Consider the following 144179-nt stretch of genomic DNA (forward strand, 5'->3'; position numbering starts at 1 on the left):
TTTGATGTAAATTATTTTTGTTTGACATATGTCTTTCTTCTTAATGTATTTTTAAAGGAAGATTTATAGAAATTAAAACCCACTGCACTGACTATAAGAGGGAACAATTAAAAATAAATAAAACAATAGGCTATTTTCTTCTGATTTTTTTTTTTCTTTTTTTGAGACAGAGTCTCACTCTTTCACCCAGGCTGGAGTGCAATGGTGCAATCTCGGCTCACTACAACCTCTGCCTCCCAGGTTCAAGCTACTCCCCTGCCTCACCTTCCCAAGTAGCTGGGATTATAGGCATGTGCCACCATGCAGGGATTTATTATTATTATTATTAATTATTATTATTATTTATTATTATTATTATTTTTAGTAGAGACGGAGTATCACCAGGTTGGCCAGGCTGGCCTTGAATTCCTGACCTCAAGTGATCTGCTTGCCTCAGCCTCCCAAATTGCTGGAATTACAGGTGTGAGCCACCACACTCGACCTTGTTTTCTTTTTTTAAGGGAGATTAACAACTGTTAGAGATATGATAACACTATTCTGAGTCTTTCTCTATGACACAATTAGAAGGACTGAAAATTTTTGAATGACTTCTTCACTCCGTGCGTCATTAGTATTTAAAACCATAACTATGTCCATCTAAAATTACCCCCACATATTACTATTCAGACCTTTCTGTCCTATTGTGTTGTTACTAATACTTTTTACTTGGCATTTGTTGTTCTCTACCTGGATTGGCTAATTACATGTTTATATCCGTATCTCATCCCACTGTCTTATTTCTCTTTATATCCTCCAGGGCGCTTAGGTCAATACCTTATACAGAATATATGTTCAATGCAGTTTAAGTTGAATCTAATACTTACAGTTTTGGACCAACTTGGTCAAAACTTCAAAACATGTTTCCAAACTTCAAAATACTTTTAAAAGATATACATTGAGAGACTGTATTCAGAATTGCTTCTAATTCCTCTTTCCCTCTGCCCTTCTGATTTCCTATAGATACGTACCTAAACCATCTTATCCAGGCCACTGTGGTTAAATGTCATATAAGCAACTAGGAAAAGGGCCTACTACAAGAAATGTGTTCCTTACACACATGAATACACCTGAAACAAACCCTTTAATTTATTTATTTTTTTCCTTTTTAACTTGTATTTTATTTTATTTTTTTTCTGTTTCTTTTTTTGTTATTATTATTATTATACTTTAAGTTCTAGGGTACATGTGCAAAACGTGCAGGTTTGTTACATATGTATACATGTGCCATGTTGGTGTGCTGCACCCATTAACTCGTCATTTACATTAGGTCTATCTCCTAATGCTATCCCTCCCGCCTCCCCGCTCCCCATAATAGGCCGCGGTGTGTGATGTTCCCCTTCCTGTGTCCAAGTGATCTCATTGTTCAATTTCCACCTATGAGTGAGAACATGCGATGTCTGGTTTTCTGTTCTTGCGATAGTTTGCTGAGAATGATGCAAACCCCCTAATTTATAAGTGAAATAAAAGCCAAATAAAACCAGAAAAAACTGAATGTGTGATTTATTATGTTTAAGATTGGTTTATAAGGCTTAAATATATCTGTCATAGTTAACAGTTAACAGCAAATGAAGGCAACTTTACAAAATCAGTGTTTCCATACAGTACAGGACTAAATGTGGCAACTGTGCATTGGAAAATTACTATTTCCTCAATGCAAATATCAAATCTGCAGCACCCTTTGGAAGCTTCCACTAAAAACTCAAGCTGCAGTATTTCTTACAAGCTCTACTCAGAACACAAGGCTACCTAAATCAAGCATTAGAGAGAAACAGTGGAGTCATTCAGGCATAATATGTCAGATTTGGTACAGGATTAAAATACTAACATTTTTAATGTCCTGGTTTCAAATTAATAAATACAAAAACAATATAAAAATATACAACCAGTTGATAAGACTGTACTGCAGCTGCTCAGAAAGTTAAATCTCACTCTCATACGTATGCAGGTATGTCTTGAGTGTCAGGATTTCTGGGTAGCTGCGGCTGGTCTTTCGGAAGAAGTCCAGGCTGGTGAGATGTTCAATGTCACGCACCCGAGCTGTGTGCATCTTCATGAGTTCTTCTACCCATTTCGACTCATCCTCTGAGCTCTGCAATGGAAACAGAATGAAATCAGAATCAGAATTTTCCAGAGGAGTTTCCCCAAATGGTCAGTTTACTCCAAGTCCACAAATGACCTCTGTGCACTCTTGCACACAGAGCCAATGCATGTTGATCCTTTCTGGCCTCCCTGCCACTCTACCGCATTCCTATTGGTAACGTGCCACAAATACCTGCCCTTGGCTGCAAACATTTTCAACAGCAATTAACTGTACCAAATAAACGAGACATGTGGTGTCAGAGGGCATTTGACTCAATAGGTTCTCAGAACATAAATCAAAATTAGGAAAACCAAAGGCCCTAGAGAATTCCGTAATTTGTTTCTTTTCCAAGCTGTCAAATTGCAATATTGAGCACAGAGTACAAGTAATTTGGAATACGCTTCTGCTTCCCAAGGAAAGTGAAGAACTTAAGCCTAATGCACAAAATTATGTGTGTGTATTCCTAGTTTTTCAAAAGAAACTGCTGTATCAACTACATCATCTACTAGAATGCATAAATTGCTATTTGAAAAATGAGGTCAACTCGAAGCCGCTCAGCTGATACATCTGGCACTTTGGGGCCCAAGAGGCCAGACTTGGAAATGAGGCTGTACTATTTTTTGGCTATGAGACCTTGGTCAAGCTACTTGACTTCTTGAGACCTCAGTTTCTTCCTTGGTTCACAAGGATAATAATGCTTACTTCTGCAGCTCCCTGGGAGGTAGAGAGGAGAGGAAGGAAGAAGGGGGGGAGAAAGGTAAAGCAAGGAAACGTGGAAGAAAGGAAGTGAATCTCTGTCCTAGCTGCTTGCCAAAAACTGCCCCACTGACACAAGTTTCAGATGAAAGACATTCAGACGTCCTACATCAAACAACTTATTTCATGTCTAACTTGAAACTAAAAGGTAATTCAGGGGAAGCAGTTCTTTGCATCTCAAAAATAGCTTCTTTCATTATTGTGGGAAGTTAAGGGAAAGAGTGAGATCTGAGAGCCCTGTGAATATGGAGCAGTGTCTACTTTCATTAGCAGACATTGAGCGGGAGGGCCTTTGCAAGTAATTCCATTCACAAATGCCTCTGGAATTGCAATGGCTTCCAAGAGCCCTTCTACAAGTTGAAGGGTGGCTGCATGTCCCAGGTCTGGGAATATTCAGACATGCCCTCATCCAACTCTTTACCACTAGTGGTCTCAATGAATGATCCACCAAAGCCCAAGAACCTGCAATGGGCTTTCTCGGAAAGCTCCAACCCACACAGACCTGGACAGGGAACTGCAGCAGCTTGTGCCAGTGCTAAATATGTTCCGGGAGGGTGTTGGTTCAGGAAGCTGATGCCTGGCCATCTCAGGCGAAATGAAGAAAGGGGAAGAAATTGCTTTGCAGGCTGGGGAGGTAAGAATTTTAACCTTCATGTCCCACCCTCCTAACCCAACCTAACCAAGATCTCTGCGATTCACAGGAAAGGAAAGACCTAAATATAACTCTACCCACAATGGTACTGACCAGTCCTCAGTGTGACCCTATAATTAACGAAGTAGGAGGTCTCCAGATGGGTCAGGACCCCCTCAGAGTAAGCAGGGCAAGCATGAGCCTGTATTTTGAGAGAATTTTCATATTCAGCTCATTTGTTTGATTTTTCAATGGTCAGTCAGTCCAATTTTTCTTTGTAAACGCAGTCATTTGAATGTGTGGACAGGGGTGAAAAGGTTTTTCCTAATTTAAATGATGGCTAGCTGGGATTATAAGAATTCTGCAAAAACATCTGTCTTTTGCTATTTCTTTCCTTGGGAAGTGATTTGCCAATTTCGCTGGAGAGGCAGTCTCTTCCGGTTCTCACACCCTGAAATCTGTTCTATAATTCATCACTAGGAAATACTAGCTATGTGGCACGTGAGGAAAGTATCTTCTGCCTTGATATTAGCTGGCCATCCACAGAAGCATTCGCTGATGAAGACTGTGCTGCAAGATGCAAAAATAAGACAATTCGAATAAAAGTACATGAATGCCAAAGTAGGGAGGATAGGAAAGACTTTAAAAATAGATCGCTTAGAATATTAATGCACACAAAAGCACAATCCATGAACTTGCTTACTGTCTTCCTCATTCTGGACATTTATTCTTCACCTGTCTTTTCTCCCTGACTTTCTCCCCAGGTTTCTGAATTCAAGTCCCAGCAGTCTTCAGGTAAAATTCACAGCAAGGACAGTTTCTACATGAACAGGTGACCCTTCAGCGAGAAGCATGCTGGCTGTGAACTCTATAAGAAATGCCTTCAGACTCTGTGCAGAGTCAGGAACCAGTAGGGAGAGGAAAACCTGTGAGGACTTCAGTGGATTTCATTTTTCAGGCATAAAATTTAGATCAATTATAGAACATCCTTGGCACTGAGTTTAGAGCAGTATTTTTTAAAACTCCCCATCACCAAATTCCTCTAATGACCGAACTTGAATATGTATTCCCCAGGAATCTAGGTACACCTTAAATGACCTACTATACATGTGAAATACCTTTGTAGTCTTTTCATCTCAGAACTGTATGGCAATTTTTATTTTTACCCCATAATACAACTGTCTAATGTTTTGCAAGAATTTCACCTCCCCACAAGTTTCTAATAACATTGAAGCTCAGAGAATGTAGATCATGTTATACGGAGGCACTACATCCACCTGGGGCTCTTGTGGTTGTAAACAACCAAAATTGAGAGGGTCAAGCCAGTAAGTTGATAACAGCTTGTCTCTCACTTGCAGTTTCTACATTTCTCTACCACCCATTCCATCATTTATAAAACCCTATGGATCCTTCAAGTACAATATTGTTGTCTTCCATCCTTCCTTTTAGATCTCCAAGATCACAATCCCAGTTCAAGTTCTCTCTTGCCTCACTCCCGTGAATTTTGCCAAAGCCCTTTGAGCACCATGTTTGGCCTCCTCCATTTCAAATTTATCTTCCTAAAGCAGAGCCTAAAATGTTGCTCTTCCAACTAAACATTTTCCTTGGGTACCTAATGCCTGAATAGTAAGAAAAAATTCCTAAAGTCCCAAGGTTCTACCTTGGAAGTCTGATAAATTGGAAAGAGGATGGGCTCTTGGAGTCAGAGGTCTTAAATCTAAAGCTCTGCTCTTCTGCTGACTAACCAAGTAACCAAACATACTTTCCCCTTAGTAGCTATAAATTTCTCAACATTTAACAAAAAGGCAGGGGAGAGATCATATATATACATACTTGCCTCATACTGTGATTATATGATTATATGACTAGAAAGAATATATAGAGAGGACCTGCACAGAATTGGATCACAACATGTAATCAATAAATGATAATAACTACTACTACTGCTCTTACTATCATGACTGCTGTTATTACTATTACTACTACTACTTTTTTAAAATTTGAATCCAATCAACTTTTAAAATCTTTTCTCCCACTATTTGCCCTCATTTCTAATATTCAGGCAAAACTTAATTCACTTTCTGGGATATATTTAAACTTTCTAATCTTCTTCTACATTCATAGCCTCAATCTTCACCCATAATTGAAGTCACAGATCAAAAACTATCTTGCCAACAAAGCTGATCATCTCTATTGAAGCTTATGGCTCCTTACCTTTCAGTGTTGCAATTTCCATATGTGTTTTATTTGTTGACCCACTCTGTGGGCTGCCTAGGAATAGTGACTATGTCTAACACTCTTGTTTCTCCTAGACTACCTTATACAACTTAGGAATTTGAGTAGTACTTGTTGACTAAAGATTATCTTCTGTAGATTACATCTCTACTCCTTCTATCAAGTGAAATAAAAGCACAGACTATTACTTCTAAAATCAACCTTTGAGCACAGACTTTCCATCAGATTAAAAGGACCTGAAGATTTTTCTATTTGTCCCTGAGTGCCAAGTTAGTACTGAGCCAGAAGCATATAGCATGGCTCCCGTCTTCCTCCCTAGTGTTTTCATGATGCCATCCTGCATCCCAGCTGTCTCCCCATAGGATGAGTGAATCAGGAGTCATCTGTGCTATCTGAGAAAAGCATGACTATTACACCTCCATCATAACTAGTAGCAAACCTGATTGGTAAGGTATAGATTTCTTTCTTGCTTGCTCTTGCTGTGTGTGTGTGTGTGTGTGTGTGTGTGTGTATGTATTAAAAAGTTTTCATTATGGGCCAGGCACAGTGGCTCATGCCTGTAATCCCAGCACTTTGGGAAGCCAAGGTGGGTGGATCACCTGAGGTCATGAGTTTGAGACCAGCCTGGCCAACATGGTGAAACCCCGTCTCTACTAAAAATACAAAAATTAGCTGGGCATGGTGGTGCCTGCCTATAATCCCAGCTACTTAGGAGGCTGAGGCAGGAGAATCACTTGAACCCAGGAGGTGAAGGTTGCAGTGAGCTAAGATTGAATCATTGCACTCCAGCCTGGGTGACAGAGCTTAAAAAAAAAAAAAAAAAAAATTCAATATGCAAATTTTCAAACATCCAGAAAAGTGAAGTAATATAATAAAGTTTCATGACCTCTTACCAAGTTTCAACAATTATCAAAATTTTGCTAGTTTTGACTTTTTTTTTATAAAATGTTGTCATTCTCCACTTTCTTTTGTAAAATGAAAAACATTTGGACACTTATTTCTATTTCTCAAAATCTTACACATTGATAGAATTATGTTAAATGCACACATACATTGAAAAATAAAAAGCCATTAGAAGGCAAAGTTCCTATGTGTTAAGCAAAATTCTGTTTGGTTCCTTTCTTTTTCTGTTTAGGGTGAATGCTTTATAATAAGTATGTTCTAGTTCAATGATGGAAATACAAAGTAAGAAACGAAGGTGAACTATGGAAGCAAATCCTAAAGGACTCTCTCTGTAAACTCACATTGCAGCTCTCCTCGTTGTCAGGCCGGTGAGGCAGGATGAAGGAGGACACGGAGAGAGGGCCATCACACTTGTCGGCAGGCTGAGTGAAATCCAGACAGCTGGTGATGATGCTGTAGTAGTGAGTTGGAACAGGAATGGAACTGCCTTCCACGTACCTGAAACAGGAAGGTAAAACGGAGTCACAGTTGATGAGCTGATGTTGAAGCTTCCTTTTTTAAATGGTGACCAATGAATATTGCCTGAATCACTAAAATTAATCCCCATTCAATTGAATCATTTTTCACTTCTAAGCACTAGCCCACTTCTATGTCTTTGAAGATAATGTTTTCTTTGCCTGAAATCCCCTCACTCCTCAACCCGGCAGAGTAAGAAAGATATTCTAGGCAAAGAAAATGGCTTGATCTAAGAATTGGAGACAGGTAATGGTGAATAGACCAATGCGGTAGAAATGAAAGGCTGGAAGAGTCAATAAAAGCCAAATTATGGTGGGTTCTGAGTGCCGGGATGTGGTAGTAATGCTTTGTGCTAGGGAGTGTCATTAATTATTAGATCCATGTTTCAGGAAGATAACTTTCCTAGAGTTGTATAAAATGGACCACAGGCAAGAGACATTAGAGCTAGGAGAATAATGACCCTTTCAAGCTACAATGAAATGCAGAACTTGATACAAGGAACTCATTTACCAAAGGAAGTACTAAGGACTGAGTGCTAATGATGGACCTAGAGGTATAAAAAATATTTTCCAGTACAGATCAGTACAGAAATTCATAATTCCTTGCCTGGTTTTCTATTATCTTAATTTTATTCAGTTTTCAAGTATTAAAATTATGATTGAACTACTAATTTTGGCTAATAATGATCAGCAATAAAATAAATGTGCAATTTATACAAAATTTCTCTTCAGAATGACTGGAAAAGCAGTAAGATAATGTCTAACTTATTTATCTGTATTTATAAAATAGCAATTTATTCTGTAATTATCTCTAAATCACAGTTAAACCCTCTCTTACATTCTGGGCTGCTCTCTGATTGTTTCATGCTTGTATAAAATTAAATAACAACATTCTGAATTTGTCAACAAATTGTCAACAAATTTGTTGACAAATTCAGAGTGTTGTTATTTAATTTTATACAACGAAAATACATCCCAATCACTCTAAATCTTGCCTTCTCCACTAGACTGTGGGGTCCCTTATGAGCACAGAGAATGGCTTTTATATGCCCAACAGCACCAAAGAGACAGAGACAACCAGATTCAATCCAAGTCCATACACACTTTCCTACTGAGAGGTACTGACTCAGAAAATCTAAGGGATTCTTAAGTCCCACCCAAATAATGAAGACAAGTGGGAATGGTCATCTTCCCATTGAAGAGCTGTGGAAGAAATGACTAAATAAAATTAAATTATTTGATACATTTTTTTCATAGAACAAAAAAGTACATTTATTTACCACAAAACCCAAAATTCCATTCCAACCACCAATGCCCATTTAATCAAAAGAATTTAAAAATTCAGACTGGCCGCAGTGGTTCATGACTGTAATCCCAGAACTTTGGGAGGCTGAGGCGGGTAGATCACTTGAGGTCAGGAGTTCAAGACCAGCCTGGCCAACATGGTGAAACCCTGTCTCTGCTAAAAATGCAAAAATTAGCTGGATGTGGTGGCGCATGCCTGTAATCCCAGTTACTCAGGAGGCTGAGGCAGGAGAATCACTTGAACCCAGGAGGCGGAGGTTGCAGTGAGCCGAGACCACACCACTGCAATCCAGCCTGGGCAACAGAGCAAGACACCATCTCAAAAAAAAAAAAGAATTGAAAAATTCAAAAAATTGAAGGGGTGTCATCTCTTTTCTAGTACATGAATATTTGAAAAACTTCTTGAGTGAGATCTTGGGACTTAAGACTCACACAGAGTAGAAATGAAAGGCTTACTGTTTTATTTTGTCCTCTGTGTCATGTAAGCCATCATAGTCATAGTCGAAGATTGGCCCACTTATCACGTTAACTCCATTTCTTTCGGAAGCATATTTCTTCACCAATACCCTTTGGAAATAATTCCAGACCCCTGTGCAAAGACAAAAATTCCAAAAATCAATTCTTCATGAAGAAAACTCCTTACTCTGGCCAAATTCTCTCTAGGATGCAGGCTACGAGCCAAATGTCACGAGCCAAGAGACGAGAGCTGTCGTGATTCATGAGACGAATCCATTTTATGTCATTACCAGTGTGTGTGTCATTTACAAACCAGCAAAGGGAACAATGTAGAGCTATGAAACAATGGTAGGGGAGTTTAACCTAGTCCGAAAGTCAGGAAAGGATTCCCAGATGAAGAGGCTCCCAAGCTGAGATCTGAAGCATGAATAAGTAGGTAGATCTGAAGTAGTAGATCTGTAGTAGTAGATCTGAAGCATGACCAAGCAGAACATGCCAGGCAGAGGGAACAGAATGTGCAAAAGAGGAAGCAAGGTATTTCAGAGTAGTGAAAATAAGGCCTTACTCTTTCTTCTCATCCTTCATATCTCATCAATATGCTAGTTTCCAGGTTTAAGCTTTACCCCTGACCTTTCCTGGAGCTCCAGACATGTTATCCAACCACCTACCTCCTAATGCACTAGAATACCTAATATTCATGTCAAGCAAAATATTATCCAAACGGAATTCTTAATGTTCTTTCCTAATCCTGCCCCAACCCTCGCCTTCTCCATTATAATAATGGCTCTGGCACTTACCCAGGTGTTTGGGCCAAAAGCCTAAGAGTCATCCTTGCTTTCTCTCCTTGCTATAGACACATGTGAACAATTCCTGTCAGTGCTGTCACCAAAGTACATCCCAATTATCCCAAATCTGACCACCTCTCATCTTTTCTCTGCTCTATCCTGGTCTAACTTACATCCTCTCTGAAGTGAACGATCACACCACAAAAGACTACTCCCTGGGCTCCCTGTGAAACACTTACTTCCCTTGTACCTTGTAGCCCACTCCCCCATATAGTAGACGGACGGATCCTTTCATATCATAAGTCAGATCTTCTCTTTCTCTTGCACATGCACACACAAACACACACACACCCCACCCATATCCAACACTCCAGATTATTTTTCATTGTAATTAGAATGAAATCCCAACTCCCCACCATGGTCTTTGCCTACCTCTGTGACTCTACTTCCTACCCCTTTCCCTATCACGCACAAGGCTTTCTTCCTGTCCCCTAACTTTGCCAAACTTATTTCAGGCTAAGCTTTTGCACTTGCTCTTTCTTTTGTCTGAAAAACATTACCTGATCTGTGCATGTCTGCTTTCTCCTCTATAATTCATTTCTCACTTTCACTGTCATCCCCTGCAGAGAACTGCCTTGTCCCCTCTGCCTCTAATTTCCATAATGGCCAACAAGAGAGGCAGAATGGAAACGGAGAAAAACAAGAGAATAACAGAAGACAGGACAGGCAAGCAATGGGTTGGTTCTGAAATATTAGATCAAATTTGCCATGCTGTCTTCAACATGGGGGTCAGGAGCTTCTGGCTGTTAACCCCTCTTCCCTCCCCTTATTAAAAAGCACCTGGCCATCCTTCTTATAGTGATTCAATTGCTCTTCATGCCTTCTGAAACTCTGAAAGACAGAGCAGCCCACAAGAGCCAAAATACCTTAGATAATTATTTGTAGTCGAGAAAGAAGCCAGACAGTAAGAAAGGTTATTTCAAATGTTAACTTAAGCATTAAGAAAAGACGGAGAGGGAGAGAAGGAAAGAAACAACAATGAGAACAGTCAAAAGGCCAGTCCCGCAGAAATGTGGCATGTGAAAAAACCAATCCCCTCATGAAGAACAGCAAGCTCTCTGTGAAAGGCCTTTTCCACACCAGCCTCAGGGTGGTACCGTGTGTTGCCTTGATTACCATTTCCATTTGGTCAAGAAAACACATCAATAAAGAATAAAGAAATCCAGGGAACCCTGATTTGCGGAAATTAAATGAAGCTGCATTCTGTGTAATATTGTGATAAATGTAACTATGTGAGTTTCTGAAATGCTTCTCAGTTGGGTCTGAGAATAAACCAAGAAACCTTTTAAAAGCATACTTTAATTTTTCACTCATAAGCAATAAATTCTATCTTTGAATAAACCTTCATTTACTCACTAGGACATCAAATAAACATTTTCTTCTCTAAACCGTGTGGTCCTTTTCACCAATGTTAAGCTGCGGAGGCCCGCCACTGTAGCTGACACTCCGCAATCACCCATTCCTATTTTGAGACTCCCTTTCGGCCCAGAGAGATCTGTAACACAGCCTGAATCTCCTCCATCAAGTGGAAGCACATAGAGGTGCTTCCTTTTCCTACCTTTCCCATAACGATGTAAGTTCCGTTCACTGCAAATGTACCGAAAGGTGGTAAAAGCTACTTCATAATGCTTACTCTATCTTTGAACACATGGATAGATAAAAGGATGGGTGGATGGATGGATGGATGAATGGATGGATGGATGGATAGATGAATGATGGATGGAGACATAGATGAATATTTAACAGAAACAAAAAATGCAGTGCTTTCGCCATTGGATAATTAAGTCAGAAATCCATATAAACCTTAGAGGTCATGCAATTATATCTCTTAATTTTACAAATGAGAGGTTTAATGACATGTCTATGATCACACAGCCTGTGGTCACACTCCAGGAACTTGGCTTTTTGGGCCCGAGCTCATTGTGCCTATACAATTCTTGACTTCACTAGCATCAGGAAATATTTATGTCAGGTACAAAGAAATTACAAATGTTGAAATAAAATAATTGGTACAGGACTAAAATCATCTGAAATAAACACTCTGATGATTCAGAAGACCTTTTTGGCTCTTGCTGGGTTTCAGGGCCAACATTCAGAATGTGTCATCACCCCAAGAGGAAGAGGTGCTACTGGCTTTTACTGTAATGCTCACAAATAAATATAGATGCTGTTAAATATCAAGTGGCCTTCAGAATATAGTGAAGATCCTTTTTAACATTAAAATAAGAAGCACTGAAATAAAAATAACAACCAGATGAGAAGAAAAACACAAACTTGAGTTAGTTCACTTTCTACCATGCATGACCTGTGGTCACTTTCTGTGATATCAATTTCTTAATTATAAACCAGGGATAAACTACCAGCCAACCTTCCTCACAGATTCAAATTTTGGATCAACAGTAGAAAGTTTACATGAAAGGTCCTCAAAAATTATAAAGGTTAAACACATGAAAAGTATTCTTATTAAAATGAACAGAGGTAGAAAAGGTAAGGGGTAAATTTAGAAATATTTATTTTCATAAATAGTGGTGTATTAGGTGAATATTGGACTTACGTTTGAAAGCAGGATACATTGGAACCATATTGGTTACAAGGAATGCATCATATTTAGCCTCAGGTGAAGAGCTCAGATCTAAACATCAGGAAAACAAATAGTATACATTGCTTACCAAAATCTACATCAGTTAAAAAAAAAGCGGGGGGAAGGGAGCAAGCATTTTCTTAAATGGTCCAAACAACATGAAGAAATGAATCTACTCCTTTATTCCTACTCCTAACTGCCTTATACAACATCTCCTTACTCCCCTCCCACTCAGTCTCTTCTTCACTCAATAGCTCTCTCCCAAAAGCCATTTGCAATGTTTTTTTCTTACTATCTACTTCTTGAGTCTACCAACATTATGTAAAATAACTCCTTGATTTCATCAGTGCCATTTAGACTTAAAAAAAAATCATCAAGGTAATGAGAGATGGTTTAAGGGCTTCAGAGTTTTTTTTTTTTTTTTAATATGGAATCTTGCTCTGTCACCCATGGTGAAGTGCAGTGGCCTGATCACAGCTCACTGTAGCCTCAATCTCCCAGATTTAAGGGATCCTCCCACCTCAGCCTCCACAGTATCAGGGACTACTGGCGTGTGCTACCAGCTCAGCTAATTTTTATTTTTAAATTTTTTGTAGAGACAAGGTCTTGCTATGTTGTCCAGGCTTATCTCAGACTCCTGGACTCAAGCAATCCTCCCACCTCGGCCTCCCAAAGTGCTGGGATTACTTTGGGATTTCAGTGTTGGCTCACGCCTGGCCTCAGGTAATCTTAAGAGATCCCCTCTACAGTATTACATAAAGGACTGGTGTCTTAATGATTCACTGTTTCCTTTTCAGATTCTCACTTAAAAATGTAAGGTGGGGACACAGAAGATTCCCTTGCACATTAGAATTGCCCTGGAGAATTAGATTTTTTGAAAGCGAGTCACTTTTCGGCTGATTTTGGAAGGATCCCATAAAAGTTCATTTATATAATCTTTTGAGCACCCTCTCTTGAAGAAAACCCAAGCCACAGAAATTCTAAATACCAAGATTGCACAATGTGACATCCCTCTAAAGGCATCAGATCTTGATACTCTGTAACTTACAAGGAGGAAAGAGGAATCCATAGGACATCTGCTTATCATTTTTGTAGGCCAAACAGTTCTGACTGAAACTTGGAGAAACACGGACATCAGGCCGGACGCAACTGGTCAGATGGTCAGGAATGCCGGAAACCTCAGCCTGCACGGGAGTCAGAGGCACTCAGCAATGCCGTGGCTCTGTTATGAGCAGCCGAAATCAAAACCCCTCTGGCTTCTCCTATAGCTTGTATTCTGACAGTCGGACTCCTTTTTAAATTTTTTATATTTGATAGTCTGACTTCTTTTTAAAAGTTCTTAATTTTAAGTACCGTAAGTCACAAATTTTCAAATTTTTTTAATCAACAGAACTCTTTATCAGTCTTAAGTAAAACAATATAGAAAGCAGAACATAAAGCAGAAATCCCACTGTTGAAATAATAAATAGAATCTCATCAAAGATAACTTATAAAATAACCCTCTTAGAAACAATATAGACATATCTCCTCTAAATAGACCATGTATCTATATGTATGTATTTGCATGTGTATAGAATGTACAAAAACATACATATGTGTACACAGTACAAATAAACAACAAATTGTGTTTGGGGCACTAGAGGTGTTCTCCTCCTTTGTATTAAAAAATTTAAAATATGCTTCAACTGCCAAGTAACATTTTCTAATTCCTGATATATACCTATTTATCTCATCTTCATCAAAACTGAAACCCCCAACATAAAACTTTTATTAAAAAACAAACCAGGGCCAAGTGTGATGGCTCACACCTGTAATCCCAGCACTTTGGGAGGCTGAGGTGGGCGATCACCTGAGGGCAGAAGTTCAAGACCAGCCTGGCCAACATGGTGAAACCTTGTCTCTACTAAAAAATACAAAAAGTAGCCAGGCATAGTGGCACACACCTGTAATCCCAGCTACGCAGGAGGCTGAGGCAGGACAAGTGCTTGCACCTTGGAGGTAGAGGTTGCAATGAGCCAAGATCAAACCATTGCACTCCAGCCTGGGTGACAGAGCGAGATTGTCTCAAAAAAAATAAATAAATAAAAATTCTTGATGGTCTAGAATTCTGTTTTCATAGCTTTTTCTTTCAGCACTCTAAAAAGACTATTGCACTGTCCCAGCACTTTGGGAGGCCAAGGTAGACAGATCACCTGAGGTCAGGAGTTTGAGACCAGCCTGACTAACATGGCAAAACCCCATCTCTACTAAAAATACAAAAATTAGCCAGATGTGGTGGTGTGCATCTGTAATTCCAGCTACTTGGGAGACTGAGACAGGAGAATCGCTTGAACCTAGGAGGCGGAGGTTGCAGTGAGCTAAGATCCTGCCACTGCACTCCAGCCTTGGAGACATAGCAAGAGTGGGTCTCAAAAAATTAAAAAAAAAAAAAAAAAAAAAAACAGATGCTGATAGTGGGGGAGGTCGGAGCGGGGTGGGTGAATATGTGGGAACTCTGCACTTTCCACTCAATCTTGCTGGGAAATAAAATATGCTCTTAAAAAATAAGGTCTATTAAAATAAATAAACAAACCTTGGCGGTTTCCGTAACTATTGGGCAATGACTTAGGCAGAGTAAGAGAAAATAAAAGAATGAGTGATCTCCCTTCAATGTTTAACATATTCCCATGCAATTGCCAGAACACGGAATAAAGACTAATTCAAAATATCTGACAATAAATCCAACATAGGATTTCTCTCATTAAGAAAAAATAAAATATTTTCTAAGACAAAATTCTGTTAAGCAAGGAATCATTGTATTAACGTGAGGAATATAATAAAATAAAGAATATAAAATCCAATGTTCTCAACGACCTGTTTGGAAACAGTATATGATGTCCAGAGTGGCATTAGGAATATTTCACTATAACCACTTTCAAAGTCAGTGTGATATAAGATATCATATCTAGTCCGATAAAGCACTGCAGGCCGCCCGTAGAGGAGGTGTCTCTCTAAGAAAGAAAAAAAATAAACTGTGTTAGATGTGTATTAAATTTTACATCAAATGTTAAAGAAATACTGGAAGAGTCAAGTTCCCTAAAATGTGCTAGCTTACTTATTAATAATATAGAACCTTCTCCTTAATTTAATCAAGTTAGTTTTCCTAACATTTTTGTGGATTATCTGATCACCTAAGCATGGGTCAAGCCTTACAGTTATCAAAACCATAATGTAAATGCTGTATTTACGTAATGCTTTTTTTAGCTGAACTAAATTTTAGTTCAAATTTACAATTTGAACAGAAAGGAAACATTATGTAATACATTTTGAAATGATTCAGCTGAATGGAAAGCCAATAGGATTGGATTTTTGTAGAATTAATTATTTTGACCCCTGAAGAGGCTTATCGGGTTCATCAATGATTTAATTAAGAAGAAGGCACACGTTGATCATTATATGCGTACTGCAACTCAAAGATGCATTCCTTCAGCACAAAAAGTGAGTAGTAATGAGCATTTAAAGTAAGCAGCTTTGTCATACAGAGGAAAACTCTTTAGGTAAGGACTTAAAGGAACATGTATAGATAAAATAAGTGGGCATTCAAGAGGGTCTTCTAAGTACAGAAGAGGGAAGTTCATCAGTTACCAAAGAACTCAGTTAAGACCCCCAGTGCAGATTCAGACCTCCAAAGGAAAGCTCTCTTCTTAGGAAAAAAGGTCTGAAGCTTCACTCTTTGCAGAAGACGAGATGAGAGTTCAGTATACAAATCTTCATTCCACACTCTGCAATAAATACCTGGAGCTTGATCTGCCCACTTTGGATAGGCTAAAGTCAAAACTTCCATAGATTCTTGGAAATTTGGGGCCCTACAGACCAAAATATTTAGAGATTGAGGCTTAGGCAATTCACAATTCCTTAAGTGATAAATTTTACAAAAATTTCTTGTACTACTTTTTCTACTAGAGAAAATCAGTTCTGAAAAACACTTATTAAATAATGTATACATGTTGCTTTAATTAAAGTCTTACCATTCTATGCAAGTAATGGAGAAAACTCTTCGTAGAATTTTTGCAAGACCCTCCCAAGTAGAACTGCGAATTTGAGACAAAGCGGCCCACGCTATTACAACACAAGCCTGTTCTGGCTAGTTTGGCTGCTCCAGCATTGCAGTAAATGTAGAAGCCTTAGTTAAGCTGCCAAATTTGGGGACCCACCCCTAAGGATTAGAACATAATCTGACAATATTAAATATATGAAATATAATAAACAAATAAAATGCCAGCAAATCGTAACAGTAGTACTTAGGGGCAGTAAAACAACCCAGACTTTCCTTCAAAACTCAAACCAAACCTTTTCTAGGTTCAAAATTTCCATTAATGTTTTCCTTGTTTTCATTTCTGCTGCCTCTGAATTTCCTGGTTTCAGCTGGAAGCAGAAGTATCAAAATTCTTTGAGAAGCTATTCTCTTTTTATCATTTAAGTTTTCATGGTTACCACACACAGTCCTCCAAACTCAAATTCAAGCTTGGTGTCTAATCTATTCCATTAGGGGACAATACAATAGCAGCCATGTTCCCATATGCAATACCCATCCCTAGAGCAACCACCAAACAAGACTCTTGGACAATCTATAGTCTCCACTAATTCTGGCTCTTCCTCTAAATTCTCCTCATTTCTAAGCAGTCAATGTAACACTCTATTCCACAAAGGCTAATATATTTGCAACACTCTCTTCACAGTTGTTGTTAGCAACATTACACTATCATATATGCTATTTCCTTTCTCTCTACCAGAAATAACTTCTCCAGTCTTTGCCCAGTCTGTCACCTGTTTCCTTCCAAATTTATCGATTATTCTTCCTCATCAAACATTGAGCACCTTGGTTGTGCCAGACCTTGGTTGTGCCAGACCTTGGTTGTGCCAGACCTTGGGTTGTAGAACGGAGGTACTGGGCAAAGATGATTAAGATAGAGCTCTTACCCTCAAAGAGTTCACGAGTCAATGGGAGAGACAAACATGGCACAAATAATAGATGCCGTGTGGTGTGCACCATATCAAAGATAGTTACAGAGTGTGATGGGAAAGCAGAGGATGACGAATACTGGAAATGGGGTGGAGGTGGCATCAATAAAGTCCTTTATGGAGCACATGAAGTTAAACCAGGCTGGCCCCATATTCCAGTTTTATGCCTGTTGCCCTAGTATAATTGTTAATAGTGTCCCCTTTCACTTTCAAAAGTGTATGACAAATATTCAGCCCTCATGGAAGAGACATGAAGAGGAAACGGCAAGGGGGCCAAGATGGGTAGAGATATCTTAAGATTCATTTTCTCTGCTGGGCATAGTGACTCATGTCTGTAATCACAGCACTTTGGGAGGCCAAGGCGGGTGGATTGCCTAAGGCCAGGAGTTTGAGATTAGCTGGCCAACATGGCAAAACCCTGTCTCTACTAAAAATACAAAAATTAGCCAGGCACGGTGGCACGCACCTGTAATCCTAGCTACTCGGGAGTCTGAGACAGGAGAATCGCTTGAACCCAGGAGGTGGAGGATGCAATTAGCCAAGGTTGTGCCACTGCACTCCAGCCTGGGTGACAGAGCGAGGCTCTGTCTCAAAAAAAAAAAAAGGTTCATTTTCTCCTGAAAAGTTTCCTCAATAAAGCTTCTCCATCTCTACTCACTGTACTGCTCTACATATATAGATTCAACTTGCTTCAGAAATTTGGGTTCTGGCCAGGTGCAGTGGCTCACACCTATAAGTCTAGCACTTTGGGAGGCTGAATTGGGTGGATCACCTGAGGTCAGGAGTTTGAGACCAGCCTGGCCAACATGGTGAAACCCTGTCTCTACTGAAAATACAAAAATTAGCCAGGCGTGGTGGCACGCGCTTATAATCCCAGCTACTTGGGAGGCTGGGGCAGAATTGCTTGAACCTGGGAGGCGGAGGTTGCAGTGAGCCAAGATTGTGCCACTGCACTCCAGCCTGGGTGACAGTGCAAGACTCTCTGTCTCAAAAAAAAAAAGAAATTTGGGTTCCATAGCTCCATAGCTTCCAAGCTATTGTCATAACTGCAAGTTTTGGCACACAGCTGTAACACAAAAGTATCACTATCTGACTGCTTTTTTCTCAATTATTACTGAGCAAAAATAGCATAATAAGGGGAAAAAGTACAGTGGTTTTTACAGCCTCCTAAAAATCTATCCAAGGTCTCCAATGACCCAAAAAGTCTACTTGGATCTTCCTGGAGCTTAATAGTTTCATCTAAGAAAGAGGGGGAAATAATCTCTGCAGTAAGAAACACCCATTTTAAGGTCCAGAATCAAAATTTAGATTTTATTTTTTCAGTTAAGTATCAAAGAATCACAGGTTCAGAGTCATTCCTAGTCTTTATGACATCTTGGGGGAGCCACCCATTGCATTTTTGTTGAGCCAGAAGTCTCTCTACTCAGGCCACAAAATGTACTTGAATCTTGTTCTCGGCATACATTGAGATCTGTATCTCGAGACCAGCAACCCTGGAGACTAGCCTGCAAGCCTCTGCTTTTGCAATATGTTTCCGGGATTTCTTGACGTGGATCTAGTATAACCTGGTCTTCCCAGGCTGGGAATGCCTGTCGTGGAATTCCAGACCAAGCCTTCATTCCACACCCCAGTTCCCTGTTTACAATAGTGTCTTTGGCAGTTTTGGTACACGCCAAGGTTCTCCTCCAGATACCACACTTGGCAAAATACTGTGAGGCCAATCTTTTTAAGTGGTGTGGACTTCCCCAGCACTCATTCTTTTTGTCTTCCAAATTTGAGTCGTAGAGGCTGGAGTTTGTGTTCCTGTTCCCTCCTCAGCTTCCTGATTCAGATTCCCACAGATGAGCAGGCTGTCTTGAGAGCCACATGAAAATCTCTCCTCTTTTTTGTTTTTTTAAAACATTCACTCCCACAATAATGTGCTCTTAAATCTTACCACAAAATCTCTACCCAAGATCTTTCCTTTTCCTGCGTACTTTCTCCTTTGCCTTACAAGTGCCTATTATCATTTGCTGCCATTTCAACCTCCTCTGAGATTTGATTCAAGGCCTCTCTTTAGTGCCCTGTTCTTTCTTACCCCAACCTTGAAAACATTATGCTGTAACGTATCAACTAGATAAATCCTACAACAGAACAATAACTTTATGAGGACAGGGACTTCATCTGTTTTACTCACCACTGTATCTTCCATGTCCAACAATGCCAATCACATAATATCCACCTGGCAAACACTTGTTGATAAGTTAATGATAAGTACTTTTTAAAATCTTGGCTTTCTACGTATGACCTGTCTAATGTTACCCTGAAAGGTACACTGGGCAGATCAATAGTATCATCTCCAGCTTACTGATGAAGGAACTGGAGGTTTATGATTTGCACAAAATAATTCAGCTGCATAGCAGCACTAGAAACCTAGGCCTCCACCCTCCTGGGCCATTATTCTTCTGCTTGGCCTTTTGGGTGGTCTCCAGTTGGGTGCTGGCTGCTGGGTTTTTTTATGGAGAGTATACGGGAATGAAGATCCAACTACTCCCAAGCATGAGCCCTGCCCGAGTAATGCCCACTGAGAAGCTAATGAGGACAGTAGTTTCTGTCAAAGCATCTAATATTTCAGAAGCAACTTCCAAACTTTGACATACAAATTTTTTTGTTGAGCAAAAAGTCTCTCTACTCAGGCTACAAAATGTACATGAAAAACAAAATTTCCTTTTGACATATTCCCTTTGTTCCCACTCTTAGAATAAGAAGCATTTTCAGATGAAAGCACATGGGCTTCAGTGCCCTATAAAACTGCATTCAAATCTAATCTCAGCTCTTTATAGTTCTGGTACTCTGTAACTTAATCTCCCAAAGCTTTATATCTCCCTGGAATGTTGCACTGTTTACAGGCAAAATATGTAAAGTGCCTTGTTTAGTCTTAACTCAAAGTAGCTGCAGTTGTAGCAGATGCAGTTGTACTGTTTAGTAAAGGGTATGTGCTCTACCTCAATACTGGCAAAGAATATTGCTAGGTAAAAGTTGTTAAAATTCAATCTACCATCAAATTCATCTTGAATTCTACTATAAACAAAAAACAATTACTATGTATTGATTTCTTCCAAGTATTCCCAAAAACACACAGATAACACACGCAGACACAGACACTCAGAAACACGAGTGAGTGCTATCTCCTTCTTTCTCTAGAACAACCAATATCTCCAAAGAAATAACACAAATGAGAAACATTCCAGAACTGACAAAAGCTAAAGAAGATGCTCCCCCCGTAGCCATATTCAGGACTCTGCTTTAAAGTTAACAAGAATTACTAGTGTTTAAGTCAATTTTCTTTTTCTTTTTTGAAACGGAGTTTCGCTTTTGTTGCCCAGGCTGGAGGGCAAAGGCGAGATCTCGACTCACTGCAACCTCCACCTCCTGGGTTCAAGCGATTCTCCTGCCTCGGTCTCCTTGGTAGCTGGGATTACAGGTGGATGCCACGATGCCCAGCTAATCTTTGTAATTTTAGTAGAGATGGAGTTTCACCATATTGGTGAGGTTGGTTTTGAACTCTTGACCTCAGGTGATCCGCCCACCTCGGCCTCCCAAAGTCCTGGGATTACAGGTGTGAGCCACTGGGTCCAGCTGTGTTTAAGTCATTTTCCTATCCAAACTAACTTCTCATTGTGTGTGATAAGGAGCCAAGTATACATAGGTGTTAAAATTATTTTTAATTCCTTTTTCACAAAGATGATGGTGAGTGCTAACCTAAGAAAATGTGACACTTTTTTATAGCAATGTAAATAGAGAAAAGACTAAGGTGAAAATAAATGGTGCAATTATTCTTGCAGTGAAAATTATACTTGGCTATAGTGCCAGAATTTCTTGCTACAAGAGATTTTTTAAATTTTCTTTTCATTCATTCATTCATCCATGGATTCAATGCCACAAGGAAATGAGTTTTTGCTGCATGGAAAGTCTGCCAAGACATAAGGTATATGAGATCCAGAAATAACAACAGGCACACAATTAAGATCTGAAGTCTACCACATATCTAGAAATATTAAAGTTTGGCAAGCAGCTGAGATTGCCATTTTTGAGGATTACATTTTTCTTTCTCTTTATTTTAGTAAAGGAATTGATTCCATCAGTTTAAATATTTATAGCAAAATATTGCCCAAGATTAGTTTAATACACCTCTTTTTTTTTTTTTTTATCACAGATATCCCCGTAATTGTTTCACTATTGGAACGTTCAGCTTTTACTCATGTATTTTGTACAGATGTATGAGTGATTTTACAGCATATGACATTAAAACAGCCACATATAAATGTTATAGGTGAAGTGTGTATAGCACATGATGTATTCTGAAAAATATCAACTACTTACATCTGTGTTTTAAAAAACTAATAATAAAAATAGTACAACTTTACAGCTACATAGAAGTTTAGGTTTACAAACTACTTTAAAAGCCTTGATACGTATTCAAAGGTACCTAGAAAGGGGAAGTAATTCCCCTGAACATACACACATGTGCTCACACACATGGTGTTCACATTCACAAAGATCTCCTCCAGTAGGGCAGACACTGAACATTTTAAATAGGAGGCCAAATTTATAACACAGGAAACATCATAAAGGTCCGAAAGAACTCAGACCAAGAAAACGTCCCTTTGCCACTGAAGAAACGACCGAGATAGAGCCCAAAAGGGGACAAAGCCCAAGAGACAAAGAGATAGAGAAAGAGCAACAGGAGAAAGAGCATTGAGGTTTATACACATTCCAGCCTCTAAGCAAGCAAAGGCACTGCACATAATAAGACAAATACTTTTGAAGATGCTCTTGTATCATGAAAGGCTGTTGCCACTAGGCTATGAGCAGATTTAGAATAACCTGTGCTATTCTAGATTTCCCCTCAATATTTTATGCCACCACTTTGAAGCCATGAATTAGAAACTAAAAGTGGTACAGTTGCGTCAGAGTAACCAGAGCCAGCCCCGTGTCAGGATTCAACAAATGCTTGCTGAACGAATCCACGAGGGCTTGTTTCCATGAAAATACATAAACTTTAAGCTTCCGTGGTAGAAAAAGACACTTCAGTGATATAAGTAAGAAACTCATGTTCCACTCGGAGCAGAGCAATGGAGATATAACCTTCCTAACTATATCCCTCCTTACAGCCCTGAGAGTCAGTGATTCACTAAGAAGATGTCTCGTATTTTTATGCTCTAAAGTTTGAGGTGATTATGTTTTTTGTTTGTTTGTTTGTTTGTGAGACAGAGTCTCCCTCTGTCATCCAGGTTGCAGTGCAGTGGTGCGATCTCGGCTCACTGCAACCTCTGCCTCCCAGGTTCAAGCAATTCTCCTGCCTCAGCCTCCCACGTAGCTGGGCGCACGCCACTACCGCCCAGATAATTTTTGTATTTTTAGTAGAGATGGGGTTTCACCATGTTGGCCAGGCTGGTCTGGAACTCCTGACCTCGGGTAATCTGCCTGCCTCAGCCTCCCAGAGTGCTGCGATTACAGGCGTGAGCCACTGTGCCCAGCTGCAGTCATTGTTTATACCGAATTGTGAGACTGGTTTTGTCACATGAGGACACTGCCACCCACCAACAAATTAAATGCAGGAATGTTTTTCTCAGACAGAAATGCTTTAGTACCATGAACAGTCAGACTTTGAATCAGCAAAATCATGGGAGTCCAATAGAAGTTACCATAATTAATGTCATTACAGACTTTTAGAAGAGAAACATCTGAGTAGTATTTCTCTGCCTTGGCAACTAAATATCTGAAAAACTTGAATCATGAGACTCCCCATCTTTCGACTCTAGCAATGTTCTAATTGTTCTAATTATAATGATACTCTAGTCCACTAGAAGTTAGGTGTCAAACATTGCAAATCACTTGTAGAGTTTGTGAAGGATTTGTGTGCCTTCCACCAACAATGGCCTATCTTCAAAGTGAGGTTCATTCAGTTCTAATGCCAGAGTCTGTGTGTTCTGTGATCAAAGGGAGAAGTGGGATGGAGATACAGAAAAGGAAGAAGGAGGCAGATGAAGATCTTTAAAAGAGGAAAAATAAGTCAAGTAAATCAAATCTTCTACTGGTTTCCTCAACTCTACTTAATCAGATTGGAAAGAGCGTATATGATAAACAGAACCACATGTAAGCTAATAACCCAAGCGATGCTCTCAGGAGAATTTGACCATGTGCATCTTTGCTGCATGACTTGTGGCTGCTATGCTTGAGTTCTTTCTGCATTTTACATACACTTTTAGTCATTTCCTGGCTGTTTCAACATGCTGTCCCATCTACTCTAGTAACATGTATAGGAGGCTTCCGCTCCCCTTCTATTTTCCTCCAATTTTGTGAAACTTCACAATCAGATAAAAAGAGACTGCATGGTAGATTGTGTTCTTGTTCCTCATTATTTACTGCCTCCACCCATTGCCATATGACTTGCAGGATAGAGTCCCCATGGAAAAAATACACTTCCCTACACCATTGGTTTCATGTGCTCAGCTTTGGCCAGCAAACTGTGAATGGAGTGACATATACCTCATAAAAGTAGAAGCACTGAGACCCAGTGCACAGTTCTGCCACTCTTTTCCCTCTGCCAAGAGCAAGACATGTCTCTGATGGAGGCTATTCCTTCAGCCTGGATTCCAGAATAAAGAACACACATGGGGCAAAGCTGCCCTTGGCCTACAGCCAGCATACTAAAATGTAAAATGGGAGCAAGAAACCATTTTAAAGTCACTGGGTTTTGTTTTGCTTTTTTTTGGTCATATCATAAGCTTGCAAAAGTTCACTAATATGTGCTTGTTATCACTGTACATAAAGTAAGAGTTAGGGCTCGAGATGATCTTTCATGTGGGAGGGAGTTCTGATTTGATTCCTTCTGTGTATCTCTCCCTTTCACAATATACACACTGACTCTTGAGGTAGATCGTTTCGGGATGGGCACCAGCTGCTATTATTTATCATTGTGACTATCATTCCCTTTAGAGGAGTGCCCCATAGCACCTTAACTTAGGACCCATCAGATACAAACCGCTTGTGTATTTTTCAGAGGGCTTGAAAGCTATTGAAGGGGGAGAAAAGCTATTGGAATTTTTCTATTACACAGCTGGCATCCTGTGTACATGGAATAAACCAATATCCTTTGCCAGACAGGTATAAAAGTCACTTTGCAATATAAATTTTAATTTTAAACAGTATCGTGCTTACACTATAATGTAAATAAGAAGCCTCTTAGATTTTTGAAAACTAGGAAAACCTTATCTGATTGTTTTGCATCAACCCCTTACCTTCTGTAGACCCTTTCGTATGAAGTCGTTTGTTGAGTTCATCCAACTTGTTCTTCATGTGTGAAAACCAGTTAAGGAAAAAAGAAAGCAAATCAGAAATGTTCTTTCACTCCTATGCCCTGCTGTCTACTTAGCACCCTGCTAAATTCAAAAGCGAACTCTAAACTCCATCTATGTCATACATTCTTTTGAGGAATTACTCTTTTCTCTCAAACTGACATTCTGGGCTCCACTTCTAGCAGTTCTACGTTTGTAAGCACCTTCTTCAATCTCTGTTTCCTTTCCTTAAAACTATGGATAATCACGGTGCCAATTTCCCATGTCGGTACTGATGATGCTTTGGGCATATGTATGTATGTTAATTAGGATAATGCCTAAATGTTTCAGATTAATCTCTAGGCACACTGAAGTGATTCCCAAACTAACTTATGAAATCACTTTTCACCAAAGCTAAAAAGTAATGACTCAGCAATTCTGAAACATCATGAGTCAGCAACTCTACCCTTCACTATATATCCTAGCCTATGTGTACAAGAAGACATTTCCAGTAATGTCTGTGGTAACATCGTTGTAAGAGCTAATGTGTGCAAATTACTAAATGTTCTTAAGTAGGAAAATGAAAAAAAAATTCTTATGGTATATTTATACAATTAAACATTAACCACTGTATTAGTGGTAAAAATAAGTGAGCTAAAACTTCATGTATTAATATACATGTCTCAAAAACATAATGATAAACAAAATAATTGCAAGATACATATAAGAATATTTTTTAAAATTTTACAACATGCAAAACTATAGTATAGGTTATTTTAGGAAACTATACAAAAGATTACTTAATACATTATTTAATAGATATATACTGCCGGGCATGGAGGCTCACGCCTATAATCCCAGCACTTTGGGAGGCCAAGGAAAGCAGATCACCTGAGGTCAGGAGTTCAAGATCAGCCTGGCCAACATGGTGAAACCCTGTCTCTACTAAAACTACAAAAATTAGCTGGGAGTGATGGTGGGTGCCTGTAATCCCAGCTACTCTGGAGGCTGAGGCAGGAGAATCGCTTGAACTCAGGAGGCGGATGTTGCAGTGAGCCGAGATCGCGCACTGCACTCCAGCCTCGGCAACGGAGCAAGACTCCATCTAAAAGAAAAAAAGAAAAACTGTCCAAACATAGTATGCAGGAGTAGTCTCTGTTTGCACCACTACCACATCCCTGTTGCACCCTCCCACACCCTGCTCTGTGTCCTGGGAGGCTGACCTCTAGGGATGGCATCAAAGAGCAAACTTGCCCTGTGGCTCGCTGTTGGGCGCTATCAAGGGGAAACATGTGAAAGGAAGTACAGGGGAGGAAGATGAGGGTAGTATTCCCCTTGCTGGGAGTGCTCCCTGCTGGGTTGCAATGCACAAGCTGCACTCATTGGCCAAAGACAAAGGTTCCTTTCTATTCAGCTCTCTTTCCATATTCTGGAAATTTACTCCTTCCCCTCACCCTTCAAGCTTTGGAGGGTACCACGCAAACCCCAGGGCACTTCACCACTCCTCATTGACTTCTATCCATCTCGCTGCTCAGCCCTTGTAAATTACCCATTAAATATGACTGAAACAATTCCTTTAAAGTCTCTTTCTTTTTTTTTCCTTTTTTCTTTTTTATTGAGATAGAGTCTCGCTCTGTCACCCAGGCTGGAGTGCAGTGACACGATCCCAGTTCACTGCAACCTCTGCCTCCTGGGTTCAAGTGATTCTCCCGCCTCAGCCTCCCGAGTAGCTGGGATCAGAGGCGTGCGTCACTGTGCCTGGCTAATTGTTTTGTATTTTTAGTAGAGATAGATGTTGGCCAAGCTGGTCTGGAACTCCTGACCTCAAGTGATCCGCCTGCCTCGGCCTCCCAAAGTGCTGGGATTACAGGCATGAGCCACTGCGCCAGGCCTAAACTCTTTTTCAAAATCTCTTCTATATGGGCCACCTGTTTCCCATTGGGACCATGACTAACGGACATGTGATCCACAGTTGAAGAGAATAGAAAAAGATTTTGGTTGAGAACTGTGACTCCACAGATTAGCAACATGAATTCTACTTTTTGTTTTTCATGGTCTATACCTGTTCTTTTCAATATGGTACCCACAAGCCACATAGGGCTCTTTAATTATAAAGTAATAAAATAAAAATTTAGTTCCTCAGTCACACTAGCCAGTAGCTACCATTTTGGACAGCACAATTATAGACCATGTCCATTGTCACAGAAAGTTCTACTGACCAGTACTGTTAGCCACCCAACACATTCCTCCATAATAAACATAAAGATTATTTCTACCTTTGGCTCTACCTTATCATCACAAGTGCAGCCCAGGTCAAAATCAGACTGAAGATACATAATCCCTGGATAACTGGGTCTGGTAACTTCCTCTGGCATGGTTGGCCTGAAGGTATTAGTACGCAGGAGATGATTCAAACTTCCATGGGTCCCGTTATTAGGAGCTGGCTTCAATCCCAGGAGATCTAATGAAAAGTAAGAAAAGGAGGCAGGTGCTTCTTACATCTTTTTGATGAGATATGGTAAGGTTTAAAAGCCTTCACCTTCTATGGGGTCTGAAAACTCTGAACACAAATCAGAATTGGACAAAACCCAATGTAGATGGCAGGCACCCCCTCCTTACCTCCTGAACAATTCTGGACTGAGTACATCTTGCCACAGCTTTCTGAAATAGCCAAGTTCATTGCTTGACCATGAATAGAGAGAGAGATTCCCAAAAGAAAGAGTGAAGGAACAAGACCTTGATTAACTATTGCCCGTATCTGTGATAGTTACAACCCAAGGACCATCCATGTCAGTATCACTTTTTTCTGCACTTCTCTGGGACTGTTTAATTCCACCTTTTGAAATGAGAATTATAATCAATAGCTAACTAGAAGTCTGCCCTCTAATGACTCCACAGAAGTGTGGGGACGTGAGGAGGCTTTGGCCCTGTCCCCTGAAGTGCCACTGAGCCATGAACAGGCTGATTTCATAGCAAATGAATGGTTGCCAAGTGCATATTCAGTGACTTGCTTGAGCTCAGAGGCAGGACAGGGGAGAGCTAGCAGCCAAGATGGGAAAAGAACCCAGGAGACCCGACTTGCAGACTCCCCCTCTAACCACCAGACTGGCACTCCCTTACTAAATAGGAAAAGTTGTCCTCATTCAGCAACTAGAAGCTCAAGGAAGAAAAATAATTAAGAGCACATAAATAGCTGGCCAGGATGCAAGCTGGCAACATTTTTAACTGGGCTGCAATGCGAGAGATGGAGGTGGAGAGGGCTCTGTGCAGAACTCTTGCTTCATCAGGTCTCTGACCAGAGGTGTCAAACTGTAATGCTATGTTAGACCAGCCAGAGGCTGCCAACAGCAACACTATGAAAACGCCCCATTAGTCAACTGTTGAAGGAAGACAAAGAAGCCTTAGAAGGGCATAATATTCTGTCTTTGAACCAATGGGCAAGTTATAACCTTTTGTGGGGAAGAGGAGGTGGTCCCAGAAAATAGACACCTCATTTCTTTCTCTGACATTGAGAAAGATCATATACTAACTAAAGATTGTTTCAATGGTTTTGATTAAATAAGTGACTTACCACACATAACATTGTAAAGTTCAATGTTTTCAAATGGAGGTACTTTAGTCTTGTACTTAAATGTTGGGCCATAACCTACAAAAACAGTCTTCCAAAAGAAAAGAAAAACAAAAACAGTTAAGTATTGTTGGGTAGGAACCCTTCCTCTATTTATGACTACCATACAACTTCACTCACACCATCATTACTTATTCTTTCAAAGAATCACTAAAACACAACTTCAATTCACAGTAGTGCCATCATACCTGCATACTGTTGACCTTGTTATCAAATCCGTGGTCTCCCTGGAAAAAGCATTTTCCTGATGGTTTCTTATAAACATCCAAAGGTTTCCTAAATTGAAACAATTTCATGATCAGTTAGGATTTCTAATGAAATTACTCTGATAGAAAGGTAATTTCAGGGTACAAAGAAACTCTAAGAAGGGGCTTTTGAAAGTCTATTTGTCTCTATTTTAATTGCATCCTTCTTGTGACGATGAAAAGAGGATCCTATTCTTTTCTCCAAGTGACTTTCTTTGACAGTTATTGCAGGATAAATGGAGACCTGTGAACAGAAGTCATGATGCTTTCCTTGAACCTCGTGCTTATACCAAGTAGGACACCAAGTAGGGCACTTGTCAAAAGTCATGCTCTGCCTGTCTAGGTGCTTCACTAGCTCCAAGACTGTAAGATTCTCGACTCTAGGACCATGTTTGTCTGTTTCATTTCTATGTACCCCTCCCTAGGCTCAGTGTCAAGACGTAGTAGGCACTTTAAAAAAATGTGATGTCTCACCTATTATATACTCATAATAATTTAAAATTTAAAATAAAATAAATATGTGATGTTTAAACAATGAATGGAGATCTATATTCTATAAAAATGTTTGCATGCAACTTTATCTATCAATATACAATACAACTAGAGTACAACTAAGCAGCCAACTTAACGGTAATCGTGACATATCTGACAAAAGCATGGCTCACCTAGACAACATCTTCATTTAGAAACAGAAAACAGAAATACTCTAGACATCAAGACCATCTGATCTTTCCTTTTGTGACAGAAGACACCTTTTGCAAAAGTGTCATGTGACCCTTTTCCAAAATAACTTTCATGTTTATTTAATACAAACATTTCCTAGGTACCTATGTGTGCATAGCACTGAAAGTGCTTTGGGAAAACAAAAAATCTAACACATGGGTCTCCAACCTTGGAATAATAAGGGCTTGGGATAATAAGACATACGCATATAATACCTCAACAATGCAAGAAGAGTTCAATTTAAAAGATGTATTGTTAACCAACATGCCTGCTTTTGGGCTACACTAATTTGCCCAACTGTCATCATCTTTCACTTAACTTCTACTCAGCTCCCATGTTTTTGCCATTTGAACCTACTACCTGCGCCAGTGTGACCCCTTCCAAGCTGCCCCACACATAAAAGGGAGCACATACTCAGCCAATTAATTCTTCAGGAGCACATACTTAGCCAATTAATTTCAGTCACATCCCTGTAAATTCTCCATGAGGATTTCCCACAATTGTTTTAAAAGACTCCAATAATTCCTGTTCTTCATACATCTTTCTTCATAATCCCACATATTTAACTCTAAGTACACCCCAGAAAATTACAGCATGATATTTATATATCTGTCCCATGCGTCTCTCTAAGCGTCCCATACTGATACACGTTTCTAGAGTTCTAAGTTCTTCTTAGAACTTAGAGTTTCTAAATATTTTCTTGTTATCTTCTCTCTCTTGCAAACTAGTACCTAGCTGGAGTGCATGTGGCAGTTGTTCAATTATTGAGATAGACAAATTCACAGCACTTTTCTTAAGCAGAAAGTTGGAGTAAGAGTGAGTGGGAAACAGCTACTTCCAGGTCTCTGTGAAAATGGATAAATCCTTAATAATTAACTCATTGCAAGTTGTTAGAGCCTCCAGACATGTCCTAGACCACATTCAAAAGCAAGGAACCTTCTCTTCAACATTGGAGAGTCTCTTGTAGTTCAATAGAAGGCAAACATCGGGAATATTTAAAGCAATGTAAAAAGTGCCCACAATAACAGAGTTTTTAACGTTAACATTTTCTGAAGTCCTCTATAAATATTGCTACAAGCAAAGTCTCAACAACTGAGATCAAATCAACCCAATATACTAGGGCAAGGTCCCATTTATACTTTTGACTTACCCAAGTAGTAAGAATAGAGGTTAGAATGTAAATTCAAAGAAAGAAAGAGACACACACACACACACACACAGATGCACTGACAGACCACAAAGACACACCACGACGCTGAGACCCAGAACATAGAGATATGTTGTCTCATCACTGATGGTTTACGTAGCCCACAAAATCTTTGGAAACAGTGAGATTTCCAACTGATATTTCTTTCAGCGATGACTAAGGATGATAAAATAGTTCCAGTTGCCAAAAGGGTGGTTGTGGAAATGAGAAACAGAAATAGCCCATATACCAGATACCTTGCAACATGCCATCTGCGTTCCACCAATAAATGGATATCCTCAATTCTTCTGTTGTTGGCATAGTGCAAACGTTTGGGAAGGTGCTGTTTCAAGTAAGGCTTAAAGTGCTGATCCGGTTTTTTACACTGAAATAGAAATGGAAATCAGACTTTAGATGGAATGCCTTTTGGAAAAATTCTCACAAATTCTTTCTCTAGAAAGCTGAAGGAGATTTTAAGCCTAACTAAAGGTTAGTTAGTGAATAAATGAAATTTGTTTCTATCAAATAATGTACGCTGAAAACAAATAGATTCGAAAGAGATTAAGTAACCTTGGAGATGATATGACAGGCTATCCGAGGAGAGTTAGGAATTTTAAGATGCATTCCTGGCTTGTGAGACCATCGCTAAGAGCAATTCACACTCCTAGGCCTTTCCCAACTCCTTCAAGTCAAGTGGTTGAGGGCGGGGTGTCAGTGGGAGGCGAGGAGCACATAGGTTTAGGCTTATCTGGTTAGATGCTCTTGAGCTATTAAGGTTGCTACCCAGCATCCAGGAACAATGGAGCAGAGTGGGTGGGCAGTTCTGGTTCAGAGAAAGTAAAGATTTGTTTAATCATGAATGAATACTTTTCAGTTCTAATGGAAGGATCAGATAGTCTCCGTTTGTATCATTGCCAAGACCATTAGGGAGCCTGCAGCTGACCACAGGCCAGAAGTTTTGAAAGCTCTTAAGGAAACAAATATACAGGATGGCAGGGCAGTGAGGAAAGTGTTCCTCCTGCCCCCCGCTGGGGGGAGTCACACACGGGAGGGAGGCTGCTCCAGGGGCAGAGGCCTGGGGAGGGCAGAGGCGGGACAACTGGCAACACTTACCGTGAGATTGGCAATAATGGCTTTGGGGTCATCTGTTCAAAGAGAGGAGAAAGATTTCAGAAGAAATAACAATCTTTACCAAGAGAAATCGTTTATGCAGCAAGATACTCAGTTCTTTCTCCTTCCATCCCACAGAAGACTAACACTTTAGTGTTTTGTTTGAAAGATAAATAATTGTGTGTGGGTATTCAACATTTCAGTTATTGAAATGCAGCTAAGCAAGTGGAACAAATCCTACAGTAAACTGCCCTCCTAGGTCCAGTTCAGCTCTTCTGGAGGGAATTCCTCCTTCCATAGCACCAGGATACTGCTAGGTAAATTGCTTCTTATTTTAAGTTCCCCTTAATGGTTCCCCTCAAGACATAGTTTATTTGCAGTTTGACCTCAGGAACTAAACTGGGCATTTGGGGCTTTTAATGTAACTTATTATTTATCTGCAGATTTTTGAAACAAGTCTTCACCCACTTTAAGAATAAACTTCTAATCCATTGAGTTATTTTTTAAAAGAGAGTTTTGTTTCCCTAGTTATATCCCGGGCGTAATTACATAGGTAGCCGCACCTCTCCAGTCATAGACGCACACGTGCGTGCACCTCCTTTGTTTTCAATAGCATCAAGTAAAAGATTTTAGTCAATACTCGGAACTAGCTGAAAGCAAAACTATGTAAATGATGGCTGTGCATAAACTGTGGACAGGATTATATTATCTGAAGCTCCCCTTTTGGGCGGAATGTGGGGAGAAAGAGGAGATTGTAGGTTGCTTGGATTTTGTTTTGTTTTCAGGAAGTTTGCTTCAGTATGTTATTACAGAATCAGCAGAAAACGAAAGTTGTGTTCAGAAGAGATAGCAACTATCACGAGGCAGCCCTCCCTGGCATCTAAATACCAGTGGAGTGGGCCTTATCTGTATCACGTGCTGCTGCATCCCTGGGCCTGTGCAGAGCAGACACTCAATACACATTTGTTAATAAATATTTGTTTATATTCATCAAAAATGCATGAATAAACTTGCCTTGGGGTATACATATACAGACTCCAAAGAGTATTTTCAGAATCTTAGTTCTAAAGCTTGAAAACCAAAACTAAAATGTGTATTCCATTGGCCTTAATTGCATCTCTTACTGGAAACCAAATAAGTAATAATGAAATAAAAATAGCCCAGATAGATTTCATACTATGTACCTGTCTTTCTATAAGAGCTTTGCAGGTACCCGGACGCAGTGGCTCACGCCTGTAATCCCAGCACTTTGAGAGGCTGAGGTGGGCAGATCACAAGGTCAGGAGATCGAGACCATCCTGGCTAACACAGTGAAATTCCATCTCTACTAAAAATACAAAAAAATTAGCCAGGCGTGGTGGCGGGCGCCTGTAGTCCCAGCTACTTGGGAAGCTGAGGCAGGAGAATTGCTTGAACCAGGGAGGCAGAGGTTGCAGTGAACCAAGATGGAGCCACTGCACTCTAGCCTGGGCAACTCAGCAAAACTCTGTCTCCAAAAAAAAAAAAGAGAGAGCTTTGCAGGCACTTTCTCTCTGGTCATTCACAGTAACCCTGGGAGGTAAATGCTGTTCAAATTCTCACTAAGCCAATGGGTTTTCAGAAGGAGGAGGAGTTGGCACTCTGGCACTCAAGCAATCTGACTGAGCAAGCCAGGCCTCATAAATCATATTCCTCAAAGGGACGAGACAGAGTAAGTTCATGGTCTTTGATAATGAAGAAAAGTAAATAGCATGTACTCAGATAAGTCCCAGAGAATTACTAGGAAATATCCAATGCCGGAGTCCATGCTGGGGACATCAATTCTTCAGTTCTGAAGAACTCATTCTTTTCAGGCTAACAGTCTTCATTTTGTGTGAACAAAGGGCAGTGGTTCAGCTATTCTGGCTTCAAATCTCAGACCTGCAACTTACTAACCACCATCCTTGAAGCTAGTACCTTCACCCCTCTCTGAGCCTTGATTTCTACTGTCTATAAAAGGGATAGTGACACTTATCACACAATGCTATTAAAATGATTAAATAAGTGTGTGTGTGTGTGTGTGTGTAAAGCTTACACTTTCCCATCTGGGATCAGCAGAGTCTCAGAAATAGTGGTATGACTAAGACACCATCATCATATCCAACCTTTATGTAGCTTTGACTATGTGCTAAGCACTGATCTAAATTATGTAAACACAATCTCTTATTTAATCTTCCTAACAATCCTTACATTGTAAATGAGGAAGCAGAGGTACAGGGCGCTCACATGGTGAGGACCGAGCAGAGCTGAGATACGAGCCCAGACATCTGTGCCTGTCACCACCCCATGCTACTGTCTCCCACAAAATGAAACCACATTGGAAAGTGTCCTTGTAAGGTTCAAAGCTTTTCATCATTGATAGGTATGATTTCATGGGCCATGGGAAGTTTTTTTTTTCCCCCTCCAAACCAACCTCCCTATTACATGTACTAATGTCAGAAATACTGTTAAAAATAGAGAAAATCTTTTTTGCATAGCCCTGAAGTGCAAATACTAAAATCAAGGGGCGCCATAGTGACTGTGTCCTGTCTAAGTGAGGGCAGAAAAGGGAGAACACAGGAGCAGGAAAGGTCATGGAGGAGAGAGGGCAGAAACACCCACATTTTGTTTATTTCACAACATTGCCGGGAGCTGACCTTGGAACAGTTCCATTTGTGTTGACTCAGGAACATAGTTAGGGAAAAACTTAATTTTCCAAAGCTGTAAGGTTGGTGTCAATGGTTTCTTAATCCCAAGGCTAAAAACCTTAAAGAATTTTTTTTTCAAAGTGTGACATAACCCCAAGAAAACTATGGACTTCTCAAAAGCTGGGTAGACAGCACCTAAAAATCTTAGTCCACAAATTAAGTTTGTATCAGTGGTAGATCATAACCGGAACATGTAAAACATAAGTGACAAGATTATTCCTGTTCATTTTTATTTCTAATCTTTCATCTGCCATTTCCCAAGGGCTTAATATATTTTCCTACTAGATTCTACCGGTCATTTTTACAAAGAGAATGGGCTCTGTTCCACAAGGCTCCTAGGAACCCTCACAGTCCAAATGTGGTTCTTCCAACCCCTACACAGATCCTCTAGTTTTGGCTATAAAGGACCAGCCTGAACTTCTTATTGAAAAAATTCTTACCTTATAAACAGAAGTTTGCGGTCATGAACATGCTTCAAACTAAGTGCAATTTCCACATGATAAGAATAAGAGCAAATATTTATATAATGCTACTATGTGCCAGGAACCACTCTAAGCAATATGCATAGATTAATTTCTACAGATAGCTGCAGCATTTATCATTCCCATTTTTCAGAAGAAAAAACCGAGGCTTAGAGTTTAAATGACTTATTCAAGGTCACTCAGCTAAGTGGTAGCAGAGCCAGAATTTTTACCTAAGTATTTCAGCTTTAGAAAACAAGCCTTTACCTATTCCATTGTATTACCACTCTAACCACTTAATGTTTTAAGAATCAACTTACATTTAGCATTATTGCTAAATTTGGGTCGAATTCTTCCCAGAGTTCCAGGCACTAAAGTAATATCATCCACATTAGTTAAGTAATTACTCAAGAACTCAGTTCTATCACATGTGACATCTTCCATTCCTATAGGGAGGGAGAAAAAAGAGTATTTTCAGGTAATATTGAAATGAAAATCTTAACATAGACACTAAAGATAACATCAGGCATCTCTTTAGTTAGTTTTCAATAACTTAGTGGGAAGAGCCCTGACTTTTGAGATTTTTGTATTTGACTTTAAATGTTTTAAGGCTTCTCTGTATAATCTTTTCTCTAGACTTTTACTTAGCCATGTCATCTTGCAAGCACAGAAGGGTGAAAATGCATTACCTCAATTACATTTTAAGTCATGCAGCCAGAACAGCAAGACAAAGGAAGTCACCATGATTTAAACAACAACAACAACAACAATAAACACAACTATTTACAGAGTCTTTATGAAAAATATCTATTCTTTTAAAAAAAAAAAAAAAAAACCCTAGATTGCTTCAAACTCTTCCCAGTTGGGGGAGGCATAAATGGAATATACAGTTCTGTGTCTCTCACAAAATGGCATTTTCCAACTCTCTAATATATCTCCTGTCTTGAGTACATAATCACCAGTCCTCACTGTCTCCACTGGTGGCCTTGGATGTTACTGACAAAACAATACTGGCAACAAGAGATGAGAAAGAAAAATGTCAGTTCCAATGACCACCCAAACTGAAAAACAAAATAACATTGAAAACAAGTTGTAAACAATGTAATTAGTCAGAACTGAAAGCTAGCGACTAAAGCACAAGAAGGTTCTAGGTAGGGAATTTTTTAAAACAACAAATATTTCTCCTCCACCCCAAGATTTGTTGCGTGTCCCCACCAAGGAAAATTCCTTTATCAAAATGCTTTTATTTAAAACATTGTTGTAAACTCAAATCTTAGCATCATAGACTATGGAGGCTACTAGAGACCTTATTGAAATGTATGAGATGATCTGGAACGTTTTAATATATTGCTCAGTACAATTCAACATATGAATATTCTCTAACAGGGAAAATAATCCTGTTGGAGAATATTCATATATTCATATCCTGTAAAGGATGCCCTAAGCTTTTAAAATAAGGAAATACAACCCAGAGTACCCCAGATCTGGTAAAATTCAAATAATCACCTCCTGGGATCCCAGATCCAGAACCTTCCCTTGTTTAATACAAATTGGAATGAAAAGCAAGAAAAAACACATAGCATAAAGATTATATATCTTGCACTTTAACGGTTAAACCCTTAGGAAGAAAAATAGAGCAACGAAGAGCTGCTATGTTTTAGTACAATGCTCGCCCAGGAAGGGAAAGTCCCCAAATACATATTAATAGAGGGCTGAAAGCCTCTCCCATTTGTTTTATTTCTAGGCAGTCCCTTATGGCACCCCAAATGTGAAAAATCTCCCTTACTTTTGAAGTCCATCAGGCACTGTGCTAAGTGCTCCTTAAGCATCATCAGTCTTCACTCTGCAGACTAACTTTGTGGAGGGGTGTTAATGTTCTCGCCTGACAGATGAGGAAACTGAGACTTGGAGAGGCCACAAAAGGTGTACAGTGTCATGTAGATGTTAAGTGACACAGTGCAATTTGAACTCCACTAAAATTCATTCTGACTCCAAAGACCATGCCCTAAAACACTAAACCATACCACCTTTTAAGAAAGAGGTGCTGTACACTTTGGGAGGCCAAGGTGGGCAGATCACCTGAGGCCAGGAGTTCGAGACCAGCCTGGCTAACATGGTGAAACCCCATCTCTACTAAAAATACAAAAATTAGCTGGGCCTGGTGGCAGGTGCCTGTAATCCCAGCTACTCAGGAGGCTGAGGCAGGAGAATCACTTGAACCCAGGAGGTGGAGGTTGCAGTGAGCCGAGATGGTACCATTGCACTCTACCTTGGACGATGAGAGTGAAACTCCATCTCAAAAAAAAAAAAAAAAAAAAAAAGAAGTGCTGTAGTTGTCCCAAACCAAATGGATCTGCTCATCTTGGAAGCCTGCACACTGATAAGCCAAGGTTTTAACCTACCCATGACCTTTACAATGCCTCAGCACATGACTCATTGGGACCCTTCTACTAAGACATCTGGCTCCAGCATGTGAGCAAATGCTCTTGACACCTCTGGGCAACTTAAATTGGATCAGCTTTGACGCATGCTCCAACTTCTCTGACCTGTGTGTAGCTCTCCACCAAGCCAAACGCATGGAGCGTGACTTTGCAAAGGGTTACATCTAGCCCACTCAAGAGGAGAAAGTTAATCCTTTTAGCTTTTTTTTTTTTTTTTTTCCTAATTTCTCATAGATCTTCTAGGACATTCTAGAAAGACCTTCAGGATAAGAGCTAGGAAGATTTGCCTGCCATTCTTAATAGAACTGCCAAAGAGTCAGCCAATTTTCATCTTCCAAACTCCGCTAGAAGGGAGAAGCCCCAAATTCCAACGTTATTGTTTCAATCTAATAGTTCCGGAATACAGGAGACACTCTCTAGAACTGAGTCTGCATGTCTCTGAGTCCCACCCCCCACCCAGCTCTATAGTCACATAATGTTTATGATGCTCTTGATCTCCTCAAAGAATTGGTCATAAATTTTTCTACTTCATAAAGTGATTTAGAAGAACTACTTCCTATAATGCTTCTTCCTCTCTTTATCACTCATCTGAATCACAGCAGGGCCTTCTGGTTTGGAGCTTGACTTCCCTCGGTGGATTCAGGGAAATCATTTGACTTACATGCCACTTCTCTGACAAGAATCCTATGTCTCTGCTTCTTTATCATATTTGGATGTATTTTTTAACCATATAAACTCCATGGGCTCCTTTTGGGGATGTGGCTGGCAGGGATGGGGATTATCACCTGATATGTCACATTCACAGAAGAAGCTATTAATATCACAAGGAAACTGTCTGCATCACTTTAATAAGAGACAGATTTTTGTAGAAAGGTCTTTCCTGCAAATAACAGAAATATATAAGAAGTCCCAGCTTTTGATCAAAATGAACCCAGGGATCTCTCAGGTCATCTCATACTTTTGAATCATGACCTGATTTCTATCCCCATCTTAAAGAAAGGGGAAAGGAGGTTAAGAATGGAATCTCGGCTTCTAAGGGCAAGGATTCTTTTCCTCAATATGATCAGAAACATTATCCATCTATCCTATTAGCAAAGAAAAAACAAAGCTTTACCATGGTCTCCTACAAAGATGACATTGACACACCGATGCAGTTTTAGTTGTTTCAGTCCATCCATTAATTGCCCCACAATTTTGTCAATTTCCCTCAGAGGATTTGTCATCTGGGAAAAAGAAGCAAGTTAGTCCCCACAGGGTTTTCTTTCTTTCCCTTTCAGTCTCTCATAGATCTTCTACCCCTAGAACATTTTGGAAAGAAAACTTCCGGCCCAGAGGCAGAGCTTTGTCTGGGGAGATTTACCTGCCATTCTTAATGGAAATCTGATCTAAGCACATTATATTTGTATTCTTTTGAGAGAATTAAAACCTCTCCTCATCCAATCCCTTTAAAGATTCTTTGATATAAAAATGTCAAAAATATTGTTAATGAAAATTCTGTAAGAGATAAAATCACTTTCTAAAATGTGACAGCATCCTTTAAATCCAAGAGTTTTGATGACAGAAAGTCAGATGGACAGTTCCCTAAGTGAAATCACATTAGATTTTGAACCATGGCAAGAAGATAGACACTAAGTGAATGCAAAGCTGTCCTGAGGTTAAAATCATAACCTTCCACTGGATAATAAATTAGAATATCACTAATACAATGAGATCTATCTTGTTCTAAGTAATTTAAATGTTGGCGTCTGAAAGCAATAGATTCTTAACAGAAGAACCTATTCCAAGAAATAAATTATTACTTCTCACTTTAGTTCTTTTAAAGCTGATTTTAAGTGAAACAAGAATCTATAAGAGTCCTAACTTAAACAGAAATGAACCATGAGTTTGTTCTAGAAGGTTTCTTCTTTTTAACAAAATACGAAAACCCAATTCTTTCCTGAAGACCATTTCCAAAGCCTAAGAAACATTATCCATCTCTCATTTTCTTACTTCAAATGGAAGTTTCTAACAGCATGAATGTTCTCACATACTAGAGGCTCTCCGTCTCCCTTTCATCTTTAGCTGTGCAATGGAAAGATTTTTAAGAAACATCTCATCAGACAAAGAATAGAAAGATACAGGGAGTATATTTAGATGAAATTTTATAGCTTAGCTCACAGTCACATACATATACCCAAGATGATTAAGATAAGAACAGAAGGGATGTGAATATCATTTATACTCAGACACATATCATCTTCCACTAGCATCTTCTCGGATGAATCAAGACCTTTCCTCTTATTATTTCATTAGGGAAATCAGGTGTAAACTTTTGTTTTATTCTTCATGACAGGAGTCAGTATTTCAAGTCCTATCCCAAGGAGGAAGTCACAGTTGAAAGTTTCAGAAAGAGATGTGTAATATAATCGGAAGGGACTAATAGGTGTGGAACAAAGTGGTATTTGCTTCCGAGAAAATCATGCTCTCCTTGAAGATCTCTGTCTAGATAAAGAAATACCAAATGCACAACATGTTTTGATCTTTGGCAATGACTTATTTTCCTTTACTCAGCAGGATGACTCAGGTAAAATCCAGAACCTACTTCTTAGGGATCAGTTCAGAGGATCACAAATAAGATACTGCCTCAGAGGTATTCAAAGGTTTTAGTAAAAGCAACAACTGACAGGCTCTTCTGAACATACTGGGAAGAGTAGACATTACTTGTGGAAATTACATACAACTCTATCCACCCATTATTTTCTCTTTCTTTCTGTCTTAGCTATTTCCTTCTCTACAATCTACACCTTTTCTGATCTCTGAAGTTGCAGACCCCTAATCTAAGCCAACTTCCTATTGAGTTCTAATCCACATTGGCTTTGAGAATACTCCCTTTTACCTTGCAGGGTTGTTCTCAAGAACCAGGGCCACAAACCATGTGACTGATTCTGTGAATAAGCACAAACAAAACCAATCTTAATAGTCACTCCAGCCTAAATGTGAATACTAGTTTTTAGGGCAACTAACTCTTTAAAAAAAAAGGATAAGACTTCTTTTTTTCTGTCATGTTGAGTTCAGGCAGTCTTCACATCACTGTTAACCTCTGAAGTACCACATTCTTCTGGACTCAAAGCCAAGGTCAACGCACCAGAGTTTTCTAAAACTTGCTCAGCCGATTTTCCAACCAAGGCACTGAAGGCAACCTTCAACTCAGACCTGCCCGCCACAAAGCTTTGGAACAATAGATAAACTTACTTTGTCCTGACGAGTTTCCGCAGCATAATGATCCATCCTATGTATTTTTCTTCTTCTTTTCTTTGGAGGAGCAACTGGTCTTTCCTGTCTCCTCTTAGGGGCAACTTTCCTCTTAGGTCTCTTAGCCGGAGTAAAAGGTGAGCCATAACTACTCTCCTGTACTGGCGGATAGAGATGGCTGGACTCAGAAGTCGTCTGTCCCTCTGAGTCAGATATAAAGCTTACACTTTCCCATCTGGGATGAGCAGAGTCTCAGTTAGAATAACTAAGTCTCCTTAAGTGAGAAAAAATTGGAATGAGGGATGGATGCTTAGAGGAACTCCATGGAGAGAAGCCTCCTAAATTGATGTTGATGCTGCTGTCACAGCTTCTTCGCTGAGAACAAGAATCCAATTCAAGAAAATCTAGTCATGTGGGTTTCTTTTGGCTGATATTTGTGGATGTATGTGAAGGTGACATTAGACAAGCTCTGTATTCCATAACTCCTGCATTAGGGAGAGACTGGTTTTTGGTTATGAAAAGCTCTCCATTTATAAAGAACTAACTTAAAAGTAGGCCAAATACTAGCCACTTGGTCATTTCAAGATGACAATGAGGTTCATGTAAGTGTTTCCAATTCAGAATCTGACAGGCATCTTTCTGTTCACGCCAGCAAATATGTCAAAGCAACTGTCACCTTCATTGGCAAGGATCCAGTGAAAAATTTTAAAACCAAGGATGGAATGAAACATAAATAATAAGCGATCCTCCTTAATCATAAACGTACTCCCACAAATCAGGATTTTCAGCAGGAGAGAACTCACTGACAACTGAGGTTTTTAGTACAGAGGAACTTTAAGTTAAAGTCTCTTTTAAAATTAGGTAAAATCTAAAAAGTCATCAAAAAGTCATCTCTTTTTTGTCTTGGTATATACAGACCAAGAAAGAGTCTACTTATGCTCTTGCTATCAGAAACCTGCTTTTAAGGGGAGTTGCATGCTATGGATTTTGTTTTGAAAATCCAGAGAGCAGTAAAGTCGACACATAAACTGAAGATAACCTTTTGGGATTTCCAAATGCTGGAGGAAAAACAGGCCCCTGATTTGCTGATGGTGCAAAGGTGAATTAAAGCAGCAAGCCTTGCTGTCTACCTCACTGACTTCTCTCGGGAGGACTGTCTTGAGAGCCATTCAGATGCAGGAAGGGGCAGGAGGAGGAACAATGTTAGTGTATCCAAGAAGGGGAACATCTGCCATGCGATTTCACTGTTTCCAGGGCAAGCCACGGCAAAGGCACTTCTGTTTCTGTCTCATCCTCTCTCTCCGCTAGAGCGATCAAAAGACAGCCCCAAAGACTTTGGTTTTGTTTGTTTGTTTTTTAATGCTCCTAGTTTTAGGCAAATCTCCATAAGAAAAGCAGCAAAAGTAAAAGAAGATTTTCCATTTCATGGTCACCGAATACATTCTGCTAGCGTTCAAGTCGGCCCATCAAACTCTATGCCATTTGCAAGAGACCTCAACATTCCAAAGACTCCAAAGGTGAGCCCTTCCGATTGCAGCAGGTTAGAGGAGCAGAAGAGTAGGGTTTAGTCAAACTGGGTTTTCATCCAGTGATTATATTGCATGTATTTCCTTCTTCAAATGTTAGAGGTAGATGAGAGCTAAGTTTTCACTGACCAGCCATACTTTAGCCTGAATTTAGAAATTTTAGCCTGAGGTTATTAAGAGGATGGGAGGTACAGGTGCAAATTTCCCTGCATTTCAGGATACTTTGCCATCTGAAGGTAGAGACTAGCCAGCCAAAGCTCTGACTCTAGGCCCGGAAGAGCAGCCGAACAAGGGGTCACAGAAAAAGCATAGAAGGTCAAAAAGAAAAAGATTGCGCCAATAATCAAAAGCAAGCATATTTTTTAACATTCACCATTACACTCTGAAACCAGGAGCAATACACCATTTCTTGAAGCTATTAGCTCAATGTTTGGTCATCTCATTTAATAGCTTTTGAGAATCATCCTGAAAAAATGTGTACTCAAATATTTAGCAAATAAAGCACAAATTTCAACGGAATTCATCTTATTGTAGCATATAACATTTTGCTAGTGAAAATCATTTCAATGAAATTTCAAATATGTTATTTTCTTACATGTAAAAGATATGTTACTGATTTTAAAATAATCTTTCAACCAGTATGTTATAATCTTTTCATGTATAATAAGTGTAAATAATGATATATAGGTAGGCATATAGGATACATAGGTATATAAAACAATTAGCTTACAATAGAAGAGAACTTTTGCTGACTTGCTTTGGTTTCATGTTTTAAAAGTGTAAACAATTTTGTTTTTCTTTCAGTTAAAATAAGATTCCTAGAACTAGATGAGAAATAATTGAAATCTGAAAATATCCTTTCCCTTATGAGAAGAAAATGACCAGGTTATCAGATTACCATTACTGAAGATATACTCCAAGATACCCAATTGGAATGAGGGATGGATGAGTTTACCCAGTAGACATATGAAAATACCCTAGCTGCAAGAAGTAGTAATACTGAAAAAAAACATAACATGAGTACTTTCAACTCTTAATTCAAAGGTACTATAGGAAAAATCTCTGTTTATATATTTATGAGCAACCCTGGGCATAGAAAAATTATTATAGGAAATTAAAGCATCCTGTATCCTGCTTCATTTATTGCTACTCAGTACTTTCAAAAAAACGTGTTTGTTTCTTAATTCACACAAACATATACTTTCATGCATGTAATTGTAACTGAACTACACGTATTAGAAACCTAAAGATGTTTATTGATTAAGAACATTTATCATCAAGCCATATAACTTTTAAAGTTTGAGTTATACCTCACTTGTATTATTAAAAGCCAACTTTTGCCATAAATAAAATGTTCTGTATAATTTGAACATAGTTATTAACTGACCACTTTGCTTATCTCCTGGACTGAAGGAGGGTTAAATGGTTCCATAGAAGGGACTGTGGTCTGGGAGTCAAAAGTTCTGTGGTGCTGTCTTCAAATTCTCTACTTAGCAGTCAAGCGAAAGTACCAGAGTCCTACTTTTTTTTTTTTTTTTTTTTTTTTTTTTTTGAGACGGAGTCTCGCTCTGTCGCCCAGGCTGGAGTGCAGTGGCGCGATCTCGGCTCACTGCAAGCTCCGCCTCCCGGGTTCACGCCATTCTCTTGCCTCAGCCTCCCGAGTAGCTGGGACTACAGGCGCCCACAACCGCGCCCGGCTAATTTTTTGTATTTTTAGTAGAGACGGGGTTTCACCGTGGTATCGATCTCCTGACCTTGTGATCCGCCCGCCTCGGCCTCCCAAAGTGCTGGGATTACAGGTGTGAGCCACCGCGCCCGGCCCAGAGTCCTACTTTTAAAAGAATGGCTATACCAATCCCTGTTTTGCTTACCCCACAGGTTCTTTGACGGGATATTATTACCCAAGAAGTCAAACTTTTAAGTAGGGAACATGGAACTGCTTAGGTGTTTTGTTTTGTTTTGTGAACATTTTGATAAAATGTGGTTCCTTTTGTTCCCTTTAGGTGAATCTCCAAGAAAGTCATCCTAAAGATAAAACAGCCATTCTTCCTTAGGTGTTGTTTACTGGCTTCGTGCATGCAGATGTTTATCTCATTTTATCATTTGTGTTTCACAATCATACAAGACGAGTTAAACTTCAAAGGGACAGAAAAAGAGCATCTGACTTATATAAGTTTAATGATTTAAGACAAACTAAGAATGGTTTTACGTAGCTATTAGTTACTAGTGCTTAAATAAATCACCTCTGTATTGATGTCAAAGCATTTAGAAACACTTATGACTCCTTGGTTACATGCTGCAATTTGTCAAAAATACTTAAAGCAAGATATGTTTACCTTATCTCTAATTCATCTGAAAACAATGAACGTAATTATAGTCAGCAGTATGCTATGGGTTACTAGGCTACTTAAATATTTAAAAATACGTAAAAGTTTAGATTTGCAAACTCCATCGTATTTTTTACTATCTATGCTGAAATGTGGGAACGTTTCTAGCCATTCCTTTCCCACCTTCTGAATTTGAAATTATACTGGATACTACCTTACAGATTGCCTTCCACGATGATGGCTGAGTCTTTGATAAAAATATGTCACCCTCGGCTGGGTGTGGTGGCTCATGCTTATAATCCCAGCACTTTGGGAGGCCAAGGCAGGTGGATCACCTGAGGTCAGGAGTTCGAGACCAGCCTGGCCAACATGGCAGAAACCTGGCTCTACTGAAAATACAAAAATTAGCCGGGTATGGTGGTGCACGCCTGTAATCCCAGTTACTTGAGAGGCTGAGACAGGAGAATCACTTGAACCTGGGAGGCAGAGGTTGCAGTGAGTCAAGATCGCACCACTGCACTCCAGCCTAGGTGGTAGAGCAATACTCCATCTCAAAAAAAAATTAAAAAAAACTCACCTTGCTCTGAATAAGCAGATTCATTTAGCGGTATATTTCTCTCGAGAATTTACGTTACTTTGGGGGATGATGAATATGTTCATATCTTGAGTGTGGTGACAATTTCACAGTATATATATCTCTGCCAAAATGTATTAAATTCAAAAGAGTCCATTACCGTAACTTATGCCAGATTGACTGGATTATATCTGCTAAGGTTATTGGAGCTGCTGAGCTGATCTACCCTCTCTAAATTGCCTAATCATTTAAGGGTGCTGAAATTCATTTACAATGTTCTGTATTGCAGGTTTCATCTCAAGATTTTTTTCCATGCCTATCCCATTGAAGGCAAATGCCAACCCTTCCTGACTGTTCACCCTCCAACTGACGCCCACAAGACTAGAATATACCCCATTTCCTGTTAACATCAAGTTCAGGATATATTATTATTTAAATATCAAAGCAATCTGAAATGAAGCTCCTATAAGAGAAACAGGTAGTTTTAAGATTTTCAAAAAAATATTTTTAGTCCTGTAGTTATTTGACTTTGCGTAAACCTTGTAGATACAAACATCAGTCCAGACTTTATACAAATCCTGAAATAAGGTCAGTAGGTCAGGTAGCCCAGGGCCAAAGGTTCTTCTCAGGCAGATGCTAAACCACTAACCTCAGGGCCGAAAGGGCCATATTTGTGTCCAGAGAAATCAGGTTGTTCAGAATAGAAGGCATAGACTGAAGGCCTATAAGAAAATTGGAAGGTTCAGAATCTCTCCTAAACCACATGTAACAAAAAATATCACATATTTTTAAAAAACACACTTTTAAAAAATGTTCTCAAATTTAATTTATCCTTTAACTACTATTCATATTAGCATGGAAAACTTTTTTTTTTCCCTATTGCTTCTATGACCACCACCCCATCTGTGGTAACTGCCTGGAACCACCTTCAGGACTCAAAAGTCACAAAGGAAAACTTGAACATGTACTCGGGTCCTTGACCCTCAAGGTAACAGAGCCTGGTGGTAATTCACATGGGCTGTGCAATCCGAAGCCTGAAAGAACAACTAACTCCATTACAGACAAGCGTCTCTCTCGATACTTCTGCAATCCTTGGGATGCTGCTGGTTCATTTATCAAAGCCAGAAACTTCCTTCGGCTCTGCTGTAGTGGACAGAATTAATAGCTGCAGTAATCCAGTAATTAAATGGACCCAATAACCAAAGTCTATTGTATCCTTCTTAGGGAAGTAACACTTAAGGCTAAGAACCACAAAACTTTTAATTCCAAACATTGGGTGTGCTTCTATTCCACAGTCTAGTGTTTCATGCAATTCTAAGTTAAGATGGAAATGTACTGAAGAAAGAAGAAAGAGAGAAACAAATACCTCTCACTGTCTGGCAGGGTGAGCCACTGCAATATGGTTAATATTCTCCGCTCGTGAGGGATGACACTGGAGGGTAAAAGCAAGCAAAGCATGTTGTTAGGTTTCATTTCCACAAACTCAAGCCTGATGAGTGCTTGCTCTTGCACCCAGGCCAAATGCTCTCTATTTACCACCATCTGTTTTCACTTCATTTGTAGTAAAAGGCCCTCTTTCGAATTAGCGTTTAAACTACTATTTCCATTTGCAACATATTACGTTGCTCAACCTCTTCCACAGAAGAGTACACTGGAAACTCTGATTCACAGTCAAAATGAGGAACCTGTCTTGCTAATCAGAAACTCCACTACAAGCAGAGAGGACCCTGGTTTCAGAATCATTGTCATTTATTCTGTCGAGCCTTTAGCTGTGGCCATAAAGGGGTCAGTACTTACATCCCCAATCCGCCTCTTGTTGGCAGTGTGACCTCTCTTGACCTCTTGGTCTCAGTTTACTCATCGGTAAGATAAAGCTAACAACAAAGGATACTGTACAGCTTGGTTGTAAGGATGAAATGAAACAAGACAAGGAAAGGGCATGTCCAGTGCCTAAGACACAGTAAGTTCTTTAAAAACATATTTTTATTAATGATCATAATTGGTCATCATTCTCCCCCTAAATAACAGTATGACTTTAGAAATATTACCTAACCTGAAACTTGAAGTTCTTCCTCTATAAAATAATGGGTTAGGGAAGGTATTCTTGCCATTTTCTTGCAGCCCTATAAAAATCTACCAAGAATAGGCTGGGTGCAGTGGCTCATGCCTGTAATCCCAGCACTTTGGGAAGCCGAGGCAGGCAGATCACCTGAGGTCAGGAGTTCAAGACCTGCCTGACCAACATGGCAAAACCCCATCTCTACTAAAAATACAAAATTAACCAGGCATGATGACACATGCCTGTAATCCCAGCTACTTGGGAGGCTGAGGCAAGAGAATCGCTTGAATCTGGGAGGCAGAGGTTGCAGTGAGCCAATATTGCACCATTGCACTCCAGCCTGGGCAACAAGAGTGAAATTCTGTCTCAAAAAAAAAAAAAAAAAAAAAAGAATAGGCACATATAATTAAGAGACTGACAAAAAGGGTATAATCTTCATCCACAATGACTTTTGTGTTTAAGTTTCTTTCCTCTGTTGAAATATAATTACCCTAAGTCTGGCACTAGCTTTAAGGGCTCTAAGGGCTCGCAGCTAACATGACAGTACTGCATCCCAGGCTGAGTTATATTAAGATGCTCACAAGCTGAGAGATAGCTTTAGTCATGGGAAATTCATCCACTCTTTCCCAACAGGGACCTCAAAATGCGTTTTCACTCCCCCATCCAAGACCAGGCTTTAGAGGCATGTTTGCGATGAATTCAAACTAAAGCACAAGTTTAAATGTGGTCAGGAAAAATTATTGTGGAACATTAGTGAGCCATTTAAACTTTTACTCTCAGTGGACATGAGCAGTGAGAGAGCTGGGAGAACGATAAATCCTCAAGCAGGGGCTCTCATCAAGTGGTCTCTCTGCCTCCCCCATCACCATCCAGCTTACAGGGATTTGTCATTCCCCAGGCATCCTCTCTTTCTGGAACTATCACACAAGACCAGAAAATCATGTGTGCCATAAAATGAGTCCAAATTTAAACATATCCCAATGCTATTGGATAAATGTGACCCTGTCCATTATATCCTGTAATTGAATTAGAAATAGGCAGAGCAAAGCTAGGTTAATCACTTAAGGAATTTAATTCTTCAGCTTTAGAAATCCTTTGTATCTAAGCAAAATAATTGCATACTTTGAATTCTTTCCTAAGTTAAAAAAAAAAAAAGAGGGAATGCCAGAGCCTTTTCATTTTACCTTATTTCACTACCTGCCTAAAACCTGCTTTATTTTACGTAATTGGTGTTAAGCCACAGAAATGGGGCCCTAATGAATCCACTTTTAATACTAATGGAAAAATACAAACTAACAGAATCTGTGTCAAGCTCAGAATGCTCACCCCTGAATGCCCTCGTTGGATGGGGTACTTGAACAATGGTAGACAGGGAATTAAAAGCGCCAGCTATGAGGCCAGAGTGCTTGGGTTTGAATCCTGACTCCAGCAAATGCTGGTGATAAGACTAGGCAAGTTATCTAAACTTTTGATACCTCTGGAAAACGAGGACAATAATAGTAGTACCTATCTCATAAAGTTGTTGTGAAGTTGAAAAGAGAATACATCTAAAGCATTTAGAATAGTGCTGGGCACATAGAAAGGGTTTAGAAAAATGTTAGCTTTTATTGTTATATACTGAATTTATAGGTCCACGGAGATGATATCGTCATTCACAAAATATTTGTTAAGGGTATATTGGGTTTAAGGCATTTGTGTAAACATAAATAAAGATATTCCTACCAAAAACACTATTATGGAGGAGTCGCCGTTTTGCTTGGAGAAAGATAAGCAAGCTATTATTCTTTTTTTTTCTGGGCAGGGGCTGATTGTGTTTGTGTTAAGAGAATACGATGAGGATGCTGGAGGTCTGAGTAGCCATTCTACCTCTGACCTTAGGTGCAACATTTAACCTCTCTAGGCCTTAGTGTTCTAATATCTCTCTCTCTCTTTTTCTTTTTCTTTTTTTTTTTTTTTTTTTTTTGTTGTTGTTGTTGTTGTTGAGATAGAGTCTTGCTCTCTCGGCTCATTGCAACCTCCACCTCTCCGGTTCAAGTGATTCTCCTGCCTCAGCCTCCAAGTAGCTGGGATTAAAGGTGCCTGCCACCACGCCCGTCTAATTGTTATATTTTTAGTAGAGACAGGGTTTCAGCATGTTGGCCAGGCTGGTTTTGAACTCCAGACCTCAAGTGATCCACCCGCCTCGGTCTCCCAAAGTGCTAGGATTACAGGCATGAGCCACTACACCCGGCCTCTAATCTCTTAAATGAGGAGTTGGGCAAGGTCGTCCCTAAGTTTCCTAGGAGTTCTAGGTTATCTTTATGAAATAGCCTCAGAGACCAAAAGGACATGGCCCTTAGCCAACAGTGTTTCAAATATTCAAATACCATACACAGACAGCACAAATAAATCTGACCAAGAAAGAGCAAAAAAAGAAATAGGGTACATGTTGCTGTCTTCACCACCACTGATTGATGGAGAATTTGTCGTGAGACCAAGTATATTAGACATGGTCAAAAAAAAAAAAGACTAAATTAAGTATTTACTAGTAAAGGGGAGCAAATTACCTTAAGACACATATAGCCTTTGTCTAGTCAATGTTGAAAGACAGAATGTGAATAAGAAAACAAATACCACTTATTAGTTATTCTCTATGTACCAGTACCCTAATAAGCATTTTATTTGTTTTATTTATTTATTTATTTTTTGAGACGGAGTCTCGCTCTGTCGCCCAGGCTGGAGTGCAGTGGTGTGGTCTCGGCTCACTGCAAGCTCCGCATCCCGGGTTCACGCCATTCTCCCGCCTCAGCCTCCTCAGTAGCTGGGATTACAGGCACCCACCACCACCGGCTAATTTTTTGTATTTTTAGTAGAGACCGGATTTCACTGTGTCAGCCAAGAGGGTCTCAATCTTCTGACCTCGTGATCTACCCACCTCGGCCTCCCAAAGTACTTGGATTACAGGCGTGAGCCACCGCACCCAGCCTGTTTTATTTTTGAGACAGGGTCTCACTCTGTTGCCCAGGCTGGAGTGCAGTGGTGCCATCTCAGCTCACTGCAGCCTCAACCTCCTCGGGCTTGGTGATCCTCCCACCTCAGCCTCCCAAGTAGCTGGGACTATAGGCATGTGCCACCATGCCTGGCTAATTATCGTATATTTTGTAGAGACAGGGTTTTGCCATGTTACCCAGCTTGTTCTCAAACTCCTGTGCTCAAGCGATCCACCTGCCTCAGCCTTCCAAAGTGCTGAGACTACAGGCATGAGCCACCATGCCTGGCATAAGCATTTTAAATATGTTAGGTCATTGCATCTTTGCAACATCCCATGATGAAGATACTATATATATATGTATTTTATATATACATATATAAATATATATACTATATATAATATGCATATATAAATATATATACTATATATATAAATATACATATATATATATATATTTTTTTTTTTTTGAGACAGAGTTTCACTTTTGTTGCCCAGGCTGGATTGCAATGGCATGATCTCAACTCACCAAAACCTCTGCCTCCCAGGTTCAAGCCATTCTCCTGCCTCAGCCTCCCGAGTAGCTGGGATTACAGACATGCGCCCCAACACCCGGCTAATTTTTTTTTTTTTTTTTTAGGAGAGACTAGGTTTCTCCATGTTGGTCAGGCTGGTCTCGACTCCTAACCTCAGGTGATCTGCCTGCCTCAGCCTCCCAAAGTGCTGGGATTACAGGTGTGAGCCACCACACCCGGCCGAAGATACTATAACTTTTATTTGAAGATGAGGACATGGATTTGTTGAGAGATTAAATCACTAGTCCAAGGTCACCAATCTAATAAGCAGCCAAGCTGGGATGAGAATCAACGTAAACAATCATACATAGTGGGAATTACTGTCTTTGAACATGAATTGGCACAAAAGAATGGAGCATCAGCCGAAGATTATTTCGGAATGAAATACTATCATTAAAAAGCAAGACTAATTCTAGGTTGCAGTACAGAACCATGTTAAAAATACGGCCTTCAAAGTCTAAGTCTATGGTTTGAATCAGGTTCTAAATTTTTTTAAGTTTTCAGAATATACACTGTGTAGATTTCCTTGACATATATATTCTCCTAACTGAAAGTGTGATCTTATTTTTTAAAGTTGTAAAATGCTTCAAAAAAAAAGGGAAAAAAATGAATCCAAGTCACTTTCAGGATACAGAGATAAAATAATAGTCTGAGAAGCAAATGAAAGCTACAGACATCTTTGGAGCATACAAAAGCCACCTTCTTATAAGTGGTTTCAAATGGGTGGAGAAAATTGCCATTCAAAACCAGAACACTGGGCCTTTTCAATGAGGCTTTGCAGCAGTTTCAGGGGGGCAAAGGTGGGGACTCAGTATTAATTATGTTGTTGGCTACTCTCCATTCTGCCAGGCAAATATGTTACAGAGCAGAAGAAATTACTTCTATAAGCATCTATGACAGTCAAGAGTTAAAGAAATGTCAGGCATAGGATAACATTGGTAAATCAACATGCTGTTTATATTAAGCAGTATCATTTCTAACCTACCTACACTTACTTTTCAACTCAGAAACCTCTTTAGAAAAAAAAAAAAAAGAAAGAAATCTTTTAAAGAGACGCTCTGTGCTAGATTCAAATCACCAAATCCGATTTCAGTTTAGCCCTTCAAATCTGAAAAAGCTACTTTTATTTCTGATTTTAGAGAATATAGACAGTACCGTTCTGGATTAATTTGAGCCTGCGATGGCTCTCAGCACACTGCTATTATAGAATAGTCAGATTTTTGTTAGGCATAGAGGCAAATATGGAAACAGCTTTAGGTGGTTTAAAAAAAAAAAAAAAAGATGGAAAGAACATCTCAGTGGGAACAAAATCCCCGTGAAAGTTGAAACAGATTCCTTTTCTTACTAAGGAACTTTAAAAATCATCAACATGTTGATACTTTTATTAGGTAAGATTCATCTTAAGGCTTATGAACATTAACTCCTTAATCCCCCATCACTTCTTTAGGGATGGGAAGGAGCCCCATTTTCTTATTAGAAAAATCCTGGAGTTCAGTGGGAAAATGAAGTGAAAATAGAGGCTTCCCCTCAGTCTCCTGTCTGGAACTTTCAATCTCTAGACCACTCCATAGGCTCCCCAGAGGCCTGAGATCATCTAGATTTTTTTAAGTTGTGAACCAAAATAAATATAATATGTTCTCATATATTTATAGAAAATGATAAGGAAAGCCACTGCCATAAACAGTCTAAGAGAAATATGCATGTCCTAGATGGCAAGTTACCAAAAACCTACAGACAGGAATAGAAAAATCTAAAGGACATCCAGAAGGAGGAGAGACCATCTTACTTACATTCTGTTAAGAGAGGATGGGGCCGGGCATGGTGGCTCATGCCTATAATCCCAGCACTTTGGGAGACAGAGGTGGGCGGATCATGAGGTCAGGAGTTTGAGACCAGCCTGGCCAACATGGTGAAACCCTGTCTCTACTAAAAATACAAAAAATTAGCTGGGAGTGGTAGCAGGCACCTGTAATTCCAGTTACTCAGGAGGCTGAGGGGAGACCCGTTTGAACCCAGGAGGCCGAGGTTGCAACGAGCCGAAATCACGCCACTGCACTCCAGCCTGGGCAACAGGGCAAGACTCTGTCTCAAAAAAAAAAAAAAAAAAAAAAAGAGAGAGAGAGACAGGATGGAAAAAAGGAGAGCTAGAGGAGAAAGAGAAGGTAGGATGAGGCACAGAGAGAGGACCTCAGGGAAAAAAAAAAAAAAAACACCTGGAAGGTTATTTTGAATTAGTAAATATTCAAAAATTCTATATTTTCACATTTAACTGAAACAAAATAAAAACTAAATTGATGTTTTATAAATGGAGTCACAGCTGTCATTTTATAAACATTGACAAAATAAAGGTAACTTACACAGACCAAAAGAATGTTCCAGCTTTCACCCCTTGCTTGGTGGCTGTAATCCATAGCTAATGAGGAAAATATAAGCGGCTTAAAATGTGTTCTGAGTTTTGGTCAAAAAAGAAAAAGTTTTTAAAACACATTAGATCAGATATCTTATACTCCACTCACACCCCAACATAAATTTCCCATTCTTTGCAACCATTTATTTTCACATCTGGAAGTCAGAATCATTATTTCCACAAATATTATTCAATATATTCTCTGCAAAAGCTCTCAAAAGCTCCTGCTATGATTCTAGTGACATATTTTTAAAACTCTTATTTTATCTCAAAAGCCTCTCTCCTGTACCTGTCTTTTCTGATCATTGTTTTGAACAATTAACTGACGCAGCAGAATTCTGCTCATCAAAGGACCCAAGAATGAGCCATATGTTTCCTTTACTATTGAAAGACTCAGGGACTGCCCCAATTTGGCACCCAGATGTCAGAATTTTGGAACCCTCTTTGTCTTGTTTTAGTTTAAACTAGATGAATGAGAAGGGGGAAGAAGGCTAATTTTTAATTTTGATTTTTCCTGTATCTTTTACCTAGCCTTTTAGTAAATATTATTTTAGACGAGAGTTCCTAGAATAAGTTAAGTGAACCAAGCACTTCATTAAGGTTTTTAAAATATTCTTTACACCGTGTGCTATTGGGGAGGCATAAGATATAGGAGTTTAGAACCTGGGCTCTGCAACCAGACAGCTTGGATTTTAAGCCTTGTTTCTGTCACTTACCAGCCATGTAGTCCTTTGGCAAGTTACTTAATATCTTTGTGTTTCTGTTTCCTTTACAATGTAAATAATATTATCTAGCACATAGGATTATTCTAAGCTTTAGTGAGTTAATACATTTAAAGTCCTTAAACCAGTGTCTTAACATCTGGCAAACACTCGATAAATTTCCATCTTTATTGTTATGCAATAATGGAAATAAATAATCCAGTTATTCTAGTAACATTAAAAACAGCCTAAGATGGCAAGTGTCCCACTGAACAGAAGTCTATGAGAAGAAACCCCCTCACTTAAGGAAAGAGAATAGAAGCAAATAAGAGAGAGAACTGTGGTTTGCCTCAAACCAAAACAAAAATGATTTGGGAACTATAGCCAATCCCTTTTCTGGTTTCATTGTCTCCAGCCTTTCAGAGTATCCTTAAAGAGTGACAACGTATTTTTTCAGGAAATGGGTAACTGGGAGGTGGAGAACATCCAGGAGCTTAGCCATTGTTTCACAATCATCTGGGATACCTGACCTGGGAAAGCTTGAAAAGGGTTCCAGACCCCTTGGAGCCTCTAGAAATCCTCAGCCCCAAACTCACAGCTACTGTAGCTGGCAAATGAGGGATGGGGCAGGAGAATGTACAGAGCACTCTTCAGTCTGTGGGTTCTGAGCTGCTGGTGAATTTCATCAGCCTGGGAGAGGTAGGGACCTCATCCTATTCACATGGCTCTGAGGGACCAGACCTTCTTGGCCAGACTTTTGGTTCCCTGGGATGTTCGGAGATGAAAGAATCTCAGATTGCTCTGACAGCCCTTCACTCCATTTAGTCCAAAGCTCTTTCTACTTTAAAGACAAATTCTGGCATCCTCCAGGAACCCCAGCCCAACCAGGGTTCAGAATGTGTCCTGGACTTTCATTCATTCTTGTTCCAGCACCTCCACCAGCAAGAAGATGAGCTCAAATGAAATGCTAGACACACTGTAAAACCATGCCGGTTCCCAAAGAGGCCAGTTCCTTATATTAAGCGATCTATTTTCATATTTATTTTAATTGCACATACACAATCTTAGCACATTCAATATCCAAACAACTTCCTAGATGTACTGCCTTGCTATTTCCAAGGAGATTGTACTAGGCAATACTTGGCATCTATGAAATTTAAGATTAATGTGGAGTTTCCTAAAGGAAAACAATTGTTTAATACAAATTTGTCAAATAATGACCCTGCACTTTCAAATATTATACTGTAGAATACATGCTGATGGTGGCATTATCAGGGCGACAGGAAGCTCTGAGAGTTAATTTAACTCAGTAATCCTCAGGGAAAAAAGATCACTGAAGAGGTCTTAATAGTGTCAAAAGGAAGGAGCATTCAGAGTGAAAATGACAGGGTATGTTAAAATTATTATGATGGCAAAATTAAGATCATTTGTTCTTTATATTTTTCTGTACTTTCCAACAATTTTACAGTGACAATCAACTTATTTGTAATCAGAAAAAAAAAACTAACCAATTTTAAAAAGCAGTGTGTCTTAGAAGCATACAGTGTAAACCATGGAGGCAATTTAAAGGTAAAATGTGTATTTCTTCTAAAAAAAATCAAAAAGCAGAAAAATTCTGCCTGATTCCTGGTAAAAGTCAGGTTGACCACATTTTCAAAAAGAAAATTGAGAGCATGATCAGAAAAGTATAAAAAGTGAACAAAAAAGATAAAATACTTAAAATGAAAAGCACATTTTCTTCCCAAGGGGAGGAAAAAAAAAGGCACTAAAATATTGGTCCAGAAAAGAAAAGTGAATACAAGCCGATAAGGTTATGAAAAAGAGAGAGAGAAGCTTCCCGGTTCCTTGTTAATTCAGAGATATAAGTGTTAAAATTTCTCGAATTTGAATGCAATATAAATTTCTTCAAAGGGTGGTTTAAAAAAAAAAAAAAATCAGGCCAGGTGCAGTGGCTCATGCCTATAATCCCAGCACTTTGGGAGGCGGAGGAGGGTGGATCGCCTGAGGCCAGGAGTTTGAGACCAGCCTGGCCAACATGGTGAAATCTGTCTCTACTAAAGATACAAAAATCAGCCAGGCCTTGTGATGGGCACCTGTAATCCCAGCTACTCAGGAGACTGAGGCAGGAGAATCGCTTAAACCTGGGAGGCAGAGGTTGTAGTGAACTGAGATCGTACCACTGCACTCCAGCCTGGATGACAGAGCGAGATTCTGTCTTTAAAAAATAATAATAATAATAATCACACAGCTAAAAAAATAAGCTTAAGTAAACACTGGGTTTGGGCTTTCTCCCTCTAATCCCAAAACTCCCTGCATTGCTTTCCTTTATCAGGAGGCCCAGCTTTCGACATTTGTGTCCTAGATGCTGCTTTGTGAAAAGGGGACAAATGGGAATGATATTGTATCTTGTGATACGCTATTTATCAGGAATCAAAAAAGCTTCCTCTACAGGAACCAAGTGGGTTAAATATGAAATTCAACACTTTCTCAGATTCAGCATGTAGCTTTGGGAGAAAAGGAGAAGTTTGGAAAAAGAAAAATATTAGCCAAAAACATTTTTTCAAAAAACATAAACTACTAGTGTAGTCTTTCTAGCAGTTCCTCGAGGGAAAATCATTCCTTTGCATTCAAAAGCATTGAGCTAGGATAAACAGAATTCTAGGAGACCAGGGGATGGGTGGGGCACTTGGTTCAGCAGATCAATTGCTGAGAATCAGAACACATTAAGGATGTGAGGGTTGGGGGAAGCAGCAGAAGAGACTGGGGCCCGATGCAGCTGCTTTCCACGTGATTAGGGCCAGAAGGAGGTGAGTGAGGAAGCTGTTGGCATATGGCCAGGAGCTGCTGAGGCTGAGATGGAGGGCTGTCCTTAAGCCCACCTACCCTAGGGGAAGCATGGGCAAAACATGCCCCTGAAGGAAGCAAAGAACATTTCCATCCAAAACACAACAGCAGAGCCAGGCTCTGGATTGGGTCTTCAGAACAGAAATACACCAAGTCCCTATCTGCATGGGACCCACAGGGTAAAGCAGACCTGTGAATAACCAACTTCAAAAGGAGGTGGTCAGGCCGGGCATGGTGGCTCACACCTGTAATCCCAGCACTTTGGGAGGCCAAGGCAGGCAGATCACTTGAGGTCGGGAGTTCAAGACCAGCCTGGCTGACATAGTGAAACCCCCATCTCTACTAAAAACACAAAAAAATGTATCTGGGCATGATGGCACGTGCCTGTAATCCCAGCTACTCAGGAGGTTGAGGTATGAGAATCACCTGAACCCGGGAGGTGGAGGTTGCTGTGAACCAAGACTGTGCCGCTGCCCTCCAGCCTCGGCAACAGAGCAAAACTCTGTCTCAAAAAAAAAATAATAATAATAAGAGGTTGTCAAATTTATGATAGAAAAAATATAAAAGCCCAAAGGAGAGTCACTTTGCTTAGCCAGAGCTGGAAATGCTGAGGGAAGGAAGGCCTCCTGGGGACAGACACTTCAGCTGAAATTTGGAAGAAAAATAAGAGGCTGGTAAGCAAAGGCTCCAGGTAAGCAGATCTCGCCCTAACTAGGGACATTAGGATACAGTACAAGGAGAAAAAAACTGCAGGTCTACAGTAGTATATGGAAAAGAAACGACAGAATAAAGAATAGGTTAAATGTTCCTGAAAAGAAATGTCCCTTTATCAGGACAATAAAACAGATAAAAAGAGGTTAGCAATGACTTGTACTTTCCATCAAGTCAATCCCTTTTGGCCTGGAAAGTCACCCCTATTCTGTGTCATTCTTCTTCTCCTTGCTGTCTCTGTCTTAAACACACATTTCTTGCATTTTTACACTGCAGTCATTTACTAAAATGGTTTCTGTTCCAACTCATTGTATCACCGATACTGACAGAGAGCAATTCTAGAGGTCAAGCAACTTAAGTAATAAGAATGCATCTGCTGGACAGTTGCAGTTGGGATCACGCCTATAATCCCAAGACTTTGGGAGGCTGAGGCAGGCAGCTCGTTTGAGCTCAGAAGTTGGAAACAATCCTGGGTAACAAGGCGAAATGCTGTCTCTACCAAAGATACAAAAATTAGCCAGGCGTGGCAGTGTGAGCCTATAGTCCCAGCTGCTCAGGAGGCTGAGGTGGGAGAGTTGCTTGAGCCCTGGAGGCTGAGACTGCAGTGAGCCAAAATCATGCCACTGCACTCCAGCCTGGGTAACTATACTGAGACCTTGTCTCATTAAAAATAATAATAATACATTTTAAAAAATAACAATCTGCTTCTCTTAGAAACATCTTACTCCAGAAATGCTGACTTCAGAGGACTTGGATCATGATGGAGTATTAGACTTGTTTCTCAAATCTCCACATTTAGTCAGCTCCTAGGAATCCCATTCATTCCTCCCATTGCTGAGAATCCAGATTAAACTGAACAGGGAACAACCCCATGGAAGCATCTTTGTATTAGAAATTGCAGGACCGTAGCAGAGAGAATTTCCAAAGAAACCAAGCCACTTAAGGAACTGCATTAAACTACATATGAGAAATGTAGGGTCCTACAGCAAATGACTGCTTCTAGCAATGCATGCTGAGTATTAGCAAATTAAAAGCAGACTAGACTTTGCTTAATTGGCTATATCAAGGATAAAAAAAAGATTAAATCAAATTATGAAAGATTAAATTATTTTTGGAAGATGCCTGGTGAGATTCGAATTTTCAAATGGCCATTGTACAAATGCCTCATCCCATCTACTAGAGTTTATGCTAGGACAAGAAGTGGCTCTTATTCACAACGTAATCTGACCCCTATGCCATTTGGCTAAATGTCTTGCATGGTTTAGTCCCTCAGTAAAAATAAATTGAGTTTAATTTAATTATCAGTCTAAGATTTGTATAAATATTTTCTCTTATATGTATAAAATTTTGTAAGACTTTTATAAATATTTTTTCACTGGTGATTTTAAAATATAGAAGCCTCTGAGAGGATGGTATACATGCTTATAGAATATTCATTAATTATTTTCCTTATAGTACTTTTAGTTGCTTATATTCTTATACTTTGACTAAAGTTTCTTTTTAATTATTTTGTATTTATAACTGATATATAATAATTGTGTATATTTATGGGATACAGTGTGATGTTTCAATGTATGTGTACATTATATAATGATCAAATCAGGGTAATCACCATACCCATAACTTTAAACATTTATCATTTCTTTTCAGTAACATTTAAAATCTTCTACATTGTTATTTGCTATAGTCACCCTACTGTATAATAGAACACCCTACTGTATAATAGAAAACAATAATACTTTGTCTATATGTTTTTCCAATATGCCAAATTTCAATAAAATGTGCTTTTAAATTGTAGTTACTATGCTCCTGGGAATTCCATTTTTTTTTTTTTTTTTTTTTTTTTCTGAGACTGAGTCTTGCTCAGTCCCCCAGGCTGGAGTGCAGTGGCACGATCTCGGCTCACTGCAAGCTCCACCTCCCGGGTTCACGCCATTCTCCTGCCTCAGCCTCCCGAGTAGCTGGGACTACAGGTGCCCACCACCTCACCCGGCTAATTTTTTTTGGATTTTTAGTAGAGACGGGGTTTCACCATGTTAGCCAGGATGGTCTCGATCTCCTGACCTTGTGATCCATCTGCCTTGGGAGATGGAATCTCGCACTGTCTCCCGGGCTAGAGTGCAATGGTGCGATCTCAACTCACTGCAACCTCCACCTCCCAGTTCAAGCAATTTTCCTGCCTCAGCTTCCCCGAGTAGCTAGGATTACAGGCATCCGCCACCACACCTGGCTAATTTTTTGTATTTTTAGTAGAGATGGGGTTACACTATGTTGGCCAGGTTGGTCTCAAACTCCTGACCTCGTGATCCACCCGCCTCAGCCTCCCAAAGTGCTGGGATTACAAGCATAAGCACCATGCCCGGCCCCTCCTAGGAATTCTTATGGTGGCCATCTTGCCCAAGATGACAGAAACGTAAGTCAATTTCACCACAAATCTTGGTCAGCATGAGGAGAGTACTAAACTTGGTCAGATGCGTCAACTTTGGGAGTTAGTGAGGAAACAGGTAAACAGAGTTGAAACAGAGACTTCACTTCATTGGGCAGGTTAACAGCATTTCCTCTGCTCTGCTTTTGCAGAAGTTAATGAATATGTGGCCTCATCTTCTTCTGAGTCATCCTAACCCAGGGCAAACCTTATGTCAACAGTTGATGTAAGGTGATCCAATTTGATAAAATTACTATTTATCTCTAATCCGTTAAGGTTCTTCAGGTAAGTTTGTTTCCATGATCAAATTAATATAAAAGACCCACTAGTGAAATCTTAATGGAGCTCTAATTTCAATCATTTTGTTTACTCATAAAATATTCCCCTATCATAAACTTTGAAAAATCCACCCTGTCAACAAATTTCACTATGATCACACCCTAGGCCATTATGGACTTCTGGGAGTCCAGCCTGAATAAAGACAGCAGAATCAGAACATCTATTATAAAGAAACTTTTCTGCAGACGTACAAGAAGTCTTCCAATGTTTATTTTTTTAATAAAAAGCTCATATTTATCCTTGCATACTGATTTACCTATTATGCAATATAAATATTTTGATCACAAATGACCTTTTCTTAAAGTGAGATACCTTAAGAAAAAATTTCTATTTGTAGTCCTTATTTTGTCCATAAATTGCAGCAAACATTTCCAGGTACAAGATCATTGAGGCATGGTGGATACATGGATGTGTGCAGACACTGCCCACCAGTCACGCCACGGTTGAGTGCACAAAGTTCTCCCAGCCCTCTTCTCTAACCAGTGCTCCAGGAAGCCACGGTCTCCAGTCAGAACTGGCATGAGATGGGACCACTTACCATCTTACTTCTACATGTTTCTGATTGCCTGTGTGCCCTGGGATATGTTCTGAGGTGATTCTGATCCTTCTGGCCAGAAGCTTGTACACTTCAGCCCAGCTCTGCACATTCAACAACTGTGGCTTTATGTTGCTTTGCTCATGTCTGACCAAAGCAAGTTGCGTAACCATACACATGGTCACAGGAAAAACATTAAGTAGAAAGCCACCTACAACCCTTTTTATTTTCTGCCCAGTCATTTGATCCGAAGTAAACAGGGTGATTTCTTTTCAAAGTATTAATTTGCTATTTCAGTATCAAGGTAGGATTCTGCTTTTTATATTTAACTTCCATGATTTTTAAAAAATAGATTAAATAAAAGAATTCATGAATATACTGTGGATTTCAGGGAGTTCCCTTTTTTCAGCAAGTTTCCCTGTTTCTGTTATTATAGCATCGGGGCTAACATATTGGGGAAGTCATAGTCATGCACTTCTCTTTTTCATTATACCCTTAAATCTGGGAAATCAATGAGATCTATTCTTTGTCAAAATGGTTCTGAAGTTCACCTCATCACCATTGTCACCACCATAATCCTAGGGAAGACATTCATCATCTCACACTTTTATAATCATAGCCTCACACACATGCATGCATATATACACACAGTGACACATACACATATGTATACATACATGTATATTCTATATGCACATTTGTATGTATACATACATATATAAATATACCATATATTCACATATATCCAGATACATATATACATATATAATGCATATATACACATATTTCATGTTTATATGTATATTAAAAGTATCAAAAGATGGAAACATTGCCAAGTATGAGGAAATTATATGCATTTTGTCCACATCTAACAAATTTGAGGATGAAATGTTTCAATACATGAACACACAAACACACACACACACACACACACAAAATAAATGCAAAACTTACCGGTTGACCTCCCCACCATCTATGATTAAATTTCTCTCGCCCTCGCAGATGAAAAGTGGCATCAAATACAGGATCATACATTGAATTGCCAACAATTCCATGTGATTCTGGATACAGCCCCTTTTTGTAAAAGCAAATTTATTGTTAAAATAACAATACAATAATCCACATACATTAGTTCTAGTATAAATTTTCTTAGCATAGAAGGTTTTATAGCAATACTTAATTTCCAAAATTATATAAGACATATATAACCTTCACTGCGTATCTGTTTGAGCAAATGTGAATAATATCTATGGGACAAATTATAAGCCATCTGAGAAACTTGATATAAGAAACTTAATATTGGGGTTTTTTACTGCTATAATTTAATAAAATGACAATAATTTTCATTATTATAAATTAACCTTTAGTTTGGAACATGTGCCTCCAAAGAAGCTTCTATTTCTAAATACACTTTTCCTTCTTTCTAAATTCTATTCCTCTCCAAATCAATTTTTAAAAAGATAAATAAATTATGTTTTAAAGAACGAGTGATAGAATTTGAAGTACCTGAAAACTAAAACATAGCCCTGAAGTCAACATTTTTATTTGCAAATTCAGAAAATAAACAATAGACCCTGTGGTATTTGAGAGAAGTTTAATGTATATGTTCAGACAGAACTGCACCTGAAAAAAGGTTTCAGCTTTAAAGTTGGAATGAAGTTCAATCGCCCACAAAGTTGTAAAAGGCATTTGCTGTGAACAAATGACCCAGATAAGATGGAAAACAGAAAGATTTTCTTTGAACACTAAGGAACACATTTTAAAAGTAAAGTTTCCCCTTTAAAGTCATTCCAGGATGAAATCAGCCCTTTGAACATATATCATTTGAAGAAATACTTACAGTGGCCAAAGTGTATAAGTTAGGAAAGGTTTTAGTTGGGTACACTGGCCTCATGTAGGGCGAATGTGTGCCACAAGACCCTGGAAAGAGAATTGCAAATATTAGAACAAGAGAACCAACAGGAATTGCTTATAGAAAATCCATTTTATAAACACTCAGACACGTGTTGCCTTCGCTTTTGTATTTCAAATAATAAAACACGTTTAAAACTACGGGCTCATAGATCTCAAAGCCCACAGCCCACTGGTTACTGTGGAGATCCTGGATTACAGATGAGAACACAGAGCATGGAAATTACTTACTTAGTTTTTCAATATTAGGCATGACTTTGCTGCCTTTCTTCATGTATGATGCACGGAAGCCGTCCACAGAGAATATGATTAATGGAGGGCGCACAAACCTTAAACAGTAACACATTAAGCTTTCAGAAACGTTATTGCCACAGAGTTGCCATTACGCCTAGTGATTCTCAATAATGGGAGCAATCATTTCCAAGAAAAAATTTCGGCCGGGTGCAGTGGGCTTACGCCTATAATCCCAGCACTTTGAGAGGCCGAGGCGGGCCGATCACCTGAGTTCAAGAGTTTGATACCGGCGCCGTCTCTACTACAAATACAAAAATTAGCTGGGCGTGGTGGCGGGCACCTGTAATCCCAGCTACTTGGGATGCTGAAGCAGGAGAATCACTTGAACAGGGGAGACAGATGTTGCAGTGAGCTGAGATCGCACCATTGCACTCCAGCCTGGGCAACAAGAGTGAAACTCCATCTCAAAAAAATAAAATTAAATTTAAAAACCGAACATATTCATTTAACCATTTAACCACAAGCCAGTCGTGGTTAAATCTAGACTGCCCAACAAAAATATTCTGTCAGTCATTCATTATCTGAATTCTTGTGTATGAGATCTGTGAAGTTATGGCACGAATTAAAAAGTCTTGAAACATTTCTGTTTTGTAACAAATAACACAGTGACCTGTTATTATTCATTGGTAGCTTTTTCTGAGATGAACTCTCAAGGCTGCCCTTTCTGCCTTGTTCTTCGTGTCTGTGAAGATCATTTGTATGCCAGGGATGTGCTTCTTGGGATTCTCTAAATACTCCATGAGTGTATTCTCTCCCCAGGTGATGCTTTTGTTCTTATGGGCCTCTGTATAAGATAATCCAATGGCCTGATCTATCTTCCCTGCAAGCAGACCACAGAGATTTGACCCAGCCATGTGTTTGCCTCCCTTTTCAACAGTGTGGAAACTGGGCACACTTCTGAACAAAAATTCTCTTGCCTTTTTCAACATCACCCATATTTAATTCTCTCTTTGGTCACTGGTGCTATAAAGGTTCCCATTTGGAAGCCGGATGTTCCACTGTCTCGGATGACTTCTTTTTTTGAGAGGGGGTCTCTTTCATCCAGGCTGGAGTCCAGTGGCACTACCTTGGCTCACTGCAACCCCCGCCTCCTGGGTTCAAGCAATTCTCATGCCTCTGTCTCCCAAGTAGCTGGAATTACAAATGCGCTCCACCATGCCTGGCTCATTTTTGTGTGTGTTTTTTTTTTTGTTTTGTTTTGTTTTGTTTTTAGTAGAGACGGGGTGTTGCCATGTTGGCCAGGCTGGTCTCAAACTCCTGACCTCAAGTGATCTGCCCACCTCGGCCTCCCAAAGTGCTGGGATTACAGGTGTGTAATCAAAAAGTAATAATTACTTATTGGATAACATAGTTTTAAAGGTTCTCTAGACTTCCTGTTTCATTCCCCACTCCCCCCAAAATAGGCAAAACAAGAACTCCAGGAAAAAACAATACTGAAAAAAGTCTTAGCCAGAATATTCAGATGCACTTTGTAAAATCTTCAGCTGAGGTGGAATATAGGGGATATTCAGACCCCATAGTATGTGCAGAGATGATTGGAGAAAACTGGGGGAAAGAAAACTGTCACCATTTCAAGACGTACCTTCAACCTTTCGACTGATGAATTCCTCCTAAGTACTCATAAGTTTGCCTGTTTAAGAGGATTTCAGCTTCACGTTGTTTCTAAACACTTTTCATTTCCTGTGAGAGTTTATCAGCTAATACATAAAACTTCAAAATAGTCATAAAATACACTTACCCTGCCGGACATTCTGGAGCTTTTATTTCCTCGCAGTCATCATCAACCCAATGGGACTCTCCTATAAGGAAAAACGGGTAAATGTATTGTTGAATCTAATTACAAATGCCATGCCTTGAAGCTCGCAATTCTGGGATCTGTGTCCTGTTTGATACTTTCTTTATGGGATATCACCAAAAAAAAAAAAAAAAAAACTGAAAAAAACTCTAGTTTCTGGTTTGGCTTATAAAGTACACCCATACATGATGGGAAAGCTAAGATTTAATAACCGCAAGTGGTGAGGTGTTTATTTGAGCCTTCCGAGTCTAAATGGTTTGTAGATTAAAAAAACCAGTGGCGTCAGTGAACAAAATTTCATGTTTGTATCCCTCCAGAAATAAACTGTTTGGTCATTAGATGGAACATTCTTTTCTCCACCACTGGAGATCTCAAAGACATAGAAAGCATGGCAAAACATCCCTTTAGATGCAAAAAAAAAAGAAAGAAAAAGAAAAAAAAAGCTTAGAATCTACAGAGATAATAAATGGAACATTACAGTAGAAAGATTATTTGCCAATAAATCTGCATACAGCCCTTGAATTTAGAAAGGAAAAAAAATGCTGAATTTCACTTTTTATCTTCCACCAAGATCTAAGAGCATACACCTGTCTTTCCTGAGTTACCACTATCGAGAATAGAGAACAGAAAAGGCCTCCAATAAAAAATACGCTTTCCTTTGAAGAAAATAAAAATTATCAAAAAGAATTTGCCTTAAATTATTTTAAGACAAACAAAAGTTACATGTCCTGAACAGAAGTAAAATTTGTAACCAACACATTGGAGAAATTGGTCCCATGTAGAGAGAACTGGAAATCTTCTCTGGTCAGTAAGACTCTAACTACTAGACAATGGGGTAACTACTATACTCCTTAAAATAAAGAATATTTAGTGCACATGTAGTAACCCAGAGCACACATGTGGGCCTCACAAAAGTACTGAAACTAGAATTTTACACCAGTAAAAGCCAATGCTTAATGATTCAATGATCAATGATACCAAGGGCTTCTTTTTAAAAAAAAAAAAAAAAATATTTCTAATAGCCTTTGTGGCTTCCTAGTACACTTACTGCACAGGAAAATTAAAAAGGAAAGGGAAATAAATTCTCAACCAATGTTATGCTTCAAAATAAAAGCATAATTATTGGGTAGGGGAAATTAACAATACAATAATTGTTTGTATGGGGAAATTCTTCAAATATATTAATATAATACCCTCTTGCCACAGCTAAACACCTTACATATTGCAGAACTGACTTGATTTTTTTCCTGAAATCTTTTAACGAACTTCTTCTTAAAAGTTCCACATCAGAGATAATGAAAAGGACTTGATTTAGAAATTTAAAAAGTGACTTACGAACAATAGGTAAAGATTATTGGATCTTCCTATCAACTTCTATAAGTGGGTTGCATGGCAACTTAAACCCGTTAAAGAGAGTAAGTGCATCTTTTATATTTTCTGTAGTCCATTGACTATTGTTAATTATTGGAATAAAAGCATCATATTCCACAATCAACCAGACAAAGCCAACACTCATGCATATATGGCTTTGGGGTATAACAGGAAATGCTGGTCCCCTCATCCCCTTTACCAGCAAGTACCCCCATCCCTGGGCCGTTGCCAATGCCTTGGTGAACAACTTACATCCAATGGATGAAAAAGCCCTGGCCCCTTGCCTCAAGAGTAGCGACTTGGATTTACTCTTCAGAGCAAGCAATAGAGGGAGGTGAGGCTAACCAAAAGCACGTCCTCACTTGCCTCTCCACACTCCTACTTCCCTATCCTGTTTCCCTTTCCTCCGACATGGTTTTCCTGCAGTATATCCATTTCCTCAACTAACTGCACGTACCAAATTCCTGTCCCAGGCTCTGCTTCTAGAAAACTTGACCTAAAACCAAGACAGGAAATTTAGAAATCTCTTCATTATTATGGTTCTGTCTAATTAAGAAATTCTGGTTTCTTTCCTTTTTACTTCAGATCAGTGAAAGGCAGAGTAGCAAAACTAATGAAGAAGCATGAGAAATTAAAAAGGACAATTCATTCCTTCCTCCCACACTCATATCCAGTGTGGTCTATTCCTAGCATCCAGGATCTCCTGGAGCACCTCCAGTTTTTATTCTTTTAAAGCTCAGGCCAATCCAAAGAAACACGTACCTTTGCAAACCACTTGGTAATTGGTACAGCAGTCTCCCCTGGCCAAGCAGTCCTCCGAGCAGTGACAGGCATTTTCTTCATTTCTGACTTCTCCACATCTGTCCTTAGTACACTCCCAGCCACGGGCTAAAATCATCCCAATAAAACATTTTCACTGCTGCACACTAACCAAATGAAAGAAGCCACAATTGCTTACAGGATTTCCAATGAAGAGAGATAAAATCTCACATCATTTACTCTGCTTGTGAAATTTGAGTTGGCTTGAGGCCCAGATGACATTTGGAGAACTTACAGATAAAATGAATTTCTAAGTTTTCAAATCAGAGAACAACATCACAATGCAATTGGGTTCCTTTGGAAAAACGGGGCCCTGAAAGGCAAGCAAGTATCCCTACCATTCTCCAATTGTCCTAAAGGATCCAACACATTTATGGCATCGAAAGTTTGTGATAGGGTTACCTATTATTGTAGGGACAGCCTCTACAGCTTGGCTCTTTTACTTTCTGAAGTGGATATGCTTAGCTTTATTTTTATTTGATGTATGTATTTATTTTTGACAGAGTCTTGCTTTCTTGCCCAGTCTGGAGTGCCATGGCGCAATCTCGGCTCACTGTAACCTCCGCCTCCCTGGTTCAAGCGATTATCCCGCCTCAGCCTCCTGAGTAGCTGAGATTACAAACATATGCCACCATGCCTAGCTAATTTTTGTATTTTTAATAGAAACGGGGTTTTACCATGTTGGCCAGGCTGGCCTCAAACTCCTGACCTCAGGTGATCCTCCTGCCTTGGCCTCCCAATGTGCTAGGATTACAGGCATGAGCCACCGCGCCCTGCCTAAAGTAGCTGTGCTTAGCCTTAATCAGTGTGATTCAAACACAAATCACAGGACAACTACATGGTTTCTATCTGCACCTGGAGGTTAAAGTCCTAAATAGGATGTGAAGAGTATAAAGGGGGCATTACGATGTTTGCTCAAGATTCTAACCACTGACCAAGTGTGGTCCTACCTACAAAGACAGGTCAGAGTTCCTCCTTTCAACAAGCCAAGTAAATGGGTTACAGATTTCCCTCTGATTGAGGGCTCACTGCTTAATTCTTACATTCAGCAAAACAACCTTTCCATTTTAAAAGGAGTGCTGTGTTTTCTGACTTTTTCATCTGCTAGAGTGTAAGCTCCATGGCAGGAAAAGTAACACCTCTCTCTTTGCTCTTCTATTTCCAGTGGCAGACTGTAAACCTGGGAGGCTGTGCCTGGCCTTGCTGTACCTGCTAGGTGTTCAATGAATATGTATTAAATTGAATTGGAAATGACTGTGGAGATAAAATATAACTCTTTAAATTCAGAACTACTGTATTGAGAACTTTCATAGTTAATTCATTTACTCATTGACTCTTATACCATGTTTTCCATGTTCTTGGTGCTAGGATGTTATAAGGAACAGGAGAGACTAGGTCTGTCTTCATGGAGCTTACACTCCCATTGGAAAAGACAGATCATAGGCAAGTAAACAAGTAAGCAAGGTCATTTCAGCTTGTGCCAGGTGTTGTGAAGGAAGTAACAGGTGGCACTGATACAGAAAGACAGGGTGAAACAGGGGTGCTACTCCAGGAAGTAGAATGGTCAAGAAAGGTGTCATTGAGCTAAAATACATATGAACACTTCAGGTCTTTATCTCTTAAAATATGTCATAAGTGGAAAGGAATGATTTTGAAAGCAATCCTGCCTCTTAGTAATATTCTACCAAGAGAAACTATTGTTAGGTGAATACATTAATAAAGAGATATTACGGGCCAGGCGCAATGGCTCATGCCTGTAATCCCAACACTTTAGGAGGCCAAGGCGGGCAGATCATGAGGTCAGGAGTTCGAGACCAGCCTAGCCAACATGGTGAAACCCCATCTCTACTAAAGATACAAAAAAATTAGCCAGGCATGGTGGCGCATGCCTGTAATACCAGCTACTCAGGAGGCTGAGACAGGAGAATCGCTTGAACCCGAGAGGCGGAGGTCGCAGTGAGCCAAGACCGCGCCATTGCACTCGAGCCTGGGCGATGGGGAGACTCTGTCTCAAAAGAAAAAAAAAAAAAAGAGATATTAGTTGTTTGGCATAAGTGCTACCCCTGCCCCTTTTGGTCAATCATTAGCCAGAAAACTATGCAACTTCTATTTAATTTTTATTCTTTTAGAATTATCCTTGCATCCTGATTCTGTTCTCTGATATTTTTTGTTGTTTTGTTTTGTTTTGTTTTGTTGAGACAGAGTCTCACTCTGTTAGCCAGACTGGAGTGCAGTGGCACAATCTCAATTCACTGCAACCTCTACCTTTCAGGTTCAAGTGGTTCTCCTGACTCAGCCTCCCAAGAAACTGGGATTATAGGAGCCTCCCACCATGCCTGGGTAATTTTTGTATTTTTGGTAGAGATGGGGTTTCATCATGTTGGCCAGGCTGGTCTCAAACTCCTGACCTCCAGTGATCCGCTTCCTTCAGCCTCCCAAAGTGCTGAGATTACAGATGTGAGCCACTATGCCCAGCCATTCTGATTTTTCAATATCCCGTTTCCATTCCCTTCTCTTCTCGAGCAGATTAAGTGCTTAGAATTGCTTTTCCCATGACCTCCTCTTCCCAAATGATGAGCAATTTTCTAAGGTTGCTTTGACTAGAGATATTGTGGGTTTTTTTCAATTCAAGGTGATTCTATCCACCAATAAACTTTTATTCTAATCCTAATTCCATAAGAAAATCATGTCTACATCACTTACAAAAGAATATCATTATTAATAAGCTATGTTTATTGAGGAACTATTATGTACGAATGAAATCAAAAATAATTCCAGAGTTTAAAGTGAACTATACACAAAGGACAAGTCAGTCATCTGTGTAATTTTCAAACATGGGAATAAACATAAAAAATATTTAACCTTATTGGAAAATAAGGAGGAGGTCACCTACCAGATTATTTTAAAAATATTTTTAAAAATAAGAATATTCAATGCTTAAAAGGAAGTGATGAAAGGCCCTTGTGTCATTTGGTAGAAACATAAACTTTCAGAAGTATAATTCTGTAATGTATATTTAAATTTTAAAAATGCATATATACTTTGACCCCAAAATCCCACTTCCAAAAATTTATCTTAAGGAAAATAGGCAAAAGTATGAATATGCATAAATTATGTTCATTGATACACCATTCATAATAGCAAAACTCAGGGAAATGTTCATTTAATTACTCAATGAATTAGGTTGCAACAGTTTAATGGAATACTACGTAGCCATTCAAAATGATGATGTGTATAAAGATTTATTAATACAGATACTTTCCCACACATGCATATATATACATACAGTCGGAAAAATATACATACATACATAGATACATACTGAAAACACACACAGAGTTATCAAAGTTTCACTGAAACACTGTGGTTGTTTCTAGGCAGTGCTCCCTCAGCAAAAGAGAATCTCAGAGACTTTTGTTTTTCTCTTCATCCTTTTATTATTATTTGATATTTGATTCCTTCACATTCAGGATATGTTATCTTTGTACACAGGGAAATGGACTATAAGATATTATTATATCCCATCCTTAAAAAATTGAGGAACAAAGGCATGAACTACATTCAAAAGAGAGCTAAGCTAGAGTCAGGGATTCATTACATTTTGCAAAGAATTCTCAGACCAGGAATCCAGAAGTTTGATTTTACATGCCACAGACAAGATACTCAAGGTAAGGAGGAAACATAAAACATTAGTAAATTCCTTAGTGCCAAGCAAACACAGATTGCTGGCTTGAAATAATGTTTTAGAGCCAAAAATCTCTGCTGGAACATCTGTTCCATCTATACATTCAGCTTACAATAGTCCCAGCAATTTAGTTTGCAGACCCACAACTAAAAGAAACTGGGAGAAGCTCCAAAGGAAAGCAACCCCCAAAAAAGTGGTTAAATGGTTGGAAAATGTATTCTGCAAAAAACAGCCTAATGAAGCTGTTCTTATTGCAGGATCGCAGGAGGAAAACCAATTAGAACTAGTAAGGAAGTTTATGTTGGATTTCATATAAATCAAGAGTTACCACTTAAGCAAAACACGGTAATATCTGTTTCTAATGATAACATTTGAAAGATCAAGCTAACAGCAATGATAGTAAGAGTTAGGCCTTTGAAAGAATTGTCTAAGCTTAAAAGTCCAAAAACAAGAAATATCTGGCCAAGGAAACTGTGGAAACTGCTTCAGGTGATGTCAAGAACAGGATTGACTGTTGTCTTTCTCAGATAGTTTGAATATGGTATTGTCCAGAAGCATGGTGGATAGCTTACAAGATATCTAAAAAATCCTATCTGAAATACTGGGCTTTGAAAACTTAGTAGGTGGGATGGCAGAAGTCCCCAGAGGTGTTTTTCTCAACTTATGTGCATTCATATAGAAGCCTGTATATCCTAATAACTGTTCCAGTACAAAAGAAATGTAAAGAAAGTCACAAAAAGTGTGGAGGAAGATTTTAGAGCTACCCAGAGCATGAAACTCCAAACAGAATTCCATAACAATTTTCCATTTGCACAGACAGTAGGGAATGACAGGCAGACTAACAGTTACTATACAATAAGATGAAGTAAAACAAATGCTAGAAGCTGGCTAAGCAAGAAAAAAAATTTTTTTAAAGAATATACACAGGCCAGGCGCAGTGGCTCACGCCTGTAATCCCAGCACTTTGGGAGGCTGAGGTGGGAGGATCACGAGGTCAGGAGATGAAGACCGTCCTGGCTAACATAGTGAAACCCCATCTCTACCTAAAATACAAAAAAATTAGCCGGGCGTGGTGGTGTGCGCCTATAGTCCCAGCTACTAGGGAGGCTGAGGCAGGAGAATGACGTGAACCTGGGAGGTGGAGCTTGCAGTGAGCTGAGACCATGCCACTGTATTCCAGCCTGGGTGACAGAGCGAGACTCTGTCTCAAAAAAAAAGAAAAGAAAAGAAAAGAAAAGAATGTACACAATTAGGCTGGGCACAGTGGCTCATTCCTATAATCCTAGCACTTTGGGAGGCCAAGGTGGGAAGACTGCTTGAAGCCAGGAGTTCAAGACCAACCTGACCAACACAGTGAGACGCTGTCGCTTAATAAATAAATAATAAAAAAGAACATATGCAATTTGAGCTCACACGCCCTAGCAGTGAATGTGGGAATTGACAGCAAGAGATAGAAAGGAAGACGGTGAAGACACAAAAACGAAAACAAAAAAAAACCATTTCCAAAACCAGTACATCATGACTGCAGCTGCAAAGAACTTCGCTCTGCTGGATCTTGTGTGGAAACAATGGTCATTGGCACAGGGTATGCTCTTCATACAACCAATGATCATTCAACAAACGAAACTAAAACCCACAATCTGGATAGATCAAAGCAGGGTGGCCACTCCAGGATGCATACAATAGCAGGCAGCCTTTCAGCCATCTACTTGAAGGTAGAGAGGACTCATTAGTTACATACCTGTCTTCAAACAGAGCTCATCAAAGTCATGGCAGCAACTGGTGTAGCTCTTACACAAGTTGTCACAGCGACAATCAGGAGGTCCAGCTTCTTGAAGTTCAAAGCACCTGCCCTTGCAAGATCCGGAGATGTTAGTCCAGGGGGAGTCCGATAGCACTGCAAAGAACAAGAGGCAAAGACAATGGATTGGAGAGTGGTCGTGTCACCACGGAGAGGTGGCACTGGGAAGCTGCGTGGTGTGATGCTGCAGTGGACTCTGGAGGAGAAGACTGGCTCCATTACTTGCTAGCCACGTACCCTGGGCAGGCTGCCCAACTTCCTTGTTCTACGATTTCCTCATCTGTAAAGTGGGGGACTCATAAAAGTAACTCTATGTTGAAATAAGAATTAAATGAATCAATCCATGGAAAACACTTAACCGCATGTCAGACATATAGAAAGAGTAACAAGTGTTGGCGATTGGTTCAATTACTATTTATAATTATTATTACTGCAAATCTGTGATGGTTAGTGCCCCATGGGTGCTAACGATGACCACAGAGAACGTACCTTGATCTATATCCTTAGAAACAAGAGAGCATGTCCCTATTTAAAAATCCAAAACTTTTTGCAAGGAAAATTCAGCTCAAATGTTCCAAGAACAGACCGAATATATGAGATTGAAATAGAAGACTTTTACAGTTTCAGCTGGTGTTTTACAAATATAAGCTCTACAATCTCGGCTTCTCAAAAAAATCTTCCATCAATATTTTCACATGATATAAGTGTATGTAAAAATCAAAAGAATCAACTAAAATTTGGGAGAAAAAAGGATTCAGTGAGATAAGAATTCCACAAATTTGTAATATGCACACAATATAGTTTCAAAATTAAATGGAAGTTTCATTCTCAGTACTGCCTAAATGATAAAATAGCTAGGTATTTTATTTGGTATAAATTTAATCATATGTATGTAGAACCTACATGAAGAACATAAGAAAACTCTACCAAAAAAAAAATTGTAAGATCTAATTAAGGTGGGGGGAGGTGCCTCATGTCTGTAATCCCAGCACTTTGGGAGGCTGAGGTTGGTGGACCATCTGAGGCCAGGAGTTTGAGACCAGCCTGGCCAAAACAGTAAAACCTGGTCTCTACTAAAAATACAAAAATTAGCCCGGCGTGGTAGCAGGTGCCTGTAATACCAGTTACTCAGGAGCTGAGACAGGAGAATTGCCCAAACCTGCGAGGCAGAGATTGCAGTGAGCCGAGATATCTCTCACAGCCAAAAATATTGAGAGTTCATGAAACTTGAAAAAATATTAAACGTTTATTTAAAAATAAAATATTTTAAAATAGAAAACCTCTTGAAAGGAAAAGTAATTTGATAAAGACTAGATAGCAAAGTATATTCTAAAGTTAAATAATCAAAGCAGTTTGATACTAGAAAATAAGTAGATTGGCCGGGCACGGTGGCTGAAGCCTGTAATCCCAGCACTTTGGGAGGCCAAGACAGGCGGATCACGAGGTCAGGACATCGAGACCATCCTGGCTAACCCGGTGAAACCTCGTCTCTACTAAAAAATACAAAAAAACTAGCCGGGCGAGGTGGCCGGCGCCTGTAATCCCAGCTACTCAGGAGGCTGAGGCAAGAGAATGGCCTGAACCCGGGAGGCGGAGCTTGCAGTGAGCTGAGATCCGGCCACTGCACTCCTGCCTGGGCGACAGAGGGAGATTCCGTCTCAAAAAAAAAAAAAAGAAGAAAAGAAAATATGTAGATTAATGTTGTGGATGGGGCCCCATCAGTAAGTAGGGACTAGAAATAATTAAGTTAGAGTCTCATCGCAATATACAAAACAATTTCTGATAAATGGAAAATATAAACAGTCTCATAAATGTTTCTAGGAATTAAAATTTTTGTAAAGTAGAACGTAATTTAGAAAGACCTATCAATATTTTAAAATGCTTATAAATGTTTCACCCAGAAATTCTATTACTAGAAATTTACCATTTACACATATTTGCAAAATTTGCCAAGCTACATGTACAAAAAAATGTCCATTGTTCACTGCAGCCCTTTTGTTACAGGTAGAGACCCTGAAATCAACCAAAGTTGTTTTTCCCATCAAGAAAGAAAGAATCACTATATCCATAAGTGGGCTATTGCACACCCCTTAAAAAGAATGAGTCAGATCTGTGTAGGCTAATATGGAGAGATCTACAAAAGATATAAATAAGTTGTTTAAAGAATAAATACAGGGTAGAGTGCTATATATTAGACTTTGTGTTTAAAAATAGAGATAAACAGGACAATAAGGATAGAAACGAAGATAGAACTAAAAACAGAGCCAGAACTAGAGACGAGTGAGTGACAGAGTGGGGCAGAAGGAGGGAGAAAATGTCCAAGTTTGTGTCACATTTTTAAAATGCAGGTGTGAATAAATTTTTTCCTTCTGTAAGAAACAGATTATGGAATTACATTTAGGAAAAATGAGAAAGAGAGGAAGAAGATTTTTACCTTCCTGTTTGAAATTTCTAACATTCTACAAATTTGCATGTAGTTGCCTGGTCTTTTGTTTGCTTACTTACCTTCTCTTTCCTTCTCTCTCATTATATTCACATACCATACAATATATGTGTGTGTGGGTACGTATACTTATGTACAAAATATATAGTGTATAATATATGTCTGTGTGGGTATATGTACATATGTATGAAATACATGCCATATATGTGTGTGTGGGTATGTATATATGTACAAAATATATATCATATAATAGATGTGTGTCCGGATATGTGTATATATGTACAAAATATATACCATATATGTGCATGTGGGCTTGTGTATCTATGTATAAAATATATACCACATAATATATGTAAATATCCTAACAAATATTATTGACATACGATTTATAATTTTTCTTATTTACATGCTTATGAATTTTTCATTTTTATAATTCATATGTCTTACTTTTAAAATCAAGAAAAAGCAAGAAGCAGGAGGAGAACAGATGTTAAATATCACTTCTAGGTTCGCCCAAGCCATTTATCTGAACATTCTTTGTCCTTTGTCCTCATTAAAGTCAGAGTCATCCAATCCCAGGCTTTAAGGCATCAGATCAGTTCAACTAAAGCAAACAGATTGACCAGACCATGAGATGTGAAACACTTTTGCATGGTTGCTCCTAGGATGTTGAAAGACATACAAACCATACCAGTTCAGTTTAGAAAATAATATTCATTTCCAATGCAGAGGTCCATAAACCACATTTTTCTATTGTCTTTGACCAACCTATCAACAGTGCATGCTGAACCATAAGAAACCATGGAGGCAGGAGGGGTTGAGAAGTAAAAAAAAAAAAAAAAAAAAAAAAAAAAAAGAAAAAAAATAGAGAAAGTCCTACAGGAAAAATAAATATAAGGAAAGTACTTACAATAGAATATTCCTTAAGGATACCGCTTAGATAGACTCATTTCAATATCTATCTAGTAAATTTTCAGTAGAATTCATTCCCATGAGCTGCTTAAATAAATAAGCTTAAATAAATAAGCTTAGCTATGCTGATAGCTGAGATACTTCAAAGAGATCTAACGGCAATTTGTTTACAGATGTGCGGTGTTCCTGTATGCATTTGAAATTGTCCTGCAACCACGCGCCTTGCTTTCCTTCATCATAATCATCTCTTCCCTGTGTCTTTCATTCTTTTTTTTTTTGAGATGGAGTTTTGCTCTTGTTGCCCAGGCTGGAGTGCAATGGCGCAATCTCAGCTCACTGTAACCTCTGCCTCCCAGGTTCAAAGGATTCTCCTTCCTCAGCCTCCTGAGTAGCTGGGATTACAGGCACTCACCACCACACCCAGCAATTTTTGTATTTTTAGTAAAGACAGCTAATTTTTTGTATTTTTAGTAGAGACAGGGTTTCACCATGTTAGCCAGGATGGTCTCCATCTCCTGACCTCGTGATCCGCCCGCCTCGGCGTCCCGAAGTGCTGGGACTACAGGCGTGAGCCACCATGCCCGGCCTAACTCTTTTAAACAGAGCGAGTGTATGGTGACACCTCAGTAATGCCACACACTCCTGTGTGCAATGGAAAAGACAATCTTGATGAGTTGAGTATACAAAAAATAAATAAATAAAATGATTAAATTAACAAATAAATAAAATAGAACAATAGAGTGGAATATTCACTCTGCCTTTCCAGGGTCTATTCCATCCCAGCCATCTTCTTTCATGACAAGCTCTAGTCCCAACTGTTTTCCTAGGAGTTCTGCAATCCACCTTTATATTCTTTTTTTAATCATTTTTTTATGGATGAATAATAGAGGTACATAGTTTTGGGGTGATAATACATTCATGTAGTTGATAAAAATCAAGTCAGTATACTTGGAGTGTCCACGTTCCCTGTCCTTCTCCCTGCACCCAGGCTAAGGTGTTTAAAATCAAGAAAAAGCAAGAAGCAGAAGGAGAATGATGTTAAATCTCATTTCTAGGCTCACCCAAGCCATCTATCTGAACATTCTGCTCATCCCTTAGTCCTTTGTTCCTGCATGCATTTGAAGTTTTTAGGACTTCTCTCTTTATTGTACCTGATGTAAGGTCAAATAGGGAAAGATTATCTGATTTATTAGAAGTCTGAGCTTTAAAATCTGTTGTCTTCCTTTACTTGACCTAAATCAAGAGAACATTGATATAAGCACTTCAGATGCATAACTTATTGAGAGGTGGGATGAAAACTGAAACATCAATGAACCTGTGGTATCCCAAACTTTTCATCATTACTGAGATCACCATAAAAACTCAGAAAACAACTAAAACAAACAAACAAACAAACAAAAAGTACTCTCAAATGTATCAAGGCAGAAATATGTGATAAGTATGAGACTTGGAATTTCTTATGAGGTATTTGCTAATACCTTTATGAGATTCAAATTCTGTTGCTGTCTTATAAATTACATGTTTAACTAATTAACACCATTAAAAATGATATTATTTTACTTCAAAGATGCAAGTCAATTCCAGAATCTTGAAAAACAAATGTTTATAGTTTTATATAGTGTTCTTTTTAAAAATAGAGACCTCAAAGTTTAAAATACACATATGTACATATATGACATGTATAACAACAATGCAATGCATTTCTTATTTTTCACAAAAGCATAATTTCATGATTTAAAGAAACACCAAGGTAAAACGTACTTTATTTCATTCAAATTCATAATTCTGACAGAAACAGGTACAATTACTTTTACTTAAGTCAACTTAATGTCTAAAATATTCCATCTTACAATATGTATAAAGAGGTAGGGTTGTAGAATTCTTGTGCCAGCCGGGCACGGTTGCTCATGTCTGTAATCCCAGCACTTGGGGAGGCCAAGGCAGGCCGATCACCTGTGGTCGGGAGTTCGAGACCAGCCTGACAAACATGGAGAAAACCTGTCTCTACTAAAAATACAAAATTAGCCGGGCATGGGGGTGCATGCCTGTAATCCCAGCTAGGGCTGAGGCAGGAGAATCGCTTGAGGCAGAAGTTGCGGTGAGACGAGATCATGCCATTGCACTCCAGCCTGGGCAACAAGAGTGAAACTCCATCTCAAAAAACAACCACGAAAAAAGAATTCTAGTGCCATTTGTTCCATAATATACAAATAATAATAATAATAATGATTTAAATTATTGGAAGGAGCCTAACTGATGACAAAAGTTATAGCCAAAACACTACTTTATCTTAGGCTCAATCATATTTCCCTCTAAATCCCCCCCACAAGATGCAAATACTCAAATCTGGATGATGGCCAATAGAAGAGGCAGTATTTAAGTCTGGAAACATTTAGCTTAGCCTAAAGCTGGAAGGTTCTTCTAAGCTTTGTCTGCTCCTGTTTATGATACTGCTGTCTATCTGTTCCTCCCATTCTCCTTGGTTCTTAGCCCAGGTGTTTCCTGAAAGTGAGAGTAAAACCTTAAAATGTGTTACCAGCTGTGGTTATACCACCTCCTTTTCTCAAGAGCGTTAAAACAGGACAAGTTCCCCTGTGTCTGCTGCCCCGTTTGAAGCATAACCCACAGGGCAAGGCAGAGGACAGTGTGCGTGGCATTCAAGATGCTGCCCAGCTCTAGAATTAATACTGTATTATGTCTCTTCTGGAGTATATGGTTCATTCTTTCTGGTCATACTTTTTCTGTATTGAATTTGCCATTTTTTCTTGATGCTTCTGACCTCACTTGTAGTAAATAAAGCTTACACACAGGCCTACATGTCAGTATCTTTGCTTCCTAAAGACATCACTTTTTATAAACATCCATTACTGCAACATCACTGTACTCTTCTCTTCACAGCTGCTAGGCCAGATTTCATAAACTTTTTTTTTTTAATAAATAGTTCCACCTGGGAAGTTTTTAAACACCCGTGCTTTCAAAACATTTATAAATACAATGTCCTGACCAGGCTCAGTGGCTCATGCCTATAATCCTAGCAGTCTGGGAGGCCGGGGCAAGTGGATCACCTGAGGTCAGGAGTTCGAGACCAGCCTGGCTAACATGGTGAAACCTCATCTCTACTAAATATACAAAATTTATCCGGGTGTGGTGACGGGCGCCTGTAATCCCAGCTACTCGGGAGGCTGAGGCAGAAGAAGCGCTTGAACCTCGGAGGTGGAGGCTGCAGTGAGCTGAGATCACGCCACCGCACTCCGATCTGGGTGACAGAATGAGACTGTCTCTCTCAAAAAATAAATGCATACATACATACATACATACATACATACAATGTCCTCATATAGAGCTCCCAAACTAGAAGGAAAAAAAGATTTCTATGTAATTGAAGTTAAAAGTGAAAAACTTTAATTCAACATCTAAACCACTTAAATAGAATTGAATGGTCATCAGTAGCATAAATCTGAATGATTTGCACATCTGCTACCAAACAATGAAATGTTGTCATTTAAAATTAAAGGTATTGTTATCTCAATAAGGTATAAGTTTAAACACTGGTCTTCAAACCTAATTGAAGATTAATTAAATGCATTATCATACACTGAACACCTTACAGTTCTCATCAGCCTTAAAGGCATTTTCAAAAACTTTTTCAGATAAATAAAAGCAACTTTATCCCCATTTTCCTGGTTGGAAAATTAGATCTCTAGGCCTTGTATAAGTTAGCAAAGGCCTGGATAAAATTTTAGATCATCTTACTGTAACTACAGTATGTTTTTCATTAACAAACGATTTTTTCAAATTTTTGTACATAGGTTTCAAATTTTAGAAGTTCTTTTCAAAATATAATTTTGGGGAATATTTGCTGATTTTATTGATTCAAAAATCTAGGCTGAATTTCATGGAAGACTGAGGTTTCTGAGTATGTAAACTAGATAGAGGAGTCTCTACAGTTCATTACAGATAAATGAAAAATCACTACCCTACAGCTCCAGTTAACCAAGCACTGAAAAATCTGTACCCTCCTTAGCTTCCAGTTCAGATAATTTCATTCCATTGACTTAAACTCCCTAATTTCTACCTGAAATTTCACATAAAGCCCCATGAGAGGATATTCCTCACGACAGAGTTTTGCTCACCGAGCAAATGGCTGATCTATGTCCCCTTTACAGTTTCCTACATTCTCCTGTGCCAACATTTAAACAGCTTTTCATTGTAGAGCAAAATTTCTAAAATTATCAAATGAACATAAACCTTCTCACTCCTAGTACCATTTTCTGATTTCCCTATGAGTCTCAAAGAAAAGGTTTACCCATAAAGTTGTTAGAGACAGTCTACATTTCATATGAACCTATGAATTTCATTCACATACTTTTCAACTTTCCTTTCAAGCCACTAAAAACAAGGATGAATTAAACTGAGCTTTTAAGTCTCTGTTAGCCAGCTATTCACAAGCTCACAAATTTTCTTTTGTCTTTTAATAATTAAAGTACTTACATATCAAAGAGGATATTCTATTTCCACCTGGAGACAGTTTCTAAATCACAAGTTTCAATGAAATAGACTCCTGCATAACACCACAAACATACACACTGCAAGCACACATGAGTACGCAGACACCTGTAGACAAATAAATTCTCTTGCAGTCTTAAAGGCAAATCAAGTGGGCCACCTCAGACATATGAGACAAAGATGTCAAACTAAATCGCAGGTTTATATTTTCTTTGAAAATTTATTCTAGCCATCTCACTATCTCATTCACCTGAATGCCCATTGTATTTACCCAACAGAATTATAAGTAGCTTTTCCCATTTCATGTCTCCTAATAAATCTATAAATCTTTTATGACCTGGTATAAAAAATCCTGTTCAGCCATTATTTCCTATCCTAACAATAAATCCAGATAACAAGTGTGTTAGTTAATTAATTATAACAGTCTGTTTGCACTGCCACAGCCTTGAAACTAACACCCCAGTCCATAGTACAGCAGCGAGGGTATCCATGTGTGCAGAACATTCTCAGCTATTGTTGAGGACTCTGAGAAGCTATGGTTACTAAACAACTGCATGCTTTTGAATGGTGAATCTCACTCTGATCAATCCAAAGCTAGCCATATATCAATACCCTTTGTGTTCCTTCTATTTGTTGCACTCTTGGAGCACTGAGCTTCCCAGGATTTCTTTGGCGCCTAAAAGTGTTGTTGGAAATGGGCATGGCTGCCTCCCCTCCTAGTGTCTTCTTCTTACAGGCTTATAAAATTCACCCAGTATTTTCTGATGGGAAGGCTTTTCTAATTGTCAGAATAACCAGTCACATCTATCAACTGAGAGAGAGCCTTTCTAAGCATATGCAGCATTTAAAAAGATAAAGATATTTCCACTGTCTACAGTATGCTTTTACCTAGTTTACTAAGTACATCTTTGATTTTTAGTCAGGAGAAATCAACCACAGTTCCTAAAAAGCAGATGAGCTACATCAAAAGAAAAATTAAAAAGTGTTCAGGCATACCCAAACCATACAATTCAGAGTTAAGTTGCATTGTATTCTAAGACTAAGCTTCACATAGTTAAAAGTTTAATAAATTATTTTAGATGATATCATAAAGGCCTAAAATAACCAATGACATAATTAAATAATTCAAGGAGCAAATTCGTGTGCATACTTAAGACCCTTTAGGTTTACAAATTATAATATAGACTATATTATTTTTCTAGAAGTGGCATTTATTCATTAGTTCATATAGCTGTTCTTATAACATGTGGAAATAATTTACTATACACAAAATATTTTCAAAGACTAATAAATCCAATCTATACTTTTCAAGTTTTCCAGTAGTGAGCACACACATTCAAGAGGCAATGAAACAGAATAATTCCTGGGATTTTTTTTTAATCCAGAAAGAAAAGTAGAAATCATCTAAGTCTGCTCCTCATTGTACCGCTAAGGCAACAGACTTCACAAGTGACTTCCCCACCACCACACAGCAAGTTACAGGACTCCAGGGGACCAGTCTAGGATTTTAATGACCATTTTCCAAAAGAAGTCAATTTTAAAAATAATGAGTGACTCAATTTTGCATTCATTAAGGAAACAGCATTTAATTCTTTCAATCTCAGTTTTAGCCAGAGTAATATATTAAGAGGAAACAGAAAAAAAAAAAAATCCCTTTAGTGTTCATTGAAAAGAACCAGAAGTTGGCTCTCAAGTTGTTAGCTTTCCCACATGACCATGCTAAGGATCTGATTCCCCTGTCAGTTCAGTCACAGTCAGTGTTAATGGGAGTGAAAAAGAGGCCTTTGAAGAGAGCATTTGCTACTAATAAAAACAGCATTCTCTAGCTCAGTGATCCACTGTCCTCTGCCTCCCCAACAGAAGACGGCTCATTTTGTCCATTTGGCTCCCTGGGGCTGCAAGTTTTATGATCTATTTTCTCACTCTTCACCCCAGCCACACCCCACTTCAATTCACTAACTCACTTCTAATATTATTCTTTCAACCTACTGGCATGATTCAAAAGTCACTTAATTGATGTAAGGAAGATTTAGTATTCCATCAATGTATGTGTCCTAACTTGGTTAATAATAAAATTTCAAGCTGGCTAAACAGAGGCACGTGATGGTTAACAGTCAGATCAAGAAATACAGAGAAACACAAAATTCACAGGAAGACAGACAAACATGCTGGGATGTCAGGAAAAGTCCAGAAAATATTGCTCCCTAGAGTGCCCACTACTTAAAATGTAATTTTTTATTTCTAAAACCATCACGAGCTCCAATTTCCAGGAAATTAACCAACTCATTACTTAAGACCTGGTCAGTTAAGCCCCCTCTGTCTGCACAAGGAGCTCCTTTATGAGAACACTATATGGGAACACTACTTACCGTGTAGTGTATTGTAAAAAGAAACTCTTTCACTTTGGTTCTATTAAGTCAAGGTACACTATTAAAACTTATCTTTCCTTTGCCAAAAGAAAACACAATGAGGACAAATCAATCTTGAAAACTCTTTAAGCACCTCCTGTCTTTTATGGTTTTTCAATTTTAAGTAAATCTTAAAGTCCTCAATTTCTGAAGTTTCATAAAGATAGCTCACTGCCTTTTGTACTTCCATTCCTTTTCCCTATGTCAGAACTTTCTGGTGGCAAATACTACATCCTATATTATGTGACAGCAAATCAGACTTGGGTAGCTCCAATATTAAACCAACACCTGTTCTCACCACTTCTACTTTAGCCTTGTCTGTGAACAAGAGCTTTAATTGTATCCTAACATTTACAAATTTGAGTACAAAAATGGAAACAGCCAGTTACGAGACAATCATAAATGTTCTCTAATGAAAACCACACTCTTCCACCTGAATTATACACATAAGTGGTTTTACTCAGAGAAATTTAGGACTAACTTAGTTATACTGCAAGACTGTATTAAAGATAAATATTTTAATAAGCTTACATTGATTACACGGTATGCAATATTTTTAAAGAATTGAAAATGCAAATCATTTCGACACTTACCTGTAGGAGGGCCTTCCTCCCATCCTTCTGCTCTCTTAATTCTATGTGCAGTGAATCCTAAGCAGATATTGACTCCAATGGCAAAAGTGAACAGGGATATTATCTAAGAGAATAAAGAGATCAAGTTGTCAAATACAGCTGGACAAGACTAAATCAAATTACACGAAGGCGATTCAAATGGCTTCAATATCACCACCCAATCCTACCACTTCCAAATTGCATAATAAGGTGCTATCTTAATTTGCACAACAAAAAGGAGAATGCCAGTCAGTCACTGATTCTGAAGATCAAGCATGTCCCCTGTCATTCCTCCGTTCTCCCACCTGACACGACTGGAACGAGCTCCTCCTTGCCATGTCGAAGATTCTTGGAAAGCCCTTTGCAGCGTGTTCTCTTTGCCTTCACGGAGTGCACTGGCTTGGGGCTCCGGGTTTAGTCTATTAACTGTAAGCAATCCCACCTGGGAGGTTGACAGACTTCTCTGATTTGTCCAGAGCTTGATTACATCACAGGGTGTTCACAAATCGCAGCTCTGAGCATAAGAGGTTTAAGCTCTCATCCCACCCCCCCCATCCCCGCCCCCTTACAGGTCCCTCCCCTAACCCACAGACACTTTCATGTGGTATCCTCTGGCAACAGGAGGGTTTCTTACATTGCCGTGGCCCATAACAGTGCATGTTCATTTTCCTTTCCTCACAAAAACATGATTTGTCAAAAAGAAACCAAATGCATTTCATCCGATAAAAAGGAAACAGAGCAGTGCATGGGCTTTCCAAACCAGCTTTAAGCTTTTAAGGTTTACAATGCAGTCATTCAATGGCGTCAACCTCACCGCTTTATTTTTTTAAGCAAGGAAAGTTTTATCCTTTATAAACCTAATAACGTTCCTGTCTTTCCTATCTATTTATTTTGCTGCCAGTTTGAGCGACCCTGTCCCTAGTATCATATTCTCAGCTACTTCTGCCTCCTTGAAAGTTTCTCATGATGAAATTTCGCAAAATTGTAACTAGCATAAAAGATAACATTATTTTCCCCATGCTGTCGTTCAAGTTTAGAGAAGTAACTTTTATCAAAATACTGGAAATGCCAGCCACGCAGCATAAAGTCCTTCTGCCCTGGGAGGACGGACAAAATAACTTCAGTCTCTGCTTCTTCTTCTTCCCGAAAAGACTGTCAGCTTGTTTGGGGCGGGAGGTGGGGGGGTGGGGGGTGGCAGGGGGGGTGAGGGGGTGGGGGGGTGGCGGGGGGCGGGAGGAGCGGCGGGGCACGGTGGGGAGGGGGGCGGTTTTTGAGACGCGGATGTGTGGGGGGAAGGGGATGGCCTGGGAAGCTTTATTAGCAATTGAATTTAGGAAGGAAATCTCAATGGCAGCAATAATTGAAATGTAAAGAACTGTTTCCCTAGTTATTTCTTGGTTAAATGTAGCCACCAAGTACTGTGTCCTTTGAGGCTATTGTGGCTACTAAAGTTTCTTTACTAAGCAATTTGGCAACCAGCACACTTTCAAAAGAAAAAATCAAGGCCTCTAAATCGGAAAGTTGTTTAAATATTACATGCCTTCAGGATTCAAATGAGGGAAGATTTGTTTTTGGCCTCTTCCTCAGCAGGTCCAGAGACCATCTTCCTCGCACAGCGCATGTGTTCGTGTGTAAACAAATACGAGACTTACCATGCAACAAATTACTAACAGAGTAGTGGCTCTGCTCAAATAAAACATGATAGCACAAAAGCAAAAACTTGTTTATAGGGGGTTGTATAGTAGGCCTGGGTTTCATTATAGATTCTTAGAATCTAGTAATACCTAATTGAAAAGAAGAAAACATATATACTGCCAAACTGTTCATTGCCTTTCTAAAATCCTTTTAGTTTTGCACTCTTGCAAAGAGGACAGGCTTATACATTTTTATATGTCAGCGTCTTGCTTTTGTCTGTATGCCATACTGAACAAATCTGGAGCAGGGTATTTAGCAAGGCTTATAAAAGATGTCAACTCCATGTAAGATTTTTCTATAATTTATGTTAAATTTCAAGATGCAAGCCTGCCATGATAGAGGAAAACAATAAACCCCAAAGAAAAATATCAAGGCAATCCTGTTATTTCATTACATGCCACAGTGCTCTAAATGTTCAAAAAACAAAAACAAAAACAGCCTCTTCTTTTCCCTCGCCAGAGTCTAACAACTTTTGACTTTGTCTGATTATATTGTATAAACCTAGCTAGAAGACAATGAGGGTTCCCTTGGGAAAAAAGAGTTCAGAAGCTGAATATCATCCATTTTTCTCTTATATGCAGACTATCTGTGCAGGGGAAAAAGCTGTAATAGCCAAGTTGATCTGCTTGTTACCCATTATCCAAAAGAGTTGACCTCAGCCACTATTTCTTTGTTTTTTGTTTTTGTTTGTTTGTTTGTTTTGAGATGGAGTTTCACTCTTGTTGCCCAGGCTGGAGTGCAATGGCTCCATCTCGGCTCACTGCAACCTCCACTCCTGGGTTCACATGATTCCTGTCTCAGCCTCCCGAGTAGCTGGGATAACAGGTGCATGACAACACGCCCAGCTAATTTTTGTATCTTTAGTAGAGACAGGGTTTCACCATGTTGGTCAGGCTGGTCTCGAACTCCTGATCTCAGGTGATCCGCCCACCTCAGCCTCCTAAAGTGCTGGGATTACAGGTATGAACCACCGTTCCCAGCCCTCAGCCACTATTTCTGTTAACCGTTCTGCCAAAGAACTTTGTCTTTTACCAGCTTGTCGTGCATAAGGAACGTGTTAACATACATACATGCACATACACAAGCACACATGTGCATACACACATCATTTTGCCACAGTTAAACAGATTTTTACTGCAAGATTATTGTTATAAATTAACTGTCAGGAGAATGACCAAGATGACCAAAGTCCCTACCTCGACTATCAAATTAACTACAAAATAAAATTATCCCTCATTACCTAAAACTGAAAAAAACAAAAAAGCCTGATAATGCATAAAGTAGGTTAAGAAATTCAATTAAAATGACTGGAATTTGTCCAAAACCTTTTGTAAGAAAACTAAATTACCAGAGGTTCACTTGCTACGATGTTTAAGATTTTGTAATAAGGACCCATGTGGCTGGCTCAGTAAACAAGAAGTGCATAAGAAAGACTGAAAAATTAGCTTCCAACATGGTTTATTAACCCAGCCATATTTCAGAGAACACTGCCCCCTGGCAGAAAAAAACCTAGAACTAGAAACAAATCTTTCAACAGTCTCAGTCCCTACAAATCATTCTGTGGTTTTCAAACTTTATTGGGCATCAGAATCACCCTGGAGGCTTGTTTAAAATGCTGAGGTTTATGCCCTGCTTATCAAGATCCTGATTCATTAGTTCTGGCAGGTGGAGAGAAGAAAGAGGAGTTTAGAGGTCAGACAAGAACTGGCACAATAGGTTATTTTGATGAAAGTCGGATAAGAACCACATTTATGGAGATAAGACCTGGTTCCTGCAGCAGATGTGATTGACTGGCTTCAACAATTGTGGTCTCGCAGGAAAATTCAACCTAGGGATAAACAAAAACTAGGTTTCCCAGATAGGAAAAACTGACAGCTAGAGGATCATATCCACTGAGAGGAGGAACTGGCAGTTAGATCATCTGAGGTCCTCCTGATTTCAGACATCCAGGCAGCACATAATATAGAGCTTTAATTTTAGGCCATGCTCCACTTGATGCCTTGAACTATTTATAACTGCATGATGACCTGAGACTTCTAGGAAATCTAGAAGTTTTGCTTCTCAATTTCTCCATTACTTCCTTCTTTGGGGTTTAAATGACTTTTTGGTATACTTTTTTGAATATCCATTTTCAAGCTCACCACTTCTTTCTTCTGCCTGCTCAAATGTACTGTTAAATCACTCTAGTAAAATTTTTTATTGAAGTTAGTGTACTTTTCTGCTCCAGAATTTCTATTTGTTTATTTTTTGAATTATTTGTTTACTGACATACTTTGTTTAGGGAAACTGTTCTCTTCATTTGCTTTACTTTTTGTTCATGTTTTTATTCTAGCTTTTTAAATATGCTAATGATGGTTGACATAAAGCCTTTGTCTAATAAATACAATATCCATGTTTCCTCAAAAAAAATGATAAGTACCACATTTAGAGAAGTAGAGCATTATAATAAATTACTTTGAATTAATTTATTTATGCCTTGCATATTGAATTGTTTGGTCTAATTCATAGTGGAATTTTAATGTTATTAATAGCATTCACTATTAATTGGACAATAAAGTTTAGATCTCTTAAAGACAAACTATGGCTTTTCCTCCAGGGGACTCATCTCCGAACTGTAAGAAGCAGAGTAGTATTTTATTTGCTTTGCTGGTGACACAAAGCAGCAGTGTGTGTATTGCTTAATTGTAATACAGTAGTTACATTTATATAAATGTACAATCTATCTTTTCATGAAATTATTCTATGAGTCCTTGTTCCCTAGCCCTGATGAAGATAAGAGGGCTTGAGGTTAACAGTGAGATTTGAAAGATAAGTGATAGAGGGTTATCATTCTTGCTTCCTGAAGTAATTAATTATCATGAACTGATTGAAACTGTATGTACATCCAGAGTTTCTCATTATGCAGAATTGGCATCACTCAATTTAACATTATTCCCAGAATAATCCTAAGATTATGTATGATATTAGACAATTATTAACCATGTCATTTTCTGTAGTATCATTTAGCAATAACTATAGCACATACACTACAAAAGTAAGAAAACACCATAGATAGTCTTCTTATTCTATCTTAAAAGTCTGTTGTCTTGTTTTTAAGTTTTGCTGTGGTTGAAAGCTATTAGAAAATTCAGATTAAAACTGGACAACAGCCGGGCGCGGTGGCTCACGCCTGTAATCCCAGCACTTTGGGAGGCCGAGGCGGGCGGATCACAAGGTCAGGAGATCGAGACCACGGTGAAACCCCGTCTCTACTAAAAATACAAAAAAATTAGCCGGGCGCGGTTGTGGGCGCCTGTAGTCCCAGCTACTCGGGAGGCTGAGGCAGGAGAATGGCATGAACCCGGGAGGCGGAGCTTGCAGTGAGCCGAGATCGCGCCACTGCACTCCAGCCTGGGCGACAGAGCGAGACTCCGTCTCAAAAAAAAATAAAAAATAAAAATAAAAATAAATAAAAAAAATAAAACTGGACAACAATCTTTGCAAAAGAATTGACTAGTCTAAACTGAGCAGAAAATTTTGATGGCTAATAGAGGGACAAGCTGGCTCAATTGCTCCCACAATCCAGGGCTGCAAATATGTATAAGTCTTACAATTACAATTCTAAACCACAGAAGCAAAGTTTTATGGGTAGTCTATGGTCCCACAGGATTCTCCAGCAGAAGAACGGCATATACCTGTCCAAATGCAAATTAGCCTGTGCTATTAATTGTTACACAATCGAAAGCTGACATCAACACTGTTGCATCTTTCAATGATTTTAACTTACGGCATAAATTTTATGCATTACATTTACTCCCTATGGAATCTAAGTATGATCCCCGACACCAGAACAATCTCTGCCCTGTGTGAATATTGCACAAATATTCATTAGCTTCTACAATGTACCAAGCACTCTTCTGGGAACCAGTCGTACTATGTAGGGAGCTGGCCCACACATAGCTCCTACTCTCCACATTCGTCAAGTAGGCACAGAAATAAATGTAAAGTTACAACTCTGGAAAATGAAGAAATATAGAGGTAAATCACTATTTGGGCAAATATCATTCAGATTACCTAGTCAAGAGAGTCAGAGAAGAATTTGTGGAGTAAGTGTTCATTGAGCTGTGATTGGAAGGGTGTGTGGGAGTCAGTAACCAGATTAGGAGAGGAGCAAAGAATTGCAGACAGAGGAGAGAGAACCGACAAAGATTCTGCGTAAGATGGAGGCATGGCACATCCACAAGACAAAAAGGCAGCCAGTCTGACTAGCGCAGGGAGAGCAAAAGTTAGTATAAGAGAAGTGAGACTGGAGAGGTTAACAGAGGCCAGTCATGTGGGGCCTCTGAGGTCATGTTAGGTGATACTGTCTTTATCCTAAAGGCAACAAAAAGCCCTTAAAAGGCTTAAGCAGGGGGAGGCTTAATCAGATTTTGAAGCATTAATCTCTGTACGGTGTAGATATGAATCAGAGGAAGTCAAGAATGGATATAGTAGATCAGTTTGGAAACTTTGGCAGTAAGCCAGACAAAAGATCACGACAGCTTGCACCAAGGAGGCTATGGCAGCGTGGAGAGGAAGACAAGTGGGGGAGTTAGGAAAAAAGACTTGTTAATGAACTGGATATGGGAGTTGAGGGGCAGAAAGGTATTAAGTGTGACTCCTGAATTAATAGATACTTAATGATTATGATAACCATATATATACGCAGTGAAGTCACTTCTTTTCAATTAGATCATAAGAAAGATATGGAGATAGGTATCCATTTGCTAACATCCTAGAATTAAATAGTTAAAATAAGGCACAGAGCTAATAGCTTTAAAACACTTTCTGCTGTGACTGGAGATTACTAAAATATATATGTGTGTGTATATATATATATACACACTCACACATATATATACATATATACACACACATATATATACATATATACACATATACACACACACACACACATATATACTGGACTTTAAACACTAAAAATGCATTTATTCATATTGAGGTTTTAAAAAGCATTCCCCCCCAGGAAATAACTCAGCTTTGTTCCTAACTCTAGCTCATAATAAAACATTTTTAAAAACTCAAAACTCAACGTAACTATTTCTTTTCAGCTACTCTAAACCCTGCATGCTAAGTGTCCAGATGAATGGAGAACATTTCCCCCTTGCAGAAGGGCTGAAGGCTTGTAAGCCACATGAAGTTTTTCATTTATGAGCCTAGTTTGTAATGTGTCTATGTGATATATGAACACAAATGAGTGACAGGATAATTAGGAAAAACAACTGTATTACAGAAAGTTTTACCCTAGGGTTGGCGACTCCCATATTTTACCCTCCAGTCTCACTCACATAGGCAGGCTACAAACTCCACTTGCAGATAAAGAAATGGAGGTTCGAAGAGTATGGGACATCCCCAAAATGGTCAAATAATTGACTGAGCCAGTTCTAAAACCCAGGTCTCCTATGCCAGCTCAGTCCTCTTTCCATTGCAGCGTGACGCCTCTCTACTACACCACACGAGGGCCTCCACTCAACATGTCCAAAATGCAGATACCTACACAACCAGTTCACCCTCCCGATTTCACTTTTTTTCAGGAAAACCTTAAATTCAATTCACTTTTTGTTCATTTCAATCCTTTCCTCCCTTTTTTCTTGCCAGACACCATGTCTACAGATTCTAGTTAATAATGACAACTACTGCCATCCATTATCAGGTGCTGTTAGTTACTAAATTATCTTCCTATGTGATAACGTTCAGGTTCATCCCTTCAGCTTCATTATTCTGGACACACATTAGAAGGTTCTCTCACAGCCAGGCGCGGTGGCTCACGCCTGTAATCCCAGTACTTTTGGAGGCCAAGGCAGGTGGACCTGAGGTTGGGAGTTCGAGACGACCCTGACCAACATGGAGAAACCCCATCTCTACTAAAAATACAAAATTAGCCGGACGTGGGTGGCACATGCCTGTCATCCCAGCTACTCGGGAGGCTGAGGCAGGAGAATCACTTGAACCCAGGGGGCGGAGGTTGCGGTGAGCTGAGATTGCACCATTGCACTCCAGCCTAGGCAACAGGAGCGAAATTCCATCTCAAAAAAAAAAAAAAAAAGGTCCTTCATAACTGCTCTTCCTGTTTGTACTCTCTGTCCCTCTGACCACCATTTCATTAAGTTCTCTTTTATAATTTATTCCCATTCATCACCCAGAAAGCCCTAAACAATATGCAAATCTAATGATTATCCTCCCAAACTTAAAACTTTTCTGTTTGGCTGCCTATCAAAGCAGTTCTCAAAGTATGGTCCCTGGACCAGCAAGGTTAGAATCACCTGGAAACTTGTTAGAAGTGCAAATACTTGGAGCCTGCCTCTTACCTACTGAATCAGAAACTCTGGGGTAAAGTCCAGAATCTGGTTTCACAACTCCACCAGGTGCTTCTGATGCGATTTTAAGGACCACTGACCTAGAGGGTAAGTGCAAGCTGCTTAACCAGGCCCATAGGACCCTAGCTCCAAAACTAAACTCCCTGAATTCAAATCCCAGCAAGACCACAGTTTAACTGTGAGACCTTATATGACCCTTAGGCAAATGACTTCTCCATCCTAAAACTCAGTTTTCTTGTCTGTTTCCATCTCATAGGATTCTTGAGAGTATTACATGAAATAATCCATGTAAATCACCTAGCACAATGCCCAGCATAGAATAGTGTTCATAAATGTTAAGTTTTCTTAATTAGAGAGCTATTTTCTGTTCCTTGATCAAGTTGTACTCTTTCATACCTCCATTCCTTAACATACGTTGTTGCTTTGGCCTAGAATGCCCTTCTCCACCTAATTTCCCTGGCAAACACCAACATATTTATGAAAATTCAAGTCAGGTGTCACTCTGCTGTGAGCCTCCCCAGTTTTGCCCTCCTGTTCACACAGAACAACAATGGGCTGTGTTACCATATTGTTTGTAATCTCCTTTTTTTTTTTTTGTTTTTTGAGATGGAGTCTCACTCTGTCACCCAGGCTGGAGTGCAGTGGCATGATCTTGGCTCACTGCAAGCTCCGCCTCCTGGGTTCAAGCAATTCTCTGCCTCAGCCTCCCAAGTAGCTGGGATTACCGGCGCCCGCCACCATGCCTGGCTAATTTTTGTATTTTTAGTAGAGACGGGGTTTCACCATCTTGGCCAGGCTGGTTTTGAACTCCTGACCTCGTGATCCACCCACCTCAGCCTCCCAAAGTGCTAAGATTACAGGGGTGAGCCACTGCGTCCAGCCTATCTGCAATCTCTTTTAAGACAGCTCTATCCCTTTTGATCTCTCCAAATGCAGGGACCAGTTATCCTTGCACTTCACAGAGCTTTGCACCCTGCCTGGAATATAATAGGAACACAATAAATATTTCCCAAGTAAACTACTTGGCACAAAGAAATTTGACTTGTAGTCCTTCCTCTGTTACTAGCTTTGTCACTGCAAACCCAAGTCTCTTCACTTGTAAAGGAGAGTTAGCAGGCTAAGCGACTTTTAGCCATTTTTTTAACATTAAAATTTTGTTTCCAAATAAAATCTTAAAATGAATACTTTTCTCTCTTAGGGTTCCCTGTTTTTTCAGTATTTCTTGTCTCCGCAATGAGAGCGTAAATTCTTAGAGAGCAGGGGAAAAAAGCAATGTGCTATGGAGAATAAGGGTTTGGATTCTGTGGCCAGGCACAGTGGCTCAAACCTGCAATCCCAGCACTTTGGGAGGCAGAGGCAGGTGGATCACCTGAGGTCAGGAGATCGATGCCAGCCTGGCCAACATGGCGAAATCCCATCTCTACTAAAAATACAAAAATTAGCTGGGCATGGTGGCGGGTGCCTATAATCCCAGCTACTTGGAAGGCTGAGGCAGGAGAATCACTTGAACCCAGGAGGGAGAGGTTGCAGTGAGCCGAGATTATGCCACTGCACTCCAGCCTGGGCAACAAGAACAAAACTCCATCTTGGGGGAAAAAAAAAAAAAAAAAGTTTGAATTCTGGAGTCAACTGCCTTGAGTCTGCCCATTTCAAGCATGAGACCTTGCTTAACTTCTCTAAAACGTGAGTTTCTTTTTAAAAATAATTGTTCTTAATGAGAATACTTGGACACAGGAAGAGGAACATCACACACCGGGGCCTGTTGTGGGGTTGGGGGAGTGGGGAGGGACAGCATTAGGAGATATACCTAATGTAAATGACGAGTTAATGGGTGCAGCACACCAACATGGCACATGTATACATATGTGACAAACCTGCATGTTGTGTACATGTACCCTAGAACTTAAAGTATAATAAAAAATTTAAAAATAAGAAAATAAAAAGATAATAATTATTCTTTTCACACAGGATTGATATGAAGACCAAATGATATAATGCATGTTAAGCAAGTATCTCAGTGCTAAAACACCGAAAACAAACAAATATTCCCCATTACTCTATATATAAGAGAGTAAGGTCTGCGTCATCTGCTGTCATGCGCTCAGCATCTTCCAAAGTGTTGGGCATAGAGTGCTTAGTAGTGACATAGGTTCTAAGAAAATCGCTTTATTTTATGGAGAGATTATATGTAAGTAAAGTTAATAATGTTTCAATCCACCTTTTTCACATTCTTTTTAACCTCATGAGAAAATGAGCAGCTCTTATTTGGCAAAGGGTTGGGTGATTCTGGAAACAGCTTTGAAGGACACATTTCAACCACAATCATAAAGCCCCTCCATTTGGATTGGAAAGCCCCAAAAAGTTGAGCTTTAACTCAATGAATGTGTTTGGATTCAAACCTAAAAGGAAGTTTACACTTGCCGCTGCAAAGGTGTCATCACGTGCTTACCAGCACAGTGGAACTGTCTCAGGGAGGAAGCAAAACTGCCATTTCTGTGATTCCCCTTCCCAACAGTGAAGGGCATTCAACAAATTAGGAAGAGAAGACAACTTCCTCTGCCTGATAAAAGGCTTCTACAAAAAATCCAGAGCTAACATCATCATATTTAATGGTGAAAGACTGAATGCTTTCCCCTAAGATCAGGAGCAAGACAAAAATATCTGGTTTTACCACTTCTAGTCAACTTTGTACTTCCAGCCTGAGGAATTAGGCAAATAAGTAAATAAATGAACGCCATCCAAATTGGGAAAGAAGAAATCAAGCTAACTCCATTCACAGATCTTGTATATAGAAAATCCTAAAGAATCTACCAAAAATAAAAAGTGAAACTAGTAAAAATGAGTTCATGAATGTTGCTTGAAATAAGACAAAAATACAAAAATCAGTTGTATTTTTATACACTAACAATAGACAATCTAAAAGTTAAGAAGAAAATTACATTTATAATAGTATCAAAGGTCTACAATACTTAGAAATCAATTTGACAAAGTAAGTGAGATTTGCACACTAACCATTAGAGAAAATCATCGAGATATATTAAAGAAGACCTAAATTTGGGAAGATCTGCTTTTTTGTAATTGGAATACATTATTGTCAATATGGCAAGAAAGTGAAAAGATGACCTACAGGATGGAAGAAAATATTTACAAATCATATAACTAATAATGTTCAAATACCTAGAACATACAAAGAACCCTTAGAACTCAACAATAAAAAGACACATAATCCATTTTTTTTTAAATGATCAATGGATTAGCATAGACATTTATCCAAAGAAGATATACAAATGGACAATAAGCAAATGAAAGTTTGTTCAACATCATTAGAAAATGCAAGTCAAAACTGTGAGATATCACTTTACCCCCACTAGGATGCTAAAATTTAAAAGACAGTTAATACAAACTGTTAGAAAGGATGTGGAAAAATAGATTGTAAAATTGTGCAGTCACTTTGGAAAGCAGTTTGGCAGTTCCTTAAAATGTTAAATATAGAGTTACCCATGTAACTCAAAAGTTCCACTCATATATATACCCAAGAGAAAGTAAACATACTTCCACACCAAACTTTAACACAAATGTTCACAGCAGCATTACCAACTGATGAATGAATAAAAGAAATGGGGTATATCCATAGGGTGAAATATTACTCAGCAATGAAAAGGAATGAAGCCTTTATATGTGCTTCAACATCACAAACCTTGAAAACATCACATCACGCTGGGTGAAAGAAGCTAGCCACAAAAGCCACATGTTTTATGATTCCATTTATATAAAACATCTAGAACAGGCAAACCCACAGGGGAAAAAAATCGATTAGCAGCTGTCAGATGATGGGGTATTGACCGCTATCAGGAATGAGTTTTTGTTTTGGAGTGATGAAATGTCCTAAAATTGCATAATGGTGATGTTTGCACATCTCTGTAAATATATTTAAAACCACTGAAATGTACAGTTTAAAAGAGTGAATTGTATAATATATAAATTATATCCCCAAAAAAGCTGCTATTTTAAAAAAGAACTAATGAGATTATACCAGAAGAGAAGCAAATTCCAAAGCATCTGGATGCACAGAAAAGGAACATTAATCCTGATTTTCAGTTCTCAGGTTCACGCATTCAACGTTGTCCCCAGAGTCAACCCGGCTATCCTCTGAACCTGATGATTAACAGGAGGACTGATGCATTTGAGTCATGGTGTGGACTGCTCTTAATGAGCCCCTGTGTGTGTGATGAAACCCTCTGCATCCCCCAAAATTAGAAGAATTACTGGGACTTTGTCAGAGCAACTTGGCCCTCTGCCATATCTCTTCCACCAGGTTTTCTGTTTCGTTTTACTTTTAAACAAAACAGCCTAGAAGAGACCCTAGTTCTTGCATACACATCTCAAGTATCCTGAAACTTAATGGCAACAAACTGTAAACAGAGTTTGTGAGGCAGTTGTGAGAATTTAAGAACAATAATACCCTTCATTTGAAGAAAACTTCTTTAAAAAAAAAAAAAAAAAGCCCTATGAACCAGAGTTATTGTTAGATAGATCAAGGCTCACTCACTCTTCCAGCTTTGCAATCAATAAAACAGAAAGGCTGTCCATAGATATGTCACAGAGCTAAAGGACCTCTGACAGGGAGATCAGGACAGCTCATATGGCAGATGGGCATGTGTTATAATGGTTGAATTATAGACAGGGGATTCTTACGTAGATAAAGAGGGAAAGGGCATTGCACGCAAAGGAAATTCCAGGAGCAAAGACTCAAAAATTTCAGAAAGGGAGAAGAGAAAGGAAAAAGTAAATATGTATACGTAGTACTACATTTGACACAGAACATTCTTTTAAGTGGTAGCTAGTATTCAGTAAGTGTTTGCACTTTGCCAGGCAACCTACTGGGGACATTTACATAGTGCATAATTTAATATTTACAAAACCTTCACAGTATTATCACTGTCAATAGATAAGAAAACAACTTCAAATATATCAAACAACTTGCCCAAGTTCAAGTGCCTATTAAGTGGGGGAATCATCTTTTCTCTTAATTTCCCAATAAGAATTACAAACCTGGGAAGACCTCAAAGGAATGGAAATTTCAACTGTGCGCTGAAAGAAACCTGAGTCTACTAAAGGCAGAGGATCCGATAAATGTTTGATGAGTCTTGATACTTGATAATGTTTCCTAATTCAGAAGATAATAGAAGCCACAGATTAACCTTTATGGTAGGCTGACCTTCTTGTGACTCCCAAAAAGAAAAGGTTGCAAATGAAAAAGTGACCAGAACCTTGGGCATCCTGGACGTGTCATTTCAAAATCCTAAGAACTCGGAGAGAAGGCTGGTCATTATCAGACAATCGCCTAAATTTTTGAAACCAGAGTTTTCCAAATTCAAATAATAGTGGTTCAACACAGATTTAGTAAGCATCCACTGCAGTATTAGCTAATGCTTATTGAAAGCTTACTCTGTGTCAAGTACCATTTGATATCAAGGATAGTGAGATAAAAGGCATGTTTTAATTGGGAGATGGTAAAGTGTCTTAGTCCATTCATGCTTCTATAATAAAATACCATAAATTGGGTGGCATATATATATAACATAAATGTATTTTTCATAGTTCTGGAGGCTGGGAAGTTTACAATCAAGGCACCAGCAGATTCTGTATCTGGTGAGGACCCCACTTCCTCATAGAAGGCTGTCTTCTCACTGTAATCTCACATTATGGAAGGGTAAGGGTCTCTGTGGGGTCTTTTATATAAGAACATTGACCCATTCATGGGTCAAGGGTAGAAGGCTCTACCCTCATGATTTAATCACCTCCCCAAGTCCTCACCTCCTTATATCATCACCTTGGGAGTTAGGATGTCAGTGTATGAATTTGGGAAGGACATAAACATTCAGACCATAGCAGGAAGTCAGCAGTTTGTTAAGATGCCATATCCTGAGAATTGGCTCCCTCAATCCATTCATCCCACATCCAGGCTGCCTTCGTCTCCCGCAGATTTTTTGCAGAAAAGGTTATAGAAACAGTTTATAGACTCTGCCAACTATGCTCCTGAGACTGTCGTTATGCACATGAGATTTGGACAGCAGAATTGAGATACCTCTTCCTGTCCCTTTCACCTAGTTATCCGTGCAAACAAGATCAGAAATGTTAGGTTTCCTGCAATATTGTTTCAGTATCTATTCTTCAGCTTCCTAAGCATCAAGACACACCTGTGGAGGTGACAGAGCTGGTAGCCTCCTGATTCCTGAATCACAGATCTAAGATATGTTCTAGAACTCAACATTCCAGTGATAGGTAGCTGCCACATACAATGTACCATGGACTGAATCAAAATTCAAAAGTATATCGACAGGTTGAAATCAAGAGTTTAAAAAACAAGATCTGAGAGAGACAGCCAGATCAATCTATCTGGGACAACTTTCTTGAAACAGAATACAAAATTTAGTTATACAACCTTGCACTGGGAGAGAGCAGCACTAACAGCAATTCTTGTAAAAGAAACCTAGGCATTTGTGTTACCTGCAAGCTCTATAGAAGCCCATGTTTGGCTACGACCCTAAATGACTTCATTTTGTCCTAGGCTTCTTTTTTTTTTTTTTTTTTTTTTTTTTTTTTTTTTTTTTTTTGAGACGGTGTCTCACTCTCTCACCCAGGCTGGAGTGCAGTGGGGCAATCTCGGCTCACTACAAGCTCCGCCTCCCGGCTTCACGCCATTCTCCTGCCTCAGCCTCCCGAGTAGCTGGGACTACAGGCGCCCACCACCATGTCCAGCTAATTTTTTGTATTTTTAGTAGAGACGGGGTTTCACCATGTTAGCCAGGCTGGTCTCGATCTCCTGACCTCGTGATCCGCCCGCCTCGGCCTCCCAAAGTGCTGGGATTACAGGCGTGAGCCCCCGTGCCTGGCCCCTAGGCCTCTTTAATAATGATTACTGCCCACATCCAGGAGGGGAAAGTTTCAGATGAGCCTAGCCAGACTCCATCTAGATTGCGTTCACCTCTGGATAGCTCCTTTTAAGAGGTCACTACAAAACTAGACAGCATTAAGAAAGGCATGACCAGGATGAGGAGAGGTCCTTATCGTCCAATCGATTCATTAATTCACTCATTCATTTGTTTATTTACTCAGCAAACTTCTATTGAGCACCTAGTATAGGTCAAGCATTGAGGATGCAGCCTCTGCCCCAGCAATCCCACATTTTAGTAGGAGAGGAAAATAATGTCAAGTAGCTGATAAACGATAAAGAAAAAAGAGCTCCAGAGCAAGAAAACAGAGGAGTAACGGGTGGAGCTATTTTCAGTTAGGCAGTAACAAAGATCTCTCCAAAGGGATGACATTTGAACAGAGACCTGGGTGACGTGAGGGGGAAGCCAGGTGTCTTGGAAAAAATAGCAAGTGCAAAGGCCCTGAGGTAGGAGCAGCCCAGTGTGCTCAGTCAGGCCAGTGTGGCTGGAGTGGAGTGAGAGATGGGGCAGCAGTAAGAGACAATGTCAAAGAAGTAATCAGGTGCTAGTTTATGCAGGACCTCACAGGCTTCATGTTTCATGTTGGATGTGATGAAATGCCACTGGAGGGATTTAATCAGACAATGACATGGTCCAATTTATGTTTCTCACTCTTACTGCTGTTCAGGAAATGGATATTTAATGAGCATGCTTGTGACTGTGCAGCCTGAACGTATGGCATACATGAGGGGAGAAGGTGGGTGTGCATTGCTCTTCCTCAAACATTCGAAGGTTAATGCAAAATGCACAGGTTTTATTATGCATCCCTCTATATATATTTTTATCTCTCTATAAAATATGTTATATAATAGAGTACATAGATTATATATCTATATAAAATATAATTATATATTATATATCTTTATATATTTTATAATATTTTATTATATGTTATATTATCTAGAGATATATAATATATTATATATTATGTATTATATATCTATAAATATATAGAGATATATTATATATTATATAGAGAGACATATAATATAAATATCTATATATAATATTAGGTATTCTACATATATTACATTCATGATAACATAATATAGATATATAGAGATATCTTTTATATCTATACACAATAGTTATATATCTAGATTATATTATGTGTTATATTATAATACTATTATATTATATTATATATATTATAATATAATATTATTATATTATATTAATTATATTAATATAATTATATTATTATATTATAATACTAATATAGATGTATCTGTATAAAATACTTAATATATAATTATATTATTTGAGATATATATCTCTATATAATATTTAATATATAATTATATAGAGAGATACATCTATATATTTAATATCTAGATATATAATATAAAATATTTATGGTATAAATTTATATTGTTATATTCATAAATTTAATAATATAAATCTATATTATTATATTATATATAATGTTATATATTTATTCTATATAATAAATATCAGAGAGAGAGAGAGAGAGAGAGGGTCTTGCTATGTTGTCCAGGCTGGTCTACACCTCCTGGCCTCAAGCAATGTTCCCACCTCAAGCAATGTTCCCACCTCAGCCACCATACCCAGGCTCCCATGCATGCTTTTTCTAGGCAAAACTAGAAGTTGCAGAGAAGCGTACTTCGTCTCGTAAGAGAGATAATGAAACAGTTATAAAAAATGAACTAACACTCACTATTCAGCAAAGGCTAGGTGGTGGTAGTCAGGATTTCTTACAAAGTATCTAAATTCAGAAGCAGTTTGGCTATATAACATCTAAGCTTCTTTCCAACTCTAAGCATCTACTATTTTTCTCTCTTCTTTAAACTGTCTCAGAGAGCTGAGTCCTCTACCTATAATAACTGAAAAAGAATTACTCAAATTAAATTAAATTAAATAATCAGAATTTCGTTTTACTTTTTCCTGGATAAATCAAAAGGAAAGGTAAGGATCTTTATACATACCTCGTTCTTACTATTTCACCTCCTGAAGGAAACAGAGAGAGAAAGAAAATATTGGTATGCACAATTTAATGTATGCCAAATACAGAGAACACTTGTCAAGGGTAAGCTAAGAAAACAAAAAAGAAACACATTTCACAAAATCCTATGATGGACTTAAGCAAGAGATGAAGCAATGTTTTTTTGGATTGATCAAGAAGACAGACATACAATAAGCTGACCAAGTTGACCTTACATTGCCTCTCCGACACGTCTGTGTCTCTCATAATCCTTTGTAAACAGAGAGTCACTGCATATTTGAAATACAATCACCTCAGATTGCCACCAGAGTGTTATGCAAGAGAATGCCAGAAGTTCTGGACCTTATGTTGCCCTGCTAAGCTTCCATTGCTCTTATGAAAGATGCTGTACAACTTGTTAATTGCTGAAAATCTGGACTGTATGGTTTGATTAGAATCATGACTTGGATGCTCACTAGCTCTATGGACTCGACTGAGTTAGGAACCCTCTCTAGACCTTCATTTCTTCATATGTGAATGAGACTGAGTATAGTCCCTTCCTCATAGGGTTGCTGTGGGAATTAAATACAATAATCCATGTAACATTAATTGCTAATAACAGTAGCCACCATATATTGAAGAACTGAAATGTCACAGATGTTGTACAGAGATTATCTCACTGAATTTTCTCCGTGATCTTGCAAAATACATACTGGTTTCTCTTTTTTGCATAGGCTCACAGAAGTTTAAGTAACTGGCCCAAATTTACATACCCAGCAAGGGACAGATTCAGGTCATTCAAATTCAGGTCCGTCCAGCCAGAGCCCAGTTTCTAGGCATTTCTTGCAACAGCACACTATGCAATGGGACGTTTAGTTTTATTACTTTTAAAAGAAACTCCTCGGCCAGGCGCGGTGGCTCACGCCTGTAATCCCAGCACTTTGGGAGGCCGAGGCGGGCAGATCACGAGGTCAGGAGATGCAGACTATCCTGGCTAACACAGTGAAACCCCGTCTCTACTAAAAAATAAAAATAAAAATAAAGATTTAGCCGGGCGTGGTGGCGGGCGCCTGTAGTCCCAGCCACTCAGGAGGCTGAGGCAGGAGAATGGCGTGAAGCCGGGAGGCGGAGCTTGCAGTGAGCCGAGATCGCGCCACTGCACTCCAGCGTGAGCGACACAGCGAGACTCCGTCCCTCAAAAAAAAAAGGAAAAAGAAAAAAAGAAAGAAACTCCTCCTATCTCTCACGTGAGGGGCAGCTGAGAAGTTTTTCCCTAGTCCCTTTAACAGTTCAGAAGCAGAACTGATTCTATCATGGGCAGTTTCTCATTTTGCTCCCAGCTGCAGGTTGGAGCACTACACCAATACTCTCTTTGTGTCATCTGACTGATGCAGCTGGTTTTGCACGCCTTTTAAGTTTGGGGCTGGGTAAATGCTGATCACAGACTTGTAGCCTATGGTCTCATGTGATAAAATATTTTGCAAAAGGTGTTGTTTTTCTCCTTTTTTCAATCTTCCCTCCCTTTCTGCAGCTATTTCCCTTTCCTCCTAAGAATTGATAAAAATTCAGAAACCCTTATTTTCGCAATTCATCTCATGTGACCTTACTATTGACAATGGCCTGGTTGTTTCTCCCAACTACAACACAATTGATGACATGCCAGTGCTAAGAACAAGGATCGCCGACTGACAGAGCTGGGGGCGATCTCTCTGTATTGGTTCCTCTCACGGCACCCACCATATTCTAATCATAATAATGATACTAAACGCAGTAACAACTACCATGTACCAAGAGCCTACCATTTGCTGAAGTTTTCTTTTTTTTTTTTTTTCTTTTTTTTTTTGAGACGGAGTCTCGCTCTGCCGCCCAGGCTGGAGTGCAGTGGCCGGATCTCAGCTCACTGCAAGCTCCACCTCCCGGGTTCACGCCATTCTCCTGCCTCAGCCTCCCAAGTAGCTGGGACTACAGGCGCCCGCCACCTCGCCTGGCTAATTTTTTGTATTTTTAGTAGAGACAGGGTTTCACTGTGTTAGTCATGATGGTCTCAATCTCCTGACCTCGTGACCCACCCGCCTCGGCCTCCCAAAGTGCTGGGATTACAGGTGTGAGCCACCGCCCCCGGCCTTGCTGAACATTTAACGTAAGATCGACCATTCATTTATTTCCTTGTTCACTTATTTGCACAGCAGCATATTTTATTGAGAATCTACTATGGTCTAGGCACTGATCTAGCCACAAAAGAGTCCAGCAACTAACACAAGAATCCAAGTCTCTGGTCACAAAGCTTACATTTTATTGGTTGGAATAAAACAGAAACTATATAAATATATTAATTGGTTATGACAGAATACAGTTACCGCCTGAATTACACAAATAAGGCAGTTAGAATTATCATATTTTATAGATGAAGAGTTTGAGTAATTTGTGCAGTCACCACATCAGTTATACAGCAGGAATTTGCTATATTCTGATAATAACAGTAGTCAATATCCCAGCAATGATTATAATAGTTGCTATCTATCAAGGTTGTTATAGAATCGCATGAAGTATTTATATAATACCATTTTATTTTATTTTATTTTTATTTTATTTTATTTATTTTTTGAGATGGAGTCTCATTCCATTGCCCAGGCTGGAGTACAATGGCACTATCTTAGCTCACTGAAACCTCTGCCTCCCGGTTTCAAGTGATTCTCCTGCTTCAGCTGCCCGAGTAGCTGGGATTACAGGCACCCACATGTCCAGCTAAATTTCTGCATTTTTAGTAGAGCCAGGGTTTCACCATGTTGGCCAGTCTGGTCTCGAACTCCTGACTGCAGGTGATTCACCCTCCTCGGCCTCCCAAAATGCTGGGATTACAGGCATGAGCCACCACTGCTAGACTATAATCTCATTTTATGAATGAAGAAACCAAGACTCAGAAAGATGAAATAATTTGGTCAAGGCCACATGGTTAGTCTGTGGTTGAGAAATGATTTAAACCCAGTCTGCATGGTTCAAAGTCCATGATTTTTACACCATACCATGCCTCCTCTATTGAGTTTGTTCTACTGGAAATTCTTGTTACTAAATTGAAAGTTTCTTAAGAACAGAGATTTCATCTCCATCATCTCCCAAAAGTTCTACAACATCTGGCTTAGAAAGTGTTGAACTTTGTATGTCGAAGTCTGCCAATTCTAATTTCCAGATCTTCTCATCGTCCCTTAGCCGTGGGTTGCAGCACGTAATTAGCAGTGCAGTCAACGTGACTTTTGAACACCAGAGTGCTAAAGGACTTTCAAAGTTCAGGATGCAATGGCACCATGCTAGCATCAGCCTAACCTCTCCGAAATACCCACATTCCCAACCAGGCTTGTGACCTGGACAGACATGTGTGCCTCTTTATTAGACTTGTGTTTGTCTAGGAATGAAAGGAATCAATAAGTGGGATGTACATGCCCTGCATTTCAATGAGAGCTGTCATCCTATGGCGTGAAGGGAGCATTGTGATGAATTGGAAGAGTGTGTGGACTCTTGCTGTCTTGCCCCAACCACAGGCTAACAATGCTTTTCTCAGCATTCCTCAGCATTGGTGCTCACAGCTGCACAATAGGATTTTGCCTTGTGCATTTACACACACAAAGCGGCTACGCCATAGTAAATGATTAGAATGGGTGAATGAATGATTTTTTGTCTTGTTGCTGTTCAAGTTCCTTCACGGCAACACAATACAGTTACATATAGATGCTTGGAGAGCAAGTTTAACGTTTTTGTTAAGATTTAGTGAAACGTAGACAGTTTTTAAAATAATAACATATAATATTGATTATGTGTTTACTATGTGCCAGGCATTGTTTTAAATACTTTACATTTCTTTTTTCAAAAATTGTATTTCAGATTCAGGGAGTCCATGTGCTTGTTTGTTATATGGATATTGCATGTATAATGGTAGGGACTGGGGCTTCTGTTTTTGTTGTTTTTTCAAACAGCTCTGTCACGCAAGCTGGAGTGCAGTGGTGCAATCATAGCTCACTTCAGCCTCAAACTTCTGGGCTCAAGGGATCCTCCTGCCTTAGCCCTCTGAGTAGCTAGGTCTACAGACATGTGCCACCATGGCAGCTAATTTTTAAATATTTTGTAGAGAAGAGGTTTCACTGTGTTGCCTGGGCTAAAAGCAGACAGTTCCTAGAGTCAGGCACATCTAGGTTCAAACTTCAGCACTGCCACTTTACTAGCTGGTTAAGTTTGGAAAATGTAACTCCTCCTATTCTCCACCCCTGTTTTCACTGGATCCTTTGTTCTCAGCTCAGACAGAGACCTTCCCTGACCACCTTGTCCCCTCCCATTCATCCTTCTCTCCCCTATGCTTATGCCTTGAGCACTTACCCAACTCCTGAATTGTCCACCCCCGACCATAGGACTATGAGTTCCACCAGTGTAGATGCCAAGTCTATGTCCCTCCCGTTAAGTCCCCAGATCCCAGCACTGTCCCTGGCACATAGGGATGTTCAACTAACATTGGTTGAATGATTTGACAAAGGAAGAGAATGCTGAAGAAAGGGGAAGGAAAATATAACTGGAGTTTGGAGGTTTGAGGCAGAGGAGAAGAGGGATCAGGCAACTGTCCTGCAGCTTTGTCCTCTGTCAATGGCAGCAGGGTTGCTGGGCCCTTCTACCTCCATCCCTCCCCAACCTGGGCACCCAAGACCAGACTTCTTGACTGGGCACAGTGGCTCACACCTGTAGTCCCAGCACTTCGGTAAGCCAAGGCAGGCAGATTGCTTGAGGCCAGGAGTTCAAGACCAGCCTGGGCAACATGGAAAAACCCCATCTCTACAAAAAAATACAAAAATTAGCCAGACGTGGTAGTGTGCACCTGTAATCCCAGCTACTCAGGAGGCTGAGACATGAGAATTGCTTGAACCTAGGAAAGGGAGATTGCAGAGAGCCGAGATGGTGCCACTGCACCCCAGCCTGGGCTACAGGGCAAGACTCTGTCTCAATTAAAAAAAAAAAAAAAAAAAAAAAAAAACAGAGTTCTCAAGAATTTTCTCACTTCCTAGTGCGGTACTAATCCCCAACCCTAGAATAAATAACACCATTTTCTTACCCCCTTTCCAAGGCACCCAAAACGTGCTGGAAAAATTGCAAACCCCTGCTGATGTTATCCACACACATTCATGACGCTTCACTTCAGCAAAGCCTCCAGGCTTCCCTGCCAGGACATTGACTACATCATATCATCTATCCATTGACTAGTTCATGGACAATGTCTCAAGCCTTCCATTCCCATCCCTTTCAGGGAACGACTTTATCTCCTAATCTCGTCAGACGATCAAGGCCATTCTAATATGCTTAACAAACCACACACAGATTTTATTCCTAGTGATTCCATAAGAAAATATGCTTCAAAGGATGAAGGATATCGGTGAAAAAACTGATAGATTTTCTTGCTTTTGCCTAAGGATCAAATTGAGGTGTTTCTGAGGAAAATTGCTTGTCTTGTATTATTTAAGAAGGCCATTCTCTGGCAGCTCTGACTACATTTTTAATCAATCTGGAGCCACCAGGAATAGATATTGGAACTATAAATATCAGGGGTAACAATAATAAGAGGTTCAGCGTCCAGGAATCACTGGATAAACATCTTATCTCACCACAGGCCTTTTCAAGGCAACCCTGACTGGCCAAGGGACTAAGAAATGTGGTCAGGCCAAAGTATTAAGTATAAACATAAATATTGAGAAACTGAAAAAGTATCTCTCCTAGCTATCTTCTGAAAAGGAGGGGCCACTGTGCTCTAGAAACTTCCTGATGGAAATGTTCTAACAACCAGCCACAGGAGATGCTTTGGTTGACAACCTTTCCACGCTCTTTGTTTTCATTTCCATAGGCTCCCTACTTTGAAAAAATAGTTATTTGAAATTAAAATAACAAATGTCTTGTGGACCACATGTCAAGTGCTTTTATAATTTCTTTTCAGACGTGATCTCATTTAAACCTGGCAACAATCATGCAAATAGGTACTATCATTATCTGTAATTTATAGGGTTAGAAGCTGAAATACAGAGGAATGAATTGGGGGAGCTGGGATGTAAACAGTGTGGCCCCAGAGCCTGAGAACTTCACCACTACACTATACCATCTGTCTTGTCTTTGAAAAGGACAGTATTTAACAAGAAGTCACAAATCAGTTTCCCCTTTGTTTATCAATTTAGGACAAAGGTAACAAACAACCAGCCCCTCTTGGGTTAGCTTCTGAGCAGAAGCTTTGGAATTCAAACAGATCTTGGTTTGAATTCTAAGAACTGTGAGACCTTTCTCAAGTTTCAGCTTTCCATTTGTTTCATTCTAGAAATAAGAATAACAGTACTGTTTCAAAGAGAGTTTTGAGCAGTTGTAGGCAAAGTTTCTGTAAAGGGCCAGAAAAACATTTTAGGTCTTGTGTGCCATACAGCAATCTCTGTCACAACGACTCAACTTGCTGTTGTAGCGTGAAAGTGGTCACGAACTGTATGGAAACAAATGGGGTAGCTACGTTCCATTAAAAATTTATTTACACAAACAGAAGGCAGCTGCACAACAAAGGAAACCGTGAACAGAGTGAGGAGACAACCTACGGAAATATTCACAGAAAATATTTATAAGCCATCCATCTGATAAGGGGCTAAGATCCAAAATATACAATAGCAAGAAAACAACCTGATATAAAGATGAAGCTGGAAACCATCATCCTTAGCAAACTACCACAGGAACAGAAAACCAAACACCGCATGTTCTCACTCATAAGTGGGAGTTGAACAATGAGAACACATGGACACAGGGAGGGGAACATCACACACCAGGGATCGTGGGGGGCTGAGGGGCAAGGGGAGGGAGAGCATTAGGACATATACCTAATGCTTGTGGGGCTTAAAACCTAGATGACGGGTTGACAGGTGCAGCAAACCACCATGACACATGTATACCTATGTAACAAACCTGCACATTCAGCACATGTATCCCAGAACTTAAAGTAAAATAAAAAATAATGAATGAAGAACCTGAACAGACATTTCTCAAAAGAAGATACACAAAAGGCCAACAGGTACAGGAAAGGTGCTCAACGTCACTAATCATCAGGGAAATGCAAAGCAAAACCACAATGAAATATCATCTCGGACCTGTTAGAATAGCTACGATCAAAAACATGAAAGACAGTAAGTGTTGGCTAGGGTGTGGAGAAAAGGAAACCCTTATGCACTGTTCGTGGAATTGTAAATCAGTGCAATCATTAAGTAAAACAGTGTGGGGACTTCTCAAACCATTAAAAATAGAACTGCCATATGATCTAGCAATCCCACTACCAGGTGTATGTCCAAAGGAAATGAAATCAGCACGTCGAAGAGATATCTGCTCTCCTATGTTTATTGCAGCATTATTCACGATAGCCAAAATATGGAATCAACTTAAGTGTCCATCAGCAGATGAATTGATAAAGAAAATGTGGTATATATACACAATGGAATACGATGCAGCCCTAGACAAGAATGAGAGCGTGTCATTTGCAACAATCTGGATGAACCTGGAGGACATTATGCTTAATGAAATAAGCCAGGCACAGAAAGACAAATACCACGTGATTGCATTTATATGTGGAATCTAAAAAAATCAAACTTATACAAGCAGAGAATAGGACAGTGGTTACAGAGGCTAGGGGTGGGAGAAATGGGAAGGTGGTGGTCAAAGGGTACAAAGTTTTAGTTAGAAAAGATATCTTATTCCTCCAGGAGGAATAGGTTCTGGAGATCTATTATACAGCATGGTGACTAAGGCATAATAATGTTTTATATACTTGAAAATTGCTAAGGGAACAGATTTTAAACATTCTCATCACCAATGATAAGGATGTGAGGTGATAAACCAATGTTAATTAGTTTTAAATGTATACATTCACCAGTGTATACGTGTATCAAAACATCACATTGTATCTCATGCATACGATTTGTCAATTAAATAAACAATAAAGCAAATTGCATAGATATATAAACAAATAATTTCATTTAGAATCTAGACCAATGGGTTTCAAAGTGTGATCCCAAACCAGTCAAAATAGCATTACCTGGGAACTAGTTAGAAATGTAAATCCTCTGGCCACACCAGACCTACTGGATCAGAAACTTTAGGGGTGGGGCTCAGCAGCAGGTGTTCAAACAAGCCCTCCAGGTGACTCTGATGCAGCTGAAATTTGAGATTGATCTACATATTTCTATTTCCAATAGCGCCCTTTCCTAAGACTGTTTTTGTGAACCAGCTTTTTCTTTTCACTCTCTTTTGCTTTGCAAGTGTGAAATAAAACTTTGACATGTGCTGGAGAAAACAACAAAAACAGGCAGGACAATATCTGGCCTGCAGGCCATAGTTAACCAACCCCTGATTTTGAGCATTGCAAGAGATAACATATGGGCTTTGCATGATCCCTAGAATACAAGTCACTGAAAATGGGTAGTATAGGCCAGGCATGGTGCCTCACACCTGTAATCCCAGGACTTTGAGAGGCCAAGGCGGGAGGATCACTTGAGGTCAGGAGTTCGAAATCAGCCTGGCCAACATCGTGAAACCCTGTCTCTACCAAACATATTTTTTTAAAAAATTGGCGAGGTGTGGTGGCACACACCTGTAATCCCAGCTGCTCAGGGGGCTGAGGCAGGAGAATCAGTTGAATCTGGAGTTAGAGGTTCCAGCGAGCTGAGATTGCGCCGCTGTACTCCAGCCTATGCAACAGAGTGAGAGACTCTGTCAAAAAAAAAAAAATGAAAGAAAGAAAAGAGAAAGAAAGAAAGAAAGAAAGAAAGAAAGAAAGAAAGAAAGAAAGAAAGAAAGAAAGAAAGAAAGAAAGAAAGAAAGAAAGAAAGAAAGAAAGGGCGGTGGAAGGGAAGGGAAGGGAGGGGAGGGGAGGTGAGGGGAGGGGAGGGGAGGGGAGGGGAGGGAAGGGAAGGGAAGGGAAGGGAAGGGAAGGGAAGGAAGGGGAGGGGAAAAAGGAAAAGAAAAAAAGAAAAGGAAAAGAAAAAAGAAAAGAAAACGGGTAGTATAATTGTTGTGGTTCCCACATGAGATGAGCAGTGCTTTTTCAAGTTAGGTCAAAAAAAAAAAAAAAAAAAAAAATTCCCAACCAAACTCAAGGAAATTTAACACATTGTCAATAACCTCTGGAGTCTTCCTTGGGTACATGCATAATTTTCATAGACTTTTAAAATATTGAAGAATTATTAACACTCCACCCACAAAATTGTCTTACAGATAGAGTTGCCAGATACAATACTTTTTTAGTATTTTCAATATTGGGGATGTATTTATCCTAAAACAGTATACATTGTTTATCTGAAATTGAAATTTAACTGGGGCATCCTGGGATTTTGTTGTTTTTGTCTTTTTTGAGTTTTGCTAAATCTAACAACCCCTACCTATAGATCTCTTAGATAAGTTTCACCATCTGGGAACCACTGGTTTTATTGCATAACAGGGATAACCTAAGATAAGCAATATTTTGTTCTTTCAGGGAGGAAAAGAATTGCATTCTTATGGAATTATCCCCAAGGTTAAAAACTAATAACTCCCCTGTGTAGAAGCCACTGAAACACTCTGAGACATCCCCGCGCTCTACACTCACGGATGCCAAGAACAAGCTTAGGTCACCCAAGGAAAAAGTACGATAATCTTGCATTTGTTCCTACTGATTAAAGTCGAGCAGCTTCCAGGAAAATGTAGGCGTCCCTCGCACCACTATGTTGAATTAATATCTGAACAGTATTAATGATGGAAAAACTCAAATATATCCAACATATCCAAAGTTTTGCAGTTGGATTTGTGGGTAATCAAACTGTGTACTGAGAAAGCCTATTTTGTCAGTAAACAAAGCTCCAAAGTGGAGACGAAATATTCTTTGCAAGTAAACACAGGGGCCTAAATCAAGGATTCCTGGTAAATATTTGATAATAATGACGCAGGCACACTAGGTGCCTTCAGGCTTCAGATATATTCCAACAAGAAGGCTTATAAAATCATTCTCACGAAAGTTATAAAAATGGGGAAATGTGGCTCAGCATGCTACAATCTATGTCTTTTCAAACTTCAGAGAAGGAAGATGATATTTGACATGTCCATGAAGATGAATGCATTGAGTTTTACTTAAAAGAGCACAGTATTTACCATCAGAAGACCCATGTTTGAGTTTCCACACTACCACTTCCAAGCTGTGCAGCCTTGAAAAATTCACTTAGTCTCTCTGAACTTCTGTTTTCTCTCTCTAAAACAGAGAGGAAGAGAATTCCCATCTCACACGCTTTGGTCAGGGTCAAGGAGATAATAGAAATGAAAATCCTTTGCAAGCTGTGAAACTGCAAAGCACTGTCCCGATCATTTCTATGAAGAAAGGCAAACTCTCTGGTGACTGGAAAGTGAAATAATGTTGTACTGAGTGTTACCAGCTAAAACCATGCTAAGGACATTATGCTTTCAAGAAATGTGTGTTAGTTAGCTCAGGCTGCCATATTAGAAAGTAGCAGGTGACTTAAACAATGAAATGTATCAGCCGGGCTCAGTAGCTCACACCTGTTATCCCAGCACTGTGGGAGAAAGAGGTAGGTGGATCACGTGAGGTCAGAGTTCGAGACAAACATGGCCAACATGGTAAAACTCCATCTCTACTAAAAATCCAAAAATTAGCCGGGTGTGGTGGAACATGCCTGTAGTCTCAGCTACTTGGGAGGCTGAGGCAGGAGAATCACTTAAGTCTGGAAGTGGAGGTTGCAGTGAGTCAAAACAAAAACAAAACAACAACAACAACAAAAGGCAATGAAACACATCATCTCACATTCTGGAGATGAGAAGTCTGAGATCAAGGTGTCGGTCGGCAGGGTTGGCTTCTTCCGAGGCTTCACTCCATGGCTTGTAGATGACCATCTATTCCCTGTGTCTGCTCCTGTGTCTAAATCTCTCCTTTGCATACAGACATCAGTCATATTGGGTTAGGACCCATCCTCATGACCTCCTTTAATCTGAATACCGTTCTGAAGACTCTGTCTCTAAATAAGGTCACCTTCTAAGGAAGTGGGGATTATGACTTCAACATTTGCATTGCGAGAGGATACAATTCGACCCATAACAACATCTTTCATCTATTCTATTAAAAAGCGGTCAAATGGGTTCAGAGTGTGTCCCAAAGCCTGCTTCTCCTCAGATAAAAACATTCCACTCTACAATGGACACCTTCTGCTTTAAGATGATAAATTATTTACTTTGGAATAAGGATTCAAGTCTGTAATACCTTCTCCAAACACCAAAACACTAGACAGTGCCCCTCTTTTCACGAAAATATCTTTATTCTGTAGCAAACATGTCACTTTCCCTTATATTTAGCTTATGAACAAAATTATGTCTCACACTGATACAAAAACACTGAAGTTTTTAGATTTCAGACTCAATTTTCTGTTCAAGACATTTACTTATCAGTTTTCAATCCCTCCTGTACTAAGCCTACGGATTGTTGACACATTTCCAAATCAGACAAGGTACCTTCATTAACTTATAGGACTAATAAGTATATATACACACATATAAAAATCTCATATATAATCGATATATGTAACATAAAATAAAAATGATGTTTTTAAATCATCATTTAAAATCATAAGGCAAAGTTAGCCCTTTTTGTTTTTAACTCATGCTTTCTTAGCGACTCAATATTCTTCTTTCCATCAATAATTGTCTTGCCATCTTAGAAAAATATAAATGTCCCAGACCAAATGGATGCATGAATATTTCTCTTGGGCGTTGGTCATTATAGTTCTTTTCGCAACATCAAAAATGTGGAAATAGCCTGATATCGAGCAGGAGTTTGCCAGACAAATCATGAGGCAGCTACATCTAGAATACAAGGCACCCATTGAAGATTATGTTTTTGAAAAATATATAATGAAATGGGGCGATATTCATGGTATGCTGTTAAAGACAAGCAGGTTACAGAAGGCTATGGACAATTCCAATTTTAAGGCTACATACACATAAAAGAATATAGAAGGGATATTCATTAATGTGCTAATATGCTTATCTCTAAATAGTGAGATTGTAGATAATTTTTGTTTCTTTTTTGTACTTTCCCTTTTTGATTTTTTTCCCACAAAATGCATGCATCACTCATATAATGAAAATATGACCTTTTTTAATAAATGAAAATTTCCCTCTGAAAGTTTATTGCTTCAAACAAAGCACCATTCATTCCAATGGGTTACTGTATTTTTGAAAGATCTTAGTACCTTACTTCTAGGAGATGATAACTTAGGGAAAGGGCTCAAAAAAGTATAAAAATAATTATATATTCAGCAATATAATGCAACCTATCACATTATAAAAAGACAATTTAAAAAGAAAAAAGACTGGGCATGGTGGCTCACACCTGTCATCCTAGCACTTTGGGAGGCCGAGGTGGGCGGATCACCTGAGGTCAGGAGTTCAAGACCAGCCTGACCAAGATGGAGAAACCCCATCTCTACTAAAAATACAAAATTAGCCAGGCATGGTGGCACATGCCTGTAATCCCAGCTACTTGGGAGGCTGAGGCAGGAGAATTGCTTGAACCCAGGAGGCGGAGGTTGTGATGAGCCGAGATCAGGCCATTGCAATTGCATTCCAGCCTGGACAACAAGAGCAAAACTGTCTTACAAAAAAAAAAAAAGCGCTTAATGAAGGACTTACCTTTTGATTTAGATTAGGACTTAATGAAAATGTATATTTTCCAGGAGGTACATAGACAATGGAGAGGAAGGGTATTCCTGACACAGGAAATGGCATAAGTAAACCGACTTGTAGTAAAATGCCTGGTCTACTCTGAGAGTAACAAATAGTTTAGTATGAGTAGTTCATGGGAGTTCTAAAAGAATGTCAGGGTCGAGGGAGGAAAATCAAGTCATAGAGCTGGATGGTCATAAAATTCATTGTTCAAACTAAGATCTCTTCAAGCATGAAAAAAGTTGCTGTTAATAGCTGCAGGAAACAAAAGCATACACTAGGACCGTACCAGGAAACCAGGACATATGGCCACCTAACAAAGGACTGGATCCCAGGACACCTTAAATGCCAAGCTCAGATATGTGAACTTTATACACAGAATCTTGAAATCCTAGGGTTGAAAAGAAATGTCAATGCCCTCCAGCCTGGCTAACCATATTCCTGCCTCTCCAACTTTTCCAAGAATTGCTATCAAGCCTCTGTTTAAATTTCTCTGTGACAAAGGACTCGTTGCCTTGGGATGCCTGTTAGAAAATTCTTTATTGTATTGAGCTGAAATGTATCTCCTTGTGTCTCTTATTCATTTGGCTCATTTATTCATTCATCCTGCCCTCTCAAAGACAAACACAATGATTATCTCCCTTCCACATTAGAGGGAAAGACAGACATTGTGACCCTCTAAATCTTCTCTTCTCTTCTCCTACACCCACCCTTCCTACAGCATTCCTGCAGTCTGTCACCATACTCTTATAACTCCTAATTAGCTTTTGAATTCATCCACTCTTGTCACCTTCCCTGCTGCCCTTTTGTTTAGGGCCACCGTCTTTTCTTGCTTATATGACACAGCGCATCCTAGGTGGTCTCTCTCTTACCAGCCATCCTTCCAACTCATTGTTCACATTGCAGCAAGATTGATCTTTCCAAGACCCCAAACCAATTGTGACACTGCCCTGCTTACAAACTCCATGGGCTCCCCATTTTCGTAAAGATCAACTACAGCTTCAAGAAGGACAGTGTCATGTCATTCTGGCCTCAGCCACCATTCCAGTCTCATTTCTCTCATCCCCTCCCCTCTCTTGCATTCCTTCTTTAGTCCCTTGCACAGCCCACTGAAGGTACTGACACCTCTGCTTGCAGGCCTCTTCCCTCCATCACCTTCACCCTCATCTGTACTCAGCCTTTGGGTCTCAATGTAGACATCACTTCCTATAGAATGTTTACCCTGGTCCCATTAAGTCTAGATTAAATATCCCTTCTCAGGTGGTCTCATGGGGACCTAAGCTTCCCCTATCAAAGCAAGTAGAATATTGAATTAAAGTCACCTGGTTCCTCATCGAACACCTCTGCTCCGTTGTAAATACCATGAGAGCAGGTCTTCTTCAGCACTGTTGTCTTCAACATCTAGCAGAGTGGTTGACACATAGTAGGTGCTCAGATAATAATAGACAATACAGTTGCTAATAAATTTATGTTTGGCACCCAGAACTAGATACGATTGTTCTGAATATGTTCTGAACAATACAGAGTACAATGACTATCATGTCTCATGTTCTATACTCTAGACCTCTTTTTCTTTCTTTCTTTTTTTTTTGAGACAGAGTCTCACTCTGTCACCCAAGCTAGAGTGCAGTGATGCAACCTCAGTTCACTGCACCCTCCACCTCTCCTGCCTCAGCCTCCCGAGTACCTGGGACTACAGGCACCTGCCACCACGCCCAGCTAATTTTTGTATTTTTAGCAGAGACAGGGTTTCACCATGTTGGCCAGGATGGTCTCCATCTCTTGCCCTCGTGATCCACCCGCCTCCGCCTCCCAAAGTGCTGGGATTACAGGTGTGAGCCACCGCACCTGGCCTCTAGACCTCTTTTAATACGACAAAACTCTGTTTTAAAAGAAACATATCACTACTGATTTTATTATCAGTTTAAATCTCTAAACCTTAACTATATGAAACTGCCACTTCTCTCTAACTTTCTGTCTCTTCCTCTCTCTGTCTCTTCCTTTCTCAATCTCCCTTTCCCTCCCCCTCTCCTTCCTATCCCCTCTGTCATACACATACACACATACCTAATAATTTGCAATTGACTTTTGGGATCCATGCACAAGACTTTTTATATCCCTCTCTACACACATACCCCAAAAGTTCAAAGTCAAAACAGATTATAACTTATTGATAACTTTTGGACTCCTAATCCTTATGCCTTTTCTCTTAGCAAATGGGAGCCTTATATTATGCCTTTATAGATATCAGTGATGCTGAATAAACACGAATGAAGACAGAGCCCAGTAGCATGCCACTAAAGACATTCACATGTCAATCCATAGTTTAATCAGCTCTCCTTTAACAAATGCATTCAACCAGTCATTAATCCAATCCATATGCACTTTTCTTTTTATTATTATTATTATTATACTTTAAGTTCTAGGGTACATGTGCACAACGTGCAGGTTTGTTACTTATGTATACATGTGCCATGCTGGTGTGCTGCACCCATTAACTTGTCATTCACATTAGGTATATCTCATAATGTTATCCCTCCCCACTCCCCCCACTCCACGACAGGCCCTGGTGTGTGATATTCCCTGCCCTGTGTCCAAGTGATCTCATTCTTCAATTCCCACCTATGAGTGAGAACACGCGGTGTTAGGTTTTTTGTCCTTGCGATAGTTTGCTGAGAATGATGGTTTCCAGCTTCATCCATGTCCCTGCAAAGGACATGAACTTATCCTTTTCATGGCTGCATAGTATTCCATGGTGTATATGTGCCACATTTTCTTAATCCAGTCTATCATTGATAGACTGATAACATTTGGGTTGGTTCCAAGTCTTTGCTATTGTGACATATGCACTTTTCTAATCCAGAAGAAGATGACAGAATCTGTGCCTTCCTGAAATCAATGTTGTCAACTGATTACAGTTTATTGAGTATAACCATGTTCCAGGTGCATTCACATACTTTATTTTAGTTAAATCTTCCAGTACCTATTATTCTTTTTTAATAGATAATAAAACCATCTCTCAGAAAATTACACACGTAGCAAGTGCCAGAACAGGGATGTGGGCCCAGGTCCTGTGACTCCAAGTTCATGGTCATTAGCACACATGATATTGGGATTATCTCAAAAAAAGAAAACATGCATAATTTGATTTATGCTGGCTCCACTATTCGCCACCTACTTCACTCTCCCAAATATCTGTGGAATTAATTAATTCCTTTGATTAGAGATTCCTAACCGGAGGTTCATTACAACTCAAAGGAGTCTCAGAGTTGACTTGTAATGAACCCACTGAAAGTTCATACAAAGTGCAATATGTGGTGTATCCTGCATTTTTTTCTACTTAGTGTATGGATACACTAAGTAGTGTGTATCTATATCTGAAAAGGACCTTCTCAAACAGTTTGAGAACAACTTCAAGTTTAAATAACTCCCCATCAAAGTTAATCACCATTCACCTTTCTGTCTGAAGGTTTAGATTGCACGCATCTCTTTCTTTAGGAAATCAAAACTGCATTTACTTATCTCTAGCATCCCAAATTCTCCATCACTTTCTAAAGAGTTTTTAGAGGGCTTGCCCACGGGCCCATTCTGAGGTCCTGGATGCCTTCTCTGGATCAAGCTTATCAAAGGACTCTTAGAAGCCCACCTATCTAGGCCTTTAGTGTCCTTGTCCCAAGCCAGGTTCCAGCCTAAAGAAGACTCCTTTGCCTTCACAAAGTCAACAGAGCCAAAACTGCAAGAGGCCTTTCTTGCAGCTCTTCCTTGGGGAAGGTTAGGATAGGTGCAATAGCAATAGGAGAAGCCCACCCGTTGAGATGTGAATTAGAAAGGGAACTGATAGACCCAGAGACTCGAGACATTATTCTCAAATATCCAGAAAGTCTAAACCCTTCCATTGCTAAATAAGTAGAAAACTACGTTTTCCCTGATAATCATACTTAATCTTTATTCCTTAGCATATTATAGATGATAATTTCCTGAAAGCTTCTGTATCTCTGTCATCTAATTCAATGCTTAAACATAAATAGTCATTCACAAAAATTGCACAGAAATTCATTGAGCATCCGAGCTAGGTCTAAGCACTAACTGTAATGATACTAAGACAAAAAGAGTTGCTCCTTAAGGACTGGTGTGGGATGGACAAGTAAAGAGATAGTTATAATAAAGAATGGTAAGTGCTCTGCTCCACAGGAACAAAGGAAGCTCTGGGAGAACAAGAGGGGGCCACGTAACCCATTGGGAAGGATGATCTGCATAGTTTCCAAGAGAAAGGGGCTTTCAGCTGGGTCTAAATAAAAATAGAGGTTAGACACAGACCTCATAGATGTACAGAAAGAAAGTCTTATTTAATAAATAGTTTAACATCCCTAAATTCATATATGATATGGACAAAATGTATATAAAATGTACAAAAATGGTGCATAAAATCTGGAGGAGTGAGTAGTAAGATATAAAAATGAAGAGGAAGGTAAAAGGCAAGTTGTGGAGAACATGTATCCACCAAAATTATTCTTGAAAGAAAATAAAAATGGGAATCTGCTGAAGACTTTTCGAAAAAGAACTGCATGATCCTATTACATTTTAGAAAGATCATTTGACACAGTCTGGGCACGGTGGCTCACGCCTGTAATCCTAGCACTTTGGGAGGCCGAGGTGGGTGAATCACTTGAGGTCAAGAGTTCGAAACCAGCCTGGCCAACATGGTGAAACCCCGTCTCTACTAAAAATGCAAAAAAAAAAAAAGAAAAAGAAAAAGAAAAAAAAAATTTACCTGGGCATGGTGGCAGGCACCTGTAATCCCAGCTACTTGGGAGGCTGAGGCAGGAGAATTGCTTGAATCTGGGAAGTGGAGGTTGTAGTGAGCTGAGGTGGCACCACTGTGCTCCAGTCTGGGCAACAGAGCAAGACTCTATCTCAAAAAATAAGAAAGAAAGATCATTTGACACAGTGTGGAGACAAAATGTAGGTATGCGCTGGGCAAGACTGACCCCAAATGAGACTAATGGGAAGTTGTGGCCAGAATGGAATTTGAGGGAATACTCGCCATAACTATAACAGTGGTGGGGAGGTGGAGACACGAGTATGTGTATGAATTATACTCAGCAATGAGAGTAGACAGGGCTTGGTGATGATTGTCATGAATGAAAGGTAAGAAGTCACCTAGGGTGATTCCGGTGTGTCTGACTTGGACAACTTGAGGAATGCCATTTAAGCAGTGGCAAAGAGAAGAGGAAGAGCAGGCCTGGGAGAAGAAGGGAGAAGACAGATCCAGGTCCTAACTCGCTGATTTTAAGGTGCTCTATGGGACATCAAAGTAGAGACTGGAATTTTAGGGGAAAGATTAGGCTAGGTTTGGGAGACATCATGTATGTGTAGTGGTTGAAGCCATTGGAGTGAATGAGATTATCCAGAGAGACTGCAGGATGAGAAGCGAAGAGAGTTAAGAAGAAAGAGCAGTGCACACGAACATTTATGAAGTGAAGCCCTTTAAGTATTAAATTGTAACTCAAAAGGTCAGAAGGGAGCCAGGGAAGCACGAGATTGCAGCATCCAGGACACAGTCAAAAACAGAGAGAGGAAAGGACCAATAGTTCAAAATGACACAGAGGCTGTGTGTGTACGTGGGGGTGCGGGGGAGTTGAAAATGCTCTATGGTTTTGCTACAAGGAGGTCTTCGGCGGCCTTGCCAAAGGTTGGCCCTCAGAGGTGAGGGTGGACGCCAGGTGACTGGGTGTGAAGGAGCAAAAGGGTAGTGAGGACAAGGAGACAGCAAATGCCACCCACTCTTTCAAGGAGTTTAGTGGGAAGAGGAGCAGAAAACTGAGGTGACAGCCAGAGGTGACCACTGCAGGGGAAACCAGAAGTTCCATTAAATACCTGATGAGCAGAAGTGCAGAAAAGCTCCTGCGCCCCGTGGAACTGGGTGTGTGAAAAATACATAAGCAATACCATCATTGGCTTCCCTCTCCATCCTGCTGGGCACTAGAGCGGCTTTTGTTTCCATTCCCCCTATCAGTGAGAAGTGGCTCGTGCTTCACTTGTTAAAACGAAACAAGAGTGTGGAAGCTCAGCAATCATCGCTGGAACCCTTTGACCCCCGCTCCGCACCTGAAGACCTGAAGACCGGCTGTGCCCGCTGCCCCTGCGGACGCTCCCCAGTGTTCGCCCTTGGAGATTTCCAAGTCCAAATCAAAAGCACCCATAATCAGTTGAAACCCAGGGCTCCCTCTAGTCTTATCCAAAATTAGCCAGATCCTTTTGAAAGGCTTGTTCAAAAAGAAGAGGACAAAGAGCCAAGAGACTGGCTGTGCCGAATTGTGCACGTCAATCAACATCTTTGTGGAGCCTGCGAGGGGCGCGTTGTGGGGAAGGGGCTCCCTCCTTCAGGGAGATGATTCTGTTTCCTGGAGGCAAGTGTGGGAGTCCAGAGGACCTTACTAAACATATTGTTTTAAAAATCCCCGTCCTTCTTGCCAAGCCACTGTCCCACAGGTAATAAACAAGAAGCCCGGCCGTCTCGCCGCCCAGGACAGAACTCGCTGTGCCCTGCAGCTGGTAAGGCTGAGGGTCGCCCGCTTGCACAGTGTGGAGCCGTGGTGAACCGAGAGTCCTCCACAGTCCCCCTCTGCAAGTCGGACCGGCTCGCCTTCCAGAAACCAGAGACAAACTCGATATTTACAAACTCATTCTCTGGCAACGAAAACTCGAAAAGAGTTGAGCTCCGCATTTGCGCGCCTGCAAATTGCTCCAGCTGAGTGCACGGGAACGCAGCCCAACAGGGACCGTTTTCCGGCAAACCTGGAGGCCCTTTGCAAGGTTTCTCTGCTTGACAGAATGGCAGCTGTGACCCGGGAGCCCAAGCAATGGAGGACGGGTAGAGAGAGGCGCATACCGTACCCGATCGGCGTGGCGGGTCATGCTGCGGGAGTCTCGGCGCCTGTTCCTGCCCGGGCGCTGCGGACGGGGCCTGGGTTGCAGCCCCGCGACCTGGGAGCTGTGCTCTGGACGGCTGCTGCGGACTGCTCTTGTTTGCACTGGGCCGTTTGCTTTTGGGATTTCTCCAATGCAGATGTAGTCAGGGGGCCGCTGTCCCGAGGGACAATGATTCCATTGGAAGCTGGCCTTTGACAAGACACACACATGACCTTTGACTAAAATGGCTTTGGGGAAGGAAAGTGTCGGGAGGCTGAAGACGGGGGCCGTCGTGCACATTCTCACCCCCGACAGTGCCTAAGTTAATTTTTCACCTTTCAAGGAGAACCTCTGTGAGGTTTGGGTTGCCATTTCTCTTTCATTCTGTAGGATTCAGTCTCTTGTTTCCAGAAGGATTTCGCTGCAGAAGTTTCCTGCTGTGTTGTTAATGCATTCCCTGAACTAGCATTTCCAGGTCAAACAGGGGCAGGCCTGTGTTGTATACGTTCCTCTGACACTCTGGAAAATATCACCACCATTTTTTTTTTTTTTTCCTAAAACACGCTACAGTTTACAAAGGGCTTTTCACAATCATGCTGTCATCTGGCCTCCCAAACAATGCGGGGGAGGCTCTCCTACTACTGCCATTTCACACATAAGGAATTAGAAGCTCAGAAAAATATTTGCCCAATCACCCAACCAGAAAGTGAAATCAAGGTCTTCTTAATTGGCATCCCGTCCACATCCATGAAACCACCCACCACCCTGCTGAGTGACCCACACTACTAATGAAAACACAATTAATATAAAGCAACAGTAGCTACTGTTATTTTAATTTTTGAATTACAAAAGTGAGCATCAGAAATTGTTTTATTAGATAATAGATGCTTTGTTCCTTGATATTCACAGATATCTTGAATTGATTGGCTACATTAAAAAAAAAATAGTTTACTGCTATAAGGATGCTGTGGTAACCAGACTAGCCACTTAGCTGTACAAGCCAGGTGTCCCCAGGGCTGCTACCAAAGTCCATCACTAACCACTATCAGTACTTCTTTCTATCTTATTTCTGGGTCCTTTCAGACAGTGACATACTAAACAAAAGGGAAGGGGCTGTGAGCTTGTGAAATAAACACTGGACAACCAGTCAGCATCACAGAATTTTAATGTGATGGAGACCGGGTTGGGAGCAATGGAGAGTTATGGTGGAGGTCTGCAGAGAAGCCCCAGACCTAGACCTGCCCAGTGTGAAAGGCAATAGTACCTTCACTGTTTTCAGTTCAGAAAAGGGGAAAGGGGGTGACACTCACTCTCAATTTTGAAGGATTTGCAGGAGCCAACCAGGAGAAGAAGAGGGGGAAGGACATCACCGACCCAGACAGCACCAGGTACAAAGCTGCCGTGGTGCGTTCAGCGAACTTGAAAATAGTCGGGGCAAGCAGGAGCAGACGGTGTGAGAGGGTGAATCTAGAGAAAAGGGTGTGGGATGGACTCTGACCGGCCTCCTGTGTCACTCTAGGGGATGTGGACTTCATCTTGCAAGGCTGAATGTGTTAATATAACTGGCTCTGGGGTATCAACTCACAAGAAAAGGATACAGGAGTCACGCATGCATTGTTCTCCAACAACAACAAAAAGATACAGGTCAACATCACTTAGCTTGGTAGTTAGCAGCATTTGCCTCATCAGATAGATGCAGTTTCTTCTTCCTAGCTGCAAAAATGTGAGCAATACATTTAACCTCACCAAGCCTCAGTCTTCTCATCAGTAAAACTGGAATTGTGATATATACTATGAGGATTAAATGAAGTTATGTAGATAAAACCCTTAGCCTTTCTTCAGGCATTGAGTTATACTCAATAAAAGATAGCTATTAAATTTTAAAGTACTTTAAAATGTGCAGTGCCTACCGTGGAATAACAAGGCACTCTCTTTCTTCCAGTTCTCTCGCTGCCTTATTCTCATCATACTTCTGGCTTTGGACTCATTAGAAGTTTATCCCTTGTTCCTTCCTCTTCTTATATTCAGGGTTTTCTTCTGTTTGTTTGTTTGTTTGTTTTCAGATGGAGTCTTGCTCTATCACCCAGGCTGAAGTGCAGTGGCACAATCTCGGCTCACTGCAACCTTCACCTCCCAAATTCAAGCGATTCTCCTGTCTCAGCCTCCACGTAGCTGAGATTACAAGCGCCCTCTACTACGCCTGGGTAATTTTTGTATTTTTAGTAGAGGTGGAGTTTCACTATGTTGACCGGGCTGGTCTCGAACTCCTGACCTTAAGTGATCCACTTGCCTTGGCCTCCCAAAGTGCTGGGATTACAGGCATGAGCCACTGCGTCTGACCTCAGCTCCTTCTTGACAATACTTCTTCTATGTCTTAGACTAGTCTTTATATCAATTTCAATCTGTCTCTCCTTCCACTTCAATTTGTTCATTTATTTGTCCTACCATTGCCATACCCATCTGCAAATTCTCCACCCAAGATGTAGCTATCTGCTAGAGCTAGACATCATTCCAAAATCATGACCATTGGCACCACCATTGATGTCTGGCCTACCCCTGGCTGGGCACTCAGCACCACCTCAACTCTTACAAATGTCCCCAGCCATCTCACTTCTCTAAGTATGCAAAGTAACTCTTTCCACCTCTTTAGAACCCTGATCCCACTCCCACCTGGCTTCCTTTCAGCAAAAAAACTCTTTTCTCCCAATAAAGAACACAGCAGCTATCAGAAGGAAATTCTATTTCCTGTCCCTGCACCAGAAAAAGATATCGATTCTCCACTCCTCCCCTCCTACCTCAGACATACCTCTTTTTCTGTGCACTATAGATTCCCTCTCTTCCCACTTCCTTTGGAAAACTCTTTCATCAACCATTGCCTTTCCTTTCAACTTCTTCTCTGCTGATATCATCAGTTCATTTATTCAGTAGGCATTTATAAAACAACTATAATCAAGCATCTTTGATTCCGGACATACACGGATAAATAAAACATCACAGCCTATAAACACATTAAAGTCCCTCCCACAGACCACGTTTCCTCATGGAGTCTGAATATGTGCCAGTTCCTTGCAACAGTAACAACAACAACAGCACATGCACCCAGCATGTGCCCATTTCCAGGAACATTCTTCCATAGATCTTTCAAGGCCAGTTTCTACTCATACTTTAGGTGCTGACTTAATGTCACGTGCTCAAAGAGTTCTTCCTAGGATATGAACAGACACTTCTCAAAAAAAAAAAAAAAAGCCATTTGTGCAGCCAAAAAACATGAAAAAAAGCTCATCACCACTGGTTATTAGAGAAATGAACATCAAAACCACAATGAGATACCATCTCACGCCAGTTAGAATGGTGATCATTAAAAAGTCAGGATACAACAGATGCTGGTGAGGATGTGGAGAAATAAGAACGCTTTTACACTCTTGGTGGGAGTGTAAATTAGTTCAACCATTGTGAAAGACAGTGTAGCAATTCCTCAAGGATCTAGACCCAGAAATACCATCTGACCCAGCAATCCCATTACTGGGCATATACCCAAAGGATTATAAATCATTCTACTATTAAGACACATGCACATGTATGTTTATTGCAGCACTATTTACAATAGCAAAGACTTGGAACCAATCCAAATGTCCATCAATGGTAAACTGGATAAAGAAAATATAGCACATATACACCATGGAATACTATGCAGCCATAAAAAGAATAAGTTCATGTCCTTTGCAGGGACATGGATGAAGCTGGAAGCCATCATTCTCAGCAAATTAACACAGGAACAGAAAATCAAACAGTGCATTTTCTCACTCATAAGTGAGAGGTGAACAATGAGAACACATGGACACAGGGAGGGGAACATCACACACCGGGGCCTGTCGGGGGGTGGGAGACAAGTGGAGGGAGAGCAGTAAGGCAAATACCTAATGCATGTGGTTTAAAACCTAAATGACGGGTTGACGGGTGCAGCAAACCACCATGGCACATGTATACCTGTGTAACAAACCTGTATGTTCAGCACACATATCCCAGAACGTAAAGTAAATTTAAAAAAAAATCACAGTGGGGCATGAGGAACTTTTGGAGATGGTAGCTCGTGTTGATGATTGTACATACATATGTATGCATTTATATGTACATATGTAAGTAAATGTTAAAAAAAGCAAGAGTTCTTCCTTGACCAGCCAGTCTAATGTGCCATCTTTTTCTTCATTATTGGCTATCCTTTAACCTTTCCTGTTTCCTTCATATCATTTACCTCATGTTGTAATGAAAAGCTCCTCAGTCCGCTCGCTTGCTTATTTTCTGTTGTTGCCACTAGTCTGAACCTTCACGAGGGCTGAGACTCTTATGTTTTATTCAGCACGGTATCTCATACCTACTAGGCAACTCAGAAAGCATTGTTGATTGTACACGCCAGGTTCCAGGACCATATTTGCCTTAATCTTTTTTTAAAATGTTTTCTTTGTCTCCATCATACAGCCTACTGAATTTCAACATCAAGTAAAATTAGAATCTCCCAGGCTGTTAACAATCTTGATGCCCAAAGCACACTCAGACCAGCTGTCACTGAAGTGAGATTCAGGTAATTCCAAAAGCCAAGCTTGAGAACCACTGACTTAACCTCTGCATGACACAGGTGAGGCTCAATAAAGAAGTGAAGACATGAGTGAATGATTCAGGGAATGGGGTCATTCAGCTTCTGGTTATCTTTAGTCCTCTTCTCCTTGATCTCTCCTCACATAATCTGTTACCTAGGCATACAAACCCCCAAACAAGCCCTGCCCTCTCATTTTCCCAATCTTTCAAGTGGTTCTAGCTCTCCTAAAACATCCATGCCCCAGCCTGGCTCCCTAAGGAGTTTCCCTACTGGTAAAACCTGGGTTTGGGTTCAACACAAGCTCCTCCGCCAGGCTCTGGGCCTCTTCTCTGCTTGCTCATGACATGCTATTAGTGCAGTCAAGGCTGCTTCCTGCTGCTGTGTCATGATTATTCTTGACCAAGAGCTCTTTTCTCCTGTGCCCCATGTGTGGCAGGCTGCCTAGTCAGCAATGGCATTCCACAGATGTTGTAGAAGGAAATGAAGCAACACGCTTAATGAACTTTAGACGCGATGCTCTACTTTCATTTTTGGGTGATTTTGTTGTTGTTGTTGTTGTTGTTGTTAACAGCATTATTGAGACCTAGTCACATAATGTACAACTCACCAATTTAAATGGTACCATTCCATGGTTTTTAGGATAGTCACAAAAGTATATAACCATCACCACAATCAATTTTAGAACACTTCATCATTCCAAGTCAAAAAGGAACCCCATACTTATTAACAGTCATTCCCCCACGTGTCCCTCATTCTCTCAGGCCTCAGTAACCATTCATAGAGACAGAATTCTGTTGCTACAGGTTTGCCTATTCTGGTCATTTCATACAAATAGAATCATACAACACCTGGTCTGTTGTGATTGGCATTAACTTCCACTTTTGAAGACCCATTTGGCCATAGCATCCCTTTCCCATTGCGTGTACACGATGGAATATGGACTTTGGTAGAGATCTTGAAGGATGAACCAAGGCAATATTTCTTAGACCATATTTCACAGCAGCCTGATAAATCATCCAAATTCCCAAGCTCCAAGGTAAGAGAGTGTAAGGAGGAAGGAGAATGGAGACATTTAGCTACACCTGTTACCCCAGAAAAGCGGGAAGGAGCGATGGATTCCAACAGGGCTCAGCTGTGCCTCCTGCCTCCCCAGCCCGTCCCAGCTGGGCCATATGAACAGGACCTCCTGCGCTGTCAGGACCCCGCATTGAGGGCAAACTTCCAGAGTCAAAATCTAGATTTGCCACACATTAGCTGTAACTTTTTATGTCCTGCTTCCCCATCTCTTAAAAAAGGATAGAAGTAATTCCTACTTTATAGATACCACATCATAGAATTGTGAAGATTAAATGAAAAAGCACACATACAAGGGCATAGCAGGGGCACCTGGGACATTGTAAATACCAATGCACGATTACACTTGTTGCTTGACCACAGCTGTTTATATATTGTTCTTCTAAGTACTATTTAATATCAAATGGGGGTTCTGATGCTTTAAAAAAAGTACTGCAAACCATTAGTCTAGGAAAACTTCACACACCATGCAGGATTCTACCACCAGATGATCGCCTGTGTTCTGCTTGCTGTGAGCTGGGACAGTGGAAAAATTTAGGTGAAGTTGAAGAGTAATTCATAAAGAGTGAAGGGAGAGATGGGTTAGGTTCATTCCTAGCACAAAAAGTTGATGAAGGCTGGGTAGGGTGGCTCATACCTGTAATCTCAGCACTTTGGGAGGCCGAAGTGGGTGGCTTGCCTGAGGCCAGGAGTTTGACACCAGCCTGGCCAACATGGCAAAACCCCATCTCTACTAAAAATACAAAATACAAAAAAAAAAAAAAAAAAAAAAGCCAGGTGTGGTGGTGAGCACCTGTAGTCCCAGCTACTTGGGAGGCTGAGGCACAAGAATTGCATGAACCCAGGAGGTGGAGGTTGTAGTGAGCCAAGATTGTGCCAGTGCACGCCAGCCCGGGTGACAGAGTGAGACTCTGTCTAAATACATTTTTTTTTAAGTTGATGGAAAGGATCTAGTTCTTCCTACCATATATTCAGCAGTGCCACTAGTAGGCAGAGTCTGTTGGCTTTACAGAACTTGGGTCTGTTCACCAACGGCAGATGGTCTATTCACCTGCACCCCTCTCCCACAATTTCTTTATTTTCTTCGTACTATTCTTATGTGCCAGACCTGTATGTAGTGTCTCCTAAATATATCTGAATACAAGCCCTCAGGAAGTGTCTCCAAAATACACTTGAAATCAGCACTTGGGGTGCTGAGCCTCGGTGGGCTATCTACTGGTCAGACACAACCATCTGTCTGCATCAGACACTGCAGCAAGGAGCCACAGGGTGTCTTCATTTTGCTGTCAACTGGTCAGACAATTATCCTGCAAGGTCCAGGGGAGCTGTTCTTGCATGTAAGCATCGCATGTCTATTTCAAGTTGTGTAGCATAATTAGTGAACCTTTGTCTCACTTCCACTGCTTTGAACGGGCTTGCCTGCACATCTGGCAAACCTTTGCTCAGATTCAGCTCCACCATCCCCCTTGTCATTCTCTCCTCTATGATTTTCCAGCTAGGACAGTGCCTACCGCAGTGCCCGATTATCACCTGTGTATGTGACCATCTTGGCTGCTGCACTGTGAGCAACTAATTAATAAGGACCTTTTTCCCTTATCTTTGTGTCTCCCAGTCTAGCCTTGGGTCTAGCACAAAAAAAATGCTCATTCCTCCCTTTGACAGATATGCATTGAGATCCTATTGTGTGCTGAAACTTGAAAATGCAAACATTTCATGAAAGCATGGAATTTTAACTCTGAAAGGAATTTTGAGAGGACAAAAGGAGGCCCCAGAGAAGGTAGGTCTTTTTTTTTTTTTTTTTTTTTTTTTTTTTTTGAGACGGAGTCTCGCTCTGTCGCCCAGGCTGGAGTGCTGTGGCCGGATCTCAGCTCACTGCAAGCTCCGCCTCCCGGGTTCACGCCATTCTCCTGCCTCAGCCTCCTGAGTAGCTGGGACTACAGGCGCCCGCCACCTCACCCAGCTAGTTTTTTGTATTTTTTAGTAGAGACAGGGTTTCACCGTGTTAGCCAGGATGGTCTCGATCTCCTGACCTCGTGATCCGCCCGTCTCGGCCTCCCAAAGTGCTGGGATTACAGGCTTGAGCCACCGCGCCCGGCGAGAAGGTAGGTCTTATTGAGCATCCCAATGTCTAGGTGGGGAAAACTCTAGGAATATACTTTGCTCTTTTGTGGCAGGGATTTTTCCATTGGTCAAAATAACAGAATTTTTATAACTTGGTTAGAAAACTAGAGAAACATCTAAAGGCCGGATGCAGTGGCTGACACCTGTAATTCCAGCACTTTGGGAGGCCGAGGTGGGTGGATCATTTGAGGTCAGGAATTTGAGACCAGCCTGGCCAACATGGCAAAACCCTGTCTCTACTAAAAATAGAAAAATTAGCCAGGTGTGGTGGTGTGTGCTTGTAATCCCAGCTCCTCGGGAGGCTGAGGCAGGAGAATCACTTGAACCCAAGAGGTGGAGGTTGCAGTGACCTGAGATTGTACCACTGTGATTCAGCCTGGGCAACAGAACAAGACTCTGTCTCAAAAAAAAAAAAAAAAAAAGAGAAAACTAGAGAAAAATCTGAGTGACTGTGTTCATTAGCGGTTTTTCCAGGTCAAGGTAGCCCTCCAAACACCCCTGGGCTGGTAACTGAGGATATTTACACACACCAACCCAAATTCTCCCCATGGCTAATCGCACTGTTGCCTGACTCTCTGCACTTCTCACACCCTTGTCTTGCAGTTTCATGTCTCACCCACGCCAGGGCCTGTAAAAATTTAACTCGGTGCAATTGCACAATCCTGAAAGCATGAATTGCTTTTTGAGGCAATGAATGAAAGTCTTCAATAGCCCCGTGGAAGGAAAAAATGGAATAAGTTGTCACAGACATAAATGTTTTTGTCAGGCTCAAGCGAGGTTATTACACAACTGAAGGAAGCAAGGGGATGCTCCTTTGGGCCAGCTTAGGAGACAGATGAAATCTCGTTCTGTTTCTCTTCCTACTGCTCTGTGTAATTTCTATTGTTAGGAATCTATTTCCAGGCCAGTCACGGTGTGTCATTTCTGTAATCCCAGCACTTTGGGAAGATCACTTGAGCCCAGGAGTTCCAGACCAGTCTGGGCAACAAAGTGAGACTCTGTCTCTACAAAAAAAAAAAAAAAAAAAAAATTAAAAATTAGCCAGGTGTGGTGGTGCATACCTGTACTCCCAGCTACTCAGGAGGCTGAGGTGGGAGGATCCCTTGAGCCCAGGAGGTCAAGGCTGCAGTGAGCTGTGATGGCGCCAGTGCACTCCAGCCTGGGTGACAGAGCCAGGCCCTGTCTCAAAAAAGAAGTAGAACCTATTTCCCTTTGGATAGAGGTGATGGATACGTTCATTACTTTGATTGTATTGATGGTTTTACGGATATTTGCATATGTCTAAACACATCAATTGTATACATTAAATAAGTGTAGTTTTTGTATATTATTTATACCTCAGTAAAGTTGTTTTTAAAAAATAGAAGAATCTATTTTCTCATTGAGTCTAAATCATGGTTCAGCAAATCCATTATTGTGCGTCTCTCACCAAGACAGGCTTTGGTGAGAAAGAGTAACACTTTTGCCTCTTGAAGGCTGCTGATACACTTCTCTTAATTAGTCATGATGGCACTGATGCCAGTGAATGCCACAACTTTAGGTCAGGCCACCATCATCTCTCATCTGGACCACCGAGTAGGTCTCCTAACCATTCTCCCTGACTCCAGTTTGAAATCTTCTAAGAAACCTCCCATGCTGCAGCCAAAGAGATCATCCTAAAATTCTAATCTTACCACCTACTTCCTCTGAGTCATGCCCTGCAGGGTTTCCCACTGTCCTGAAGAGAAAGCATCAACTCCTTAATATAGGTTAGCAATGATCTGGCCAAGAGTGCTGCCTACAGACACAGGCACCTAGCTAAGAAGTTGAGTAGGGTTGGAACCCACATGCTAAGCCATGAACCTGGGCAATGGCCTACTTTTGCCTAAGATCCAGTGAGAACTAGAGGTGCCCCAGAGGGTCTATTACTTACTGTTGTAAACTCAGATCTAGTCGTCCCTACGCTTGCTTCCATCCTAACCTCAGCACTATAATCCCACCATATTAGCTTCTCAAAATTTCTCTCTCTATCTTCTTTCTGAGCCTTTACCCATGTTCTCCTCCATTTTAACTTCTCTTTCTTTCTCTCTTCACCTGGGTAAATCACATTCTTCTTCCTGCTCTCCACTTAAACATTATCCTCCCTGACGCTCTTGGAATAGGTTAGGTGCCTCAAATATGTGTTCTCAAAGCACCAAGTGTTTTTCATACATACAGAAAGATCATTCTATAGTCTTTTTTTTTTTTTTTTATTGAGATGGAGTTTAGCTCTGTCACCAGGCTGGAGTGCAGTGGCGCAATCTCAACTCACTGCCACCTCTGCCTCCTGGGTTCAAGCAATTCTCCTGCCTCAGCTTCCTGAGTAGCTGGGATTACAGGCGCACGGCGCCACACCCAGCTAATTTTTGTATTTTTAGTAGAGACGGGGTTTCACCATGTTCGCCACGATGGTCTCGATCTCCTGACCGCGTGATCCACCCGCCTTGGCATCCCAAAGTGCTGGGATTGCAGGCATGAGCCACCGCGCCCAGCCTCTATAGTCTTTTAATTGCCTATTTATCTGTCTTCCTTTGAGAGCAGGTCTGTACCATGTTCTTTTGTAATCTCTTTGTCTAGGTATTCAACAGATATCTGTTGATCAAAGGAATGAATGAATAAATGGATAGATGCATAAATATATTAAACATTTTGAACTTCTGTTTCTTCTTACCTACTGTCCAACATTCATCTTAAGCATTTTTTTCTTTGCCTTTACAGAACACCCTTGTAGAGGTGCAGTTCTAAGGATTGAGAATCTATCTTAGCTCATCCAAAACCACAACTTTCAGATTTTACAGATGAAAAAATGTCAAGTTTCTTTCCTTTGAGTCTTGACATTTTTATATGAAAAGGTAACAGTCTTTCTAAGATGTCTCACTCACAGGTCTCCCCACCCTTCCCCAACATGGCAGCCAAAGCAATATCGTAGAAGGCCTTGAATGTCTTGCTGAGGAGTTTGGTTTTCACCCTATGGGGGATAGGGAGTTCATGAAGCATTTTAAGCAGGGGAGTGACATGCTTATACTTGTGATTTGAGTAATCACTCTGGCAGAGTAAGGAATATGAGAGCCTGAGGCCAGGGAAGTCAGAGAGAAAGCCACTGGAACAGTCCAGGCAAGACATGATAAAGGCCTGGACCAGGGAAGGGATCATGGCAGTGAACATGAAAATGCAGAATCAAGAAACATTTAGGAGGTCAAAATCTCTTGGACTTGATGGATGTAAGGGGAGGAGAAAAATTGGAAACGATTCCAGAGTTTCTAGTTTCAGCACTGGGTCCCTGGTGGTGCTATCATCCAAGCTCAGAACTGTGCAAAAGATATTGAGTTCTCTTTAAGATGTGTTCAGTTTAAGTTGTGAACTTTCATAAGAAACAAAGGTAGTAACCGTGTCTGTATACTCCTCTTTGGTATGCCTTACATTCATGGAGGTGAATTTATACATAGGAGGTTTTCAAAATGTTCCTTGAATTGAATTGAAGGTGCAGTTCATCCTACTTAGAAAATTTTCAGTACATTTAATTCCTACTGTTAGTGTTGTCTTTTGTAAAACATGCAAAGACCCATCCAACCATACTGCTCTAATATAATGTTTATCCATAGGACAAGTAAAGAAATTGCAACCCCCTGGAAAGTATGACTAAAAAATTTTCCTGCAATAATAATTTTCACTAAGTGGTTGAAGAAGTCAGGAAAAGGGACGGTTATTACAGCAACCACAAATTGGCTCAGAGCTACACTTGGCTTCCAGTTCCACTACAAATTTCAGGGAAGCCATAAAAGATTCAAGTGAAATCTGGTTGGTTGATTAGAAACATGTGAAGGGACCTCACAAACAGGCACGTGTTTCATAATTCCTAGGCCAAAGTTTGCCAAGTATTAATAATCATACACCCTATGATATTTCAGAAAACATTATTACCCCAGCTGGCCCTTGGAAGGACAGAACCAGGGTCAGGAGAGCATCCAACAAATCCAGGACTTTCATGGAGAGAAAATTAACAAACAAATGGCATGCAGAATGGAGATCACCACACCTACTTCCTCCAGCTTCCCCCACCCTGCTGCCAATGCTGCCTCCATGCCCCTGCCCTCAGCCTGGTCTCTGCTCACCTTCGTATCAGAAGAAAAGAGAAAACTGGAGGATGGAGCCTCTGACGTGAGAGCACTGTTGCCTCCTATCCAAACACAAATTCCAGAGTGGAACAGACACAGGTTTTGGAAACCGAAAGTCTCATATTTGAGACCAAATTTCCCCACTGACTTTGAGTAACTCACTTAGCCTCTTTGAGCCTCAGGTTTTTCCATTGCGAAACAAGGATAAGACCTACTTTGAAGGGGTGCTATAAAAACTGAACACAATAGTTTATGTAAAACACATACACTTACGTGATGTTAACATATGTGTTTGACCCTTCCTCTTTCTGTCTGATGACCTGCCAAAGCAAGTTTAAAGCCAAACTCTCACTGAATGCAAATCTCATGCCCAGAAGTCCCAAGGAACTGGAGCCAATTTACACAGCAACTGGTGACCTGGTCAGGGTGCTCTGTAGAGGACTTAGTGTCATCCAGTTGTCCTTTGACTCCAAGTGCATGAGACAACAATTCTGGTCTCCCCTACAGGAGCAAGGACAATGGAATAGTCTCGAATAATCGGCTCAGACCTCATAGATGAGTTATCATTTGAACTGGGATTTAATGGATGAGTAACATTTTCCGGGGAGGAATAAGAGAAATTTTATACAAAAGAGGTAGATGAATAAATACATGGAGGCCATGGTGTGCTCAAGAAACAATAACTGGTTAAGAATGGTAAGAAGACAACAAATGAGAGAAACGCTGAGAGATGGGGCTGGCATGGTGAACTGGGCTAGTTCACCAAGCTCTTATCATGCAGAGCACCTAGACTGAGTTCTATAAATAATGCAGGTTCAAGGCAAATCTCATTAAAGAGCTTTGAAATTTTCTCTTTTGTATTTTATTATATTTTCTTTTTAGTATTTTCTATCCTTGTTATAAAAACCATGATGTAGTAAAAGAAAATTCAAGTGGTACAGAAAGATATAATTTAAAAAATCGATCCCTCTCTTTATCCCAGACTATGGGGTCTATGGCTCAGAGGTAACCAGTGTCAAATCTTTATTCCTTCTCCTTCAAGAAATTGTCCATGTATAATAAATACTGTTATAAGTCTTTTAAGTGAATAAATATTTACACACTATCACACTTGCTTCTTTTCCACTTTACAATATAGCATAGAGATCTTTCCATTTCAGTATGCATAATTTCACCTCATTATTTTAAATAGCTATATGGTATTCCATACATTAGATTGTTACATCATCTTTTCAGTAGGCCCCAGTTGGCAGATTTTTACGTTGTCCCCAATTGTTTATTATTACAAACAAGGCTTCAATCCATTCTTGCACTATCTACCCTTTGCAACCATGTGGGAGTATCCCTGCACAAAAAAACTCCTAAAAGCAGAATTGCTGGATCAAAGGGTATGTGCTTTTTAAATCTGAGAGCTATTTTCAACTTGCCCATTAAAAAAAAATACCTATTCATATTCCCACCACTAGAATATGACTGTGTCTACTTCTGTATACGCTTTACATAACTCTGCTATCAAACTTTAAGTCATGGCCAATCTGATAACTGAACATTGTTTATTTCCTTGTTTTGACTTACATTTCTTTAACTGAGTGAAGATAGCCAATGGCTTATATGTTTATAAACCATTTGCACTTCTTTGTCTAAGAACAACTTTTTAAATTTTTCCTTGCCAATTTTTCTATTAGTTTGTTATATTTTCCTCTCTGATTTATAAGAGCTATTTATATATTACGGAAATAAGAAAATTGACCATTTCATTTATGGCTTCTGGGCTCTATCCAATGCTTAGAAAGATCTCTTCCACGCCAAGGTTATTTTTAAATCCACTCATGTTTTCTTTCACACTTTTATGACTTCCTAGTTCATGTTTATGTTTTTGATAAATTAAGATCTTGTTTTGCTGTATGGTATGAGATCTGGATTTTATTTTATCATTCCTTCTTTATGTCTTTCTTTTAATAGATGATTTTACCCTCACTAAACTTGTCATAATATGTATGCTTGTTCTTAGTTCTGCTCTCTTATTTGTTTTCTTTTTTTTTTTAATTCTTTCTCAGCTTTTCATTTTTTGATTACATGGTCTGTTTTCGTCTTCTTTGATCTATCTGCAGTTTGTTTTTCTTTATGGAGAATTATTTGATGGAAGAACAGGAGCTCTGCCTGGCACACAGTAAAGCCTCCTCTGTCACAAGTGTTGGGTGTTCATGCATCTGCCTGCGTTGTTCAGTTGGCTCTGATATGATGCCATCCACCCTCTGAGAGGGTTATGGTGTTCTCTCTCACTGAGAATTCCTGTAAGGGTGGCGTGGTAGTAGGATTCTCTGTTGACTCTGCTGCCCATGATGCTCTGCAGTACGGAACAGGGACAAGGATGCTCTCCCAGTCTACGCACAACCACATGTGTTGCTGTTTCAGGCACAATTGACTTTTCGGGGATGTGCTGCCTCCTTTTGGAGACCTCTGTGGAAATGTGGATTTACGATGTGAAAGTTGATTATACAAATTGGGTCAGCCTTGTCACACCCAACTAAATCAGAGTCGAAGGATCAGGAGGAAAAAGTACTCAGGGTACATAACGTTGCTCAAAGAATGTAATTCTCTGTGAGCTTGGCTGCCGAAACTGTCAGCTATAAGCTGAAAGCAGTTTTATCTAATAGCTGATGAAACAACCTGCTGTGACTCAGAATAGTCTTACTCATTGCCATCACCTACCAATCAAAACTTGCAAAGCTTACAAAAACCTTACCAGTGCCAATGAACTTTGTCAAAGAGAAATACATAACACTTATCTTTCTAAAAAAATAAAACTTCTGACCTTCTCTTTATTCTTTCAACATACCGAAAACCACCTGGTCTGCATGTTTGTCTGGAATTAAAATTCTATTTTTTTTTTTTTTTTGAGACAGAGTCTCACTCTACCACCCAGGCTGAAGTGCAGTGGCACAATCTTGGCTCACTGCAACCTCCACCTCCAGGTTCAAGCAATTCTCCTGCTTCAACCTCCCAAGTACCTGGGATTACAGGCATGCACCACCACTCCTGGCTAATTTTTACATTTTTAGTAGAGTTTCACCATGTTAGCCAGGCTGGTCTTAAACTCCTGACCTCAGGTGATCCACCTCCCTTAGCCTCTCAAAGTGCTGGAATTATAGGTGTGAGCCACCAGGCCTGGCCTTAGAATTGAAATTCTTTCTTCCCAAATAAAATGTTTAAATTTCAAAGACTCATCTCTCTCTTTTATTCGACTTCAACAACTGTCAGTGTCTTCCTCCCCTTAGATCCAAATTTGACTGTGTTTAGCAATTATTCTTCAGAGTTTGGGGACTATAGGTATTTTCTAAGTTATCTGAAGATGAAATGCTCTTTTCTTTTGTTCAGTTCATTTTAGAAGGTAGAATTGGGGTGGAAATGGCTTTAATTCTTTGTTTCTAACCAGCATTTTAAATTTAAACTTTAGCTTTAAAACAGCTAAGCAGGAGAAAATATATTGATGTAAAACTAATCAACAGAGAGACTAGAAGGGGAAAGAGAATTGAGGCAGGGAAATCAATTAGGAAGCGAATGTAGTCATCAAAAACAAGAACAGAGATGAAGCAAAACTGAACTGAGGGGGATGGGGGTAGCAGTAATGACAGGAAGAAAAGTCTGGAAAAAATTTTGCAGACCAAATTGACAAGACTTTGTGACAGATTGAAAGGGAAGTTTAGGGTTAGTGGAAAAGAAGAAGTAACTTAGTAAATGCCATGCATTAACTGAGACAGGAAATACAGCACAGGGAACGAATTCATTTTTTAATATGTTGAAGGGCCTGGGACCTTCAGAGGAAGATATCAATCAGGCTGTTGGGAACATGGAACTGGGATTCAAGAAGGAGTCAGGGCAGCAGGTATGGATTTCGAAGTCACCAGTAGATTGAAAGTTGTGGCGGCTAGAACCATGATTAATTTGACAAGAAAGACAGTATAAAGTGAGAGGAAGGTTATGATGTAAGCTAAAGAACACCAGTCTTTAAAGCACTTGTGGGGAAAGCTGAGTTCACTAAGGGTAGAATTGCAAAGGTGGGAAGAAAACGCAGAGATAGTCATGTTGTGAAAAATCAACAGGAGAAAGAGTACCAAGAAGGGATTTGTAGGCCAGGCATAGTGGCTCATGCCTGTAAACCCAGTACTCTGGGAGGCAGAGGTGGGCAGATCACCTGAGGTCAGGAGTTCAAGACCAGCCTGGCCAACATGGTGAAATCCCGTCTCTACTAAAAATACAAAAATAAGCCGGGCATGGTGGTGGGCTCCTGTAATCCCAGCTACTCGGGAGGCTGAGGCAGGAGAATTGCTTGAACCTGGGAGGCAGAGGCTGCAGTGAGCCAAGATCGCACCACTGCACTCCAGCCTGGGTCACAAAGCAGGACTCCTTCTCCAAAAAAAAAAAAAAAAAAAGAAAGGAAGGATTTGTAGTCTGCAGGGTCAAATGTTGAAAAGTGTCAAAACAGGCACTAAAAATCGCCCACTGAATTTGACAATTGGCAACAGCAATTTGGGGAGTAAGAAATGAGAGTGGAGGGGAAGACGACAAACAAATATTAAGTAAGAATCTAATACATACCGGGAAATACACTACTGTTTTGCATATTCCATTTCACTTAATCTTCAGAAAAATCCTCCAGAAGAGGAAATAGAGGCTAAGAGACTTTCAGTAACCCTTGCACAATCATGCTGCAGATAATAGCGAAAGCTAGATTTACATACAATCCTATCCTGGATTCAAAGCGCCAACCTATTTCCATTATGCTAACTTTCAAGTCAGGTTATATTAAATTAACAAATGCCTTAACCTAAAAAAAAAAGGTCATGTTTTCAGATAATAGTTTATTAGGGACTCCTATTAGAAAACTGTGACTGGATTCCTTTTACAAATTCTGGCTGCCATGCAAAACATAATTATTCTACCTAGGACTGTTTTGGTATAATGTTAGCTTATCAGCCTCTGTCCTGCAAATTAGCCACACTGCGCTGGTAGCATTCTTGGCCATGGTAAGTACCAATGAATGGAAACTAAACTAATAGAAGTCACAAAATTGGTACCAAAAGAAGGGCAACAATGAAAATCTCTTTATGCTTCCCCTGTACTTTCTTTAACAGAAATTTTTCTATACCGAGTTGTGTTTATTCATTTCCAACTTCTGTATGTTGATGTATACCCAAATTCCTTGATCTGGGAGATGATATCATAAGTACTCTTTCTGAGGGTATCATCTAATCTCTTAGATTATTTTTTCAGCTCTAGTCTCTCCCACAAGACATCAGTGCTTTTTGCTGCTCAGTAAAATGCCTATCACATAACATATGGTCAATGAATGTTCATTCTACCAGGCTGTTTTTTCCAGGCTGAGGTCACTGCAGGTGGATCCACAACACATGTGCCTCTTTAAAAAAGAGCCCAAGAACACACCAAGGCTGGAGTACAGAACTGATGCTCAATTTCAGGGCTCGATTGATTCAAAACTAACCAACCAGTGATATTGGTGGAAAGGGGTCCAGTGACTTTCCAATTTTCCTAAATAGGAGAAAAAGTTATGTTTTATGAATGTACAATGGGAAGATATTTAAAGATTCTGGAATTTCTTTATGCTATTTTTATCCAGGGCACCTAGCCTCTCTTCACAGAGAATTTTAAGAGGAAAAGGTTATTCCATGGGGCCACAGGACCAGGATTTATATACACAGAATATTCACAGCCATGTGTCCCCAAACCAACTTAATTCGAAGCAAAGAGTATCTCCTTGTTTTGGCACTGTAGTGACTGTAGCTTGCAAGGTACGCATTCTCCTCCAGCTGATCCTATGGTGATATGGTTTGGCTGTGTCCCCACCCAAATCTCATCTTGAATTGTAGTTCCCATAATCCCCATGTGTCATAAGAGGGACTTGGTGGGAGGTAACTGAATCATGGGGGCAGTTACCCCCATGCTGCTCTTCTCTTGATCGTGAGTTCTCATGAGATCTGATGGTTTTATAAGGGACTTTTCCCTCTTTGCTTGACACTTCTCTCTCCTGCTGCCATGTGAAGAAGGACGTGTTTGCTTCCCCTTCCACCATGATTGTAAATTTCCTGAGGCCTCTCCAGCCATGTGCAAATGTGAGTCAATAAAACCTTTCTTTTTTAAATTACCCAGTCTCAGGCAGTTATTTATAGCAGCATGAGAATGAACTAATACAGTAAATTGGCACCATTAGTGGGGTGCTGCTATAAGGATATCTGAAAATGTGGAAGCAACTTTGGAACTGGGTAACAGGCAGAAGTTGGAACAGCGTGGAAGGCTCAGAATATAGGAAAAAGTGGGAAAGATTAGAACTTCCTGGAGACTTGTTGAATGGTTTTGACCAAAATGCTGTGGACACTGAAGTACAGCCTGAGGAGGTCTCAGATAGAGATGAGGAACTTGTTGGGAACTTGAAAAAAGGTGACTCTTGACTCTTACTATGCTTTAGCAAAGAGACTGGCAGCTTTTTGCCCCTGCCCTAGAGATTTATGGAACTTTGAACTTGAGAGAGATGATTTAGGATATCTAGCAGAAGAAATTTATAAGCAGCAAAGCATTCAAGAGGTAACAGAGAATAAAAGGTTGGAAAATTTGCAGCCTGATGATGCAGTAGAAAAGAAAAACCCATTTTCTAGGGAGAAATTCAAGCCAGCTACAGAAATTTGCATAAGTAATGAGGAGCCAAAGACCAATTACCAAGACAATGAGGAAAATGTCTCCAGGGTATGTCAGAGACATGATGGGTAGTGGGAGGTCCTAGGAGGGAAAAATGGTCCAGGGACCCCCTGCTGTGTGCAGCCTTGGGACTTGGTGCCCAGGATCCCAGCTGTTTCAGTTCCAGCTGTGGCTAAAAGGAGCCAACATACAGCTCAGGACATTGCTTCAGAGGGTGCAAGCCCCAAAGCCTTGGCAGTTTCCACTTGTTGTTGGTCTTGTGGGTACTAGAAGGCAAGAGTTGAGGTTTGGGAACCACCGCCTACATTTCAGAGCATGTATGAAAACACCTGCATGTCCAGGCAGAAGTTTGCTGCAGGGACAAGCCCTCATGGAGAGCCACTCCTAGGGCAGTGTGGGAGGGAAATGTGGGGTAGGAGCTCCCACACAAAGTCCCCACTGGGACACTGCCTAGTGGAGCTATGAGAAGAGGGCCACTGTCCTCCAGACTCCAGAACGGTAGATCCACCAACAGCTTGCACTGTGTGCTTGGAAAAGCTGCACTCAATGCCAGCCCATGCAAGCAGCCAGGAAGGGGGCTGGACCATGCAAACCCATGGGGGTGGAGCTGCCCAAAGCTGTAGGAGCCCACTTCTTGCATCAGTGTGACCTGGTTGTGAGACATGGAGTCAAAGGAGATCATGTTGGAACTTTAAGGTTTAATGACTGCCCGATAGGATTTCAGACTTGCACGGGGCATATAGCCCCTTTGTTTTGGCCAATTTTTCCCATTTAGAATAGGTGTATTTACCCAATTCCTATACCCACATTGTGTGTAGGAAGTAACTAACTTACTTTTGATTTTACTGACTTATAGGAAGAAGGGACTTGCCTTGTCTCAGATGAGACTTTGAACTTAGACTGTTGGGTTAATGCTGGAATGAGTTAAAACTTTGGGAGACTGTTGGGGAGGCATGATTGTGTTTTGAAATGTGAGTACATGAGATTTGATTTCCTATAATTCCCATGTGCCATGGGAGGGACTTAATGGGAGGTAATTGAATCATGGGGGAAGTTACCCCTATGCTGCTGCTCTCTTGATAGTGAGTGAGTTCTCATGAGATCTGATGGCTTTATAAGGGGCTTTTCCCCTTTTGCTCAGCACTTCTCTCTCCTGCTACCATGTGAAGAAGAATGTGTTTGCTTCCCCTTCTGCCATGATTGTAAGTTTCCTGAGGCCTCCCCAGCCCTGTGGATCTGTGAGTCAATTAAACCTCTTTCCTTTATAAATTACCCAGTCTCAGGCAGTTATTTATAGCAGCAGGAGAATGAACTGATGCAGATGGCATATCTTTTTTTTATTTTTATTTTTTTTTTTTTTGAGACAGAGTCTCATTCTGTCGCAAGGCTGGAGTGCAGTGGTGCAATCTCGGCTCACTGCAACCTCCACCTCCTGGGTTCAAGAGATTCTCCTGCCTCAGCCTCCCAAGTAGCTGAGACTACAGGCACATGCCACCACATCCAGCTAATTTTTTGGATTTTTAGTAGAGATGGAGTTTCACCACGTTGGTCAGGATAGTCTTGATCTCTTGACCTTGTGATGTGCCTGCCTCGGGCCTCTCAAAGTGCTGGGATTACAGATGTGAGCCACCATGCCCAGCCCAAATGGCATATCTTTTATTAGACATGTTTTGGGGTATACATTTTATCAATAGGGAAATTAAAAAGAACAACAATAACAATAAACACCACCAATTGTTGCATACTGCACATGTGCCAGGGACTGTGGCTTAACTCGTCCAGTACCCCATGCATTATGTGCCTTAATCACTCCATGTGTGTGCCAAACTCACACACGGAGTAATTTGCAGTGCCAGTGCACAATCAGGTATGTTTATTATAAAGTCTGCAATTGTAATCATAAGATCAGAGACCAGTGGATTGCGCCCCACCCCACACCTTGTATTTTTTTAAAAAAATACCTACTGAAATATCAGCAGTGAAATTTGTTTTTAGGAGCTTGGAGTTGTGTCAGTTCCTGCCCGTTTTCTCCCTGATTTTTCCTCTTCATCAGTAATTGAAACCCTCATATTTAGGGAGGCCAGTGGCTCCCCAGAAAAAAGTCTGCATTCCCCAGCCTCCCTTGCAGCTATCTAGGCCTACAACTAAATTTTGGCAATGTGATATAAGCAAAAGTGGCATATAAAATTTCCGGGAAGTGTTCTTCACAGGAGGAGACCCATTATTCTTCATTATATTTTCCTTCCTGCTGGTTAGAGTTTACATGTAACCACTATGGTTCCAGAGGTCATTTTGGAATAGAAGCTGTACTCAGCATTACAATCAGTAAAAAAAAGCTGTTTAGGCCACTTGCACCATGGACCACTGGCTCCTGCCCACAGACCTCTTGAATGTGTGGTAGACATGCATTTCTACTTGTTTAAGCTATTGCCTTTATTTCCTGTTTCCCACAGTTCAGTTTAATTCCAACCAATACAAGAGCCTCATGACATCTCTTATATTGTTGTTGAGTTCAAAAATGGAATTGTCCTCTATGGGAACAGAAGTGACTTTAACAAGCATGTAGGTTCCTGTTGATAAGCACAACCAACAATATTAATGTCACATTGTTCCCCTTAATTCCAAATAACAATGTTTTCTCTTATCCAAGTCCAAACAATTAATCTGTGCCCATTGGAAGGGAATTTTTCAGCATCATGTATCCCCTTTCTTAATACCCTTGAAGTCCTCCTTTATAGTAAATCTTAAACTAAGGCCAGCAAAGTATCATGGTTTTTTTTTTCTCTTTTAGGGCTTGTACAATGTGTACACATTTCCAGAGCAAGACATTCTACGTCAACCCCAAGCTGTAACTAAGGACTTAGTAAACAAAACAGTCAGGGCTGGTTAACACTGCCTGGTGCCAAAAAATGGAAAAATGACCATCTTTATCAAACAGCAAAATCCTGAGTGAATGGAAAATGTTAAATGTTAATGCTTTGAATGTTTTGAATTGGTTTTTAATTTTTGAGAAGAACATATATTTATTTACCTTTTAAAGCTAGAAAAAAACAACTTGAATAAAATTGAAAGCCCCAAGCTCTTCCCCTTCTGGAATTGGGACAGGATGTTTGAAGCTTTAGTATTATGGGCTGAATTGTATCTCCCTAAAATTCATATGTTGAAACCCTAACCCCTAGTACCGCAGAACATGATGGGATTTGGAGTTAGGGACTTTAAAGAGGTCATTAAGGTAAAATGAGGTCACACAGGTGGGCCCTAAGCCAAGATGCCTGGCATTCTTCTAAGAAGAGGAAATTAGGACACAGACAACATACAGAGGAAATGTAGGTGAAGATAGAAGGGGAAAATGGCCATGGAAAAGCCAAAGAGAAAGGCCTCAGAAGAAACTGACCCTGCCGTCATCTTGATCTCAGGCATCTAGCTTCCAGTGCTGTGAGAAAACAACTGCTCTTATCTAAGCCATCTAGTCTGTGACACTTTGTTATGACCATTCGAGCACATTTATACACTTTGTATATTCTGTCTCAGATTTACACAGATGTTGAGTCTCTGGGTTGGGTCTCTGAAAGCTTAGTATAGTGCCTTGGACACGATGTAAGCACACCATTTGTGTTGGTAATAAAATGAGTGGATTAATTTTAAAATGAAACCATCACTTACCTAGACTTCCTATGCTTTAACTCTCTATGAAGTGACAAATGGAAATTGAAACATCAACCCATTTTTCCTTCAGCCTCCTCTCTCCTTTTCCTCCCAATCTCAAGGCCAGCATTTGCATTCAAGTTTTTTTTTCCAGTCAATGATGGGAAGCAATGCTTATTGCATTGCTTTTATATACATTCTGCATTCTTCTAGAATTAAATACACTTCTACCAAAAAGTCAGAACATGATTGTTAGTCTCTTGTTTATAGCCTTACAAGATGCTGGAATAGTAGAGGAAATTTACGAGTCAATATGCAAGAACTGAGCAAACTAATCTACCCTGAAAATAGAGAAATGAGACCAAAAAATTAGCTGTTCCGGATTGTATTTGCCTGTTCTCTCTTCTCTTTAGGCATTAGGAGTTGAAAAGTTACTTGAACTCTTCCTTCTGGTCCATCCAAATTGGCAGGGTTTCAATCACAAAATTTCCCTCGAGGCATTCTTCCCATCTTACTTCACATTTCAGATATTTATGAATGGGATTATGAAGAAATGTAAGGACAGGACCAATTTTGCTTAAACCTTTGCATGGTATACCTAACCCACAAAATGCTCAATAGAGTTGTCTTCTTTTAATGAATGAATAAACATCTCCAAATGGTGCCAACATTCTTTCAATCAGTTATTTATTAAGTGCATCATCAGTGCAGGTGCTGTGCCAAGTATGGAGATAGAGAAGTATTGACAGAGAGCTCCAGACTAAACAAAGGGACCATAAGTAGATGGTGATGATACGGTGTGGTGTTAGATAAACACATATGAAATATTAATGGGAACATGTAAAATGAAAAAACTATCCTATATTAGGGCAAGGGCTTCCCTGCAGACCTTTGTTCTCATCTTTTTCCCTACCTATTTAGTTCTTCTTCAATTTCACCTACTCCTATAGTATTTTATTTATTAGACAGTATGTATCCATCTTCTAAATTTTTTAAAGTTCCAAATTGGGCTGAACATTTTTGAAGCCCAGTTTATGTTTTATCCCTTTGGAGAAATTTTTCTGATGACAGTACTCTTGTCATCTCTCAGTGTTATGCCTTCCTTAGTTTTTACAAATCATTTAGCAATGACTCCAAGACCACCTTAAGAGAGCTTTCAATTATTACCCTGAACTTCTATTTGCATCATGCATTGCTAGCATCTTTGTATCTTTTTACCTACCTAGAGACTTTTTCTTTCTTTCTCTTTTCTTTCTTTCTTTCTTTCTTTCTTTCTTTCTTTCTTTCTTTCTTTCTTTCTTTCTTTCTTTCTTTCTTTCTTTCTTTCTTTCTTTCTTTCTTTCTTTCTCTTTCTTTCTTTTCCCTCTCTCTCTCTCTCTCTTTCTTTTTCTTTTCTTTCTCCACTAAAAATACACTCTGTCACCCAGGCTGGAGTACAGTGGCGTGATTTTGGCTCACTGCAACCTCCACCTGCCAAGTTCAAGCAATTCTCCTGCCTCAGCCTCTTGAGCAGCTGGGATTACAGGCATGCACCACCACACCCTGCTAATTTTTGTATTTTTAGTAGAGATGGGGTTTTGCCATGATGGCCAGGCTGGTCTCAAGCTCCTGGCCTCAAGTGATCTGTCTGCCTCGGCCTCCCAAAGTGCTGGGATTACAGGCCTGAGCCACTGCTCCTGACCTGAGTTGGCAGATTTCTTAAAGGCAGGGACCATGGATTCTTATAGCATGTAGGAAACTGAAAGAATTTAATGTTCATTTCGTCCAACTCCATCTTTTATAGGTAAGAAAACCCAGAGTCAAGTACATTGTACTTTGCCCTTCAGAACATACACAGTTAGGGAAAGAACACAACCAAAACGCAAAGCTAAAATGACTCAGAAAGAGGCATCGGATGCTAACAGTCCCCGCCCATTTTTTCAAGTGACACCTTTTTTATTTTTTGTCTCCTTCCTTTAATATTCTCTATCTCAGCCAGGCATGGTGGCTCACCCCAGTAATCCCAGCACTTTGGGAGGCCAAGGCAGGTGGATCACCTGAGGTCAGGAGTTCGAGACCAGCCTGGTCAACACGGTGAAACCCTGTCTCCACTAAAAACACAAAAATTAGCCAGGTGTGGTGGCACATGCCTGTAATCCCAGCTACTCGGGAGCCTGAGGCAGGAGAATCACTTGAAACTGGGAGGTTGCAATGAGTTGAGATTGCGCCACTGCACTCCAGCCTGGACAACAGAGTGGGACTATGTCAAAAAAAAACAAAAACAAAAAACTCTATCTCTATCTTAGTCCCTATAAAATAAAGAAGTATTTTATCC

General features: G+C 39.9%; 1 protein-coding gene and 1 non-coding gene across 22 annotated transcripts; one reads left to right on the forward strand and one right to left on the reverse strand.

The window, feature by feature from the left end:
- Nucleotides 1–1522: 1522 nt before the first annotated feature.
- On the reverse strand, nucleotides 1523–119711 carry ENPP2 (ectonucleotide pyrophosphatase/phosphodiesterase 2). 21 transcript variants are annotated; one of them, XM_073999347.1, is made up of 28 exons: nucleotides 119573–119711; nucleotides 99936–99957; nucleotides 82926–83028; nucleotides 72004–72159; nucleotides 66521–66646; nucleotides 64331–64391; nucleotides 62530–62627; nucleotides 62228–62307; nucleotides 61342–61461; nucleotides 52783–52838; nucleotides 46190–46255; nucleotides 45473–45545; nucleotides 40397–40552; nucleotides 38280–38388; nucleotides 35045–35170; nucleotides 31562–31593; nucleotides 30706–30833; nucleotides 28483–28570; nucleotides 28238–28325; nucleotides 26943–27127; nucleotides 24631–24682; nucleotides 16676–16750; nucleotides 15200–15336; nucleotides 13395–13530; nucleotides 12320–12397; nucleotides 8921–9053; nucleotides 6986–7142; nucleotides 1523–2128 (listed from the first exon to the last, which is right to left on the reverse strand). In XM_073999347.1, the coding sequence occupies exons 7-28, from the start codon at nucleotides 62570–62572 to the stop codon at nucleotides 1958–1960; spliced, it is 2289 nt and encodes a 762-aa protein (XP_073855448.1). In that variant the 5' UTR covers nucleotides 62573–62627; nucleotides 64331–64391; nucleotides 66521–66646; nucleotides 72004–72159; nucleotides 82926–83028; nucleotides 99936–99957; nucleotides 119573–119711; the 3' UTR covers nucleotides 1523–1957. The 21 variants fall into 21 exon arrangements, with proteins under 21 accessions (XP_073855448.1, XP_045254559.1, XP_045254558.1 ...); XM_045398624.2 differs by lacking the exon at nucleotides 99936–99957 and having other exon boundaries at nucleotides 26955–27127; XM_045398623.2 differs by lacking the exon at nucleotides 99936–99957.
- On the forward strand, nucleotides 76026–76103 carry LOC123575385 (small nucleolar RNA SNORD55/SNORD39). The gene has a single exon (XR_006700676.1). It is a non-coding gene; the product is annotated as a small nucleolar RNA SNORD55/SNORD39 (small nucleolar RNA).
- Nucleotides 119712–144179: the final 24468 nt, after the last annotated feature.

The sequence above is a fragment of the Macaca fascicularis genome, chromosome 8 (assembly GCF_037993035.2).
Source record: "Macaca fascicularis isolate 582-1 chromosome 8, T2T-MFA8v1.1".
Lineage (NCBI taxonomy): Eukaryota > Metazoa > Chordata > Mammalia > Primates > Cercopithecidae > Macaca > Macaca fascicularis.

Coding starts and splice junctions, on each gene's coding strand:
- ENPP2 (XM_065519554.1), bottom strand. CDS start 83,281: ATGGCAAGGAGGAGCTCGTTCCAGTCGTGTCAG. Junction 72,160..82,925: donor GGAGGAAGGCCCTCCTACAG/GTAAGTGTCGAA, acceptor TGTTCTTTGCAG/TGCTATCGGACTCCCCCTGG. Junction 40,553..45,472: donor ATGGCCCTTTCGGCCCTGAG/GTTAGTGGTTTA, acceptor CCGCCAGTACAG/GAGAGTAGTTATGGCTCACC.